This window comes from Sceloporus undulatus, chromosome 5 (genome assembly GCF_019175285.1).
Source record: "Sceloporus undulatus isolate JIND9_A2432 ecotype Alabama chromosome 5, SceUnd_v1.1, whole genome shotgun sequence".
Lineage (NCBI taxonomy): Eukaryota > Metazoa > Chordata > Lepidosauria > Squamata > Phrynosomatidae > Sceloporus > Sceloporus undulatus.
In genome coordinates, this window is record NC_056526.1 from 183,733,470 (window position 1) to 183,875,316 (window position 141,847).

At 39.9% G+C, this 141,847-nt stretch overlaps 4 protein-coding genes across 12 annotated transcripts in view; 3 read left to right on the forward strand and 1 right to left on the reverse strand.

Annotated features, from left to right (window-relative positions):
- Window positions 1-2,746: 2,746 nt before the first annotated feature.
- RUFY3 (RUN and FYVE domain containing 3) lies at window positions 2,747-64,976 on the forward strand. 9 transcript variants are annotated; one of them, XM_042470260.1, is made up of 19 exons: window positions 13,717-14,484; window positions 27,292-27,345; window positions 35,447-35,620; window positions 36,439-36,556; window positions 38,327-38,428; window positions 40,468-40,591; window positions 43,097-43,158; window positions 44,729-44,794; window positions 44,887-44,956; window positions 45,957-46,049; window positions 47,547-47,633; window positions 48,378-48,545; window positions 50,655-50,752; window positions 55,682-55,801; window positions 56,871-56,994; window positions 59,236-59,315; window positions 60,243-60,270; window positions 62,481-62,555; window positions 63,561-64,976. In XM_042470260.1, the coding sequence occupies exons 1-19, from the start codon at window positions 14,307-14,309 to the stop codon at window positions 63,702-63,704; spliced, it is 1,965 nt and encodes a 654-aa protein (XP_042326194.1). In that variant the 5' UTR covers window positions 13,717-14,306; the 3' UTR covers window positions 63,705-64,976. The 9 variants fall into 9 exon arrangements, 8 of the variants coding, with proteins under 8 accessions (XP_042326195.1, XP_042326193.1, XP_042326199.1 ...); XM_042470264.1 differs by lacking the exon at window positions 13,717-14,484 and adding an exon at window positions 26,589-26,605; XM_042470259.1 differs by lacking the exons at window positions 13,717-14,484; window positions 27,292-27,345 and adding an exon at window positions 2,749-3,225.
- Window positions 64,977-68,344: 3,368 nt separating this feature from the next.
- On the reverse strand, window positions 68,345-79,641 carry GRSF1 (G-rich RNA sequence binding factor 1). The gene is made up of 9 exons (XM_042469717.1): window positions 79,437-79,641; window positions 77,675-77,830; window positions 76,457-76,600; window positions 74,981-75,116; window positions 72,361-72,539; window positions 72,153-72,274; window positions 71,315-71,450; window positions 70,322-70,408; window positions 68,345-68,907 (listed from the first exon to the last, which is right to left on the reverse strand). Exons 1-8 carry the CDS (start codon window positions 79,639-79,641, stop codon window positions 70,347-70,349), a joined length of 1,140 nt encoding a protein of 379 aa, XP_042325651.1. The 3' UTR covers window positions 68,345-68,907; window positions 70,322-70,346.
- Window positions 79,642-90,674: 11,033 nt separating this feature from the next.
- Window positions 90,675-137,374, forward strand: MOB1B (MOB kinase activator 1B). The gene is made up of 6 exons (XM_042468004.1): window positions 90,675-90,917; window positions 119,269-119,435; window positions 126,366-126,459; window positions 129,023-129,156; window positions 130,459-130,622; window positions 132,095-137,374. Exons 1-6 carry the CDS (start codon window positions 90,904-90,906, stop codon window positions 132,170-132,172), a joined length of 651 nt encoding a protein of 216 aa, XP_042323938.1. The 5' UTR covers window positions 90,675-90,903; the 3' UTR covers window positions 132,173-137,374.
- Window positions 137,375-141,421: 4,047 nt separating this feature from the next.
- DCK (deoxycytidine kinase) overlaps window positions 141,422-141,847 on the forward strand; it is an 11,084-nt gene continuing 10,658 nt past the window's right edge. The window contains exon 1 of the mRNA XM_042470516.1: window positions 141,422-141,831. Within this exon, the coding sequence (XP_042326450.1) occupies window positions 141,762-141,831 (70 nt within the window). The 5' untranslated portion in view covers window positions 141,422-141,761. The remainder of the gene's footprint in view (window positions 141,832-141,847) is intronic.

Genomic DNA, 141,847 nt, shown 5'->3' on the forward strand with positions numbered 1-141,847 from the left:
CTGGAGAAACAGTAAACAAAGAATGTCAGTGCCCTTGCCCTGTTTTTGGTTTTATACAAAACCAAGATTTTCAAAATTACCTCATTTGTTGTAGAGCATGAAGATTTCTCATGGACAAGGCAATGCTGACTATTTGGAAATACCTTAAAACTTTCCTTATTCTCAGTTTTGCTGAACAGTATTATAGCTCTAGTTCTTAACATCATGCCCATATGTGATAGACCCGTGAACAGATGTTTAAAGTATCCTCTCATCAGTTGGTACACCACTGTTCAGTTTGGAATAATTGTTATGTACAAAGTGACACATTATTTTTAAAAGAATTATAAAATCCTATCTCAGAATTAATATTCTTCTAATATTTAATGAGGTCTCCATTGTAATTTCCACCCCTTTGTAGGGGTGGAAAGGAGGTAGCTTACCACACAAAATTCTTGGGGTTTGGCTCCTTGGAGATTAGTCCATGCAATGTTTAGAACACAGTATGCAACCGGCAAACATCACATCATAATTCCCCTATATGATGGGTCTGAGTGACTGAAAATCAGTCAACGCATAAAGCAATGTTCCTCAGCCTAGTGCCTTCCAGATGTTTTGAACAAATCACAGTATTCCCAATCACTGCCTGCACTGGATGGGAGGTTTGAAGGCAAAGCATCAAGACTAGAGGGAACCAGGTTGGGGGAAGCATGGGAAAACTGTTAGACACACTTGTGGACATTTATCTGACTCAGGGCAAACTCATCTTTGTTTGTTCAAGCCATGAGAGGGTCCGATGTGTACCTTTCTGTGCTCACAGAATAATAAGTTAGGGCAGGATTGGGTAAGCTTGTCCATATACTGTTGTGATAACCAGGAATCGTTTCCAGTACTGCCAACAGTGAGGTAAGATAGGAGTTGCAGTCCTACATCTGGAGTGTCTCAAATTGTCCTGATGTAATGTTATGGAACAGAAATCCGATCTTTATGTGAAACCTAATGAAGTTAATTGCCAGTCATTGTTTTGGGAATACAACTTCACAATCTTTCACCATTGCACTTCTCCTTAACCAGAAAGGCACTGATTCTTGTGAGAAATCCCATGGGGTTTAGTAATGGAATATAACTATTTAATCTCATTCCTGTTGTATAAAAGAGACTTTCAACAGGTGAAGGTACTACTCATGCAGGCGTTTTACACAACTTGTCATTAGGCTTGCTCAACAAAGCTTATGTAGCTTCTATTGTACAGATGTGTTTTAAAGTATTTGGAAAATTAAATAAAAAATCGGTGGATATGGTGAGCTGACTGTAATAGTAACATGGAGGTTTATCCAGATAATAGGAGAGTGGGTGGTGGCAAGTTTGATTAGACTGATAGAACTTAATGGCTTTGTGGCAAGTTGGGGTGCTAGTTTCCTGGAGATGATGCATGGATGACCCCCCTCCTGCAGTAGTCAGAAAAATCCTTTGATGATGGACCTGGATCCTCTTATCTGGGGGAGGGCAAGAAATGAGCCCCACAGTGGCCAGCCTTCCCCATTTCAGGAGGAGAAAGAACCTCCCCTACCAGCTCTCATTTATGGATGGAGGAGAACTGAAGCCCTAAGTGCCCATCCCCTCATTTAAGAAGGGACAAGAACTGGAGCCCTCAGTGGGCAACCGGCCTCATTTGGAAGCAGCCAGGGTCCCTCATTTGGGGAGGAGAAAAGCCTCCCCCCAGCTCCCCTCATTTAAAGGGGGGGGGTTATGAGAACTGAAGGCCAGCCCCTCTCATTTGGAAAGGAGCAAAATTAAGAACCGCCCAAATTTAAGAAGGGGCAGCAACTGAACCCTCCGTGGCCACTTGCCTAATTTGGGGAAGGGCCCAGAAGCCACATTTGGGGAGTGGGAAGAACAGCCCCCAAAGCAAGAACTTGGTGGCCCTCCCTTCCTTGCAGATCCCTTTCAGAACCAGGGAGGCCCAGAAGCCCCTTTGGGAAGGAAACAGAGTTTATTCAGTCTTCGGAGGGAAAAGACCCTCCCAAACTCTGGAGCCCAAGTTTATTAAGTCTTCTATAGTACTTTGAACAAAGAAAACTATAAATTACATCCCTTGGTTCTAGGTAAGTTAAACATGTACAGCTCTTGACCCTCACTGTGTGCCAGGAATAGGTTTCCCTCTCCTTTGTGGGAACCCCTCCATCGACCCCTTACCTCCATGTTTTCTTTATCTCTGCATTATACCCTTTTTATTTGGGGGCAGCAACAACTTGCCTGAGGAGCCCCTTCAAGGTTCCTCATCGGAGAGCAGAGGAGCTGAACTGATGTCTGTCCTCCAGGCAGCCCTTGCATATTAAACTGTCCATGTTTGATCATCTAACCTCCCCTCCTCCTCCTCCTCCTTCGGAAAGGGCCAGGGGCAGCTCCCCCAAAGGGAGCAGGGCCCCCATTGAAGGGGCGACCCCCCTCCTCCTCAGGGGCCAAATGCCTCTTCTTTCGGAGACAGGCAGCCAAGCCCCCAGTTGCCAGCCATTAAAGCAGGGAAGAGATGCCCCTGCCTCAGAGGCCATTCTCTCATTGGGAAAGAAAGGGACAAGGAAAGCCCCCCATATTTAATTAAGCTGCCCTCATTCCCCAAGAGCTCTCTTCTTTCGGGGGAGCGAGGGACGGGCCTGGCATCCTCAGGGGCCTGGCGCCCTGGGTCCGGCCCGGAAGAGCAGGGAACTAGAGCAGCAGGGCCTCCTCCTCCTAAGCCGGGCCCGGCTGGCTGGCTGTCCGGGGCGTGGCCGCCGGGGCGAGGGGCGGCGGAGCGAGCGAGGCCAGTACTCCTACTCCACCTCGGGGCCTGGGGCCTGTTGTTGCGAGGCTTGCGCTGCTCCAGCCTCCTCCTCCTCCTCCTCTTTCTCGCGCTGAGAAAGGAGGAGAAAAGTTGCCCTTCGTTCCTTCCTGAGGGAGAGGAGAGGATGGAGCGGAGGCTGAGCAGCCCCGAGCGAGAAGACGGGGAAGAGGAGCCTGAGGAGGAGGAGGAAGAGAGCGAGGGCGAGGCCCCTCCGTCGTCCTCCTCGCCGCCCTTCTTCCTGCTCTACCCGGGGCCAGGGGCGGCGGCGGCGGCGGCAGCGCCGGGCTTCCAGCCCCAGAGCGCCTGGAGGGCCGCCCCTTCGGGCCCCTGCTCCGCCGCCGCCGGGCTCCCTTTGCCCGTCCTCCTCAGCTACGCCGCCGCCGCCGGCCCCGGAACACAACACCTCCGACGCCCCGCCAGGAGCCGTGAGTAGCCCACCAGGACCCCCGGAGCCCCACCACGCCCCGAGAGAGAGAGCCATCTATACACACCAATACACATACACACACCCATATACACACCCACACATATACACAGATACAGTACACACATGCATCCAGCTCCCCCATATATATGTATACACACACACTAATAGAGACATGCATACACACAGACACATATACACACACATATATACATACACACACACACACATGTATATACTCCTGTATATACACACGCACTTATACACAGATATATATATATATATATATATATATACACACACACACATGCAGTACATAGATTTATGCACACATAAATTCACATACAGTATATACATCCTATATACACACAGAGACATATATACATATAAAACATATCCAGGAATAGCTGTGTTTTTCCATATAGCCAAGTACAGTCACGTCTAAAATCATCAAAACCTTTATTCTTGGTTGTTGTGTGTCTTCAAGTACTTTCGACCCTAAGACAAACCTGCCACGGGGTTTTCTTGGGACAACCAAAAGGCATACAGTATATATATTGTGCATTTTCCTCGGCCCAGTAAAGCTATCCATGTTTTGTAGATTATTGGATGTTACTGTACACATGAACATCTATATACACATGTATATTTATATGTATATACACACACACACACACATATATATGAATACTGCTGTTAAATACACACACATGTGTATATAATATATGCATACAGGACATGCCCATCCAGCCACACACATGTGCATGTATATACAGTACATATATGGTATATATATATAGAGAGAGTGTGTCAGACAAACATTTGCACACAGTTGTGTGTTTCCACCTATTTCCCCCTGTTTTATTAGACCATTGAGACCATATTTCAGGGAAGAAAAGATCTTCCTGTTAGTTTTAGGGCCTTTCTTTCTTTCTTTCTTTCTTCTAAGCATCATACTTTGCTCTCCCTTCTTCCTCCAGCTGTTCAGTAATGACTCCCACTTGTTCTCTTTCTTCATTCCCTCTCCATCATCTGTAATCTTATTTATAAAGTCTACTCATTGCCTATCAAACTAAAAAGGGCAACTGAGGTTATTGCGATCAAGGCAAACCGAAAAGAAATGTGTAGTGTCTCTAGCAAGGAACTCCTACAGCCCTACAGTTTTTGTATGTTCACTGGGAAATGACTCTGTGAGACCTAGGCTTTCAGCTCTCCTTTTGGATCTCTTCTTTCCCCCTAAAATTAGCTCCTCACCTTTTAGAGTACAATTGTTTTCTTCCTTTTCAAAGAAGAGAACACAAAAAACCCCATCATCCTCATCTGTGATAGGAACAGAAAGTCTCGGCTCCTCTTCAGCATGTCACTGCATTTAACGGGATTAAAAATAAATGCTTCAACCCACTGCCTGGATATTATTATTATTATTACTGTATTATTATTATTATTATTGTCGTCGTCGTCGTCGTCCTCATCATAGATGCGCCTTAGTGTTGGCCATAAATCTGAAATGATTTGAAGTCACACAAGAATGGCAAATAAAATACAGTTTAATTAGGGGTTTCATCCTTTGAGTCTTTAGAGGAAGAACAACAAACGAGTGACTGTTTTGACTGCTTTGATTTTGATGATATGAAGCATGGGATAAGACAGGTGATCAATTAGAATCCATGGACATAGTAATCTCATGGTGTTGAGCTTCTCCTAGTCTTGACTCTGGAATACTTTGGGTTTTTAACTAGATTGTTATTGTTATTATCTTTATATAGCACATAGTGTTTTATAGAAATTCCCATGCACAAAAGCAGTTCCTTGCCCCGACAGAACATTTACTGTGGTGTTTAGTGTTGTCACACAGTGTAACGTCTTCTCAAATGTGAGTGGGTTGATGATTCTCAAAACCAGTGGCTCCCAAATTTTGGTCCTCCAGATGTTTTGGAGTTCAGTTCCCAGAATCCCCAGCCAGCCTTGGATAGTGGTCCCCTTTCACCAGCCTCCACTTGTCTTATGATTTCCAATGTAGTGGCCAAACATATAGATCCCTGTGTCTTTAATATGCTTGTGAGTAGTGCTGAGACAAGCCTATCTGCTTTCCCCTTTCCTCTTTATTTTACTGTTGCTGTTTGCGCATGCTGAAGAAATTCCTCAGGCAGGTGCTGTTTAGCTTACCTGTTGTAGGCAGGCCTACACAGCTAGAATAGGATCAGATAGACTAGACTCTCATTCTTCACCAGCTCAGGCTTTATTGATTTGTTTGCTGCAGACATACTGTTGCAGCCCAGCACTAAAAGTCTGTGTTTCTCGCCCTCACCGTCTTCCCAGTGCTGATGCTGCTAAAAACCTTCCAGCTAGACAAAAGATGAAAAGGGAAATGGAGCTCAGAAGGCAAAAACAAAAGATACTGTTTTTATTTTAATACAGGCTTTATTAATGCCTGTATTAATGTGTTTTACTTTCTAAAAATGTATCTTTCATTAGTTTTCATGGTTTTGATTATTTGTGGATTTGATTAATATGTTCTCTCTAGGAATCCTTAGGTCTTCCAGAGAAATTCTGCTGTAAATTGACCATAGAGTTGTGCTGGAGGATCTAGAGATTACTACGGAAAACACTTCTCTAAGCATTTGTAGGTCCTCCAGCATAATTCTATGGTCATGCTGACCATAGAGTTGCACTGGAGGACCTAGAGTTTCCTAGAGAGGTGGTTTCTCAGCTTAAAAAAGTATTGCTTTTTTATTTGTGGTTTTTCAACATTCACGAGGGTCCTTCGCCTGTAACCCCAGCAAATGTGGGGGACCCACTGTAGTTTAATTCCATTTTAATTGTCACTTTTGTAAGTTTTTAATTGCACTGTGCTTTTAGACTGTAAGCTGCTTTGAGTCCAAATTTTTGGGGGAAAGCAGGATATGAATACAGTAAATATAATAATAATAGGTGCAGGGAAAGTCTCTCTTGTGGAGGGTATTCCAGAAGAAGGGTGGCACTGTCACTTTGGCTGCTATCTCTCTTATTTGTGATGGCGGTGGGCATCCCAGAAAAGAGCTTCTTAAGCCATGTAGGGTTTTGATGGTATTGAAGGTAAGTGCTTTGAACTGAGCATGGAAGAGAACTGGAATTAATTATGAATGGTCTCTGTACATAGCAGAGGTTAATCACAGTGCTGATGTACCAGTTTAACCTGTCCAGTGGCATATACACTTCCTAGCTTACAAATTCTTGAACACTTAATGAAGTGTCATGCTAATCTTTGCCAAGCCTTTGAAAGTCAGATAATTATCTATGTTAAGCAGAATTAAAACTGAGGCAGAGAGTTATGGTAATTGCTCTTTCTGAAGCCAGAGGAAGAGGAGGCAGAAGTAGTGCTTGAATTTGATAATTCTTATAAAACCTTGCTTTTTTTGTGAGCTGTAGATCTGTAATATAAAATTTATATCATGCTACAGCAATGGTTCCAATTTGTTAGACAGTGTGAAGACTTTGGATAATATAGTATATGGGCTGCCATTGTGTTTTCCCCCCGTTCCTTTCATGATCATTTACCATCTTTTTAAATTGATGTTTTTTGTCCATGTCACAAAATTGGCCTTAGTATATATCTAAACTGAATAGTCAGAGGTGAGTTCTGTGCCACATAAAATACATTTACAGCAGGAATAAGAATCATGTTGTCCTTAAGATGTTGTTGGACTGCAACTCACAGATGCTTTAGGCAATAGAGCCAGTGGTAAAGAATGCAGGGTGTTGCAGTCCAACATCATCTGAAGGGCTCCATAGTTTCCACCCTTGATTTTTCAATTCGAGTTTTCAGTTCCAACTAGAAAAGACTCGATGAAATTTATGGCATAACAAATTCCCATTGGTTTAGTGGGTCTACTTTATTTGAGTCTATTAATTGGATTTAGGTCTTAACATTCTCTAGGATTACATGTAAAAGAGGAGCCAATCAGGATAGTGTAGTACAAAAAGAAAAGTCTATCAGTGCTTCCAAAACTTTGGTCCTCCAGGTGTTTTGGAATTCACTTCCTAGAAGCCCCAGTCACTGTGACCAAAAGCCAAAAATCCTGGGCATTGAAGTTCAAAATGTCGTGAGGACCAAAATTTGGGAACCACTAGACCTTTCAAAACTAATTATTTTTCTTAAAACTAAACAAAAAAAATGAAAGCACAGGAAAAGGGAGCATGAATAAAGAGCAAGAATACTATAAGCAGAAAATGGTAGTTGAGGAATCATATAACTAATCATACCCAATAATGTTTTAGTGTGGGTATTTATGAGAATCAGTTTGTGATCTGGTATGGCAAAAGTTGCTCTACAATGAACACTTGGTGGCTATTTGGTATGGAGAGGTAGCTGAATTTTCTTTAGCAACATTAGGAGAGATCGCAGCTTTTATTAAACATATTAATATTGCCTGCATCTTAGGCTGCATCTGCACTTCAGAAATAATGCCGTTTGACACTACTTTAGCTGCTATGGCTCAATGCTATGAGATTCTGGTATTTGTAGGGGTCTCCCCCCCCCAGATATTTAGCTTTTTCTGTCAGAGATGTCTCATGCCACAACAGACTACAATTCCTTGACATTGAGACGGGACAATTAAAGTGGTATCAAACTGCATTATTTCTGCAGTGCAGATAAAGCCTTAGTATTCTCTTATTGATATTATGTGTCATCTGTATGAAAATCACAGTTTGACACCAAAAAAATGGAGAACGTGTACCATATTAATTTGTTGTAGTTCCTCTTTCTGCTTTATGAGCCATACATGCAAATCAGTGTTCATCATGTACACATTTATACAACTCTTAAATATTGTACAGTCTTACTTGTTATAATTTGCCCCTCTTGTACAGTCCTTTCCTTCCACACTCTTATTCTCGGTTCTTCCTGCATAGCTTTCATGTGGTAACCAGATAGTCCTTCATCCTGACAATTTCAAACAACCATACCTGTTTAGCATCTGTGTCATGTTCCTTGGATTTGTGAAATATATGCTTTTGAATGGGCAGAACTATCAACATCAACACTCTATTTATCTGTAACTCTGTGCTTGAGAGCTAGGATGGTGGTGTGGTTTGAGCATTGGATTATGACTCTGGAGAGCAGGGTTTCAATTCCTGCTCATCTATGGAAACCCGCTTCTTGACTTTGGGTGAGTCATGCTCTCAGCCCCAGAACCCCCCCCCCCCCTTAGGATGGTCGTAAATTGGAAAGGACTCAAAGGCCACAACAACAACTCTAGCTATTATTTGTTCCCTGGGTTTGTAGACCAAAATGAGAAACATTCCAAGGCACAGAGGCTGCACATGTGCCATCATGCACAGTAAAGAGCGGTACAATCTCACATGCTTCTGTGCTTGACTTGTGGCACGTTGCTGCCTTATACCAAATAGTTCCTTCATCTAGAAATTAAGGTGTGTGAAGACCATGGATGTGTTCATGTGTGGCGTTCTAGATACAGCATTTCATTATAGCTGTGCAAGTGTTAGAAATACTCTGTATATGAAAAAAAATCATTGCTACGGTGAGATCAGGGCAACAGAGATCAAAAGATAGCTGAATGCAAGTCTTGTGGAAGGTCATGGTCAGTGATAAAGAGCAGACTTTTTGTTTTGTAGGATTTTTCTGTGGAATAAACCTCTTTAGTACTTAAAAAAAGTTGCATAGCCATTTAATTCTTTAGCAATAATAAATGAATGCCAATATAGTATTTGGCAAATAATCACACAGGCAGCAATAGTGAAACTAAAGGATCCTCAGTGCATGAGAGTTACATTCTTTTTGAAGTAGGTAAGTGGACAACCTCAGCCTATCATACACAGTTTGTTGGGTATGCTAAAATTAGTTTTCACTACCTATCCACATAAATGTAAATAACAGTGTAAGGGAAGAATCTGCTGTAAAAATTTAAAGACAAGCATTCTAATAAAATTAATTTCACATAAAGCTTTGGGTTTGTCTAAAAATAATATTTAAACTGCTTTAGGCATGTTTGTTTAATTTTTTCTCCAGTCAGATATTTCAGTTCAGTTAATTATGGATTGGAAGATTAAAAGGTTTTGTTTAGTAGATGTTAGTAAACTAAGCATGTTAGATTATGCTTTACTTTTAGGGCCTCAGAAAATTTTCGAGTATGTCTCCCCCCCCCCATAAAACAAATCACTGTTATCAAGGCTTACTTATTGCTTTCCAGTAGTCATAAAAATTTCAAACTAGAAGGCCATTAGATAGCACCTTGGATATGGGTCAAAATCCCACTTAGTGCGTTGGTTGCCTTGAGTAAATCATTATCGGCCATTTTCCCTAGCCGTATGTGTGTTACTGTCCCAGAATAATGTGTAGCATATAAGAACGAAATATTGCTCACTCAGAATAGAAATTAAAACCATTTAATTTGTTATGTAACAGTGGCAATGTCAGGCTTATGTGATGACCAGGAGTGTGGTCTTGAGGACAAACTCTACATCCTAGGGAGTGTATCTAGTCTCATTTATAATAAATGGAGGGTGGTCAGTGTGGTACTGAGGCACCTCTGTCAGTTCACTGCTGTCAGAAACTGGAGGAGAAAATAAATTCTTGGCTTTTATGCTGGCAAATAAAGTGCCTTAGACATTACAGTAGTTTGGCTTTCAATATTTGGAAATGAAAAGACAAAGAAAAGGAGATTTAAATTTACGTTCATATGCCTGTTTCTGAAATGCTCAGCATATTTTGAGTACATAAAATGGGGAACTGCTGAGGCTCTGGTTACCATACACAGCTAGTGAATTTTGCTTAGGGGAAAGGACTTTTTAACCTTGTCAAATGCTCAGGAATTACTTCTGAAATGTGAACCTTTCCAACAATACTTATGTTGTAGTGCTCTTTTAAGATATCTCTGGCTTATGGTGACCCTAAGGAAACCCTGTCACGGGGTTTTGTTGGCAATATTTGTTCAGAGAAGGTTGCCTTTGCCTTCCTCTGAGCCTGAGAGAGTGTGACTTGCCTTAGGTCACCCAGTGGGTCTCATGGCTGACTTGAACCCTGGTCTTCAGAGTCATAGTCAAACACTGAAACTACTCTATCACTCTGGTTAACTGTAATACACACACACACACACATTTTGTGTGTGTGTGTGTGTGTGTGTGTGTGTGTGTGTGTGTTTGTACATATGGAGAGAGAGATAAGAACCATATTTCTTCATTAATTCTAGAATATAAATAATCTAAAACCTGTGTAGAGCCTTTTATTCACAATATGAAACAATTAGACTAACTATATTCCAGAGTTTGTCAGAGTAGCATTTAGTATGTTGATCCAAAGTCACATGGATCAGAGATTTAAAAGCAGAAATCACTAAAATTGGGCAGTGGAAACTTTATAACTAGCCCTTTGTATCTTGTTACATTTTTCTCCTTAGATTGTCTTCTTGTGACAAATGGCCACTAGAGCTAATGTGGCAATTGTTTTCAATAAATGAAGCGCAAAATTTGACATTCTATTTTCTAGGATAATCAAAGGGCGTCTTACTATTGATGGCCAGTATCTAATTCATGCCCACATAACTGATGGAAAGTAAAATTAATGTAGCACTTGTTCTCTGTATCCCGATCTTTTAAGTGAGGGGTGGCAATCACCTGGCCCTCCAGATATTGCTGAGCTGCAACTCCCAGCATTTCTCATTATTGGCTGTACTGGCTAAAGTTGTTGGGACTTGCAGTCTATCAACATTTGGAGGGTCACATGATTTCCATCCATGGTTTAAATGTCTTAGGTTTATATTCTAAACTGATGTACTTTGAAGCATGTTGTTAGAGCTTAGACTTTTATATATAGGAGTGAAGTTCAAAGAAGGGCAGTGCGGTCTGGTGGTTTGAGTGTTGGAGTGCGACTCTGAGTTATCAAGGTTCAAATCATCACTTAACATGGACCTGAGTGATTTTGGGCAAGTCACATTCTCTCAGCCTCAGAGGCTGTCAGAATAAATCTCACTAAGGAAACCCTCTGACAAGGTTGCCTGAAGGTCAACATGAGCAAGAAATAACTTGAAGGCACACAACTTCAATCAAGTTCACATTTCTCTACAAGCACTTTCTTTTTCACTTCCACAATAACTCCAAGGGCTGACAGAGGTTGATTGTCCAAAAGCCTTCAACCAACATTGTGGCTGAATAGACTTTTGACTTTGAGCCTATGTCTGCTGTGTTCAAGCTTTGCACATTTATCCACTGTACCATGGTGGCATGCATTTTCTTGAACATGTACACAGTCTTTTATAGTTGATTTGAGGTGGCTTTTTAGCATGTCATTTGGGCAAGTAATTCTGGTATTTTGTAACAGCTTCCAAGATAACCATGTTTTACCTATAGAATCTATAGCATACATACAGGAAACATCCACTCTGAAGGATTGTTTGTTAATTGTGTCAGTTTTGTTCCTGTTTTGATTTTTCATTCTTTAGGAAAGATAGTTTTTCTTGCCCATGCTTAATTTTGCAAAGTAATGGAATATTACGTGTATGTGGTATGGTTGAGTGGGTCATTCGTTTAAGGTACTTTAAAGCTAGCTTTTTCTTCCTTAGGTCATTCACTGTCCTCCGTGTGAACATAATCTACTCTTACCGGGGTGTTTACATTTAGTGATATTGTATGAAGTTCTGTTTCTGAGTTGGGCATAACATTTTGGGATTTATAGTGCAGGTGGTTCTTATTAAGCATCCATGTCCATTTGTAACTGTACTGTATCACAGAAACATTTGCTGGGGTGTTTTCAGGATTGCTAGCAGTTCCCCCCTTGTATTAATGATCTCTTTTAATGTGTCTACTAGTCCCAGTACATTTGGACCTGACCAGTGGATTCCTGCATGCATATCTGAGATTAATGACATTTAGTATTTTGGAAATTTTTAGTCTACCTGATTTAACTTCTAGCAATCTTTCCTCAAGACTAGGTTCCCCATGTTTTAGGGTGTCACTGCCATGTTTTTTTGTTATGTTATTTTTAACTTTCAAAGGAGTTTCCTGCACACATGCATTGTCTGTCACTGAGTAGTCTTCATTGGCATCATTTTCAGCAAAGTAGTTGATGGCAAACTAGTGTGTTTGGGCGAGCATTCAGATTGTGGCAATGGGATGAGGACATTGATAGCTGCTGTGTTTCTTCTTTGTGTATACTTCTCAATCTTACACTGATATTACAATATTAACTTGATTGTACTACAGTACTCTATTGTATTCATCTTTGTTCATCCTAATGGGAGTTGACATTAATATCCTAAATGTAATTTCAGTCTAGGTTGTTTTGTGAGGGTCACAAAGGATATAGTGTTTCTTTGCTGTAATATTTGAGTTTAGGCAATCTAAAATGATATTAATAGTCGATTTTGGTTTATGGGTCTTAGCCTCCCTACTGTGTAACTAACTGCTAGACACCACTGTCATATATTTCTTAGCTCTTACATATGTAGAATTTTGCTTTGTGCACAGTATTTAATGTTTGCTCTTAATTTCATTTTATTGTTTGTAGCTCAGCTCTTTATTAAAATTCTTGAGATATTTTGCACATGGTTTGAAATGTTTACAATTTTTCCAAGTTTTTTTGTCTAGTAAAGTATAATACACTTCTTTGAGCAATTCTTAATAATGATTTCTTACAGGAGCCAGGAATGACTTCTATATAACCTTTACTGAAATGGCTTTCTTGCCCTTGTCAATCTGGTCTTCTCAGTATGCAGGTGTTTTGGTCATTAATATATACCCAGGAGTAATTCCCTACTGGGCTCATGTTTCAAGCTTTCTTTAAGAGCACTAGCTTTTAAAGATCACTGTAGTCCAGTGAGGAGTCTTTCTTCATTTTGCATTCTAATGAGAAATGATAATGAATAAATTAGGGTCCTGTTCATATTGAGTTAAAGATAGACGTGATGCCTTTGCTAGAGTTTGACTATGGCCTTCAGTTGGTTATGCAGTAACCTTGAGATTATGATTATGATTATGATTATTTACAATATGTTGCAGTCTCTCTAAAATCATGCTTAAGGTCAGGATTGTACATTATGTTATCATGCATAATAAGCTACGTGCAAACAAAGGATAGATCTTTTTCTTCTTCCTCTGTCATTGACATATTAATTTATGAAGTTCATATTGTCATTGTCATATTAATATTATCATTGTCATATTAATTTCTGAAGCTGGGATTAGGGAGGGAGGCAAGGGATGGGGTACAGGATATTGCAGGTTAGTGCAGATACATCTTTGCTAAATAGTAAAATCTATGCTTTATTTCTGTTGAAATCCCATGTTCATACACATCTGATTCTAACTTTAGGCTGAGTACAAATGTGGTTTAGATCTCTTTGTGCCATGAAACTGACAGAGCAGAAAGGCACGCATTGTGTTATGTCTGCGATCTCAGATTGACTAGCAGAGTCTGAAAAGAGGCTGTGGATGCTGAGAGCAAGATCAGCTTAATTGCTGTTCCTGCATCAGCATCAGCAGCATCTATAAAGCATCCTGGGAATTGACTGCCCGACGCTCAGAGCAAGCTGGTCACATGAGTCTGAATTTTCAGTTCAGTTCATTAGTCAGCCATTTTGGTCAACACCCTGCTTACTGCGCACAACCAATCCTATTATCACTCGGTGGCTTGTTTCATCTGAAGTGGGGAGAGAAAGAGAGACAGACAGACAGACACTGGTAATTTCAGTAATTCTGGATACTGCTTCTTCTATATATTTCACTATCTTTGGGGCTCCCCCCCCCCCCCGGAAGCTTCTTTAGGAAACAGCAAAGAGAGCTATTTTTTGGATGCAGAGGCCACATTTTCTGTGGTTGTTTAGGAGTAACTGCTTCTAGTCGATTTGAAGAAAAGAACGTGCATTGCGGAAGAAGACATAAGAAGAGACTACAGAGGAGAAGGGGCATCGACCCTTCTCTTGTGTCCTGTGCCTTGTTTTTCTCCAAGAACTAGTGCAGTCTTGTGATCCTGAGCTAATCTCATCTGATCTAGCATTGGTTCCCCCCCCCCTTTTATTGGAAAGATTTTTCCATTTTATTTTATTTCATTTTGTATTTTGATTTTATTGTTGTACCAGCTGAGTCATCATGTCTGCTCTGACACCGCCAAGCGATATGCCAACCCCCACCACAGACAAGATCACACAGGCTGCCATGGAGACAATATATCTTTGCAAATTCCGAGTGTCCATGGATGGAGAGTGGCTCTGTTTGCGAGAGCTGGATGACATCTCTCTTACACCTGATCCTGAACCTACCCATGAAGGTATGGTTGCATTTTTTTATCTAGGGAGGCCTGCAAGCTTTATTACAGCTTACATCGGTTTGGGAAGGTGGGTGTTGATCTTCACTATTTGAGCATTATTACAGGAATATGGAAAGTGTATATGCGTTTAATCAGTGCAGTGTAACCTTATTTAAAGAAGAATAAGCTGAATTCTAAATAAACTGTGTATATCTGGAGTTCTTCGTTTTCCTTAAAAACTACCCACCTCCAGCATTCAGCAACAAAGATGAACAATGCGAAGCTTGGTAGCACGTTTACCATCTTTGAAAGGCGAATCTTATTAAAAATATTAAAAGAATATTAATATATTCTTATATAAAAATATATTTTTTTAAAAAGAAAGAAAGGTGATTCTTGGTATTTTGATAGAGATAGATGTTTTCTTTTTTAAAAGGTTTGTTTTATAAATAGGGCTACATGTCAAATACAGAATATGATGTTTAAATGTCTCTGTAGCTAGAATTGTGGAAATTCTTATTTATCTTAAAATACTACTGTTCAAAATGTTCTGATACACTATGTATAAAATCTCCATTTTTGAAGTTTAAAAGATGTCTCATTGTGCTTAGTAAGAACATATACATAGGAAAATGACAGTGGAGACAGCAAATGAAATGGCATAAGGATTGATCATTCAGAACCTCTTCTTCAAGAGCTCCTCTTTATGCCAAAACAATAAAGCATCTGGAAGAGCTAGTTTAGATCTCTCTGCCACTCCAAAATCCTGTGGGATTCTGTTTGGATCCCTACTAGAATGACTGTTATGAAGCAACGGTGAAAACATATGTCGTTTTCTAGTACCATACTCCCGTTTAATGACAACTGGGGCAGGAACCCACTGCTACTTGGCACTGTTATTATCAATAGTCTTTTCATACACTGAGTCCAGTTCAAGGAAGGTTTTGTTTTTGCTTTTTTATTCATTTTTGCAATGCACAGTTATTACTGAATTCAACTCGCCAGCCTTTTCCCAGGGGTACTTGGTAACATAATGTTTTTCTTTGTTCACATTTCCAAATTCTGACCCAGAAATGAATCGCCAGTACCTTGTGCTGCATTATCTTCACAAATCCACTGCTGGCAGCTTATGGAAATAGCTCAAAAGGGTTCTGCAACACATCAGTTAAATCTGGTTTACCATGTGGGAAGTGATGGAAAGAAGTTGCAGGTGTCAGATTAACATGGTAGCCTTTTCGTAATGTACCTTTTTCTAATGTATATATGACACCAACAGTGCACATGGGACTTTACTAACATACAAATGGCATCTGAATATGTAGACAAGTCTATGAAAGTTATGCTACCAAATTGTTTCTTTCTCTCAGTTAGGGCTCATACAGACAGGCCAAAATAAAGTTGCTTCAGGTCACTTTGGAGGTATGTTGTTTAAATGACTCACATATCTTAAAGAGACCAAAAGCTGCACCAAAGCAGTGCTACAGTCCTTAGGACTGGAGCGTGGCTTTGATGTGGCTTCTGGTCTTTTAGGATACATGCATCATTTAAATAGCATACCTCCAAAGTGACCCGAAGCAGCTTTATTTTGGCCTGTTTGTACGGGCTCTTAGTCTCTAAGGTGCTACAAGATCTCTTTGCATATTGATCCAGACTAACACAACTATGTCTTTCAATGCAAACTAATTTTTAGATGTACCAGTCTTTTCCTACTAGGAGACAGAAATCAAAGTTTTGACAGCTGGCGAGAGAACAAAGGGAGGTAAAATAACAACTTGAATGTGAACAAATGATGTTTGTGGGCATCAGCCAGCAATGTGGACTTGAGTTGATTGACTTGAACTCTGGTCAAACTCAAGTCACTTCAATGGCTTGACTTGAACTTGACTTGGCAATAAATGATGCAGTGACTGACTTGAAGATCTAACTCCATCCAGGAACAGCAAACACATTAGGCAATAGACTTGAGACTGGGGTTGAGGTCTTCTCACCAGCCTGTTCCCACTGCACATCGGAAGAGCCTTCTAAAACGTTTGAAAAGCTTTAGAAGGATCCTTCCGCCTCAAGCCCGTTGCTTAACATATTTGCTATTCCGCCGCTCTGACAGCCTTTTGGCTATTATTATTATTCCCTCTTGAGATTTATTTTTATGTCACTTTGTACATGTCTTGGTTTTCTAATTATTGAAACTCCACCCTCACCCCGCCATCGCTGCCACCACCTTTTTTCTGTTAAGGTTCCCTCCCAGGCTTTGAGACTTGACTTGAAAGTATCTTGCAAGAACTTGAGACTCGAATTGAAACTTGGGAGTAAAAGACGCAAATACATCACTGGCATCAGCTTTGCTTCAGCTGGGTGAAAACAGCCAGTCGCTTAATTTCTTTACAACTTTTGTTGTTCTGTCTAGATATAATTTTGCTTTTGTCCCAATGGCCCTGTTTAAAAAAAATAAAGAGTAGTGTGGGAAGGATTATTTTGCAATTAAAATGACATTTCCTGATTAGCCCACATCTCAGTTATGATGCTTCTTCTTTTTCCATAGCAAGTCCACAGAATTTGGTTTATGTGAACTTGTTCTCATGAATCAGTTTGAGACGAGCCCTTGGGTGGCATTCTATAAAATGGATTTACAGTCCTGTAACTGCTTGGGAATTCATGTTTATGGTTGTTAATAATGAAATCTCACCTCAGAAGCCTACCTTTTCATCCTATCTATACCTCAACTGAACTGTTTCTGGGGTGCTGTGGATCAGGGGATTGGGATATGATGCAGGCAGTGATGAGGTACATTCAGAGAAACAGTTATGGAAGTATCCTGAGGGGCCTCTCAGGCTGCCTGTTCTCAACATGCCCCACAACCATGAGAGCACTGCATGCATTATTTTCCATTGCTAGAATCTGCATCCTCTTGGAAACAGTAGTTTGGGTTGTTTTTTTTGGGGGGGGGGGCTGACATCAACAGACGTAACTATGACAATGAAGCTCTTTCATTGTCGTTATGTCTAGTGATGTAGGATCTGAACTCAAATGTTACTTCAGTCTTGATATTATTTATATTATCAACATATGATTTCACACATCCTTTTTGATCACATCTTCTTGTTCTATAAATTGCCCCATAGCTGCTTTTTCAACTGGATATAAGTAGTTGATACAGCAAGTACTAAATTGTTTTGGAGGCCCAGTTGGAAATGTTTAAATATTGACTCCTAAGGTCTGCCAGACCAAGCCCAGAATGAGACGTTAAATTTAGGAAAATTAATGGGAAATAGCAACTTCATTGTTGCTGGATTTAGTCAGTATGCCCTGCATTAATAATTGTCTACATACTTACATACTTGTAGACACACTGTAGACTGGATATATTTTCTCTTTATCTGAGGGTTTTCTGATATATTTTTGGCATCAGTGACCATCATGAAGAAGTAGAAAAATCCTGTGCGTACAGTGTTTCTCATCTAAGTGTGAAAACTGAGATTTTACTATGGTTAATCATTCTTGGAAAAGGCATAATGTATTGGTTCTCATCTCACTCTCTGTATTTTCTGCACTGCACAAGATGTGTGTTTGTTTTCAGTGTCTGGCAGAATATTATTTGGGGGGGGCTTAGATACATGAGTGGGTCTCATTAATGGTAGATTCCTTTAGGAAACTGGAATTCAGGGAATTTATTTCACACAAGGTTATCTCTTGTGGTGATCAGAACATAATTGATTTAATGGAGAAGGAAAATGGTGGCTCTTTGTTGTTAGCTGCAACTGGTATATTTGTATGACCTGCTTTCCCTTGTGTTTTGTGAACTTAACTTAAATACAGCTATTTTAGGTACAAAAATAATGTCAAAGCCATTTTTACTATGTTAGTGAAAACAATATCCCTGGAAGCAAATGATTAGCATGAATCATAGAATCAAAGAATTGGAAGAGATCACAAGGGCCATCCAGTCCAACCCCCTGCCATGCAGGAAATCTCAGTCAAAGCATCCCCAACAGATGGCCATCCAGCCTCTACTTAAAGACCTCCAAAGAAGGAGACTCCATCACCCTCCGAGGGAGTGCGTTCCACTGTCGAACAGCCCTTGCTGTCAGGAAGTTCCTCCTAATGTTGAGGTGGAATCTCTTTTCCTGTAGCTTGCATCCATTGCTCCTGGTCCTGTTCTCTGGAGCAGCAGAAAACGAGCTTGCTCCCTCCTCAATATGACATCCCTTCAAATATTTAAACAGGGCTATCATATCACCTGTTAACCTTCTTTTCTCCAGGCTAAACATCCCCATCTCCCTAAGTCTTTCCTCATAGGACATGGTTTCCAGACCCTTCAGTACTTTAGTCGCCCTCCTTTGGACATGCTCCAGTTTCTCAATGTCTTTTTTGAATTGTGGGGCCCAGAACTGGACACAGTATTCCAGGTGGGGCCTGACCAAAGCAGAATAGAGTGGTACTATTACTTCTCTTGATCTAGACACTATACTTTTATTGATGCAACCTAAAATTGCATTGGCCTTTTTAGCTGCCGCATCACACTGTTGAGTCACGTTCAACGTGTGGTCTACTTGGACTCCTAGATCCCTTTCACATGTAGTCTAGTTCAGCCAGGTGTCCACCATCCTATATATGTGCATTTTGGATGGGGGACACCTGGCTGAACGAGACATTCATGGTAGAAAATTAAATATGAATGCACTTTCATTGATCACTTCTCCTTTTGCAGTGTACAGCACACAGTCACAAAGATGACAATCAAAGTGGAGGTTGGCAGGATAGGGGAGAGATACACAGGCTTGTTTGGCATGTTTACACAGTTCTTGCTGCCTGGAATGAATCAACAATCCTTAGACCTGTCACTATAGCCTAACCTATAACCTAACCCATAGGGTTTCCTCTAGTAACTAAAATCTTTAGTTAATGGAGGAAAAGCAGAGCATAAATACAATAAAAATGATATTAAAAATATAATTGTCTTCAGTGACCAGAGTAAGTCTCCTTAGAGCAACACCCTAAGTATATCTCTATTCAGAAGTATTACTGAGTTGAAAGGAGCTTATTCCCAGACATGTTTCCATAGAATTGCTCTCGTAACAGAACAACTCTGTGCATGTCTGCACAGAATGAAGCTTACTTCCAGGTAAAGCTGTGTAGGATTGCAGCCTAAATCTCTCTTCTTGATTTCCTTCTTTCATTCTGGTTGCTCTCTAGTTCTTGCCTTCCCAGCCCCATTTCCTAGCAATACCAACATAACAGTGGGTTGTTCTGAAGGAGTAATGAAACTCATGTTCAGCCACAGTGCTAACCTAACCCTACAATATGGGCTTCATTTGCACTGGGATGATTTTTTAAAATATTTAAAAACCTGGAGAGAGTGGGTTTAGATTTGCATGAAGTAAGAACTCATATAGAAAGACCCTGAACCGCTGTCCTGTCACTGGTGTGACTGCTCTTCAGGACTAGATATTGTTGTGTGTCTTCCAAGTAATTTCTGACTTGGTGACCCTGAGGCAAAAAGTGAACCTCTCATGGGACTATCTTGACAAGATTTGTTCAGAGAAGGTTTTCCTTTGCCACCCTCAGAGGATTAGAGAGTGTCTTGCCCAAGGTCACCCAGTGGGTTTCCATGGGTGAGGGGGGTGAGGTGGGGTTCAAACCTTGGTCTCAAGTTATAAGCCAGCACTCAAACCACTATACCATACTGATTCTAGGACTGGATATACTGCTACTGTCCAATCAAATCAGTGCTACAATTTCTCTGTTGATTTTTGTGGGTTTTATTTACTGCTCTGTGAGGTATATGAAAATTCACTTAGAAGTAAACTGGGCAGACCCTTCTGCAGACAGATGGTCACTCTACATTTATCTCACTGGCTCATGCTGCTCACAGATTGTAAGTCATGGCTGTAACCTCATTGCCTAAACACATTGAAAAGAAGGCAGAATCATTTCTTATAAAACAGTAGGACAGAATAGTGGCTTAGCATTATATTTCATATTTCTAGTTCTACATGGGCTTTGAATTTAAAATTGGGAATCTAGGGCAGCTAATGCTAATGGGCCCCCTGAGCTGGCGAGAAACCCCCTTAGTCCATCATGACTTTACCATAACTATGGTAAAATCGCAAACTCAAATTAACTATTGGATTAAGAGGGTTTCTCACCAGCTCAGAGGGCCAATTCGCTTTCCTACATTCCCAATAAGAGTTGAGAGTCTGAAACATGAGAGAATACTTTTGTTTCATAGAAGTTAATTTAGAAATATTACCAAATACTGTTGCTGATATATAGGAAATTTAAGGCTGTAGACTGTGGGACCAGTTGGAGAGAACTGATGTTATTGTGACTTTGCTCTGACATCAAGTAGAGTATACAGTAACACTCATCACGTTCAATGCAGAGGTCTTCTGTTTGATGGCTTCTGAACTTCATTAGAACTCCTTGTCTGTGAAGCTAAATTAAAAGCAAGAAAATGGAATCTATGGGACAGGGAAACAAGGGCAGCCAGCTGTTGCCTTTTAGCCCTGTTTGTTGGCTTCCTTGATTCGTTAGACATAAAAAATGAGATGTTGGTCTACATGCATTTTAGTTTGAAGTAACAAGTCTATTCTTGTGAGGCCTTTATGGTAGCACAGAAGATCAACCAGGATATCAGTGTTTCAAAAAATTAAATCCTTTCCCTGTAATATAATCCAAAAATAAATTCCCTTACTTTAATGTGAAATGCACATTTTTGACTGGAAGAATTCTGTTAGTGCTCTACACTAACATAGGTGGAGGAGAAAGACCACAGGCACATTGGCCAAGAAGGAAGTAAGACAGTAAGATTTTACTTGCTTAGAGGAGGATTATGTCTGCTCTCCTTTTCCATTCCTCCATAACCCTGGAAAGTATACAACTATTAGATCAGCTATACAACTATTTGGTGTTTATTACAGTGTCTCTTTATACTAATATAGGTATAGGTATTTCCATTTAAACTTGGATATATGTTAGTATGTACAGTAGTGTTTGGTACAGTGATGGGAACCAAATTGCGATTGGTATGATAATCTCTGAAGCAGCAAAGGACACCAGAGTTTGATAGACGTTGACTATAGCCCAGAGAACCTTCGAAGATGGCTATAAACATTTTGATTGAACAGCAACCTTTTGTATCATGGAGCAAACTATTTGGAAACAAAGATGTGGGCTTTTGTCTTTGCCGTAGTTGTTGATAATACTGTTTTGATGAATATGCTCAACACTGGTACTGTTCAAACACGTTGAGAGTTTACATAATTACATTTGGGAGGATTTGTCTAACTATATTGAGCCAAGTGACCAAACTGATGCTGAATAGAATGTGTCAGACACAAACAGTGTGCATTTACAACAAAAGAGAGTTGCAAATGTGAGATGCAAAGTGATTCTCTCAGTGCAGCTCTTTAAGAATAACTATAAATAATACTGAACTGCTTTCTTTCTTTCAGAATATGGTCTTGAAAAAAAGTTAAAACTTACTTCTGTAGTTCATCAAATTTATTTCACATGTTGGTAACTGGACAAATCTTTCCAAGAAAACCCCATGATAGGGTTGACTTAGGGTTGCTGTAAGTTAGAAACAACTTGGAGGCACACAACAAATACAGAAATGTTTGTTCTGTGTAACCACAGAGAAGCAGGACTGTATATTTTATGTTGTTGCTTATGCTATTGAAGAATTCTAATCAGTACTGATTATTCTGATGACAGTCCTTATCATTCATTAGATACTTTTTGCAGATTTTCACTGATAACTGTGGTTGGGTTCCTGGTACTGAGAAGAACTGAAGATAGGCTCCTATGCACAGTGTTGCAAGAAGACAATAACATTGCTATTGTTTCATTTGTTAAAGATATAATTTTAATTTTGCTAGTTGTCTTATGTCACAACAATTAGCATTACATTCAGTGGTATATGGGAATTATGATTTATGAGTAGCATTAGTGCAAAAAAGGTTTACTAAGGATTCTATAGGGTGTGAAATGGGAGGAGGAGGTCAGTGAGGGGTGTGACACCATGAGTTTCCACACCGGGTGACACCAACCCTAGGGATACCACTGCTGGGGAGCAACCCAAATATGGGTTATCCCTGGGGCTCAAGGGAGGCTGTGGGGGTGGTCAGGGAAATAGACCGCCTGCCACAGCTGCTCCCACACCAGGTTGATCCCTCCATTTTGCTTATTTCAAGAAAACATTTAAATAGGTTGATTTAAATAAAGTGGCCCATTTTTCTACTCATATTTCTGTGTCTGGTCTCTTTATTTCCAAGTTGGTCAGCAGATGTCTACTGTCATTGCCTGAATCTGCTACTGTTTTGTTTTATTTTTCTATTATGACGGCTAAAATGTTTAATGTGATTGTGTTATGTGGACATCTTTCAAAATCCATAGAAATGTCTTCTATGCACTTACACAGAGCAACTGCAATTTTTTTCCTACCTGTCACACTTGAGTCTTTTTAGAATGCTGCTCTGGTGGTCTCCTTAGTTTAAGAAATGGGCCATCTCTTTTATTCTTATTTCAGTTGTAGTCCACTTATATGTCCTGGAACCAAACTGCTATCGGTAAGATAAACTCTGAAGCAGCAAAGGACAACAGTGTTTGCTAGATGTTTACAATTCACAGAACCTTCTGAGATGGCTGTAAACTTTTTGCTTCAACAGCAGTCTCTTGTATCATGGAGCAAACTGTTTGGAAACAAAGGTTGTAATTTGTTAGAGAATAAGACCTGCTTGGGACTTACTTCTACATAAGTCCATATAGACTGCTGGATTGTACTGCATGAGGAGCTTCAAAAGCAGTTTGGGATACAGCATTTGACTTTGCAGTTCCTAAAAGGGTCAAACCGAAAAGAAGCATAGTAGGCCATTACAAGTCCTTGGATGTAACTCAGAAGCTCTTGGGTCAAAGCAATTGGTGAGAAGGAGAGAAATATAGATATTTTTGTTCGTTTGTTTATATTTCATCTTATTCTGGGAAAGGAAAAAGAAGGTGAGGCACAATGTCAACAGTGTTTAAAAACTCCTTAAGACTGTAAATAACATGATGAATTTGAACTGAACTCAATGTGGCTTATGCCTGAATAGGCCTATACAAGTATACCTCAATTAACAAGGTCAATGTGTTCCTGCATATGACTTCTTTAACAGAAAAGTTGGTACCAGGGCAGAACTATCATGGATGGAATAGGGATTGGTTCCTACAAAAGCAGTTAAATATTTTTCAGCAAACGTTTATCCAAAACTAACAATATGCCCACATGAAATAAAACAATCAGATCAGAGAAGCCTTGCCTAGATAAATAGAAACATTCTGAAGCTTTTAGGGACTACTTGAAAGTTTTTGCCAAAATGCATTCCTAGACAATTTCTTGTTTGTGAAGTCGAAGGCTTTCATGGCCGGCATCCATAGTTTTTTGTGGGTTTTTCAGGCTATGTGGCCATGTTCTAACAGAGTTTCTTCCTGACGTTTCGCCAGAGAAGAAGATGCCAGCCACAGATGCTGGTGAAGCGTCAGGAAGAAACTCTGCTGGAACATGGCCACATAGCCTGAAAAACCCACAAAAAACTTAATTTCTTGTTCGTTGGCCATACCTGTAGATCTCTCTCTCTGTTTTCAACATGCTGAGAGGTTGGTTTTATATACCGTAGATGGAATTATAACAGGTTTCCTTCACATGTAAATATATCAACAATTCTGATTAGAAGGGAAAAAATTACTGTCAATAAAGCCATATATTGTAATGTAAAAGTTTTTTAAAATTTATCTTTCCATAGGTTGAAAGGCAAAACTTGAAGAGCAGTTGACCATTTATTTTTATTGACTTAAGGCAATCAATTTGTCTGAGGCCCATATATATATATATATTAGAATCCCTTACATGAGGAAGATGATCTGCTTTTTAAAAGAAGCCTGACACTTTTTAATCTAACTTAGGCCCAAGACAGGCGGCCAATAGCGCCGTGCTCCCAACGATATTAGGGTTCCGGAGTGCACAGCATCCGCATGCTCTGGAACCCTAACATGTATGGATGGCACCATCTTTACGTGGCACTGTCCATATGTGGCACACGTGCATCATGCAAATGCTGCACCGCATCTGTACTACTGGGCACCACACGTTTTTCCGGGTCCTTTTTGGTCTGGAGGGACGCTGCACAGTTTGGCTGCTGCAGTGTCCCTTCAGAGGGAAACAGGCCATGTCCAGTCTGGCCTTTCCCTCAAGTATGTACCACACCTTGGTTATTTTTGAGCAACTGAGTTATGGCTCAGTTTTGTGGCGTCCCCCCCCCCCCCGGACATTTCCTTTAATAGGCTTCTTGTAGCCATAGGTGGTAACTATGCAGAGTAGAAATGCTAGGATAAGATGAGGTTAAAGTCTCTTGCGCATATGTTCAGTGTTCAACAATGTGTAAGTTGCAGGGAAGTGTGTGCAGTGTGTGCAACTACATATTTCCACGTGCAGCCCTCATGGCTTTAAAAGTTGGCCAGCTCTGCCACAGATTTTGGTCATTTTAGATGGTAAAAATTTCTAGAGATTCCTCCTTAGAACTGTACTGTAAATTGTAGCTATTGAGAATTACAACACAGGGTGAAATGGGAGGCAGGTTGCCTTTCTGCAATCAGAAAAGTTGCCCTTTAATATTTTTTTGTCCATTCTTTGAAAGCCCTCTTGCTGTCACATTGGTCAATGATTTACAATTCTGATGCCTTGCAAATGTCCTTTGAAGTACGTCACAAGCAAATTGATGTTTTGCATTAATAATCACTAGGAGCCACTATTTAATTAGATTTCTTCCAACATGAAATGCTGGTACATGTTCTGGTTCATCATATGACATGGTTCAGTACTTAATTGTATAAATTAAAATTATTGTGTCAACTTTTATTTCCTGTACTTGGCATATCTAACTTTTATAACTATGTAACTAGACATTTTAAATGTGAGTTTTCTGTAGCTAACTGTTCAAAACAGTTGAAGGTTCTCTTTTGTGTGTTGTTGAAGATTGGTTTGTGTTCTAAGTAGCAAATAAAATAGGCATAATAAATATTTGTGGGTTGCAGGATTGTGCACATATGTGCTACAGTTTTATAGGAAATGGTGCAGGTTGCAGACTTTATTTTTCTTAAAATGTCAGATTTCATTTTTTTTTAAAGTATTAGATCTTTATGACTGTGAAATATGTGTGAGAGTGTTTTGGTTAGTACTGGAGAAGCAAGAGAAGTTACTGAGTGACACATTGCGGTGAACATAGGGCAAGGCCTTGTGTGTCTCTTTGCCCATCTTCATGGCTAGGAGAAGCAGAGTAAAATGCAGAATGATTACCAAATAGTTAAAACATACACAAAGTCAATATTAAAATAGATTACTAACAATATGAAGTCAGAAGTCAGCTTTTGGTGCAGGAGGTAAAGTTGTCATGTTTAGATCTTTATTTAACAGGCAGTAAACAACTAATTTTTGTCCCACGCATCCCAACACTGGGGGATTTGGAAAAAGTGTCAGTGTGGCGTAGTGGTTTGAGTGTTGGACTGCGACTCTGGAGACCAGGGTTTGATTCTCAGCTTGGCCATTAAATCTATTGGTTGACCTTGGGCAAGTCACATACTCTCAGCCTCAGGGAAGGCAGTTGCAAACCTCCCCTGAACAAATCTTGGCAAGATGACTTGAAGGCACACAAGAGCAAACCACACTACTTAATATTTTTGTAAGCAGAGTAAGTGCAGACTTCTTGTGAGTCAGTTTATCCAAATATTCCACCTTGTGTAGACGACAACATGTTATTGGATCTGTAGTTCCATGGCCACCATTGGAGTAGAACAATACTGCTAGCTTAGTAGACTTGCAGAATATAAAAACAGGAAATTGGAAATAACTCCTGAGATATGGAAATCTTGCTGAATTGTGAGGATCGCTTTGAGAGGTGTGCTGTTTTCATACTGCTGCACACAAGTTAATACACGAGTGAGGAAGAGATGACATCCTTCCTGTGGGAATGAGGCCAGGATGGGTGTGTTACTTGGTAGCGTCAGTGTTTTATAGCCCTGCTTCAGCCTGTAAGAGGAAGGAATGCTTTCACTTGCTGCTGCTGTGTGAACTTACTCAGTCTGATTTAGGCTTGAAGGAGAGAAAGAAAATGTAAGTAAGAACCTAGAAAAAAGTCCGAATTTATATATAATTGGCCACAGTGGTCAATTATTTTTTGTGTTGAGGTAGGCTGTATCTCTCTCTTTGCGCTTAAGAAACAAATGTACTATCAGTGCAGTGATCAATCTTTTGTGAAAGGGCTGGTTTAGTAGGATATTGAAGATAGTGTTATCAGTAAATCTGCCTATAATTTAAGAACAAGGAGCATGTTAAGGTTTGTTTTAGGCTGCTTCTTCGAACTCACTTAGGTTCAAAATACATGGACAGGCTTCATTTCCCTTTATTTTCAGGGATGCAATTTGGAGGCAATTGTGAAAAATGACTGGCTGCCACATAGTTTCTTGGAACTCACACACCCTCAGTTAGGGAGGTTACAAATCTAAATTATGTGTATTCTTAGGTGGATTTTAACTTTCTCATTTGACTTAAAGCTTATTAGATTTTCTTACTGAAACGAGCTGAAGAAAATTTACTGTTCCTTTTCTGTCCAATAAATTTTGCTGTTGCTGATAAAAGAACAGGCTAAAAAAATTTGGATTTTAAATCACTTCTGTTTGTATCTTGTATAACTAGCTCCCTTTCTGTTCCTTTTCTTACCTTGATTTTCCAGTCTTTTCTTTAGATCATGGCTTGCATGACATTTTTTCTTTCTTTTCCTTTTTTTGCTGTTTGCAAAGACTCTTGGGAGGATTTGACAGATTTGGTGGAGCAATTGCGCGATGATACAGAAGGTGCGTGCCACACCAACATCTTTCCACTATAATTTCCATTTCATTTTCATCTATCTTTTATGGTCTTTCTTTGAATTGGATCACCAGTTACTACCCATTGGTAGTAACTGTGCATCATACATATGTATAACCATGTTGTTCTCACATTTCTTTAATTAAAATGTGAATTTTCCTTTTAAAACCCCAGTCATGTACATCGTTTTCTCTGAATGCATCCATACTGTCCCTTATTCATTTTGGGTGCCGTGTGGTTTTTGATAACTCTTAGAGAAGTGGCAAAGTACATATCACATTTTATAGTAGTGGTATTCAAAAGTATAATTGTGTTAGCATGTTTCAACATAAAGGAATCCTGTAGCACCTTTGAGACAGAGAAAAAGTAACTTCTGGCATAAGCTTTTGTGGACTCTAATCCACTACATCAGAATCAGGTTTCTTTTTCCCTATGTGCTACAGGATTCTTTTGTATCTTTTAGTCACATTTTAATGCTTTGTCACTATGTCATGGTCCTCTTCTGGAGTTTTGTAGTGCATGTGCCCTGTCTGCAGAGAAGATGTGAATAAAGGATATACGAAACAGAGAGAGAAGTCTTTCATTGCCATACTCCACAGACACTCTTTTCCACTACTTGTGTTATTAAAGATTTGATCAATTTATGATACTCTTGCACATGTTAACCATCTTGCTAGTTTTTTTCTGCTGCTTTAGCAGAAGTTACATCACAAACCCATTTCAAGGTTCTTGTTGTTCATTTTGTTTTGGCACACCATTTCAGAATTATCTGAGCACAGATGGATACACAGAACAGATTTGCAGTTGTGCAAATGTGCTGAAAGGAAAGGAGCACATATGTATGGGAATGCAAACATACACCCAAACAAAATGGTATGATGGGATTGAGTTAAAATGAAACTAGGATATAACAAATATTTTTTGAATAAATTGATAGGCTGCTGTCCTAAGTGGATTCAGTTAATGTGAGTGATATTTACTTCTGAGTAGACATGTACAGGATAGTACTGTACTTATCAGACTACACATGATGGCAGTGGATAAAATTTGTTTAAACCAAATTGTTAAAAATTCAGATTGGGTGGGCATCTGTTTAAGAACAAAAAGTACCTTGATGAGGGGAATTGACTCTAGTTTTTACTGTGGTTTAACTTTCTCAAGCATTTTTCTCCCTGCTGGATTTACTTTTGCTAATAGGCACACAGGTGGGTGGAAGAAGAAATTTCTGGCAATATATTTCAGGGAGATAAATTTGGAATAGTCAAACTTACTTCCTCTGTGCCTTGCTTTTGCTCTTGAAATCATCACTCCATTATTGGCGATTAGAGGTTAACAAACATATCTGCTGCCATTATATGCCATTGAAGCATTAGTCACAACATTACTTGTACATCATCCTCAAAATCAATACTTGTTATGTGTGAACTGGGAGATCAAAATTTGTGCATTATCTGTGTCAACTAAGCTGCATCCATTTTTATGCAATTTCACAGCACGCTACATTTAGCGTATGATGTGTTCATACTAATTTGCACAGCCCTGTATTATTCTTGGCAATAAACTCTGTACCTATTGTGCAAGATGCTACGGTGCATTGAAGAAAGTATGTGGAAAAGCTGGGTAGAGAGCATGACAATAAGTGGAAGATGTTCTGGGCTATACATGTGGTTGAGGAAAGCAGTTGCTGGTATGACGAGTCTTGGATTAGTCATGCCACTTAGGTTAATTTTTTGGAAAACTTTCTTTAGTTCTGTGGGACTGCATTTTTAAAAGATTATTCTGAGGGTTTTTTTTCTTTTTCATCTCTATTGTTCTCTACATCATATTTGCAAGTTTTTAGGTTTTGAAAATATTTGAGTTCTGGGGGGGGGAGCGCAAAGTAATTATTCATTAGCTGTGATGGGAATGTATGGCTTCCTCACATATAGCACATGATAATATACTAGAAAAGGTTTAGGAGTCCAATCATATCTAGCAGCACCTTTGAGCCAGTGTGGTGTAGCGGTTTGAGCACTGGACTTAGAGACCAGGGTTCGAAACCCTGCTTGGCCATGGAACCCCACTTGGGCAGTTGGAGGCACACAACAACAGCTAACTCAGGGTAATCCCACCCAAGTTGTAGGGCATTATAAGTGGGAACAAAATTCCCAAGTCAGCCTTAAGGGTAGATGTCTCCCGCTCCCAATCCCTCTTACAAAAATTCCAGCCAGCTTTGAACGTTATTAGTGTATGGTATATTTTGACAAGTTTTTCAAAGTAATGTTTTTACTTCAAGATCATACAACTCAGCTGAAAACATTTTCCCTTTAAATTCTGTGGAATGCATGTTTGGCTGCTCCAAAGAATAATAAGAAGAGGAATAACATGCACCTGTCTGTTTTTCTTTTCTTTTCTGAGATTTTGCTTCCTTTCTACATTCACATTTTCCTTTCAGTCAAAGAGGCGTAGCTGAGAACACTAAACAAATAAGAGAAAGTGCACATAGTTTAACTTGAGCCAATTAAAAACAAGGTTATGTGAGAACAGAACTCTTGTGACTACCATAAAGCCAGGCTAAGAGCTTAAATAAACATCACATTGGGGATTCATGATCAGGATAAAAAGGGAAAAGGAAACAAAAAGAATTTAGAGGGTAGATTATATTCTGCTATAATGTTTGAAATGTCTTCTTAGTGAGTAGCAAAACATAATGGTTGACCAGAGGGAACAGTCACTTTTTAACATTTTGTTGAACTTTGCCTTCTGTCACTTCACTTACTTATGTGCTTGTTCAATCTGAAATGCCAAGTGAACTCCTGCATTTGTCAACCTTACTCTTGCTTTTATTCAGATATTATGGAAATTTATTCTGGTACTATGGAAAAAATACAAATTTTGTATCTTGCCTCTCTGTACAATATATTTAAGGTTCTTACTATAGGAGTGAAATACATAATCAGAGGGGTGGGAAGTAAAGTGCCGTGCAAAACTTATGGCGCTATATAAATAAAAACTAATGATAATGATAATAATAATGGGAAGTGTGCAGGAGTTTTTCAGATGTTGCAAATCTACCATGGGTCCAATGCTGGGAGAAAGGTGAGATATTAAATAAACCCCAGCTCCCAGCGTTTCTCACCATTGGCTGTGCTGGCTAGAGCTGCTGGGAGTTGCAGTTCAGCAACATATGGAAGGCAGCACAATTTCCACTTCTAATGTAGAAGCACAGAGATTAAATAAATCTAAAAATTATAAAGAAATAACAACATAAAACATATGAGTAAGAAAATTTTATTATTAATAATAATACTTTTATTTCTTACCCACCTCTCCTCACGGCTTGAGGTGGGTTACAACATAGTTAAAACACAATCATTACATAAAATACACATATTAAGCTGCATCTCTATGCAATATTTATATTACAATACGTAAATAAATCCTTGCTGGGGTAGAGTGGTTCATACGTCTTTTTCTAAGAGCAAACAGTGCTAGGACAAGTTGTTCTTAGGAGGCCACACCAGTTCTTTGGTCTTGAATACCTACTTACCATATTCTGGTAATGTGGGACCAGAGCAAGGGCTTAGCAAAATAAAGCTGTCACCATGCTTATATAGGTAGTTGTAAAGGTTAAAACTAGCACATTGAACTGAAGCTGGGAACAAATAGGCTGGCATTAGGTGGATGTAATGTGGTCTAATTAACTGGCTGCGATCAGGGGTCCAACAACTATGTTTTTCAATTAATTTAAGCTTCTGAACAGTTTTCAAGGGTGACCAGTACCTAGTATATTACACTAATCTTATGTCAAGGTGACTAGAAAATGAATAGCTAAGTTACGTCATGAGAATAGGCATGACTGAAATTGGTATGACATGGGCAGATTTAAGCAGTGTGAAATCACTATGTGAACTGTATTCTTTAAAATGACTAAAGATCTTGGAATTCAAAGATATAGCCATGTTAGTCTGTAGAATCAGTATGTAGACAGATCTTGTAGCACCTTTGAGACTAACTGAAGGAAAGAAGTTGGTAGCATGAAGTTTCGTAGACTTAAGTCTGCTTCCTCAGATGCATTTGGTGGAGTGGAAAGCCCAGGGACAGAGAAAGCCTAGCCTAGGATGCCATTAGTGTCTGTCTGTTCATCACATCACTCTCTGTTTCCCACACTCATCTATTCTCAGGCTAGTTTCCTCTACCTTTGTTCATCAATGACCATTGTTAAAACTGGGCTTGCCTCTTTGTTTTCATACACAGAGGATTCTGAATTTGAATTGACATTCTCACATACTAATGGCATATATGTCTGTCCCTGGCTTTCCGCTCCACCAAATGCATCTGAGGAAGTAGACTTTAGTCAATGAAAGCTCATGCTGCTAACTTCTTTCTTTCAGTTAGTCTCAAAGATGCTACAAGATCTCTCGACAAATAGATTTTGGAATCATTATCGTCTAATTCTTTGGACTTCTTGCTCGTATAATTAGTACTAGTAGAAAGCCACTGCTTGTCCCCTTGCATTGGAACTTGAACTCACTTCCAGGGTGGCCATGCCTTTACATTTTTCCTCTTTGGCACTGCACACCCATTCAGGGATGAGGCTGTGTGGTGGTGGTCCTGTCCGAATGGCTCTGTGTGCTTGCACTGACTCAAACCTTTGTCAAGGATTTTGGCAAGCAAGTCAGTTTTAGAACTTTCCTATGAGAAGAAGGGGGAGAGCTCACTGGTTTTGCTTCTCTTGCCAATTTTTGAAGCTACTCTGCTAGCAAAGAATATTGTCTGAGGAAGCTGAGATGCTGATTAAATTGCAGCCCTTGTAGCCAGAAGGGGTGGTTTTGGAGTGGGATTTTGAGGTTTTTTTTTTTTTTAAATAGTGTCAACATAAATACAGCTGTTTTTTTAAGTCAGGCAGATTAGCACATCTGTTCTCCATGCCCCACTTTGTGGGTCCAACAGAGCCATAGCATCTTAATCGACAGAAGGTACGGTTTATGGGGGAAAGTGCCAATGTCATCTGCTCAGAATGTGAAACAGGCATCTTGCAATTGGAATGCAATTTAAGTAGTATTTCCAAGATCATTTATACATGTTTTGCAACAAAACAACATTTGTAAATGCCTGCCTTCTGTGTTAGCTTATCCTTAGCCACTTTCCCATCAAGCACATTGGATTATTCAGTGTTTTGTTCCTTTGTTTCTATTGCAGAATCCTCACAGTGTCATTTTTTTGCAGGGACTGCAACACTTTGTACTTGTAAATGCCTTTGTAAGAGATTGGTGCCAAGAGATTTGGTTAGGCTTCTCAGCTGGGAGACTTGTCACTGTAGCAAAGAAATTTTCTGGCAGTCTCTGACGTGCATATATTTCTATGTGGATGTGACCTTAAGATTTGGCTATGAATACAATTTCTCCTTTGTGTTAACACTTCCCTCCTGCCTTCCTTTTTGAAATTGGTTTAATGGGAATAGTCAGGAAATAAAATTTCATAATGGATGAACTGATAACTCAAGAGTCATAAAGTATTCTGCTCTTAAATTCTGAGGTCCATATTGCTGGAATACAACAAAATTAAAGTAGAGAGAGATAGTATTAGGACTGCTGGTAGTCAAGGAGAATCAAATTACACTTGAATTAATTGTCTTAATTTTCGGTTCAGGAGAATGGTCGGAGTGGCCTCATATTAGATGTAGGACTGGAGAGATGTCTGGAAAATGCCCCCTCGAAAAGAGTCAATCTGGATGTTTCCCATCTTGATCCCATTCCTTGCTCAATAATTGCCATGGAATATTGATATAGATATAGCTTGACTCTTTTGTGGGGCATTTTCCATACATTTATCCAGTCCTGCATCCAGTTTTTACTTTGATTAGCTTTACATATTCTGAATATCCAAACATAACCGATGTGGTTGTATTTAGGTTAATGTTGGAGTTCATTCTTATTTAATTGCTCTTAAACTAGAATTTTGACATCAGTCCTGTTGGTATTGTTAATTTGTTAAATATATTTAGTATACGTATTTTCCCCTTCTGGCATTTTACCTATACAGTACCTCGTTCAATTTTGTATTTTTCAGGTAGCAATTTCATGTAACTTTTTCCTTTAGCCATTTATAAACTGATCCAGAGGCGAAATCCTGTCAGTGCAATAAACCAGGATAACTACACTGGTGTAGGCAGTTGTGGCAGGAAGAAAAAAGGCCTTAGGCATTGCAGCTATGAAGGAAGTAAAACACTGGACAAATAGGGTGCTTAGAAACAGGAGGTTTCCTCTGCTTTTTCTGGCTGCCACTGTGCAACTGTGGAAAAATGTGCAAGGTGCTTGTGTAGTGCATCAGCAGGATTCCAGGTTGAATGCACAAGGTAGTATGTAATGTTAAAGCACTTTTGACGGTTGATACAGAGCTAGAACAGATGTAAAACAAAATCAAGATTTTAGGAACGATGAGTATAGGGTCAGATTTGATCGCTTTGGCTTAAGTTGATTGAAACAAGTATGTAAGCATTTGCAGGACCTAATCCTCTATCCTATTGCCACCCTATTTTCTTTGCCATTCCCCCAACCTAGGCGCGTTCCGGACAGGCCCTATTGGGCGCTGTCGTTATGCGCGAGGGGCGGCACTTCCTGATGCGCCTTGTCCCTCACATGTAATGAGGTTGTCAAAATGGCGGCACCCTATACAGATGGGCGCCGCCATTTTGACATGATGGACGCCTAGCGTCTGCACGTCTCGGCGCCCTTGTGATGCCGGAAGGGTGCCATTGGCACCTTGCGATGTCACAACGGTGCCACAAGAAGAACCCGCAAAAAGCGGGTTCTTCTTGCTGCTCTGGGGAACCGCGTGGTTTGTCTGCTGCGGTTCCCTTGCACAGCAAACACGGGCGCTGGCAGACCACCTTTTTGGGTGGTCTGTAAAGCGCCCTAGTTTCTTTTTAGATTGTAAGCCCGAGGACAGGGAACTGTCAAATTAACAATTTGTAAGCCACTTGGGGAGCCTTTTTTGCTGAAGGATGGGATATAACTGCTCTAAATGGAGTGTCCTCTTCCTGCATTGATATCTCTCCAGACCATCTTAACTGACAATAGAAGTAACATCTGAGACAAAATGTCACCCTCTGACTCTAATATCATCTCTTTTCTTCTCCTATACAATTTTTAACAATATGTTTTCAAAATAATTAAATAGACATTCTGAGCATGCCTATGACTGCTTGAAGTACATTTAAGAGTTTATCTAGAAGGGGAGATAGAAATTCTGACTTCTGACTGAGTGAGAAGAAACACATGAAAGAAATGGTGGGTGAAGGAACACTTCAGCTGTCAAGATGAAAATACGTTCTCTGTATAGGATGGCCATTTACTGGCAGGATCCAGCCCCAGAGCAATTTTATCTTGCCCCATCAAATTTTGGCAAAGTTGGCGTTAAAATTTATTCAGAGTTTTTCTTCTAAGTAAAGCACATGTTCACATTGTGAGACTTTAATGTTGCATTGCTCTTGTATTTTTTATGTTGTGTTACAGCTGTGTACACCATAACAATAAAATCTTATACTATGCAACACCAGCTTTATTATGGAACCCACCCACTTGTTAGTGGGTCAGTTTGTAAGACAAAATATACTTCATTCCACTACACACTATATGAAAAATGTAGCTTCCACGAACATCCAGTTTAGCCATACCTGTTCTTAAATAATGCCTGCCATCTTCCCTTTGCTCCTGATCTCAATGATAGTGTCTTATGATTTCCCACAGGCTTCATCCATTTTCTCTTTACTGATAAAAACTTCTCCATTTGTCAGATTGTTCAGTTCCTGAGAGAGGATAATTGAAACAGTATGAGAAGTTTCCCAAAGCCTTCCAAAGTCTTCCTCCTAAATTCTTCTCTGTTCACTAATTTAAATATATGATGGCTGCATCTCTCTCTGCTCTCATGTGCTGCCATTACCATAGGTTCTCTAATGTAACACTTTTCTTGGTTCATGTAAATAATGCCTTCAATCTCCAGATTAAATTAGATAGTTGCCACTTTTTTTTCCAATCAAGGGAGAAACGGTTGAAATTGTATTACTGCATTTTTCTTACCAATCTCTCTGTATATGTTTTGTTGCAGATCCCAACTATCTCATGGCTAATGAACGCATGAACCTGATGAATATGGCTAAACTGAGTATAAAGGGCTTGATTGAATCTGCTCTTAATCTTGGGAGAACATTAGACTCTGACTATGCACCCCTTCAGCAGTTTTTTGTAGTGATGGAACACTGCCTTAAACATGGCTTGAAAGGTGGGTGTGAGACAACCTTGTTTGTTTGGGTTTTTTGCCCACAATTATTGAGTTGAGATTATTCTCTAGTTTGTGGCCTTCCATCATTTAGGTAGACATGCATGTTGAGATAAGGTTGTTTTGCAGTCTTAGCAAGTTTAGACTTATGGACGTAGATTTCCCCACACCATCCAGATCCCCATAATAGATTCTCTTGTAAGAGCAACTGAGCGATTATGTATCATTGGTAACAGTAGGATAAAGAGCAAGCACTCTCCCCCTGCCAACCAGGGAGCAGGACAGATAATATCCTGGATAAGTGTACTCCTGGCACATGTTTATCCCCACAGGTAACTGATTTGATGGCAGTTAGAGGCATTGGAGGATGTGTGGTAGAATTGTCTCTAAGCTGCCTCCTGTTTTATAGAGCTGTTAGTGGATCTTCATGGAATAATTGTAAATATAGAAATAAAGCTATCTTCTATCATGTATATCACTGCACAAAGATATTGTTAAAAGTCAAAGAGATGGACAAGTATGCAAGCGTAATAGCAAGAGATGGGGAGAAAAGGAAGAGAAACCACTGGATTTGTTCTTTATTGCCTGCCTGCCTTCCATGCACATGATTCTTTGTCTTTAAATAATTATGCTGTTCATGAACAAAGTAATAAAGAATATATCATAACATAGGATAAGAGCAATGTTAAGGACCAAGTTAAGTTATTGAACAGCTCCTGGCTTTGGAAATATATTATTTAAATTTTTAATTGTTCCATATAGTTTTAGCCGATTTATAGATGTTAAGTTCCAGTATAAGAAATAACGGTGTTTCTGTCTAGCCAAGAAGACATTTCTGGGCCAAAACAAGTCATTTTGGGGACCTCTGGAGTTGGTAGAGAAGTTTGTCCCTGAAGCTGCAGAAATCACAGCAAGTGTTAAAGACCTGCCAGGGCTGAAGTAAGTGAAATCTTTGTATACTGTTTCAACAAGATACTGGTCGTGTTTTGTCAGATATGCTGAAAGGCAGTTACCATCATCATGTCTCATCCAGCATGCAAATGCCAGCTTTGTTAGCTGTCTGTAGCCTACCCTGTTTCATGCTTCTGCCGTCTTTTCTAGGAGGAGGTGTAGAGAAGCAGAAGCAATATATGTATATGTTTTTCTGTTTGTAGATTTTGTGAAGTTAGCATGGGAAGTATTACGTGAAGGATATGTAGTAACATGTTTCTTCAGTCTCACTCTCTGGTTATAAATATAAAACTTAAAAAAATAATTAAACCATTTTTAAAGTTAGAACAGTTAAGAGTTAAAATAGAATATGTTAAAAATACAAACCTTAAAATTTAATTAGCAAAACATTCCCAGCCCTTATCAGTCTGCAAAGGTCTGCCGGCACAAGACCTTTTTACCTGCTGCTGGAAGGACAGGAGCAATTGCTTCTTGATTACTTCCTTTGTTAAAAAAAAGATTCTCCTAGGCCTAAATTGGAAAAGCCTCTCGCAGCTCCTCCTGGGCATTGGGAGACCAAACGTGTGCTTTTGAAAAGTTTTGAAAAAAAGATTTCAATCCCTGTGTAAAGGAGAGCAGGAGGACTCCAAACACCCCCTTTTTAAAACCCCTGAGAACCCCAAGGAGCACAAAAATGGCCCCTGAGGGGGTTGCACTTGGACCATACTTGATGACCTGAGTTTAGATTTCGTTGTAACTGATTTGTTTAAGAAGCTGGTGTCTGGCAGAAGAAGAGACTCTGTAACTGTCAAATATCAAAATATTAGGAAACCGTGGGTTCCCTTTATCTTTGAATTATGCCAAAATGACAACTCAGTGTGTAGCAACAGCAAAACAGGAACATTTAGTATTATTGAGTGTTTTGAAATTATAAATGTCACATAAATTTGTGCAACTTTACCTACAGTGTTATGTCTGTGTCTGTACAGAACGATAAATCAGGGTTCTTTGTCTCATTTATTATTCACAAGTAAAGTGCTGGTGTGTGTTGTCCAGTTGTCCCCACTTAGTATCTCCCAGTAGCAGGAATGGCTACAATAATCAGGAAGTTACTAGGAAGAAATAGTTTAGCATTATGTCTGAACTGGGACTTCCTGCTTTCCTAACAAATCAAAATCTTATGACATGGTTCATATTTATCTGCCAATTCCTCCCTGATTTGGGAGCAACAAGCCAGTAGTTTTGAACATAATGCTAAGCTTTCTCTTTGGGTGAGTTTATTGTTTACTATTGCCATTGCGGTTAAAGGGTGAACCAAATGGAAGCATCTGGTCAGCATACACAAACATTGTGCTTGTCATTGATAATACAGAATTCTCTGCATTGCATGATTATTATTTGTTATTTGATGTTTTTAATTTGTTGCCTGCTTTACTTTATTGAACCCTTTCCTGTATTATTATGTGTTATTTATATGTATTATGCTATTATTTCTTAGATTGTACACCATGGGCAGGTTTACTTTATCTTTTTTATTGTTTGTATGTACAGCGCTGTGTAAATCTACAGTGCTATATAAATAAAGCATAATAATAATAATAATAATAATAATAATAATAATAATTGCTTACTTTTTTGTGAATTCAGCCTGTTTGTCCCTACTGAAAGCCAGTTGGATTGACCTGGAGAAGACCAGCTATCCTCCTGTCTACATCAGTGACAAGGAAGTTGTGGCAGTGATTATATCTAACAGCATTTATCTTTCTCTTTCAAACATAGGACTCCTGTGGGTAGAGGAAGAGCATGGCTTCGCTTAGCGCTAATGCAAAAGAAGCTTTCAGAGTACATGAAAGCATTGATAAACAGAAGGGAAATTCTCAGGTGAGTGATTTATCTTTTCTTGACACTGAAATTATAATTTCAGTAACAGGATTCATGACATAAACCAGTACTTTAGGCATCTTCTTGGTATGCCTTTTTAGGCATGACTTGAAACCATAGCTGTTCTGGCACTTCTATTTTTTTAAAAAAAGAGCAACATGGGTAGACTGCAAAACATCTTGTTTAGAAACCTGTAGCCTGAGGTAGCTCAATGGGAACTGAAAGGATCATTGTGGACATTATGTCCAAATTATACTGAGAGGTAGTGTAAAAATTACAGGCACTGTAATGGTTCAGTGTTTAGGAAATCACTTGAAATTACCCTAAGTACGGTAGACCATTGATGCCTCTGGTGTGCCAGATTGCCTCCAGGGATCCCTTTGGTAGTAGGAGTTAGTAGTAAGAAGTGGCCAGCACTTATTTTCTTTTCTTTACATTATTTGTATTATTTATATATCACCATTCAGCCAACCAGGGTTTCTGAGCCAATGCAGAAAAGATAAAACTTTTAAAATAATATTGAAATAAAATAAATTAAAACCTTAAACCAAATTAAAATACTCTTTAAAAACTTTTCAAAAATAGTCTAAAGATAATGTTTTAAAATAATTTGAAGCAAATGATTAAAACACATACAGCCATTTTAAACCCAAAAGGCCATGCACAGCAACACTGGTTTAGCTGCCCACCAAAAGCTCAAAACAAATGAAGCCAATCTAACTCTCCTTGGCACAGAGTTCCACAGTCATGTGAAAGCCCTGTCATGTGTACACAAACCCTCGTTTTGTGAGATATTGGGACACACAACAGGGCCTCCGCTGAAGATCCCAAATCTCAGGCAGGCTTGTATGGGAGGATGTGGTCTTTCAAATTCTCTGGTCCCAGCCCATTTAAGACATTTTAAGGTCAAAACTAGCACTTTGAATTGAGTTTGGAGATGAAACTTAGTGCAGTTGATGTAAGACTGGATATTATATGGTCTCTAAAATGCACACCTGAAACCAGTCTGGCTGCTACATTTTGCAGCATCTGAACACCTTTCAAGGGCAGCTACAGATAGTACACATTGCAATAGTCTAATTAGGATTTAACAAAGGCATGAAGCACTGTGGCCAGATCTGCTCTCCTCAGGAAACGGTGCTGCTGGCACACCAGCTGAAATTGGGCATGCTGTAGCCACTTGGCATTCGATGAGCGGCACTGGTTCCAAGAGCACACCCAAAGTGTTCCTATAGAGAGAGTGCAATCCCATCCAAAACAGGCTATGATCTATGCCCAGTTTAGCTTTTGTACTGACAAGCAGCACTTATGTCTTGTCTGTATTGATCCTTGATTTATCCACTCCTTTACCTCATCCAAAGAACTCAGGACTTCCAAAGCCTCCTTCGCATCAGCCAGATGACCCAGAAGGACTTCATGATCTATGGTAATGAATCTTGCTGAGAGATCCAGCCAAACCAATAGGAGTGCACACCCCCGTCCAGGTCCCAATACAGGTCATCCACCAAGGCAACCAAGACTGTTTCTATTCCAGCCTATGAGGCTGTTCAAGGAGACACTGGCTCAGTACCTCAACTGTTTTTCCTGGTCTTTGCCTTCTGCCATAGGGCAGATGCAGAACAAATGAAGCTGTGGCTAAATTATATATCTAGAGGATCTACTTGTCCACACACTGACTCAGTCACAAAAGCCTTTGCTTGTGACATCTGAACAAGCACTCTTGCTTTTTGAATTTGAGGTAATAAACATCTATTATAACCTCATAGCTTGTCAGTGCAGAAGAACCATAATGGCATAATTACCTTAGCTGATGGGTTTATTTAAACATGTGGCTTCTACAAAAAGCTCTTACTATGCAATCATCTTGATCATTCACAGAATTTACTGGCAATCCATATGGTGTTATGTTTGTCTTTTCCCACTTCTTTGACTTTTTACAGAGCAAATGACAGAATAACTGCATAGTTTCTTCTGATTAGTGATGCTACCTGTCTGGAAACATCCTCATTGATTTGACAAACTTTCAATTTATATTGCAGTGAATTTTATGAACCTAATGCCCTCATGATGGAGGAAGAAGGTGCCATAATCGCTGGCCTTTTAGTAGGCTTGAATGTCATTGATGCAAATTTCTGCATGAAGGGTGAAGACTTGGATTCACAGGTGCTGGATATTTAGTCAGTAGTTAATTGTGTTCTCTTGTTGAGTTGTATTGACTAGAATTTAATAAAAAGCCCATTCTAAATCTAAATCTAAATGTAGTAGTCACACAGGCTTGCACAACATACGGCCCAGGGGCCACATGTGGCCCACCAAAGGATTTTGGGTGGCCCATGAAGATGTGGAACGACTTCAAGGCTCCTCTGCCACTCAACCTTCTCCTGAGGAAAGGGGTATTTGTGTGGGAAGAGGAGGGTGGGCAAATGCTTGCCCTGCTAGGCTCCTCCACTGTTCAGCTTTCTCTCGAGGAGAAGGCCAGGTGGTGGTGGTAGAGAAGGAGGACAGGCAAATACTTGCCCCTCAAGGCTCCTCTGCTGCCTAGCTTTCTACCATGGAGAAGGTCAGGTGGTGAAGGAGGAGGATGGCCAAACACTTGTCCTGCAAGGTTCCGCTGCCTTGTTCCTTTCTCCTGGGGTGATGGCAGAGGAGGAGGACAGACAAACTCTTGCCCTGCAAGGCTCCTCCTCTGCCCAGCTTTCTCCTGAGAAGGCCAGGAGAAAGAGGGGGGGAAATGCTCCCCCCTGAAGGCTCCTCCATCATTTGGCCTTCTCCCAAGGAGACGTCTGGGTAGAGAAGGAGGACAAGGCTCTTCTACCACTTGGCTTTCTACTGAGGAGGAGGAGGCAGAGGAGGAGGAGAATGGAATTAATATTAATTCTAATTGATTAATATTAATTAATATTATTAATTCATTAGTATTTAATTAAAACCTATCTGTGGCCTGAAGAAGTTTAGCCTACAGTGTGCCTGCGCTATAGGCGGGTGCCCCATATGCGGCTTCCTGCTTACGTGGAAGCATGTGCATGAGCCTCATTCAATTGAATGGGACTTGAGCATGCACGTTTTTTGGCTTGCGCCGGGGGGGGCGAAATGGACCCCTGCGTAAGCCAAGGGACCACTGTATTTTAATTTTGGCCCCTACCTACTGCCAAGTTGTTCAGGTCTATAAGAGCTGTTTGTGACACTTTTGGCTAGTTAGTTAGTGGTTACTCCACAAAATCAAATATAATTTCCCTAAATTCTTAATACAAAGCTTTACACAGTTGTCTAGAAAACATTTTCTTTGGGTCGGAGAACTGAGAATTAACATACAGATGATACCTAAACCCTGTTTACCTGTTCAATAATTTGAGCTGAAACATAAAGAAGGGGAGATCCTTAGTCCTACCGCTTCCATTACTGGTCTCCATATGTGGGTATAGGTCTGAAGAGGAGAGCCACCTCAGTGCATGGTGGCTTTTTAGATGATCAGGTATCTTTTTTTTCAGGATTCCATGTGCAGAGAAGGCTTTCTCTGTGCTATCAAATATCCAAATATGTATGTTCCTCCTCCTCCTGTTTTGACTTGAATTGGATTACTGTTTGCTTGTTGTGGTTTTAATTTTTGTGTTGTTGGCACTTGTCAGTGAAGAGGAATTTTATTGTATGTTGTTTGTAGTGCATTTTATAGAGCATGCCTTCAACCTCACTCTTATGTCCTTTTACTTGTGGTTGCAGTCTAAAACATGCCTTCAGTTTCTTTTCCTTTGTTCTGCTTTGAAGTGTAGGAGTAAATGAAAACAGAAAATGAGAAATAGAGTGTCAAAACTGTCTGAAAGCATGTGTAGGAAAAATGCATAGTTAGACCTTTAGAAAATAAATCATTATATTTTAGGAAGATTTACCTTTTTAAAAGAACATGCTCAGTTTCCATTCTTTGTTTGTTAATTTCTGGGAATGTTGTGAAACAAAGAAAGGTGATGGCGGGTGAAGGACTGTAAGAACTTGTGAATACAATTAGTGACTTGTAAGGGTTCCAGGATCATAAAGCTGCCTTCTCCATGACTTCTAAAGTTGTGTCCCCTATAATGAAGTCTAGAATCCTGCATATTTAGGAAAGTTAATGGAGGGTTGCTTCCAGCAGTCTAGATTCTTTGCTAGTATATTTTATTTTATTTGTGGGCACAGGACTAGAAAGGACAAATAATGTTATTTACAAATAAATCGCAGTAGGTTATCTTACATTTTCTCTTCCTGTATTCTTATTTGAAAATTAAGAGAAATGAGTTGGTCATTATTATGTTTTACATTATGATTTACCTGTTAAATACTAACACAGTTCCTGTCTCACCTGGATAATTTGATTTTACCTACAAGAAGTACATTGATGGCTTAAAATGCTGTGTATGTGTGCCACCAAACTGAGGAATTCACTTGCAAGAATAGTATTTGTGCACCAAACTTTCCCCCAGTTATTTTCTTTTCTAAGCAGCTGTGCCAAAAAAGGAAAATATTTCAGATTAGAAATACATTGAGATATGTGTTACCTGTTGAAGAAGGGAAAACAAACCTCAGCTATCTGATTATTTCCCATATCTTAAGTTAGGCAACATCTGTTCATAAGAAAATTTACATGTAAGAAGAAATCTAATTGTATTTGACATGAAGTATTACTGTGTTTTGTTGTAGGTTGGGGTTATCGATTTTTCAATGTACCTAAAGGATGGGAACAGCAGTAAGGGCAGTGAGGGGTAAGTGCTCTTCTCCCCTTTCCTGCATTAGTGTTTCAGATGGTTTTGTGAAGCTGTGTTTTAGTGGAAAATAGATTTCACTTCTATAATCTTTCTACAAGTTATACTCCTAATGTGCAATCACTATCATCATCATCATCATCATCATCATCATCATCAATATCATTCTATTTAACAGTAGTTTAACAACAGTTATTTAACAACAGCAACTGTGTGTTGTATTTATGTTCTGGCTGTCTTGCAAAGAGCTCAAAGGGTGTACACGTTTTATATGGTTGTTGTCCTTCCCACTTTGTCCTCACAACAGCCATGTGAAGTAGTTTAACTTGAAAAACAATGGCTGGCCCAAGATAATTCAATACATTTCATGGTTCAGTAGGAATGCATTTCTGTGTCTTCTAGTTCTGGGTTGTTGCCTTATTACAAGTCATTATACAGGGGGCCCTTGGTATCTGCTTGAGTTTGGTTCCAGGACCCCTTGTGGATAGCAAAATCTGTGGCTGCTCAAGCCCCATTAAATACAGTGACATAATAAAAAGGTGTTCCTTACATAAAACAGCAAAATCAAGGTTTGGTTTTGGAAATTTTTGGAATTCATATTTTTTTTTAATATTTGCAAGCCATGGATGGTTGAATCTGTGGATAAAGAATCTGTGGATATAGAGGGTCAACTGTATGTGAATTCAAACAACATCAAACTCTAGTCTATCTTTTGTAAGCATGATTTGATATAATATCTGGTTCTTCTTGACAGTCTCTGAGACTCACACAAATGGGTCACTTGCACAGCACATCTCTCAGAACCTTCTAGAGTTAGGCTATAAGGATCTGGCAATAGTTTCTTCCACCCTCCATGTGCATTACGAGTGCACTTCCCACCTAAACCCTTTTCTATTTTGTCCACTGCAGCATCAGCACTGATAAGAATAGTTCTTGAGCTTTTCTTCGGATATTCTTGGTTTTTGACATAAGCTTTGTGGTTACCAGCATCCCTTATTTTCCTTATTCTCTGTGTTTTGGCTTGGTATTTTGGCTTCTTGTGTTCTTTGTTATTGGACTGTAGACTGTGGACTTTCCTGACTTTCTTTATATCTTAGAAGCTTGGCTTTGGTATTTTCTGCTCTACTCTGTTGTTCGGCTATGCATGCTTTTTGGGGCCTCTGGCCTCCACCAGTTCCTTCAAGATGTGCACTTCTTGCCGGGGTGGACATTCAACGTGGGCAGTTTAGATGGGAAACACACTGGTCATGCGCACAGAGAATGGGAGACGCTGCTGCCAAAATGCTTATATCCTTACTGTAGAAGGTTCAGAGAGATGCCCTCCATAGGCAACCTATTTGTGTGAGTTCACAGATGACCATTCAAAGAACCACAGTTACAGGTACGCAACCTGTTAATTAAGCTATTTCTTTTGTTAGCTCTTACTGAGAATAGGTAATAACCTAAAAGCAGCTGTTGCTTTTTTCATAGTTACATAAATATAGAAATTCTGTTTCTTCTTCACCCCCATAAGTTGTGATTTGTAATATTTACCTACTGTTGGTTAATATTCATTGTATCCTGTCTCTAGAGATGGTCAAATTACTGCAATCCTGGACCAGAAAAATTATGTAGAAGAGCTCAATAGACATTTAAGGTAAAGAGTGATTTCTTTCAGATTATGATCTGTAAAACAGGTGGCCAAATAATGAATTCTTAAGTTTTGGTATAATTTCTTTCCTTTGACAGTGCCACAGTCAACAATTTGCAGGCAAAGGTTGATGCTTTGGAAAAATCTAACACAAAACTTACTGAGGAGGTATGTAGAAGTAAAATAAGCATGCCTTTTGTTCCTGTTTGCGAAAAACAAGTTTTGAGCATTAGGTGAATTAGGTGTGATAACTAATAACTTTATAAAACAAAATTAGGCACTTTCTTTAAAGATACTGGATAGTATGCTAGTTTTGGCATACTGAATAGATGTCCCATGATCAACATAAGAGCTCTTAAAAATAAGTTCCAGACATTTTACTTTTAAAAGATGCAAACTGAATGACTTTAAGTCTGGGCTATGGTATGGATGCCAGATGGAGAACTTAGCAGAGACCCACACCAGCAAAATACAAATACTAAGACTCTCCTGAATAAGTCATTCAGTGCTACCTAGTTGTTTTGGACTGTGTTTTGTAAGAATATGAGTATGTACATCTTATGGGCAGGATTCCATGGTGGACTTAACCCTCTATGCATCCAAAACATAACTCCCTCTTTGCTATGGAGGGCTGGGAAATCCTCTGAAGATGGTTTTCAGGCAGCTAGGGAAGGGAAGGGAATGGAATTCTGTTACAGTTTGCCAAGTGCCATGTTGGATTTAGGCCTGTGTGCTCTTATAAAGGTGTATGGAAGGTGAGCAGAAGGTGCAATAAAATATTGTGGATGGACCTGTCAAAAAAGACACTTTGCTTTGTCATTGAGTCAGGTGCATGGAGGATTATGGCAAGAACATTTTGAATTTCCTTTTGACTAGTGACCATTGAGAACTGTCAGAATCAAAATAATTCTTGCCGAATCCATAATAGCTTTGTTCTACTGGCCATCCTCTGTAGCAGTAACATTACACAGGAATAGCATGCCATTTAGCTCATCATGCAGCAGAAGCTCTTGGGTCTCTCTGGTCTAAGTCTTCTTCTTTATCCAATACATCATACTGGTTATATGGGTACAACCGTTTAACAAAACACTACTAAAAATGTATCAGTAGATATCTGATGTCGTTTGTTTGTTTTTTAAATGTTTTCAATTCTTGTTGGCACACCCAGCTTGCTGTTGCAAATAACAGAATTATAACACTGCAAGAGGAGATGGAACGAGCAAAAGAAGAAAGTTCATATATTTTGGAATCCAACAGAAAGGTCAGTGACTGTGTGTGAAACATCTAGTAATTGCAGAATGATTTCTCCTTCTTCCCCTTTTGTCACATGCATAAGTTGCAGTGTGGTTCATATGCCTCCTTTAATCTGTAGGCAGCTTGGTTGTTGTTTCTGCTCTCTGCTTGTGACATGCTGTTAAGTGTTTTGTTTGTATGTGGATGGGCAGATGTGATGAGAACACATTCTGTGGTATTAGATCCTTCCATAGGAATTGGACTCAATTGCTTTTTGGGCTCTCATGATGTACCAGTTTATCCAATTTAAAGACAGCTTCTTTGTAGAATAAATTCTTACTGGTGCTATACCTCATGCTTCAGTTTCTGTGGCAGTCTTAACATATATGCTATCAATTTCCTCAAACCCTAAATACAAGTGCACCTAAATAGAGCAATGAGAACATTTGCCTTTTAAGACATTTAACATTTGCCAAATGTAGCCATAAGGAGAATTGCAAAATTCGTATGAGTGCAATATTTTATTAGAACAGTGAAAAATATAACAAAAATAGGCATGCTTTTGAGTTCTCCAGATTTTTAATCAAGCAAGAAGTTATAAAAAGTAGGCTGGGTAAAAGCAGGGGGCGAAGGACTTGATGGTGTTTTCATGATCACACTCAAAATGGAATTAAGGAAGAGGGGCTGTTGACATCAAATCTATGCTATAGCCAGTATATGATTATTTCAAGTTACATCTGGAGCTGACCCTAAGACCACCAGAAGAATGTATGGTAAAAAAAAGTTTGATCCCTCACTTTTGAACATAAAAACATCCAACCTCAAAACTTCTTCCTGGGCTAAGATCATTGTTACCTTTATTGGTAGAAAACAGAGAAGGTGTGTACTTTTCATGGAAGTAACTTTAGGTGCTTGGCTAGGTGAAAAAGTCAAGAGATGTGGAATTGATTAGCTTTACTTAATAGCTGGAGGAATGAATCCTCAAAGAATAAATTTCCAGCCTCTGGTGATATAAAATCCTTCCAGTGTATGATCCCAATATTATATGGCTAAATTTGGTACTCTCAGCTCACACAAAAGGTACAAGGCAGATGTGTTAGCCATAGCCCAAATCCATATTTAAGCCCATATGCTGTTGTTGACCTATATCAGTGATGGATTTTGGAATTTATCTTGTAAATAACATATGACTTTTGTGAAAGATTTGGCAGTCTGTTTATATGTTAAAAATCCATTCTGTGAATAAATAATCTTACAGAATTTGGGTTACAGGATGAAATCTCCTAGTAATGTTTTATTTGTGTGCATTTCATATCTGGATTTACTTTATCATTCTGAAGACGCATGTGTCAGTGCATAATTACCTTGTCTAGCTTCATGTTTCCCAGTAACTACTCAGGTAATATTACGCTCATCCATAACTCTGCACAGAGAACAGATAGAAGTGGCATTTTTCAATCATTGTAATATTTGTTGAGTAACAAAATTTACATTCTGTTTGCTTTTCGGATCTCTTGATGAACAGCAAGCACCTAAGCAAGACAGAACTGCAGATGGACAAGCTCTTAGTGAAGCACGGAAACAGTTGAAGGAGGAAACACAGCTGCGGCTGGTATGTTGAACAACTTACTTGTCATTTTTAGAAAGGCTGTTAGAGGAGACGTCCTGGGTTTTATTCTGTACAGTACTTTTTCATAGTGAAAGAAAACTAAAATAATTTTTGATACTACTCAGGGCAGAGCTATTCCACCACCAGCTGTCTAGGAGACAATGTCATGTCAGGTAGATTGGCACACATCCCTTTGGCATCAAGCAGCTCAATTTAAGATCAAGCTGGTAGGATCTTGCATCATAAGCATTTTTCCTGCAGAATATTGGTCATATTTGTCACAATAATATTGAGTTTCCATCATGTGAAATGCTTTCATTAATTTTTAGAAGATTGTAAATATTAAAATGACACACAAGAAGCTAAGAGCCATAGCAGTTATTGTATATTTATGATGACAGCTAGAAAAAAGACCAACTTTTGAAAGAAAAGATCAGTAAGCATTTTGTGAAATTAGGTGTAGATGATGGAGCTGGAAGTCTGGATCCAAACTGGCCCCTCTTATGGTCAAGAATGTAAAATGCAATTAGAAAGAAGGCACCTTGTTAGAAAGTGCCTTTCTGAAAGAAAATAACAAAAAGTCAGGTTTTTTTCCTCTTGACATGAGAAAGAATTTACCTCTCATCATCTGTACTAGAAGATTGGTCAATATAATGCCAAAATTCAGTGCTTCTCTGATAAGATATATTTGTTCATAACTTCCAGATAATGTATATACTTTGGTATGTGCATGTGTATATGTTTTAGGATGTGGAAAAAGAACTTGAAGTGCAGATTGGAATGAGACAAGAGATGGAACTGGCTATGAAGATGCTGGAAAAAGATGTTTGTGAGAAGCAAGATGCACTGGTGGCACTCAGGCAACAACTTGATGATCTCAGGGCCCTAAAACTTGAACTTTCTTTCAAGCTCCAGGTAAGGTTGTTATTTGTCATTATCCCTATAGAAAGAAATATACATAAAGAAGAATTCCATAAAGTTGTACAACAGCCAGCTTGGTCCCTCCTTGGTAGAGCAGTTATCAGAACACCTCTCTGTAGAGACTCTTACTAATTGTTTTCTCAAACTGTGTTCCCTCTTTCAGTTTTCCAACCCTGAACCATCTGGGCTGGCACAGATATAATGGGTCTGGGCAATTTTTTGTTTGCTACCTCCCAACATTTCTTGCAAATTCTATTTTTCCTCTCCTGAGTCACAGGGCCTGAACAAACAGGCCAAATGAAGCGGCTCCAGACCAACCCTAAGGGGCTGGAAGCCACACCGAAGCAATGCTCCAGTCCTTAGGACCAGAGTGTAGCTTCCAACCTCTTAGGACCCGTGCGTCATTTAAACAGCACACCTCCAAAGTGGCCCAAAGCTGCTACATTGGATTTGTCTGTCAAGGTCCATAGTTCTGTGAAAAGCCTTTAGTGTTAACCATGTTCAGTTTTCAATTAACTTGGGATATTTCAGCCTGTCTGTTTCGGGCCTAAGGTAACATGCTGTACCTGTGTTTGAACTGGGACTTCAATTCATGTCTCTCTGAAATAATGATAGTTTTCTATACTTCCAGATCTACACTTTGAAATGGTGACCAAAATTCAGTTTCTGCATCTTTCTGTCAGTATGTTAGTTTCAGGGTATTCTCGAGTGACACTGTCATACAAATGAATGCTGCATACACAGGAATGTTATGAATGAAAATGTTATGTGTTGACACTGATTTAATCTGAACTTACATAGCTTGACTAAACTATCATTAATATACTTACTCTAACATAACAAGGAGGTGATCTTTGACTATTAACTTTGGCCCAGTACAGACCGCCACTTTGCAGCAGCCTGGGGCTGAAATTAGGGCTTGGGAGAGTGGAGCGTCCGCATCCTCTGTGCTCTCCTGGTGCCACTTTGGGCACATGCGCGCTCTGATGGCATGCATGCTGATGATGTGCCTTATGTACTGCATCCAAATGGCATGGTGCACAAGAGACATCACTGCACTGCCCCAGGGCACTGATGGCGCCTTGGCAGCGGCGCAGAAAGGAGCTGTGTTTTGCAGCTCCTTTTTGGAGCAGATCATTGTCGCATCTGTGCGGTTTTGGCGGCAACGATCCGGAGGAGAAAGGGGCAGCCTCTGGTCTCCTCTTTCTTTTCATCTGTACAGCCCTTTAACAATCATCCCTTTTGATTTTTTTCCTTGTACCAGCTTTCCCTGAAACATGATAATGGGACCATGTTTCATTTTGCAGAATGTTTTATTATGTTAAAAATTATATTTTTATAAGGAGATAGAGGGATGGTCACTCATTTTTATAACACCTCCAAGGGAGCATGGGATACCTCTTTCAGGCCAAGAGCCAAATTTAATTTCAGCTAAATCCTCGGGGGCTGCTCTCCAATGACAGGCAGGTCCAAAAGCAAAAGTTGAACCAAAAACAACATATATTTTGGCTTAAAGTTCTTACTGGCAGAAGCAAAGGCTTAGAAGAGGCATTTTACTCTTTTAGAATAGGGAAACAAAAACTATGCAATGTCTAGGGAACTGTTACAGTGATGTCAGAGGGGAAGAGGACTGGCCATCTGAATAATCTCAAAAGGGCCATTTTGGAGCCCAAGAAGAGCCCCATGTCCTGAGATTACCCATCCCTGCACTAAATAGTGCTGTATCTAATTGGGGGGAAATGAGATCCATCATCCACGGGAAATGGATTAGTTACATTTGGATAACTACCATCCTGTGTGATCTAATATTTTTAAATGACAAAGAAAGAATCATGATGGATATATTTGTGGAAAAGCTGATTTTATTTAAACCTATGGCCCAACCATTATCAGAATAATATTACATTAATTTTCCTGTGTCTGAACTTCTTTAAAAAATTCAGCCCCCCCCCTTTCTGTTTCCATCCTGTTCTTCCATGAGTTTCATATCAATGTATGTTGACAGCGATACCATAGTTTAATTTTGAATGTGTAAATATTTGTACAAATAAAGACTGAAACCTCAATTTTCTGTACTGACTTCTGTGGCTTTTTGCCTTGTAGAGTTCAGATCTGGGAGTGAAACAAAAGAGTGAACTGAACAGCCGCTTGGAGGAGAAGACAAATCAGATGGCTGCCACCATTAAACTGCTTGAACAAAGGTAAAATTGAAAATTGCTTATTCAAGCAAAATTATAACTCTCTCTTGTGTTAATTTTGTGAATTCAGATACTCAAATATTTGTAGGACGTCGGAAAAAGGAGACTAAACATTTCAAACATAAGGCAAAAGGCCCAGTACCTTAGAATAACCTTGCTCTAGAGCAGTGATGGCGAACCTATGGCACATATGCCAGAGGTGGCACTCAGAGCCCACTCTGTGGCACTTGTGCTGTCGCCCAAGCACAGAGTTTGCTAGAGTTTGTTACTAGAAAGCCAGAGGGACATGGCACTTTGCAATAAATAAGTGGGTTTTTGGTTGCAGTTTGGGCACTCGGCCTCTAAAAGGTTCACCATCACTGCTCTAGAGAGAGAGAGACCGTGGAGTGCTGGTCCACTTGGTTACCACAATAGCATTCACGGAGTGCAAAGTTTACAATGACTGAGACAGATACTTTATACATATTCTGTGAAAAGGAAAATGCATCCAGAAGTGCTGCTAAGGAGGGTTTAAGCTGTGTGGCAACCATATTTCACCATGGGATAACAATCATGATTTACATGGTTTCTTGGTGAAAGCATACCTAATGGGATGATCAACTCCAGCTTGTATTTTCAAGCTCTGTCTAGACCACTGCAGTTTTCCCCCTTTACAAGGCTATCTATAACAGTTCAAAAGGAGAGAAGCAGTGACTGTTACTCAGCTAATATGATTGATCGTTTATATAGAGCATCTTTCAATTTGAAATAGTTTATAGAATACATTATTTGGGATTCTTACTCCTAAAATTCCACCCTGAGGCAGGCTTCCCTTTTGCAGGTGGAGAAGTGAAACTGAAAAATAGGAAGTTGCATTGAACATCCAAACCTGTGTCTCGAAAAAATTATACTTGAATCTGGATGACATGCCTTTTTTCTATCTTTAATTTAGAACCTTGTTCAGAGGAATCCCGTGTATGAATGTTCGTTCATTGCTCTATTTGCTTCCAACCTAATTTAAGATCCATAGCTTGTGGGTGGGGTTTTTGCCAAATCAAATTAAAATTAGATTGTAGCTAGGTAGCTAATTGCTATTTTCACACATTGCACAGGGATTCCAGCTAAACAGTATGTTCTGTGACTAAAGCAGAAGTATTTTCAGACATCTTGTTGGTGTACAGTGAGAAGTGAGATCTCTTACACTGAAAAATAACTGACTTAATGACCTCAGTTTCTTAACAGATTTCAAAAACTTCATTATCAGAAAGCGTACAATAGTAATGGGTATCCTATGAAATGTCCCCTTTTGCTTTTTCTAAATGGAGGTCAAGAGTTATTTCTTAGCATATTTCTATTGCAATATTTGAAAAGTACAGTGATCATCATCTGTTGAATTAACTTGTATTTTCTTCTACTATCTATTTCCTCCCCATCCACCCACCCCAATTCTCCCTATATCATTTGCATGCCCTTTTCTAATCTAGTGAAAAGGATTTGGTGAAACAGGCAAAAACCTTAAATAGTGCAGCAAATAAACTGATTCAGAAGCCCCATTAGGCTTTTAAAAAACAAATTTGCAGCTGGTCACCTCACAACTTTGACATCTCTACTCAATTATGAGGGAAAAGCAAAACGAGATTGGGAATTTAGATGTCAGACCTAAATATTGTCTCCCAAAGTTGGCTTGGAATTTGGTGGATTTTTAAATTTAAAAAAATGTTTCCGTTTGGAGGTAGAAAAAAATTAACCTGTAACTTTCCTTTCTCCTGTTATTTCTTGCTTAAATTTTACTAAACTGCAAGCAGATTGACCACAAAGTACTCCAGAAAATCATACGTAAAATTAGAGATTTATGGCTCTGTTTGTACAGTTTTATGCTTGAAGAGATGTTGGAAAAATGTGAACCTTCCCCAACCCCCATGTTTAATTCATGGAAAACCAAATTAGTTCTCTCTGTTTGCCTTGGCATGAAGTAGATGAAAATATGCGAACAGACAAAGAGGTTAAGAGCAGTTTGATGCCTAGTGAGCCATGATCCTGTAGCATTTTTTGTTCCATTTGATCTCAACCAGAACAAGTACACATCACAGTTTAAGAACTTGCCATTGAAGTGGTATAATCCTTGTAAACCAGATGCCTGCCCAACTTGCACAGTTTTCCACCCGAGATTGATCATAAACACATATACATTGAAAGTGTGTTTGATGCAAGGTGTGCACAGTCATTGACTCAAGGGATATACCAGTTCCCAGGCAGATTGAGTCATATCTTTATTTTGCTCTGTTCCTTACATTTTTCATCCTTCTCCAATTGCATGTGAGTGCAATGACATTATTATTCCACTGTCTCTTCCAGAGGTGTTTTTAAAAAATCTACCTGCCCGTTTATGTCACGGCAACCACATTGTTTTGATATAATGCACTGTGCATGGGTCTAAGACAAATGCAGAGGAGCATTGAGATAGCATAATGCAAATAGTTAAAACCAAAACTGTACCAAAATGTAACTGGAAAAATTTGTGGTGGAGGAAAAAGCCAAATAATAAGCCAATGCCAGCTCTTTTGCATTAAGGGAAAGTAATTCATTCATTCTCTTTAGGTGATATGAAAGCAAAATCTAGTTACTAGCTGTGTTTTAAAATGGTAAACCTCTCTTTATCTTTGCATTGCCTTCTACCTCGGCTTTTTTTTTTTCCTAAAAGAGACAGTGGTTCTTGTTTCCTCAAGAACTTCAATGAAAGGTGTGGGTTGCCTTCTGTTCCAGTTTTAAATTCAAAATTGAGTCATGTATTTTACAAAACAGTTCATTGTTGTTACCTTTTTTTAAAATGAGAGATAAATGGAACTGATAGTGATTTACTGCTGGCCAGTCACTGACACAAAGCAGTTACAACATACGATAACTTGGGTGTTGTTTGAAGTTGCCTTTGCTCTTGTTAATATTTGAATCTAAGTATTTAGTTCAGATAGGGAACTTGCTAAGAATTGTAGTGAAAAGTCAGTTAAAACATACAAAGTTTGGGAAAACGTTTCTGCAACTCAAAACAAAACAGTTTTTCTATTTAGGATGAAATTAGGGGGTCTCTTTCTTGTGGCTGCAAGGGTTCACAGCACTGACCTCTAAACAGGTTTTAGGGTGTAGATAGTTATTTTGAATCCTTGTCAAGATACCCAAATTAGGGTTTGTTCCACTTTTGCAGTTTAGGCTGTCCTTTTTTCTTTTACCTCCTATATAAACAACTTGCTTTGTGTTCTAACAAAATGGAGAGCGGATGGGGAAATGTCAGTAATAAAGATGAGGGTGGGAAAACAATCATTGCCTGATACTAAAATCTTTATCAGTTGTAAACCTATCTTGGACAGAGCAGCAAGATCTTTGTTTTGTTTTTAAATAAGAACTCTGAAGAATTGCACTTTGGTGTGGCACGTTTCTAAACATATCAGTTTGATTTGCAGCCAAGTCTGTTCAGCCAGGGCAGTCATCCTATAAAATCTGATCATGAGATTAAAAAAGGAATTTCCCCCATGTGTTTTAACATTGACATGTTTTTCTGTGACATATAATTTCATACTAGATAGAAATTAAGTATGACTATCAACAAGATGCTGTGTTGATCCTAGAAAATAAAGTTTGGTCATCTGAAACCTCAAATTCTAACTCCAGGAGGGAGGCACAGTAACAATCATAGCAATATCCGACTTGGTCATTTTAATGAAACCATTCCCAAATAAGCTTTGAAATTATAACCTATAATCTTATTTATTTGAAATTTACTTAAAGTCAGTGTTTGGAAAACACATTGACAGCCCTGAGAAAGCAGGATCTTATCAGTGGGCTATGGAAGACCTTGGCTTTAATGGGCAAAGTGGTTCCCTTAGAGTAACTTTTACAAGTGGAAACTGTCCAACTTGTTCTTATCTCCATTTTGAAAAAAATGGTATTGGATCTGGTTGGGGAAGAGGAACTGGAATTTTGCCAGTGGGCTTGGACTGGAGGTTTGACTGCCAGCCAGCATCATTTCCCCTTCTCTTCCCCAGAATTTTGACTTGGATTTCTGTCCCGCAGCCAGCTGTGCACCAAGAACGGCCTAGTGTGAACATACAATCTATGGTATGGATCTCCATGCTTTCCATACACTGAAGAACATTGACATTGGTTTCAAAGAAGTGATTCCCCCACAGCTCTGCATTCTGGGCATTATAGTTAGGGAGGGTTGCATACCCGAGAGAATATTTGAGTCAGTTTCAGTATGGCATTTATTAGCAGACAGGCATGCGTTGATAGCTTCAGATTTTTGCTGAGAGCTTTCCTTTACCTGTCCACTTTCCAGTTAAGCCATTGTGCTGAGTATTTGTCACATGGCTTGTGAATACATGTAACCTGAAATCAATCTCTTTATAGTTAAAGTACTCTCCTACCCCAATCCCCCTTGCAGCTATTCCTCAAGTAGGCTGGGAATCTTCAATACTTATCCATGACTTTGTACTCGATCTGAAGCCCTGTGTGCTTAATGATGTAACAGTTGTGGAAGAGACCAGAAAAATGCACTAATTCCTTAATATAGTAGATATCCCATGATGCAAGTTCCAGTTACTTGTATAAAGCTGCAGTGTAACGTAAAATTTAAAAACCCTTACCAATACTGTGTACCTGAGATTTGCTTTGACTATGGATAAAAGTGATGTTTTATGTTTATCATCTAATGACTGTAAACTGTAGTAATAGAAAAATAAAAAAATCGAAAGTAGAAGCTTCTTCTGCCTGGTTCACCTACAGTTTGGTTTTTCTTTAGATATTTTTGTCCTTTGTCACTTCCTTTCCCAACATATTTCCCTTCCATCTTTCATTGAGCTTGGTTTGGTTTTTTTTTTTTTTAATTTATTGTTTAAACTCAGTCTTCCTCCCCACTATGGCTTTTGTTTTTTATCACAAGTTCATGTGGCTCAAATCCAGATTGCAACAGACAGAGAAAGAGCGTCAGTCTCTGGAGGAGGACAATCGGCTATTCAAGCAGGAGTTTGGGGATAAGATCAACAGCCTTCAGCTGGAGGTGGAACAGCTCATCAAGCAGCGGTGAAGAGAACATTGTGTTTTGTGGGATATATTGTGTGGGTTATTCCCTGATCAGTGGAGCATTTTTACATATTTTTCCAGGGTTCTTTGCATGCGGTTGCAGTTTTTAACGTTACAAAAATTACATTCTTCTTTGTCTGAGTCCATATGCCACCTGCTCTTATGAATGGCCATCTTTCCAGGTCTGTGGGTAGAATCCTCTAGAGAGCAATGGAGTTTAAGAATTCTTTTCCATCCTCAACAGTGGCCTGTGTGCCTCTGATCCACTTTGCTGGTCGCCTGTATATCTAGGTCAAAACTACAGCTAAATACAGTGAAACAGTGGTCATATAAATAGGTCTATAATATGTTGTGTGTGTATTAAGTCATTCCTTAATTTGCATAGTGCCCATGCATGGCTCATCTTGGTCCTCTGTCTGCCCACATAGCAGATGACCTACTAGATTGGGAAGTCATTGGCTGCATGTCGACCTTGTAGGGAAAGTGATGTTGAGGTGAAGGTACTTCTTTGTTCAGTAGAACCTGTAGCCGAATGCTGGCTCACAGTCTCTGTGATACACAACATACTATTTATAGGTACTCTGTGATACACAACTATTTATACATGTTGAGCATATTGTGCAGCACATTATTATTATTTTTTAAATAGCCAAGCAGCTAAGGCAAAGATACTCCTGAGAGGGTTTCTCTTCTCTACAATCTAGACTAATTGGCAAAGAATCTCTGTTAGAATTTTGGGAAACATCTAGGTTTTCAGAAAGGGATTTTGACAGGATGACCTGTTTCTACTATTTCTGCACAAGCATTGCGATGTTTCTGTGCTCCTTTGTCATAAATTAGCACCTATCTGATTGAGGAAACTTTTATTGGAGACCTGTGACCTGGAGGTAGTGCACTTGCAGCATGTGTTCTTTCTTCAGTAAAAGTACTGTTTATTGGGAAGGCTAATTTTTAAAAGAATCAGTAGTAATAATGGGATTGTTTTTTTTTCTTTCAGTAGCTTTTATTGGGTGTCAGTAGATTAAAGTTTATTTTACTAACATGTTTTCTATCTCTGCTGTTACTTCAGGGGTCAGCTTGAACTAGAATTGAAACGGGAAAGAGACAGATGGTCACATTCACGCCACAGAATTCAAGAAAATAAAAGCTTGCACATCCAAAGCAAAGGATTCCAAAAGGCTGGATCACAAATAGTAATGTTTTTTTCTGTTTTTCCCCTCTTTGTTCACCTGTGGTTTAATTTTCATTTCATGTTTAACCCAGGCTGCTGTAATTTGCTTGTGCTTCTCACCAGTCTTATGAGAATTTGGCTATAGCTGAAGCAAACTACAGTACAGTAGTTTCAGGGCTAATTCAGAAATGGTAAATGTCTTGAATGTGGGATTTTCTTAGGGACTGAAGGCAACAGATCCTGACTGTTTTTGCAGAGAATACCAGATGATGATGGTGGTTGTTGTTGTTGTTAGTAAATTCCTTTTATATGCCACTTTTCTCCCGGAAAAGGACCCAGGGTGAGTCACAGGTTTAAAAAATAGTTAAGAGGTTTACAATAAAAAAATTGAAAACAAGATCCCATAGGCTACATTTCAGAGAAAGGCAAACCATTCTGAATATTCTGAATTCTCCGAAGATGCCAGCCACAGATGCTGGCGAAACATCAGGAAAATTTTTTTCTAAAACATGGCCACATAGCCCGAAAAACCCACAAAAAACTATGGATGCCGGCCATGAAAGCCTTCGACTTCACATTCTGAATATTCCTTGCCTATGAAATCAGTCTGAAATACATGGGGTCTCCATAAATCAACAAGTGACTGAGGCAAGTTATATCCTGGTTGGATTACTATAATGTGTTCTCTGTGGGACTACCTTTGAAGAGTGTTTCGAAACTTCAGTTGGTCTACAGATTGTTAACTGTGGTTGGCTATAGGGAGAACACAACAGCCTTGTTGCAACAGTTTGAATGGCTGCAGGTATATTTCCACAAACAATTCAAAGTGCTGGTGATGACTTATAAAACCCTATACAGTTCAGGTTGCCTGAAGGACTGTATATGTTCTGGGATGGTCATTCTGTTTGTCCTACCACCCTCACAGGCACACAGGAGAGGTTCTGTTTAGTCCCAGGTTCTGGATTTCCCTTTTCAGAGGTTAAACTGGGACCCTCCTTCCTGTTCTTTTTTTAGGCAGATGTAGACCTTTTTGTTTCAGCAGTTCTTTGAAGGCTGACTACTTGGAGGAAAAGGGTGTTTCATTGGTTACGTTTATATTTTTCTTTTTAATGGTTTGCTTTTAACTGCTTTTATCTGCTTAACTGGTGATGCAGTAGTGAAATGCCTGTACTCCAGCCACTCACTAACAAACACAAAGTTGTGAGTTCAGTACCAGCCTGAGGCTCTGGATGGACTCAGCCTGGCATCTTTCTAAGGTTGCTAAAATGAGTCCCCAGCTTATTGGGGGCAGTTAGCTTACACAGTATAAACCGCATAGGGAGTGCTTAAGTGCACTGGTAAGCGATATAGAAATGTACTTGCTATTGCTATTACTTTCAATTGTATTGACAGTTTAAATAGATTTTAAACTTTTGTATGATACAAAAAATTCTTTCTACAGTAGGCCCTGCACATTTGCTGGGGTTAGGGGCACAGGACTGCCATGAAAGTGGAAAAACTGCAAATAAAAAAACCCACTACTATTTAAACCTTAAAGAACACTTCTCTGGGAATCTCTCCTCCAGAAGAACTCTGTGGTCAGCATCTTTCAGAATTTGACCATATAGTCATGCTGGAGGACCTACAAATTCCCAGAAAAGTGTTTTCTCTAGGAATCTCTAGGTCCTCCAGTGTAACTCTATGGTCAACTTCCAGCAGTGTTTCTCTGGAGGACCTAGTGATTTCTCAAGAGAACATATTAATCAAATCTGCAAATAACAAAAGTCAAAGCTGCAAATGTGGAGGGCCTTCTGTACCTGTTTTGACTCCAGTAACTTGTCTTGGATCCCAGACTGGGAATAGGCACAATATAAATAAACACAACAACAACTGTTGAATGGGTTTTTAAATCCCATTGATTCAATAGGTCTACTGTGGTTGGGATTATCAATAGGATTCAGGTATATATTGTTTCCTTTTAAAGGAAACATTGTGTTTTTCAGATGTCTTTGTACAGGGTAGTGCATACACTTGGTAATTCCAGCCATCAGTATTTCATTGTGATTTTTTTCCTGATCTTTGGTTCTTCCCTAATTAGTAGGTACTGTAGTCCCATGGCAGCCATAAGCTTTAAAGTGTTCTTGGGATTTTTACTATTAACAAAAAACTATGTGTGCTGTAAGGAAGAAGATTATTTAGGTTGTTACATATGTAAAATAAGCACAAAATATTGTGGTGGATGCCGCTTCTTCATTAATTTCTAAATATCTTTGTATTTTCATAGGCTGCAGGAAACAGGTTAATGGAAGGAGATTCTGAAAGGAGAATACCAGGAAAAGATGAGAAAACAGTTCACCCAAACAAGTATGGACTGATAAAAATTAAATTAATTTTTTTTAAAGATCTCAATTAATTATAAAATGTGAGTGGTTATTACATAGGGAGTGATTTTATAGTCAGAAGATGACATCTTGAATCATCGTTGTGTCTGCATTCACAGAAATGCAGGGAACCATCTAATTAATAAATAATAATTGTAAGACGCTCTGATAGCCTTTAGGGCTGAAGGGTGGGGTATAAATACCATGAATGAATGAAAGAATTAATGAATAATTCACCTCTCAAGTATGATGTGGGACTTCCTTGTAAGGGTCTAAATACTTCTAAGGATGGCATATTTCCATGCTGTTTTTACCATGTGTTCCATCTACGGATTCGTAAGCTGTCTGATGTGGGGGGAAGTGATCTTCCTTGTTAACTTAAATCTGTTATGTCCTGGATGCTTTTTATTTGAAATACGAGGGGGCTTGTTGCCTACTAGAGCAAATATGAACTTTAAGGTTTTTACTTACAACATTATAGATACTGTATGCCCTTTGATGAAAGGTTGGCTGTAGGACATGGGCAGTCAAACCCTGTATATGCTTGAGTTATGTGGGTACAACAAATTGGTCTGGAAACATAATACTGTTATGTGAAATCAGAATATATTTGATAGGCAAGGTCCAAAACACACTGCAGAAATAATCCAGATTGACACCACTTTAACTGCCCTGGCTCATTGCTAGGGAATTCTGGGAACTGTAGCTTTGTGAGATATTTAGCCTTCTCTGTCAGAGAGCTTTGGAGCCTCAACAAACTACAATTCCCAGGATTTCCTAGCACTGAGCCAGAACAATTAAAGCGGTCTCAACTGGATTATTTTTGCAATGTGTTTTGGACCCAGTTTGTACTGGTTAATATAATCTGGTGAAATGTTATGCTAAACTAATACTTTTGTTTCTTTTCCAGGGTACTTCATGGACTGCAAGAAGAGCATGTAAGTAATTTAGTTTAATGTATTAAATGTAATGTAATCTATTCATGTATTTAATGAACAGTTTTATGTAAGTTTCAGATACATTTCGTATTTTTCTTTGCTAAGAGTTGAGTACCTTGAAAGTAAGCAAGGGCAAGGTGCTTCTACTGGTAACGAAGCTGGTATTTCAAAATGGTGAAACATATTTTCTTGTGTAAAAGCATTGAAAAATTATCACAATTGTAACTAATTTGCCCCATCACTTATACTCAAAAAGTCAAACCATCATTCTTACAAAACAGTTCTAAGAGGTTAGACTTAGGCCTGTTACAGACAGCCAAAATAAAGCTGCTTCGAGTCACAGTGGAGATATGGTGTTTCAATGATGCATGCGTCCTAAGAGTCCAGAAGCCACACCAAAGCCACGTTCCAGTCCTTAGGGCTGGAGCATGGCTTTGGTGTGACTTCTGGACTCTTAGGACGCATGCATCATTGAAACACCATATCTCCACTGTGACTCGAAGCAGCTTTATTTTGGCTGTCTGTAACAGGCCCTAGGCACAAACACAGTTCATTCATCGTATTAAAGGAGTTCTGCATTTTGGGTTGTTTCGTTTTTTTTTGTTTTTCTAAATTTTCCATACTGTAAGCCAATGTTTACAACCATAATATAGTTATCCTCCCAGTTAATGTGTTATGTATATACCTCAACACAAAACCTATTTACCATTTGTTATGAACCCTTAACTGATAACCAATGCCTTTAAGTACACTTTTGATACTGAATAATGGTGTGACCATCCCCAACATTTTTGAATATTAGAATTTTAAAGTCCATCAAAATTCAAATGATAGTTTAATCTTTAGTGACAGAGCTTGATCCAAACTATTTTGTAGATCAGGTTCATGTAAGTTGCCCAAAATTTAGAATGAACTCCTTTGAGCCTTCCCATTAATACAGACACTTCTTTCTTTCTTCTCTCATTTCTTAATCATGCCCCTATTAAGCATTTTAATTTGCTTTGCGCCTTGAGAGAAGTGATTTATCAGTATTTCAGTAACTGTTTTGGCAATTCTGAAGAGCATAAACAGCTGTTCACTCAAAGGCCCTCTTACAGAGTATGCTTTTGCTTGAGCCAAACTCAGATCTCTGTTCTAGAGAGAGGCTGCCCAAATGAGTGAGTCTTGACTGAGAGTGATTTGAGAACTTTCTCTATTTCATGATACTGTGTATCTAATGTAGGAAATAATAGAAACTCACCTTACAGAGTTTTTGGGATGGGGGCTCCAGATGTTGATGGATTCTGGTTCCCTTATACTTTTGCTAGTAGCAATGTGGTGTAGTGGTTTGAGCATTGGACTAGGACTCAGGAGACCAAGGTTTGAATCCCTGCTTTGCCGTGAAATCCACTGGGGAAGATGCCAGCCACAGATGCTGGCGAAACGTCAGGAATAAACTCTTCTAGAACATGGCCACACAGCCTGAAAAGCCCACCAAAAACTATGGATGCCGGCCATGAAAGTCTTTGACTTCCCACTGGGTGACCCTGAGCAAGTCACACTTTCTCAGCCTCAGAGGATGGCAATACAAACCTCTCTGAAGAAACTTGCCAGGAAAACTGTGATAGGTTCGCCTTAGGGTCTCTATAAATCAGAAACAACTTGAAGGCACACTGCACACACACTGGTTCATGTGGGTTGATGAGTGCTGAATCCCAAAACATTTGGAGGGCCCACAGATTTCCCAGCCCTGCACTGATGTTGGCAAAGTGCTTTGAACGTTTAAAAGCAATATCCAGAGATTGAATATTACTAATTTATTTTGAGTTTTGTTTAAAGTTTCTAAGCATAATTCAAAAGGACAAGCATAAAGATTTAGCAAATTGCCTCCCTGGAAGACAAGATGGCAAAACTGAGACTGTTGTACTTTGGTCACAACATAAGAAGGCATGACTCGCTCGAAAAGACAGTAATAGTAGGAAAGGTGGGGGGCAGTAGAGAAAGAGGTAGACCACACACCAGATGTACTCAAACAAGTAGCCATGGACTTAAGCCTGCAATACCTGAGCAGAGCAGTTGAGGACAGAGAGACTTGGAGGTGTCTCATTCATGGGGTCAATATGAGTCGAAGTCGACTCAAACGCAGTTAACAATTGAAATCAGAAAGTTGGTCAGAAGATTTTGCAGTCTTAATGGTGTGATAAAATGAGATTGTGTTTTTCATGTTCTAGGAGCAAACTCTTGGCCCTGGAAAGTCAGAACTCTGCCAGCTATGTCAAGAAGAAAGCACTCGGAGCAAAAGAAAGGTAAATAGGAATCAAGAAGTAGCTAAGCTCACTTGCAGCCTACTTCTTTTCCATACGCTGCAGTTGAAGCATCTATTTGTATATTGTATTTTGGGGATGGAAAAGCAGAATTACTTGTTTTCTTTCCCACTGTTGCTTGGACTCTCAGGATCTAGTCTATAGGGGCTCTTTATGAAGGACTGAGGTCCAAAACACACTGCAGAAATAATCCAGTTTGGGACTGCTTTAACTGCTCTGGCTCAGTGCTAAGGAATTCTGTTTTGTGAGACACTTAGCTTTCTCAGAGAGGTCTGCTGCCACAATAAACTACAATTCTCAGGATTTCTGAGCATTGAGCCATGGCAGTTAAAGCGATCTCAAACTGGATTATTTCTGCAGTGTGTTTTGGACCTGAGAAGCTGTTGTTACCCAATGTGAGCCTAAAATTAGTTTACACATTGTAAATCACTTAGGGAGCGCTGGTGCACTGATAAGCGGTTTAGAAATGTACTTGCTATTGCTATTGCTAAAAGGAGAACAGGCTGTTAAAAGGAGCTCTGGTGGCACAGTGGTTAAATGCCTGTACCGCAGCCACTCACTCAAAACCATAAGGTTGCGAGTGCAATACTAGCCAGGGTTCAAGCTTGATTCAGGCTTGCATCCTTCCAAGGAGGTCGCTAAAATGAGTACCCAGATTGTTGGGGGCAATTAGCTTAGACACTGCTAGTTCGGTATGAAGCGGTATAGAAATGAAGCTGTTTGTTTAACCCTGAATGAGAAAACCCAAGATTTCAAACATTTTTGGTATTCCCCTCCTCTGCCTTGGCACTGTTGTGGAGGTATGCAGTTCTAGTTCTACTTTCTAGACATATGATTTTCTTAGGCTGGTGGGGGGGGGGGGGAATAAGGAGAAAACCTACAACTGAAGCACTAGGAGAAATATTTCCCTTTATCTGGTACAAAGAATAAGCTTTGTGTTGAGGTGAATTAAGGTGCCTTTTGTTCTTCTTCTTTCCCCCAATTCAGAATATTTGCAGGAACTGCAGTGGAGTCTTCTGTGAAGATTGTTCAGCCAATGAACTTCCCCTTCCCTCCAGCATCAACCCAGAGCGTGTCTGCAACCTATGCCACAAGCATTTGATACAGCAATATTCTGCAAGCCCCTCGTAGGATTTCCAGTGGATGTGGATAGCAGTTCCGCCAAACACAATTTGCTTCAACCAGCTTGCTCCATTTCTGAATCACTGCAACTTCCAATTATAGATGGAGCTGTTTTAAAAAGAGGACACCTGTACATGCTCTTACAGGTTGAGAGCCTGGAAATGAATGCATTGACAATCAGTTTTAACTGTAAACACTAGGCTCCTAGGTGTCTGCTCCCAGAAAATGTACACACCGTGTTTGCTAAGGCTTGTGAAGGTCCTTGCTCTGACATACTGAATTAGGGGGAAGTGTGGTATGCCTAAAATGTTATGCAAACTGGAAATATTTATATATTAATTTGAAAGGTAGGTAGCCAGCAGCTGTCATTGCTCTCAACAGGAGACTTAGCGCAACCTGAGCATGTGTGTTTCTGACAGAAAACAAGACTCTCTCAAGGTCACTCCTTTCCTTTTCCTAGCAACCCAGTGGTGCATAGCGCATGGCTCCTACTTGTATCTGTCAGGCATAATGAGCAAACCAGGTCTAACCCACAAGCCTCCGCTGTCTCCACTTCTTTACAGTCACTGATTCACACACCCCCCCCCATCTAACTTCCTAAATATTTTCTGCTTTTCCAGGAGACTTGTGCAATCTGTAATTTAAACACATGCTCTGAATAACCTTAATTCTCCAAAGGAATCGTATGGAGCATGCTACCTGTATTTGATAGACTAAAGCAGGGTTGGGCAACTTGCCCTCTATAGGTTGTTGGATTGCATCTCCCGTCAGCCTTCATCACTCAGCATGCTGGCTACAGCTGATAGGAGTTGTAGTCTAATACCTCACATTATTTTTATAATAAGTGCAATAGCAGTATAAACATTCAAAGATCTTCACAAATTTCAGGTTTGTGTGAAAACAAAATAAAAGTAATTCCCTAAAGAAATGACCCAAATACTGTAGATTTTTTGGCCTGTTTTTCAGTTTTCTTCAGGTTTCTGCTTTATATATGCTGCTTCATTAAAAAAAACTCATCCATTTTTTTGAAGGAGAATGCACACTGTCTAAAATGAACAACATTGCACTCCTTTTCTACCCTCTGAAACTGGCAAAAGCCAGTAGAATTTGTTTAAAAACCTCAGTATCCTGAACTTCCTTCCGATTGAAGTTTTCTGACATCTGTTTCTGCAGACCATGCAAAGAGGCAGCAACTGATTGTAAACAGTTTGAACCAAAAGAGAGGAATTTGAATCCTGGATATTTAAATAAATACAATTTTCAGAATTGTTCATTTAGGAATGTGAATGGTATTAGTGTTCTGTTGTGTGTAAATGTTGACTGGTATATACTATACAGTGGTGCCCCGGGATACGAAATGATCGCGTTACGAAATTTCCGGGGTACGAAAAAGTTAGATTGGAAAAAACTGTTCCGGGTTACGATATTTTTTTCGGGTTACGAAATTTATTTCGGCGCGAAATTCAAATGCAAAGCGCGGCTAGCGGCTTTCCAGCGCTAACAGAAAGCCTTTTCCGGTTGCGAAATTATCGGGTTACGAACGGAACGGCGGAACGAATTAATTTCGTAACCCGAGGTAGCACTGTAGTACTGACACTGTACCTATACAGAGATGCGGGGGCAGTATGCTATAGAATATATACTGATAATGCAAGGGAGAAATTACTCTGCAAAGGGTCCCTTAAAAGGAGTCTTGCTCCTTCAGAATGTTTCACCCTCTTGGCCAACAGGACTATCTTTATTAACCCACACAATGCACTTTTTAGGAGGCTGTCTACTTAAAACTGGAAATTAAATCAAAACTGCAGAATCTGAATCTACACAAAAACTGTTGTACATTTTCCCTTATTTCTTCTTCAAAAGAAGATTAGGTTAACACTGAAGCCATGTTGCAATTATTATTCAGAACAGGTTTTTTGTGGGGAGAGGGGGAGCATTTGGCTTACTCCTGATTTGGAAGCTTAGCATGCACACTCAGGATAACCCTTAGTACAAATTAGAGCAAACATTTTTCTTTTGTGGATAATAAGTTCTAACTTTTTAAAAAGTTTTCTAAACATATTACATTGGAGAATCTGTATGGATATGAATGGAAAGGGGGGTGGGGTTGCACTGCCAGATAAAGAATATTACACAGTAAGTAACTTACATATGCAGGAAAGACAACCTGGACAAGATATCTTCCTTTGGAATTGATGTGGAACCATATTAATATTCTCTAACGCTAATTCCCAAGAAATTTCCCTGCTAAGCCCTGTTCTCTTTCTATATTGTGTAGTTTTAATGCTCCTTAGGGCATTCTTACAAACATAGATGACTGTCAATACCGAACTGACAATCCTAGTCCTCCCAGATGAGATCAATTAGACTGGGGAGCACTTTAACATACAAATTGCCCATGTATAAGTATTTCATTTTATTTTTAAAAGTTCACCTTTTTAATATATGAGTGTGGGATATATTTCTTCCATATGCACAGCATGACATGTAGAAAGCTGGGTCAAATGGCTTCCTGTATATGTACTATAGTTACAGACCAGTGGACCATGGGGATGTAGGGTGGGTCTTGGTTCAATAGTACATTTCTGAAAACTAGGCTTAAACCTTTTTACTGCAGCAGATTCCTATCAGATCAAGAACTTTTAGCTTAAAACAAACAGTTTTTACTCCTAGAGTCAAAACATGTTCAGTTTATAATTACATGGTAAAAAGTGGCATACTGGTACAAAAATCTGTATATGCTCATATATAAATAGAAATTTTGGAGAATTGACTCAAAAACCCTGGGCCAACTTACCCACGGATCAGTGAAAGTACTGCACTTTAACTCTTAACATAAAAGGGACCATCCCCTTCTCTGATTAGAGTAGCGAAAAAGCGAGAGCTTAGTCCGTCCTGAGAGCCCCTAAAAGAAGCACCAGTTCTCTCTCCACTGTTGTGCCAGTTCTGAGCTTTTGGAATGCCTGGGTGGGAAAATGGCAGCAGTGGCAGCTCTTTGGCGCTGCCCCTCAAAGGAGCACCAAAACAAATTGGGCTTTGAAGGATTTCAATAAAACACATATGTAAGCCTTTAAAGTCAGGCAAAGTTGAAGGCTATAATCACTGCTAATGTACTTGCCATCTTATCTGCTTTGGCTTTTAATCGTTTTTGCCACATGTGTCTTTTCTTATCCGCACCTGAGCCTGGTTACCCCCCCCCCAAATACATCACACAGTCATGATTTATTATAGTTTCCTCCTCATCCACCCAGCCTTTAGGGTGAGCACACTTATGCCTGCCATGATTTTGTAAGTTCTTTGGCATAGCTTCCCCTTTACATCCTTTGTTACATGCCCTTAAATTTTACCCTCAACTTATCCATGGGTCATATCAAAATCTGTATGTTTGGCCCCAAAACCTGCCATCAACTTACGGTCATGTATATATGGTAGGCATATCCTTTTAATTCAAGGCATTTTTGTAAAAAGCATTAACAGGGTGAGCTTATCTAACAGCATGGATATAAAAGGGTTAAGTAGCAGCAAGCTTGTCAAATCAAGTTAAAGGACCCTGAAGCACACTGTCTGCATTAAGAAAAAGCTTTCATTTATTAGATGAATACATCAGAGAGGCAAAACTAATAAGCAGCGCTTAACATATACTTGTCACAGTACATGGCAGCCAGCAATTTAGGAGTGGGTATCTTCTCTGTTAATCATAGCTTTAGTCATGGAATACAGTGGCTTCTGTTAACTATGCAAATGGACTGGTCGTCATTTTCAGAATGCTTATGTAAGAACCAGAGAAAAAATGTATAGGGAGGAGGTAGGACAGCTGGCAAAATTTCATCATTCCTCTGACCTATCAATAGTTTAGGCCAAGTGTGCGTATTGTGTTTCTCTGCATTTAGTAGCAATCTCTGTACGTTCCATTTGTCTGGAATCAGCAGTGCACTGGTCTGTACTCAGTGGTATCACTGTTAGCAAGCGGCTCCTGCTTATAAAAGGCACTTCTGCCCAATTTGGGGGAAATCCCCTCCCACCATACCACCCACCCATTCAGACATCATTCAACCTCCTCTTGAGCATTTTCTGAGAACTCTTAGACAACACCACATGCCACCCAATTTTCATGTAAAAATCCAGCTTATTTGTAAATACAGTGGTACCCTGGGATACGAAAGCACCACATTACGAAATTTCCGGGATACGAAAAAATTCTATAGGAAAAAACTGTTCCGGGTTACGTTTTTTTTTTCGGCTTACGAAAAAAAAATTTGGCGCTTTTTCACACGGAATCGCGGCTTCCAGCGCTAGCGCCTATGGCTTTTTCGGCTAGCGAAAGATTTCGGGTTACGAAGGGCGCCGCGGAACGGATTATTTTCGTAACCCGGGGTACCACTGTACTCTTCTATCAACCTAACAAACTCAAGGAGGCCAAAAACCATTTGTTTTCAGCATACACTGCTATGTAAAAAGTCCAAATAATCGTATAGCTCAAGCTGTGGTCAAATTGTGTTTTCTGGAAAATCAGTATCTCTTATTTCTAGTCAGTACACAGTACTGTATCTTAAATATAACCAAAAAAGCTCCACGTGCAATCTTCAGGGCAGACTATGTAAGCAAGCTTCCACATCTCACCCAATGTAAGGGACACTCCCATGAGCATATTCTATTTGCATGCAGAGCTGTCTTTATTTTGGGGCTTTCCCATTCCGCTCCAAAAGACACAAAATGCCTAAACAAACTGCTGAATCTAAGCATTACTGGTATGTTCTATGCAAATGTAGATGTAACTCTGCCTACTGTCTCACTGCCTGAACAATCAACAGCAAGCTATAAATCACACACTTCTCTCTTTATATTAAGGCATGACACAGACCTAGACCCATGTAACAGCTGAGTTTTCACATATATGAAACAATATTCTTGAAGCCAGAGTCTGCTTCTGTTTGCACCAGTCTTATTCAGGAACAATGACAAGCTATGCTATATTTGCATACCAATGCTTGGTCCTCAATCGATCAGGACATGTATTGTAGCAAGAGGTTTGAGGACAGTTTAATTTTGGTTTCACATAAAACATACTCTGCACAAACAATTCATAGGGCTTTAGATATAGCTGCTGGATTTTCAGAAAAAGTGTCCTCTAGAATTTGTCCTTGTTGGTTACAGGAATGCCCTGTATCCCAGCTCTAGGAAAATGTGCAAATGAGATGCATCTTGATTTATCCTGTTGAAGAATAAAGAGAGAAGAGTTAATTTCAATACAAAAAATGCAATGTCATCCTTTAACTTTCAGAAGTAGAGTACCACTTGGTGTAGAAATTTAGCATTGAGAATCTCATTAAGCAAACATTCTTTATCTTAATACCTGCAAAGATAAGCTTGAAAGACTCTGAAAAATGTTTGACAAGAAAATTAGGGCTCAAAAATATTTTTAATTTGAGCTTAAGTACAGCAAAGGTTGAGTGTCTCACAGAGCTGCTTATCCCCAACCTTGTCAACAGATTTAGGCATGACAAATAAGTAGTTTTGCTGATTTAATACAAATTGCAAAACTCAGTTTTTGAAGAATTCTGCTTTTAGCAGAGCATACAGATCCTCAAATATAAAAGCCTTTATTAGCACTGTTCTGAATTTGGCTATTTTTATAGCCTACTACATCTCAGGGTCTCATGATATGTAAAGAGGAGTATACTACAGAGACAAAGTGGACTGGTTTCAGATTAAATTGGTTGAACTTAGGCCCTAAACAGACTGGCACTTTGTGCTGGCCTGGGCCCAAATGTAGGGCAAGATAGGGCTGAGGGGTGACACGTGCCCAACCCTACCTTCGTGCCCATCCATACGGGACATGCCATGATGACGCATGGGTGTCAGAGCACCCAAACAGCCCTGGCTGGAAGGGGTGTTATCAGGGCGCATGAGCATGCCTATGGCGCCCCTTCAAACAGGCTACCTAGAGTGGCTTCTTTTTAGGAAGCGAGTTGGTGCCACAGCATGCGACTGCTGCGGCACCGACCAGGGGCAAAGACGGGCGGCTGTATAGCCCCTTAGTTCCCATTGATATTAATGCAGTAAGTTACTTCATGATCAAAAGCAACTGTATACTAGGGAACAACCATGATGAAGAACTGCTGTCAGCATGTTCTTGGTTGTACCTGCACAGCAGTTTTACACTGCTTTATTTGTCATGGCTCAAAGCTATGGAATTCTGGGATTTTAGTTTTGTGAGACATTAGCCTTCACTGTCAGAGAGCTCTGGTGCCACAACAAACTTCAGTTCCCAGAATTCCAGAACACTGGCCCATGGCAGTTAAAGTGGGGTCAAACTGGATTAGTTCTGCAGTGCGCCTGCAGCCCTAGTCCCTTCCTAGAGGCATCTCAGTGGCCAGTAGGTAGGCTTCTGGTCTGGTGTAGCAGCTGTACTCTTTTTTTTTTCTTTTCCTTTTTTGTTAAGATATTTACATTAGACATTAGCTTCCAAACTACATAAGCCCTGAGCATGATACGCTTGCTCCATTTTGAAAATGGAGGCTCTTTACTCACTGCAGCAACAACTTATCAAGCAAGCAATTGTGAGAAGAATCAAACAGTCCAGCATTTTATTTTCTCTAAGTAGTTATGTTTGCCAGAGCACTTACCTAAACTTTGGTAATTATGCCATTGTCACTGGCAACCATTTTTTCTGCTTGGTGATGAATTCAAAAATAATTCAATGTATCTATGTTCTGGAAAACAAGAGAAGAGCTTTATCAGATGAACACATTGAAATTTAGCAGTATCAGGTGCAGCAAGATAGTATTATCTACAACCCATGTGACATTACTGTCACTGACCAAGTTCTTGATCTCAGGTTATCTGGAAGCTACATTCATAACAGATGAAACTGTACAAAATGGTCTCTCCCAGATTTTTGTTGCAATTATAAGATCCAGCAACACCATGGGGTGGGCAGGGGTTGCTGTTCCTATTCCAGTGTGAATTGTCATGATGTAAAGAGACCTAATGTGTCATTGTCAGGGTGTGCAATTGAATATGTATGGTACTAGATGCTAATATAAATATAATGATTAGCACTGAGGCGGCACACTCCATAGGTTTTCATTTAATACTTCAAAACAGTGTATATTAGATTTTGTGTACAGTGGGGCTCTTGGTATCTTCCAGGCCCCCATGTGAATACCAAAATCTCTAGATGTTCAAGTCCATTAAATACAATAGGATAGTAAAATGGTGTCCCTTTTGTAAAATGGCAAAATTAAGTTTTGCTTTTGGGAATTTATATATTTTAAAAATATTTTCAAGCCTTGGACGGTATAATCCATAGATATGCAGGGCTTACTATATATGTAACTGACAGGGAGTATATTGACAGTTTTAATTTTATAAACAAAACAGGCTCAAGGACAATTGCACAGGAATGTTTGGTGTTCTAACATTACAGCCCCTCACTGATCTATTCATCAGGAGAACAGCATGAGATTAAGACAATCAGAAAAGCAAGCCTAATGTCTAAAGTAGACTTTCCTTAGGCCCTACTCACTTTCCCTGTGCCTCAGGTTTAACACTGCTGTGCCTTTGCATTGTCCTCCCAACCTTCAGCATTCTGAGGGGAAAAGAAAAGTCCTACTTACGCACGTTAGACCTGTTTTTAGCCATGGCTGCAACTGCATCTTCATGTGTCTCAAAGTGCACGTCTGCTTCTCCTGTTGCTTTCCCACTTGAATTATATTCCATAGTGATCCTCACTGGTTTCAGGGGTGCAAAAAACTATAAAATATAAATGGAGAGGAAAACAGATTTTATGCATCACTAAATAATTATCAGCAAAAGCTGAAGCCATACCAGTCAACAGTTATAATAATTAATAAGGTTTTCAGAAATCTCAACTGCTGCACAGGACACAATGTGCCAATTACACAATGTTAAATGTACTTCAAAAACCGAATCTTGTGTATTTTGATAGGAATATGGATACATATTGAACAAGACCTAGCTGGATTCTTAAATAAAGAAAAGAAAGGCCACACTTGAAGTCATTTGTCACATGAAACATTGGACTGAGGTTAAAGAAACAAAATCTCCATTCCCTATTTTGCACATGGGGGGTCTTAAAATCTTGGCACTTAGGTACATGCCAAGTATTAAGAAGAAAGTTCAGGAGTACTCAAAGAGTTACAGGCCAAGTCTAGAAGACAATCCATGGAGCTGCTTTATGGGATGAACATAAGTATTCCTTTTTCCAGTCCTCAATAAGTCTTTAAAGTTTAGATAATTCAGAATAAATGGTGGACTCAGAAGAGAGAAAAGCAAAAGTAGGTTTTAGCAAAATGGTTACAGAAGGACTTCTCTTTTTATAGATTTCAGTAAACCCAAGGCTAAACCCTCCACCAGGAATGCTGAAGAAAGTCTTTTCTACCCCCCTTCCCCCCCCAAAAAATTCAGGATAATTAAAATCTTACCCCTACGTACATTTATAATATCTTGTGCTGTTGCTTGAAAAGGAAGACCCCTCAGATGAACAAAGTGAAGTGAGGAGAAATTCCCAGATTCCAACATATCCCGAGGCTTTTCAAATGCTTGCTTAAAAGCTTCTGCAGAATGAAGGGCAGAATTATTTGCAAACTGTATTTGTCCGCCTGTTTCTGATACACAGAAGACTGAGAGCCAAGGCACTTACCGTTCTCTTTATCACTTTCATAAGTGGTAACAGGTCTTAAGGCCTCACTCAAATCACCTTCATCAAAAACAGATTCAGAATCTTGTTTTGTATTGGGATAACCCATCATCTTCTTACCCCGGAAAAAACCATTGTGTGTTCGAATTTCACTTCTTTGGCTTGGGAATATTTCTATGTAGCTAGTGTTTTAAAAAACAAACAAACTAGAATTAGTGTTATCACTGCAGCACTTTAAACACACCAAGGCTCAAATCAGACACCAAACACTGAAGAGCTGATGAAGTTTGGCTTTATGGGCCATGATTAGCAAGCAGCTAGAAAACCGGAATTTTTAAAAAAATATGTTTTGAACTGCTGGGAGTTTAGCACAATGTTTCAACCCAGAAGCATTGCATGAATATGGTTCTGCTTAGTCCAGTCCCTGCTCCCTCTACCACACTGCTACTTTTTGAGGAATGCAGTTTCGAGAGTAGCTTGTTCAAATCCCCAGTGTCTTTCACCACAATGCTAAAATGAATCGAGGTCAAACCTCAGTCAAACATTGACATGAAACTACGCACATCCTCCAATCTGGAGTCAATAGCAAACATTTTCAAAAAGGGAGGAGAGAGTGTGCAAGCCAAAACTTCTTACATTCCAGACTATTTTTGGCATGACATGTTAAGTGATCCAGAGTATCTTCTCTCTCTTAGTAAAATTTATCTTAAAATAGTTTCAGGTATACTGATAAGGCAAATCAATACTGTGCACATTTAACAAAATAAAAACTGAAGTGGAGGTCAGAACTTGTTCAAATCCACCAGTTTATCTGAACTAAAATCTGAAGTCAGATTTCTTATCATAAGAACACAACACTAGCAGAGGTTGTGAATCCACACAGACAGTAACACTAGGGTGCCTTCTGGTCCTAAGGAAGGCAGTGTCATGGCCAGGAAGCATGTCACATAGGCCATATTGGTGTTGGTGGGGAGGTCCCAGGACAGTGACCAGTTGCAATTGTGAAGCCCAGTAACAGGAGATGCCACTTTCCTAAATCTGTTAAGATTTGTCATAGACATCTCCTTTTATCACCATGGTAGAAAAATGCAAAAGCTTGCTGCATGAGTGCCCAAGTAAATATGAATGCCAAAGTGCCTTCATTCTCATCCTCACCAGCAACTGAAGGACACAGGCACAGTGCTATTGCTACTAAAAGAAATATGTCCCCATATAGCCCCATCACAAAGGGCAGCTCCATTGCTACATGGTCTTATGGTAGCAAAAAAAGTGGTTCATTTTACTTGTCTTGAAATTCCCATCATCCAGCTTTGGTAAATGACTGTTTTATGAAGGAGGAAGGAAAGCTTCCCTCCCTATTTTCCTCACCTGATCCATAATTTTCTATCATGTCTTCCTTTACAGTCCAACCCCCGTATCCATAGGGGAAATGTTCCCAGGACCCAGACTTACCATGGAAAGCGAGAATTGCGGATGCTGATGAACACTATTTCTGTATGTAGAGAGATCTTGTAGCACCTTTGAGACTAACTAAGGAAAGAAGTTGGCAGCATGAACTTCCATAGATTTAAGCCTACTTCCCCAAATGCATCTGAGGAAGTAGAATGAAGTTTATGAAAGCTCATGCTGCTTCTTTCTTTCTTCTTTTCAATTAAAGGTGCTACAAGATTCTACAGTATATCTTTGAATCCTACCACTATGGAAAGCACTGTATTTCTACTGTACCTTGACCATAAAGCTGTGCTGGAGGACCTCCAGTTGCCTAGAGAGGTGGTTTATCTAGGCATCTGGAAGGCCTCCAGCATGACTCTATCATTGACATATGGCAAAATTTGACCACAGAGTCACACTGGAGGACACTTTGTAAGCTGCCCTGAGAGTCTTTGTGACTGATCAGCAGGGTATAAATAATCTCTAAATAAATAAATAAAATTTCCTCACAGAGGAGCTGCTCCAGCTCATTGATTATTTTAGTTGCCTCCCCCTCCCACCACACACAATCTGCTTGTTGCCTTCTTTCAGGCACAGCAACACTATATTCCAATTGTGGTCACACCACATATTTGTATAACACAGGGGTGGGCAACTGTGGGAGGCCAAGGGCTGCATCAGCCTCTCTTCTCTGCCCTACCCCAAAGATCCTGGAGGGCTGCATCCACACACACTACACAAAAAGTAAAAATGTTGTCTCAAAATATAGTCATCCTCTACAGGGTGCAGGAATCATTTCCCCCACATTCCAGACTCTGAATTTTTTTTACAAATAGCAGAAAGTGACTCAAAGTCACTTCTTATTCACCTGTTGTTTTCAAAAAGGCCTCTCTTAAGCATAACCTGGCCTCGGGTGGCAACCCCCCCCCCCCGCCCCTAGAGAGCATTTGCAGCAAAAACATAATCATCATCATATGCATTTTGACCTCTGCGAGTAAAACTTTTCACTCTTGTTATACTTATGGAGCCATACATTAGGTCAATATTTTCACTGAGCTAGCCTCCACACATTCCTTTCCTTTGTTTGTCAATCACTATCATTTTAATCCGCTTTCAAAGTCAAAGGTTATCTTATGTGTAAATAATACATCTATCAATCCTCTAGGTGATCCATCTTCTAACATCCACATACCGATTCCCAATCTCCTCCTTATGCTTCAACAAAGCTTGATTAGCCATCTCAGGTGTAGCAAACTGCACAAATGCTTCTCCTGTTTTCCTTCTCCCCCTCTGGTCCATGACAAATGTTATGTCAACTATCACCAAGCCTACAAAAACAAACAAACAAGACAAAAAAGGAGGAGGAAGAAAGGCATTTTAGTATGAGGATCTTGGCAGTGACATAATAATACTGCAATAATAATAATAATAATAATAATAATAATAATAATAATAATTTTTATTTATATTTCTCACCTCTCCCTGCAGATCGAGGAGAGATTACATCAATAAAATAATACAATACAGTATAAAAATTATAGTCAATAAAATGTTAACATTAGTACAATAAAATAGCTAGACCATCGTCTAATCATCCAATGATCATACAATCATAGTCCAAAGTGAGCATTTCATTTTAATAATCTCCTATATAAGATCGGGTGGGTAAGCCCACTGGAAGAGATCCGTCTTAAGTGCCTTCTTAAAGGCATCTAAGGTGGTAATAAGATGGATCTCCTCCGGTAGGCTATTCCATGATTTAGGGGCCATAGCAGTGAACGCTCTATGTAGTATCTTCAGCTTTGTGTGTGACAAAAACCAAAATAAAACCCATACATATGCTGGAATTTAATAACGTACCAAATTTGCCTTAAATAGAGCACTCCTATCCCTTCACTGCATATTCCTGGAGGGTGTGTTAAGTACTCATCAGTGCTGTCAATGTACCACTTGATCCGCTGATACTGCGGAAACAGCAGACTCATTCTCAGGTACACAACTAGTTGCATAATACCTGTACTGATATTCTGCAGAAGGGTGGTATAGCTCAACCACCACTTAACTATGTGAGTGTGGATTTACATTACAGAAGCAAAATGCAGGATCTTTTAAAAATCCTGAATGTGACAAAATGGCACCATTATAGCACTCCCAGAGAGCTCCTACAAATTGGTGTCCTCCAGACATGATAGACTACAATTTCCACGAGCTAGAAATCAACTTGATTTTTGGAAGCATTCTGTTCACTCTTGAGAATGAACAAAAACATCTGTACTTTGCTCAACACGCGAATTAAGTGTGATCTGATTATTTCTCCATTCTTCATCAGAAACAGCTATACTTCGTTTTTTGTTTTCAGGCCATACAGATGTTTCTGTATTGTCTTCTCTAACTTTTCCTGCACCCATTGAAGAAATCAAGTTGGAGCTTCAACTTTCAAACCCCTGACAGAGAAACATTCCACGTTACTTACTCAATACATTTGTTGTCCTAATTCTGTCCCAGTTTTGCCCAACCTAACATTTGTCTTTTTCTTTTTTTTACAAAGTGACACACTACATTGACATTTTCATTGTGCTAAAGTGTATATGCACACAGACACACTCTCTCCTTCACTCTTTGCTCACAATCACTGCCTGACAGAATTGCTAATACATACAGTGCTCACCTGAGAAGAAGTCAGAAATATCCACTTCAGTGCAACTATAGGGAAGGCCTCTCAATCGTACCACTCCATCATTGGTCACTGATGTTGAACTGGACTGCAGACTCTTCATGATGGCATCAACATCCTCATTATGTATTTCAAAAACTGCAAAGAAATCCCACATGAGAGAATATTTAATCACTTTAAACTTTAGCAAAAGAACCCAGCTCCACAACAGTTTGGAACACCTTAGTCCTAACATTGCCATCTGCCCTTTCTTCTTTCCTTTGCTTCCTGCTCCATTTTAATTCCTTGCTAGTCTTTCTCTCTTTCCATTAAAATGTTCATTCAGCCTTTCCTTCTGCTTACTCTTCACCACTCAATCCCCTTATTTTCCTAGGTAACAGTACCTTTTCTCTTTCTTTCTCTTTCCGGCTGCATCCGCATTGCAAAAATAATGCTGTTTGACATCACTTTGGCTGCCAAGGCTCATGTTACGGAATTCTAGGAACTGTCGTTTTATGAGGCATTTGGTTTTCTCTGTCACAGCTCTGGTGCCACAACAAACTACAAATCACAGGATTCCATAGCAGTGAACCATGGCTGTTAAAATGGTGTCAAAATGCATCATTTCTGCAATGCAGATGCAACTTCTGTTTCTGAACTATTTAAGGAGTTTAAGGTCCTGAATGGATAGTATTATACACAGCTGTCTTAAGATCCTAGATAAAAATGACAAAGGCTGGATGGTCATCTTTTGGCGTGCTTTGATTGTGAGTTCCTGCATGGCAGGGGGTTGGACTTGATGGCCCTTGTGGTCTCTTCCAACTCTATGATTCTAGTCCTGATTGCAGCTTTGTCTCTAGAGAAGGTTAGCAAAGTCTGCTTTCTGACCTGGTATTGCAAGAAACAGGCAAATTATAATTAAATAAAATGGATTAATCTGTTATAAAAACAAGATAGCCTGGCAGTGCACAGTACAAGGATCCTCAGTATCCATGGCAAGTTTCAGATGATTATGTTTCATGGCAGATAGACACATTTTGTTTTATTGGGTAATAATAAATATATTTCAGAGGATGAAACTGGCCAAACCACCTCTGAGTATTTCTTGCCTAATTAAAGCCCTATGAAACTCATGTGGTCACCAAAATTTGACAGACAACTTGAGAGGGTGCGCACACACACGCACACAATCACAGAAAGGCCTCCTTAAGGGCAGGCTAAATACAATAATACCTTCAACATAGCGCTGCCCCAAATATCTCCGGTGTTTCTCTAAAGCAGTCTGTACATCCTGCTCTGACTCCAGTTCAACCAAAGCATCTCCTCTGCGTTTGCCATCTCTGTTTAAGAGGAAATGTATGCCGTTCACACCATTTCGAATTTTGCTGCCTAGAAAATTATCAGACATAGAGATGAAGAAACATTAGATATATGTAATCCTCTCACTGTAATAGGCTGATTCACCTACAACATCCCAGCAAAAGACAAGCCATAGCAGGTCAAGGCTTCCCTGACCCAAGATTCTGGTTGTTGTACACTGAATTGTTCCTTATCCCAAATTAGCCTGACATTCCAACTGCTTGTGCAGATGTTGAAGTTATTAGAAGATATTCCCCTGCGTGCCTAACATATTTGAGACCTGGCCCAAAATGATTTAGAACAAGATTTTTACTGCTACTGTATGTAATTCTTGTGCAGTACAAATTATGCACTGACCTTTCTTTTAATGTCTATTGAAAGCCTATTTTTTCCAACACATCTTCCAGCAAGGTAGTGTTGGTTTTCCTCTTGTTTTTTATTCTACTGCACTTGTTAAGGCTTTGAAACAATAAATCAGTACATATTTCTCTATGTGTTTATTCTGCATTATTTGTATATTACTTTTCTTGGTAAGTGACTGATGAATTATCATTAAACAAGCCAACTTTCTATGTAAAAGTGGAAATTACCATAAAGTACACGCGTAAATCAAAATACAAAACAATTGTTCGTGTATTTTTGTGAAATACAGTGAAAACACACAGAGGATCTTGGTATAGTCAATTCAAAACTACAAATCCCAAGATTCTGTAGGATGGAGCCACAGCAGTAAAGGTGGTGCCAAACTGCATTATGTCTACAGTGTAGATGCACCCAAAGTCTGAATGTTTTTAGTTGACTGGCCAGTGTCTCCAAGACTGTATTAAAACCTTCAAAGATTCAGCAAATCCATCCAGCTGCAGAACTGAGAGTTCAGCATGACAAGGTATGCCAAGTTATTTATAAATCTGATATGCTTAGTTAAATATACAACAATGATTAATTGTTTTAGGGAATAATACTCTATAGGGAATTATGAGCTACTCTAAAGTGCCATTTTATAGGCTGCAAATAAAATGGACAGATCTATAGAATTGACAATCAATATTTCTGAGGATCTTTACCTATAGAAGCACATAATCCAGGCATATTAAACCAGGGAAAAGCCCTTTGCTTGTTGAATTGCAACTCCCATGGTCTTTCATTATTGGGTTCATGGTTACTAGGTAAGGCTCATTGGATTTGCAATACAACAACATCTGGAATATGTCAAACTGCTGAACTCTGCCTTAAATGCAAGGTTTCGGGCTGCATTTCTTAAACTGCAGTTGCTGACAGACCCCAGTCAGCCTTAAGACTGCAATGAGTATAGATGGGAAATTAAATCCTTTTGCCCCACCAAAGCCCAATGAAAACCACCCATCTGAAGAGGCTATTTGCATCAAGACTGATGTTTTCCATTGCTCGCCCTCCCTGCCTGGTGCAATCCTGATCTTGATTATGTCTACAGTGTAGATGCACCCAAAGTCTGAATGTCTTTAGTTGACTGGCCAATGTCTCCAAGACACCATGATTGGTGCCCAGCAGCTGCAGTTAAAAAGTCACCCAGTACATTAAGCTTCATTCCCATCATGTATAGTTTGCTCCTGAGGCATCCCACTGTCTGGGCCAGTCAGGAATAAAGTTACTGCCGTACCTGCAAAGAAGTTAAGGACATCTTCCTCGGTGCAGGAATAAGGCAGACCTTGGGCGCGAATAAGATACACGTCTTCCTCTTCGCCCGACTTAGCCGAAGGTGGCTCATATTCTGAGAGGGGAGGATATTCATCTTGGAATGGAGTACTGCGCTCCTTCAAAGAGAAAAGTGTTTGTTTCAGTGTTGTGACTATATGTAAACCCATAAGCACAGCACAGTCTTTATGGATAACAGGAACAGTTGGATATATTTATTTAGGACATGGGCAGATATTCATGCAGCTAGCTGATTACTGAAGGACCTCACATACATCCACTGTGGGAACAGAGTGATTCAACAATATACCTGATCTCTATATAAAACACTGAGGGACATGGCTGTAACATCGCCAGTATCTTCAGCAGGATGGGAAATTCTCCAAACCAAAGTGAACAGTTATGATAGTATCTGTCTCAGTTACACACATTAACAACAATTAGCAGAGCGCATGAATAGTCAACACATAGCTAGTCTGTTCTGATAGTCTTAGCATTATGCATAAAATGCCTTCAATCTGACCTAAATGGAAGGAATTTAATTTTTAATTGTCTTTTTAGACACAAATCAAGCAAAGCTGTATTTTAAATGGAAGGCAGAATTTAAGAAACAGGAGCAGCTTCCTTGAGAGCCTCACATAAAGTGAAACCAAGCAGAGAAAGCAAAAGAAGGCATGAATCTAATTTCCCTGGGACTTCATCCTGTGCCCATTGAGGCAAAGAGGGTCTTTGTATGTCACAGGAAAGTGCAAAAATACCACCTGGAATATGAAAAGCAACAGGTTCAGCCGGTTTTCCCCGCCATGATGCTCTTCTTCTCCAACTGCAGTCCTCAGGCAAAAGCGAGGAGGAAGGAGGAGGCACCGTGGAGCTGAGTTCAAGTGACTTTATTTAGCTTTGTTTCATTTGTATCTTGCCTTTTTCCCAGCATGGAGGAAGCCAATGCTACTAAGACAAGGGTCCAAAACACACCGCAGAAATAATCCAGTTTGAGACCGCTTTAACCGCCCTGGCTCTCAGTGCTAGGGAATCCTGGGAAATGTAGGGCTAAATGTCTCACAGAACTAGAGTTCCCAGAACCCCGCAGTATTGAGCCGGGGCAGTTAACGCAGCGTCAAACCGGATTATTTACGTACCTAGGTATTGTATTTCTTGGATAAATATTAAATGTGAATTGGTGCCACTGTCTCAAAAATGCGGAAGCTGCTCCTTCCTGTGGAATCATGGGATTTGTAGTCCCACGAAGCTCTTCATCCTCTCTGTATACTGATGCCTCGAAGAACTACAAACCCCCCGGCTTGAAACAGCTGGCAAAGCGCCTAGGCTGCATCCACATTGGAGAAATAACCGGTTTGGTAGCGCTTTAAGTCTTTGTCTGGCTGTGTGCTATGGAATTCTGGGAGTTGGAGTTTGTCGTGGGGCCCTGGGCCCACGACAAACTCCAACTCCCAGAATTCCATAGCACACAGCCAGACAAAGACTTAAAGCGCTACCAAACCGGGTTATTTCTCCGGTGCGAGTGTAAAAGAAGGGAAGCCTAGGTCCCCAACCCCCGGCGATGTACCTGCTATAGTACCTCCCCGCGAGGGCCCCCCTCCAGGAGCCCAAGCCAGGCCCCGGCCCAGCGCAGGAGGCCAGGCCACGGCTCTGCGTGGCTGCTGCCCCGAGCAAGAGCAGGAGCCGGCGGCGGTGGCGCCCGGAGAGTCCCGGCGGGGGGCGGGGGCGGGGCGAGGCGGCTGAAGGTCGGAGGGGAGGCAAGCAGGCCGCGCCGGTCTGGCGGCAGCTGTTGCAGCTACAGCCGCCGCCGCGAGCAGCGCGCCCAAGACCACGCGCGTCCCGCCATAGGCGGAGGGGGAGGAGGAGGAACCGGGAGGAGGCCCCGCCGACGTCGTCGCCGTCGCCGTCGCCCTCTTCGTCCCCTCCGGCGCGGCGAGGAGTGGAGGCCTAGTGGCGCCGCTGCTGCTGAGGACGAGCCACGGAGGGAGGGAGGAGGAGGGGAGCCGCCTGAGCGGCGGAGGGGAGGGGACATGCCCGGCGGAGGGCCGCCTCCTCCTCACGCAAGCCCAGGCCTTGAGGGAAATGGGGCCTAGCCCGGCCCAACGCCGCCCGAGTCGCGCGCATCGTGAAGGGAAGGGGCTGGGCTTGGCTTTCCCCCTCGCGAGCCTTTCGCCATTTGTTCTGGTTTCCGACTTATGGCGACCTAAGGCCAACCTCTCAGAGGTGTTTTTGCCATTGCCGTCCTCTGAGGCTGAGAGAGTGTGACTTATTGCCCAGGGCCACCCAGAGGTTGACGTGGCTGAGCTGGGAATCGAACCCAGGCCTTCCAGGCAAAACGTAGGAGATGCTATAAACATGTGCGATGTTGCACAATACAAGCTGAATGTAAATTTTCATCATAGTTATGCTCTAAATGGAGGACAATTTAACCATCCCTCCTGGACAGAAGGCAGTAATGTCAGCATGTCCTGGAAAAGGAGGACATCTGGTTACCCAGCCCAGAGCCATAGTCCCACACCCAGAGCACTGCAGCCCTTGAAAACACTGATCCACAAATATCAAAGCCCCATGAATGTGGGGGGGAAAACACTATTCTTTTTACCCAAAAGAACACCCTCTCTAGGAATCTCCAGCTCTCCATTGCAGTGACTCTGTGACCATATCTGCCAGATCTTGATCACAGAATCATTTTGGGACCTAGAAATGCCTGGGAATTGTCTTCTCTAGGAACTTGTAGGTTCTCCAATACGGGAGATTGAATGTTGTGGGTTGAAATTCAGGAGCACGTGCAGGATTTTTGTTCTGTAGTGGTTTGAGCATTGGACTATTATTCTGGGACCAGGGTTCGGTTCCTACTTCAGCCATGAAACCCACTGGGTGACCCTCAGCAGGTCACATGCTCTCAGCCTCAAGGGAAGCAATGGCAGAACCTCCCTGAAGAAACTTGCCAAGAAATCCCATTATATGGTTGTCACAGTCGTTGGAAACAAAAACAAGAAGGGAGAGAGGATAGGTGTGATTGCAAAAAGTATCTTTGTTCTAGCCCATCTTTCAGATCCCATATGCTCTATTTAGCAGGATTTGCAGTGCTTGAAAGATCCTTGCTTCTCCAGGGAATGCTGTGGGAACAAAACAACAGCCTCCATTTGCCTCCAGCCTCTGTTTTGTACACAGTAATGTACATATGTGTGCACTGCTCTTCTTTCAAAGAGTTGTTTTACAGGTGACTCCCAGTTTAAAGGCCCCGGTCTTCAGCAATAAAATTACCACCAAGTGCCTTCAGACTGTTCCTGTACTTTCATTAGCACTGAGTTACAATATAGCCAGCAATGTAATTGTAAACATGTTCAGACTGGATGTTATTTTATACAAACATGGAGGAAGAATGTAGGGAAAGTACAGTAAGAAAGTGTGTGTGTGTGTGTGTGAGGGGGGGGGGTGATAGCATTTCAGGATTATAGCATATGGAACTGAGAAAGTAGAAGTCCTACAGCTTTCTAGATGTTAGACTGCAAACTTCAGCATTCCTCACCTTCGGCTATGCTGGCTAGGGCTGATGGGCCTTGCAGTCCAAGAAAATGTGTGAGTTAACTTTTACCCCACTTCCTCAGCAAGATTCTCAAATAAGCCTTAAACTTGAATCCATACAGATGAACTGTAGCTGCATCATATGGAAACAGCATAATGCCAACAGTCCTCTATTATTACAGAAGTCTCTGAAGTTCCCAGTAAATAAGAATCCAGAACACCTGCCAAGTCAGAGTTGATGCCTCAGTTGCTGCTGTGGAGACTGTATGAAGTACTGCCTCTGTTTTTGCTAGTGCTGTGCCTGAAGGCTGTTGCCTTGTCAACAGAAACGTCTGAAGTTAAGAGCCTGGTTGGAAGTTTTGCCTGGCCAGCACTTTTACCTAAATGATTTTCTGGGCAATTGTTTCCAGTTATGAGTGGGAAAGTGTGGTTGTAAAAACTGAGAATGGGAGGATTTACAATATAAGCCAAAGGGCTTCTTCTTGACCCCTGTGAATGAGAGCATACATTTCCATACCCTGTTGTTCATTTGTTCTTAACTGCCCTGGAGCTGACCCCAACCCATGGGGACTCTGTGCATAAGACATCTCCAAGACCCCCGTCCTCCACTGATCTGCTCAGGCCCTGCAGATTGAACCCTGTGACTTCCCTGATTGAGTCTAGCCATCTGGCTTGCTGTCTTCCTCTCTTTCTATAGTCTGCCCTCCTTATCCACGGATTTTTTATCCACGGATTCAAGCATCCACGGCTTGGCAATATTTAAAAAAGTATAAATTTCAACTAGCAAACCTTTATTTTGCCATTTTATATAAGGGACACCATTTTATATGCCATTGTATTCAATGGGACTTGAGCATCCACAGATTTTGTTATCCACGGGAGGTCCTGAAAACAAACCCCAGCAGATAATAAGGGCCCACTGTACTACCTTCTACCTTTCCTAACATTATCTTTGCCAGTGAGTTGTTCCTTCTCATGATGTGGCCAAAGTGTGACAGTCTCAGTTTTCAGCATCTTGGCTTCCAGGCATGATCTGTTCTAGGACTCCTTTATTTGTCTTTTGGGCCACTGTATCCTCAGCACTCTTCTCCAGCACCACATCTCAAATGAGTTACTTTTCTTTCTATCAGCTTTCTTCACTGTGCGGCTTTCTCCTACTCTATGTTAATGGTTTTTATTCTTAGGAAATATAGTATATAAGAAGCTTAAAGGACTTTTTAGTGTAACGTTAAGATTATCTCTTTGTGGGTCATTATTTCAAAACACTTGCGACAATCTCAGGTTTAGATATCTTGTCAAAGTATAAATCTTCAACAGAAGAAGATCCACTGTTGAAGAGAGAGAATTCAACCCAGTAATAGAATAGTTCATTGATACAGCTTTTACAGTGATTCCATATGTGCCTTTCTTTTAATGTTTCTTCATATCAGAGTAGCTTTCTTAAGCTATGTACTAAATCTGTAGTTACACATTTTAACAACATGCTGTAGTGTTTGCCTAATCTAGTCTTCCCTGGTTCATAAAATTTGACAACGATTAACATTCAATACAAATAGTTTTGTAGGTTTTCAACATCATAGTCCTTACAAAGCCCTTACGCCGTTTAGTATAGTGGATAAACTCAAATGTCAGATCTGATTTAGCATGTCTTAACAGTTTGCAGTTATGTAACATTGCAGTAGATTACCAGTCTTCTGTACTCTGTGTCTATAGTAAGCATCTCAAGTGACCCACAAGCCCTTTTTAGCATAACAATATAATAGCAAGAGGGAAAGCATATAATTTAAGTTAGACAGTTACCTCATATGAATGTTTCTGGGTCAGTTTGCTGCAGTATCAAATTTAATTTACTTCTGAAATGCAAAATATTTAAATAGATTAATCAAATGGAAGTTAAGTAATTGAAACAGAAATGCACCCATATTTTTACAGTTCTTTTAAAAAGATACTTCCCTGTGGCTTGTCTGTGTGTACACTATACATATTTTTTCCTCTAATTTTGCATTCCAGTCTTTAGCACACTTATTTGGAGGTCAATCTCACTGATGTCATTGGAAGAGAATATGTGCTTAGGTTTGCACTAAAGAATCATACCCAATTCACCACATCAACTTTTTCTCAGGCTCTGGAACTCTCTTCCAAGGCCTTTTCTGGACTGTCCTTCTACCATCAGGCAAAGATATTTCTATTTAGACAGGTCTTTGGGTTGTTGTTGGAGGGGTTTATAAAAAGTCTGGTGATGCTATTTTTTGTAATGTGTGTATTTTTAACCATGTTTTCCTTCTGTGTTATATTTTATGTATTTGCTTTATTTGAATTGCTGTGTTGATTACTGCTTTAAAAAAAAAAAGAAATAGGGAATAGCAATGTAATAAATAAAAATTATATGTTCCATAAGCTGATCATGTGGCTTGGCAGATCGGAATCTTTCAGCATGTCAAAAGTTTTCTTTACACACTATTTGTATGTATATAAATGCTATAGGACATTGATTATTATTTGGTACAGAAGAGCAATATACAATTAACCATTTACATATAAAGGTAAACTGTAGTCTTTCTACCAACTTCTATTTTGGGTTCCTTTGAAAAGATTATGATGATAATGACATTCAGAATTTTTGTTCATTCCATTTTTCCTTTAGATGGGTGTTGTTCCTGGTTTGTCCTTTACTTCTGGACTAGTGAATTTGGCTTTGCATTCATTGGAAAAGCCCTTGATACACTGAAAGCCTTCAGGTAAAAACAAAGTTGCAAGGACTGGGCAGGTTGTACAGTACTCAGCCCAGGTGAAGGAATGACTGTTAGGACATCAGGGCATGCCTCCTATATTCCTTATATCACAGTGAAGGAAGGCTCTGCCTACTACTTCAGTGCTGCCAGGGTGGACTGCCCCATAGCTGAGGCAGGTTGCAACCCTATAACTGTCTTTGGATTACTTCTTCCTTACATATTGGTCATGACATATCAAGCCCTAAACAGTTTGAGAAAGGCTACCTTCTCCCATCTGTGCCTCACTGGGTGTTGAGATCTTTCAAAGACACCCTTCCCCTTCTCATGCTCAAATATGATGTGTGTTTGACAACTCAAGAAGTAACCTCACGTAGCAATTCAGTGGGAGGCCTATCTATTCCCCTTTTAAATATCCCATTAGCATAGAAAACTAGTACAGATATATAAACAAGCATTTGATCTAGGGAATGGATTTGTTTCCTCTTCTGATTTAATCTCTATTTTTATTCTGTTTTAACTAGCTACCATTCTAATCTACTCATCTGATTTTTAGATGGTTTTATGTGTTTTTAATTTGCAGCTATTGTTGATGGATATCACCACTGACATTTGTGATGGAAATGTGGGGTACGAATTTAAAAAATAAATGATTAAGAACAATAAACATACATGAACCAAGAACAATTTCAAAAAGACCAAATGTGGGAATGATCCTACATGCCAGCTGCTGCTTTGTTGATCTTCTGCAAGTGTCATGTGTCACTCAATATCCATAGCACAAACAATTTAGAACCATGGTGGGAAGCAAATACTGTCCTATACTATTTATGTACACTCATCCCTCCACATTTGTGGCTTTAGACTTTTGATTATTTACTGATTTGATTAATATGCTCTCTCCCTAGGAATGTCTAGATCCTCCAGAGAAATTCTGCTACAAGTTGGCCATAAAGTTAAACTGGTGGACTTAAAGATTCCTAGAGAAAATACATCTCTAGGCCTTTGTAGGCCCTGCAACATGATTCTGTGGTCAAAATTGACAGATATTGACCACAGAGTTCTGCTGGAGGACTGAGAAATTCTTAGAAAGGTGTTCTCTCAGGTTAAAAAAAGTACTGTTTATTTATTTGCATTTTTTTCACTTTCATGGGGGTCCAGTGCCCCTAACCCTAGCGAATGTGGAGAAAGAAGTGTAGATATTATATGAACACAGCCCCCATAAAACAACACAAGTAGAACTATGTTAACAATGGTAGGATTTAAATCTGGGTTAATATGGGTAAGTTTGAGCTATGGAATACATCACTGGTTGTGCAAGAGGGGTGACAAGTGAATTGCACAATTTTCTCACAATTTCATAACTGTTATATACCTGAAACCCTGCTCCCATCATATATAATCTCAAAGAAAGAAAGAGGAAAGACATCTGAAGAGCAAATAGATGAAGCTTATGCTAATATGTTTCAGTTCTCAATGCTGATAAAGGTGGCATTGGACCAGGAAGAAAGTACAGTTGCCCCTTTGTAGCCGCAGACTTGCCATTCGCGGTTTTGATTATTCGTGAATGGGGAACCCATGGGCAAACTACTGTACTCCCTCCTTCTTCCTTACCTTACTGAGGCAAGGCCTCAGCCAGCATGGCTTTCTTCCAGCTGGTTGGGCCTTGCTCCAGTCGGCACTGCCTTCCTTCGGCCTGTGTGGCTGTTTTCCCAGCTGGTGCAGCCTTTTTCCTGGATGGCAAAGGAAGCATCTTGTGTTGCAAATGGGCATACTTCAATGTTAAATTTCCTAGACTTTGAGAATCTGCCAGCAGCCACGTGGCCAGAAAAAGCAGGTGCCAGCCTGCAAGAGATATCCCTCCATACCATCTGAACTAAGAACAAAACCAGCAAAATGCAGGCCTAGGACTAACATCTTCAATTTTTCCCCGTCCTGTATGGTTTTTAACACCTTGCCTGATGAAGAAGCCAGTGGAGCTTTGAAAGCTTGCAACATGTATATTGTACCTTTTGGTTGTCCCAATAATGGTATCACTCTGGTGGATTTTTGATGTTATAAGAATGTATTTATTTCATTTGTATGCTGCCTTTCTCCTAGAAGGGACATAAGGCAGTTCTCAAATAAAAACATTTAAAAAACAACAACATTTAAAATGGTCAAAATCATTTAAAAAAAACAATATAAAATTACATTAAAATATACAGAAGTTAAAAGACATAACTAAAGCACAGAATAAGTAAAGAGATAGTAGAGGAATATCTTGTTAATCTAATAATAATAATCTAAATGAATTTAAGGCACGTTACAGATCGCCCAAAACGGGTGGTCTCGCGCCACTGCCAGTTGCTGCGTCCGGGAACCGCAGCAGCCAAACCGCGCAGTTCCCGGGCGCAGCAACAAAGAAGCGCCAAAATGGCGCTTCTTCCTGTGCCCCGGAAGAGGTGCCACAAGGCGTGAGGTGGAGTCTCCTTCCTTGGAGGTCTTTAAGCAGAGACTGGATGGCCATCTGTTCGGGATGCTTTGATTGAGATTTCCTGCATGGCAGAATGGGGTTCGACTGGATGGCCCTTGCAGTCCCTTCCAACTCTACAATTCTATGATTCTATGTCCCATTAACTAAACATAAACAGTTTTTAAAAACCCTGGAAAATGTATTAAAACTCGCACAGCTTAGAAAAGTATTTTTTAAAACATTAATGTGTTTTCATGATAAATGAAATTCTTGAGTAATAAGTAATTAATTGATATTAATTGAAATTTCCCTTTTTTATAATATGGTTTATTTGCAAAATAGTTTAATCATCCATTATACCTTTAGTTGGAAAGTGAGCTTCTAAAAAAAATCTATCCGTGGCCTGAAGACATTTAGCCTATTTTAATGTTGGCCCATAACTACTGCCAAGTTGTGTAGGTCTGTTCTAATCCTTACCAAGGAAGCAAACAATGTGGCCGGGAAGCTGAATACAAACCAAGAAAAGAGAAGAGCTTTGCTGCGGTGAAGCAACTCCTTCGTGACTGAGGTCATAGCTTGCCACACCTCTTTCCCCAACTTTGATCGCATGCTGAAGTCAAGATTACACAAACGAAATGGGCAGACAAGCTAAGGACAGCTCTTTTCTACATTATCTTGCCTCCCCACCTCCATGGGAACTGAACATTTAAAACAAAGAAATTCTCAGAAACAAAGTGAAAAGTGATGATAAATAGTACAGTGTGTGTCTTTGAAGAGTTTATTCTTGACGTTTCACCAGCATCTGTGGCTGGGATCTTCAGAGAATGCTGGCATGGAAGTAAATGGTGTGTGTGTGTGTGTGTACATACTTTGTGACCCTGGGCAGGGAGGAGTGATTTCCATGTCACACAGTGTTCCAGACAAAACGGATCCAGACTTACGGTAGGGGCCCCCAAACCAGGTATTGGGCTGCAACCTCCAGTTCTAGATGGGGTCACACTCTCCTCAAAGGACTGTCTTCGCAGTCTGGGCGTGCTTCTTGACCCGTCGCTTCAGATGAGGAATTAGGTGAATGCGATGGTCAAGAGCGCCTGCTATCAGCTCCGGCTGATACGCCAGCTGCGCCCTTTCCTGGAACACGGTGACCTCAAAATGGTAGTACATGCACTGGTAACCTCAAAGCTTGATTTTTGCAATTCGCTCTACATGGGGCTACCCTTGTGCCTAGTTGGTACAGAATATGGCAGCCAGGTTGGTCACAGGAACAGCAAGGAGTGACCATAGAACACCAATATTGAAGTCACTCCACTGGCTGCCTATCAGTTTCAGGGCACAGTACAAGGTGTTGGTTATCACCTTTAAAGCCCTACATGGCTTGGGCCCAACCTATTTAAGGGGTTGCCTGCTTCCATACAATCTGCCCCATACCCTCAGGTCCTCTGGGAGGAATTTACTGCAGCCCTTAAAGACCAGGCTGACGGCAACCTCCCAGAGGACATTTTCTGCTCCCAATTTATGGAAAGGCCTGCCGGACGAGATCCGTCAAATCACCAATCTAGAGAGCTTTACAAAAGCCATTAAGACGGATCTCTTCCGGCAGGCCTTTCCGGAATAAAATATTCAGCCATGGATAAGACTTCCAATCTATGATGATTATGAGTTGGATCATTTGGATTTTAATATGCAGTTTTTAATCTTACACTGTTTAAACTTGCTTTAAGGGGGGCATTATGTACATACGCATGTATTTTAACTTGTTGTATGACGCTTTGATTGCCTGGCAAAAAGTGGGATAGAAATAAAAGATGTATTTATTATATTATTTATTTCCAGGACATACAAAATACAAAAACAAAAGACCTTAAAAGATGATCCAAAACCCACTGCAGAAGTAATCCAGTTTGAGACTGCTTCAACTGCCCTGGCTCAACGCTAGGGAATTCTGGGAACTGTAGTTTTGCTAAACATTTAGCCTAAACTACAATTCCCAGGATTCCCTCGCTCCGAGCCAAAATATCCTCCATTTTGAGCATGGCAAAGAAGCAGGAATTTACATTCCTAGGACTGCTTTTAGCTTTTGTTTGGGCACGTCCTCCATTTTCATTCAATGTCCTCCATGTTGAGCTATAGACTAAGCATAAATTTACATTAACATTAGTGTCCTCCTTTGGCTGGAATGTCCTACATTTTGAGGCACGCTTTCAGGGAAACGACCTGAAAAGTCACACAAATCAACAACCACAAATAATAATAATAATAATAATAATAATAATAATTTCTATTTATTTTTTATCCCGCCTCTCCAATGGGACCGAGGCGGCTCACAACAGAGCAAAATACAACAATACAAAATAATAATACAGTAATAATAATAATAATAATAATAGTATTATTATTCCCTCCAAAGCAACAATATTATAACTTCTTGATCTGGAGGGCAAAAGCTGAGGTAAACGTCGGAGGAAAAGGGCGGCCTGCTCTGAGGAGGCGAGGAAGGAGGAGGAGGAGAAGGCCTCCGTCCTTGGCGGCTGAAGGGAGGCTCCGTCCGGCCTCGCGTAGTAGTCCCCGCCCCGCGGCCTCCGCGCTTCTCCGGGCCTCCCTCCTCCTCCTCCCTCCTTCCCTCCTCGGGGGCCGCCTGCTGCTGCTGCTGCTGCTTCTGCCATTGGGAGCCCAGCCGAGGCACTCGCTGTCGGTCGCCTTCAACCGCCGCCGCCGCCGCCGCCATGAGCTTCTTGTTGTGAGTCTGAGGGAGCGGGAGGCCCGTGGGATGGAGAGGCCAGGAGCAAGGCCTCGAAGGAGGGGAAAGCCTGCCTCCCGGGCCCTCCTTGGGGCTGGAGGAGCCGGCCTTCAGGCCTGGCTCCAAGGAGCCCTGCGAAGGAAGGAAGGAAGGAAGGAAGGAAGGAAGGAAGGAAACGCCGCCACGAACCACCAGACAAGACCCAAGGCGCCCGGTTCTCCTTCGGGGAGACGTTGCCTCTGTCTGGCAGCCTTTGTGCTGCCCCTCGGCCCCCATCTCCCCTCAGGGCTTCCATTATCATTATGATGATGCCCCTTCTTTTCGCCCTCCTTCCTTCCTTCCTTCTTCCTCCCTCCCCCTTTCCTTCCTTTCTCTCTACTTTCCTTCCTCTATTCCTCTCTTTCCTTTCTTCCCCTTTTCCTTCCTTCCTTGCCACCCTCTTTCTCTTTACTTCTTCCTTCCTCTCTACCAGCTTTCCTTTCTTCCTTTTCTCACTCCTCCTTTTCTTCCCTCCCTCCCTCCTCCTCTTCTTCTGTTTTTGGCACATACCCTTTCCCTCCCCACTCCCTTCTCAGGCCTCTTCCTTTTCCCTCTTGCAAGGGAAGCAGTGTTTAATCTTGTGTGTGTGTTTGTGTGTGTGTGGAGCCTTCTTCTCTTCCCTGTCTCCCTGCCCAGGCCTCATACTAGAAAGGAGAGCTTTTAAAGCAGGTTCTTTCTTGTCTTGCTAGTCCTTCTTCTTCTTCTTGGCCATAAAAGAGGAAGGAAGGGAGTGAGTGGCTCTTGCCTGGGAGGAGGATGTGGCTTTTGGGGGTGCTGGAGGGGAAGGAGGGGGCTTGGGCTGGTAGTGTGCTCTCTCATGCCTCTCTACACTCTGCACACCAGTTTGATACCACTTTAAGTGCTGTTGTTGTTGTATGCTTTCAGGTTGTTTCTGACCTAGGACTACCCTTGTCGCAGGGTGTTCTTTGCGGGTTCACCATGCATGGCTGAGCAGGATTTGAACCCTGGTCTTCAGAGTCATAGTCCTGCATGCTGGCTCTCCACATCACACTGGCTCCATCCTATGGAAACCTGGGATTCGTAGTTTTACAAAGTCTTTAGCCTTCTCTGCCAAAGTGTTCTGGTGCCTCGTGAAACTGCAAACCCAAGGTTTCTGTAGGATGGAGCCTGACAGTTACAGGTCCAAAACGCACTGTAGAAATCATCCAGTTTGAGACCGCTTTAACTGCCCTGGCTCAATTCTAGGGAGTTCTGGGAACTGTAGTTTTGTGACACATTTGTGCCACAATAAACTATAGTTCCCAGGATTTCCTGGCTCTGAGCCAGGGCAGTTAAAGCGTTGTCAGACTGGATTATTTTTGCTGTGTGTTTTGGACCACAGTGGTGTCAAACTGCATTATTCCTGCTATGTAGATGCACCTCTAGTGCAGAAATGATTGGTTAGTTACCACTAAACCACCTCCTGTCTTAAAGGCTTGTATTATTATGCTTTTGTACCCTGGAAAGCCTGTGATTTTCTTTTAAAGGTGATGTGACAGGTGGTGCGTCTGAGTGCTATGCCAAAATGATAACATATGTGATTACAGTCAGCCCTCCACATTTGTGGTTTTGACTTTTACTGATTTGATTATTCAGGGATTTCATTAATATGTTCTCTCTGGATCTCTAGGTCCTCCAGTGTGAGTCCGTTGTCAGCTTCTGCCAAATGTCATGTTGGAGGACCTAGAGATTCCTAGGCATTCCAGTGCGATTTTGTGGTTAACCTCTGGCAGATCTTGACCATAGAATTGCCTTGGAGGACCTAGAGATTCCTAGAGAGGTATTCTCTCAGATTAAAGAAAGTGTGTTTTTTTATTTGTGGTCTTTCCACTTTGACGGGGTCCTGTGCCCCTAACCCCAATGAATGTGGAGGGCCCACTGTATTTGTATATGGACTTTTACATTATATGAACTTCAGGGGGTTGTTTACAACCAACGGGGGAGAAGGGTGTTGGAGGGAGCTTTGGTCTTGCAAGTAGCCCATATATCTGCCTGCGCTTCCTTCCTCCTCTGTGGCAACAGCTTGGAGACTCCCTTGTGGTTTCTTTTTGTAGTCATAAAACGAAATGGCATCTTTTAGCTTGCTTTCCCTTCCATCCTTTTAAAGGGAAAGCAGGAGGCCTATAATCAATCACTCTTTCTCCCAAACAGTCTCTTCTGTGACACAGATCTCTCTCTCTCTCTTGAGTGGTATTTGCCATTAAGTCGTTGTCAAACTTGGAGGAAGAAGGGGTTTGGTGTTGGTGTGTGTGTGTGTTTATGTGTTGTCTTTCTGTGGAAGTTGATAGTTAACGCAGCTGCTGCTGTTGTTACTGAGGGGGGATGGCAGCTAGACATCCTGGACAATAACCAGAGAAATCTCCTCTTGCCTTTTGGACTCTTGCATTGATGTTGTTGTTTGCACTGTTCTTGTTTTTTTTTAAACCCATTCTTTTAAAAGAAATATTTGCTATGGTAATAGACAAACCTCTGATTTGGTTAAAAGGGGGATTTACATGTTATGTATCTATATTTAGAAACCCATTGCATAGTACTGTACTGTACTTTGCAGCCATATAAGTCCTTTTAGGAAATGTAGAGGCCACAGAGTGTTTTATAGTGGAAAAACGATGCCTGCATTTTTCTTTTTGTGGAGGGTCTCTTGCTGTGAGGGGAAAAGATCAAACAGTTTTGAGAAGTGGAGACCTACAATTGAGAAAATATATATCCTCTCCTTCTGTTAAACACTGAGAAGCACTAGAAAAAAATGTATAGGACTTTGACAAGTACAGTATAAGTAGAGTCTTGTATACAAAACTAAGCCTCATTTTCAAATGTGTGTTGTGTTTCTGTATAGAAGAGGAGGACTCTTATGGCACCTTTAAGACTAAAAGGTTTATTTTAGCATGAGCTTTTGTGGATTGCCGCCTGCTTCCTCAGATGTACAATGAAGTACGTGACTGGCCTGTATTAAAACCATATGAAGTAAAAAAAAATGGACCCTTGTGGGATTGACATGCATTCTGAAATTCTCAAGCTTCTGGTTGATTTCTGTTTGGTATTGTTGTAAAAGGCAGGTGTGGGAAAGGACAGATGCTGCTACAAGTACTTACAACATAAAAATAGGCGTATCTTCTAAAGAGACAAAAATAGATGCTAGGTACTTGACGTGCAAACAGTGTGTAGGGCCTATGGTTCTGTTATTTGGGTTTGGAGTTGAAAACCACAACAAGTCATCTGCAGTCCCTCCCAGTAGGAGTGGAGAGAGTGTAATTATGACAGTCAACACAAACCAGTTAAGTGACTTACAGAATAAAACACAATACAATTCTGGGAAAGGGGACATGGGTCTTGAAACAGTACAGTATACCCCTTTGTTGCAGAAACCTTCTTTCAGCCCTGATCCTGTACAACAGGCATTAGCAACTTGTGGCTCACCAAATGTTGTTCAACTGCAACTCCTAGCAGCCTTGAGTAGCATAGCCAATGGCCAGGATTCCTAGAATTACGCTCCCACAAACCTTTGAAGGGCCATTGTTTTCCACTGCTGCTTTAAAACAAACTTGTATGTACAGTATATGCTTCCAAAAACCTCTGTGAATGTTCAGTAATGTTGACATAATCTTTTTGTTCCCAAACTTGACACTAAACTATTGAATGATCAATCTAGGACAAGCATTAGGAAACAAATAGGACAGTTTTCCCCTGCCAGAGTCCCCAGCCAATATGTGCCTTTGTGAATAGTGACAAAGTGTATGTGACATCAGCGTTAATTCTTCTTTGATCCTAAAAACAATGCTGAGCCACAGGCTACTTTTAAAATGGCTAGCACCATTTCATCTAATCCATTGATTCCTAACTTTTAATCTTCCAGGTGTTTTAGATTTCAACTCCCTGAAGTACTAACCACTTGGTCATACATCTGGAGGACCAAAGTTTGGGAGCCACTGATTTAACCCCTAGTGCTCTTAAAATCATTTGGAAAACTTCCATGTGCTACACACACACATATATTTTGTGTATATATATATAGTGGAATATTATCCATGAAAGCTAATACTGTAATAATTTTTTAAACTCTACTATTGCACAGTACTCTATTTTTGCCACAACAGACCAATACAGCTACACTTGCCCCTCCGTATTTGCGGCTTTGATTATTCACGGCTTTTATTAATATGTTCTCTCTAGGCATATCTAGGTCTTCCAGCACAACTCTGTGGTCCACTTTAACCAAAAGTTGCACAGAAGGACCTACATAGAACACTCCACTAGGCATTTCTAGCTCCTTCAGCACAATTCTAAGGCCAATGTCTGGCAGATGTTGACAACGGAGTTGCGCTGGAGGACTTAGGCCTGTTATAGACTGCCAAAATAAAGCTGCTTCGGGTCTCTTTGGAGGTATGCTATTTAAATGATGCATGGGTCCTAAGAGTCCGGAGGTCGCACCAAAGCCACACTCCATTCCTAAGTACTGGAGTGCAGCTTTTGGTGCAGCTTCCGGATTCTTAGGATGCATGCATCATTTAAATAGCATACCTCCAAAGAGACCCGAAGCAGCTTTATTTTGGCAGTTTGTAACAGGCCTTAGAGATTCCCAGAGAGGTGTTCTCTCAGGTAAAAACATATTGTTTTTCTTACTTGTGATTTTTTTCTCATTCACAAGGGTCCTGTGCTCCTATCCCCAGCGAATATGGAGGGACAAGTGTATCTCTGTTGTATTTCCAGTAATTATAACTGGAATCTACATTTCAAATTTACAAGGAAATGGTTTGCTTAAGAAGTCTGCTTTAAAACATGCTAAGACCTAGTAGAGTAATCTTTTGTGACTTTATGCTACTTTCTACACAATTAAGGCTTATGGTAGCTTCTGACTATAAGCTCTTGATATATATTTGTTCTGCTTGCCAAAGCCAACCCAAGACCCAGTAATCTAAACTACAGTTTGAGAAAAATCCTCATGGCATTTGAGATTGATGAGAGCAGCTGACTGTTCAGAAAGATCTGGAAGTTTCTCCTTGTCTTGCAAAAAGAAATGAAGAGGGCAAAATAACTTACAGTACTGTCTTTTGTTTTGAGACTTTTAAGACCTAATTACAATCACGCTACCTGAAAGGTCATCTTCCCTCGTATAGTCCTGTTGGATCATGATAATCCATAAATAAGGTCTTGTCTGTGTCACATTTTGCAAAGTTCTGTGGTAGTATGACAACAGACTGATGCCTTACTTCTGGAATGACCTTCCTTCCCTTCATCATATTCTCGGCACCAATAAGCATGTATTTTCAAAGGTTTGTTAAAAAATACATTTATTTAGCATGGCTTTTCCTATCCATTAAATAGTTAAATTCTTTTGAACTTTGTCTAGTTGAACCTTGTGATGTGTTTCTGTTTGGCTGTTTTACAATTTTTTGTAACTCATTTGTAGATTTTAAAATACAGTCGATCCTCTGTTTTTGCGGGGGATCCGTTCTGGACGCCCCCTCCGAAAACGGAGACTCGCACATGTTTAAGCCCAAGTCTGTGAAAAAGGAGGGGCAGCTTTACATAAATGTTTTTAATATTTTTGCTTCCATGGCTGATAAGCATGATGGGAAATAAGGGTGAGAAAATAGTCTCTAACTTTTGTTCTTCAGTTCTTTTTCAAAGAGTAAAAGAGATTAGCTTTTTTCTTTCATTTCAGAACTTTGGACCTCATTGTGGTTATTAACCAAGGAGGAAGGTGTAATTAAAATATTTATGGACCACTTCTCATTTAGAAATTCCTAAACCATGTACAGTAAATTACACAACAGCAAAACATAAACATCTTACAAATTAGAAGGCTTCAAACTGTACTCAGACAGTTAGTGGTTGGCGGAAACCATGATGCAGTGCTTTTAATAAGCACTAAATGCACATATCTATTTCTAAAAAGAACTCTTAATGATTTAAAAAGAGAAGGTGCTTCTTCCTGGTCTTCCCTCGTTGAGGAGAAAGAATACATGTGTAGTGTGGCTGTTGTGAGGCGCCAGCAGCAGTGCTGTGAACTGCTGGTATCCTTGTGTTGTAGATCATAGGATTGTGCTGTTGGACAGTAGCATTTCATTGGAAATTTAAAAGCCATACTTTCATATAAGTCGGTTTGGCAGTATTTCTTTAAGAACAAATTACTGCATAGTTGCAGAAGGCATAGCCTGCATTTCCCAGAAAGATGTTAAAGATAGCTCTGGTAGGCGTACCATATGGCAGCATACCACTGCTTCTTAGAATTATTTTAATTGCCTACAAAAAAGAACCCCATAGTGGAGGAAAAACATACTTTTCTTAAACTCTTCATTTCTCAGTAGCTCATTTTTGTTATATCACTGACTAAGTAGCTTTTTGACCATATAAATTCCTGTGCCAAAGTTGATGGCTTTTTGCACAGAACCAAGCTTATTTGCCAAAATCAAGTTTAAGTAATCTAAATAAATAGCACATCTAAGATTTCACTTGAATCTTGCTCCAAATATTTAAGAAGCCTCAAAAATGATAAACCAGCCTTCCTAAGCCTTTATAAACTGCTATCAGCCCTCGCCTATATGGAGCTCTAGTCCAAAATGTGCAGAGGACCATTTCTCAGAAAAGCCCTTTCTAAATTGTGTAATTCAGATCTATTTAAGAAAACTAAAAATACTGTCTTACAAAAAAATCTTTCAGTTCTTCTTGCAGGTCTCTTAAATTTTGTATAATAGGAATGTTATGATGGACTTTGGGGTGAAAAGGATGGGCAGAACAAAGCGGCTTCCAGACACTTTGAAGGAGGGGTGGAAACCCAAATGAAGTTGTTCTCTGGGGCTAAAACTGGAGTAAAAAGAGGCTGGGATACTCTGGATAAGTGGATAAAATGTGCATCTTTGAGACTGCACATAAACAGCCCAGCACCAATGCGAGGCTGTGGCAAAGCAAACAAATGAAAGTGTGACAACTCCAATTGATGTAATTACAACAACAACAACATATTATTATTATTATTATCCCGCCTTCTTCCCAGTACAGGGACTCAAGACGACTTACAAATCTAAAACAGTCCAACATACATAATCCAGACATTCACAGCAGTGAGGCAAGGGGTGAAGGGGGGGGCAAAGAGGGCATGTATGGAGGGCCTCCATGATTGTGCTTTGCCAGTGTATCACTCCACATCAGTGCCCTGAACCAGCAAAGCATCACAAGTGAGACTGTGTGGCTGATCAAAGGAGCGGCTATCCAATGGGATGGTATCTGGGCAGGACATGGGGGGTAACTGGAGATCACAAGTGATGTGTTTGTGCGACAGTTCACATGCATGGTGGGGAAGTGACAAAAAATTGCCAGTGGCATGGCTTGATGCTGCTCCATGTGTGGTCTGCCCATGGGTGTTCAGCCCACCTTGGGAGTGGGTCGTGCAGACTGCAGGGTTTCGACCCACTTTCGAAAAATGCAGAGTCTGGCCACTTTTTCTTGCCCTTCTTCTCTGGCCTTTAGAATACCTTTGGGAGGGAGCTGTTTGTAATGCTGTCCTATTAAAGTGCTGATACAGTTCCTCCCTACCCCTGGGGAGCACAAGTTAAACATGCTTTGGACTTTTAGAAATCTGCTAAAATTTGCTTATTGAACAGAAGTCAGTGCGTGTCACGTACTCTTCAGGCAGCCCAAGTGTGAATATGTATGCATGCTTCTGTCTAGAGATTGCAAAATCATTTTCTTATGGGAAAGTATACTGCCTGTGTCTGCTTTTGCTTACATATTCTGTACAACATATATGCTTTCTTGAGCTCCCTTTGGTGTTGCTTGGAAATGCTCTTTCTTCCATGCATGCACATTGCTTTATAAACTAGTTAATGAGGTATTTTATATTTGTCTTTAAATCTCTTGTTACTGCCCCAGCTTTACTGTATGATGTATTCTGTACTAAATAAATGCATCTTTAGAATGCCCCCCCTTTGCCCAGTATAAATTGGAAGGAAAATATCTGAATTTAACTGGTTTTTCCTTATTGAACAACTACTGCAAGACCTCTGGTTACTTCATGATGATTCATGTCTCCTTTAAAAAAAACTTCCATGAGAGACTTTTTAGGGCCTTTTAACTGACATCTAGCCTACATTTCAGTGTGATTATACAGAGGAAGCTGACAAGAGAACTCCACATGGTGATTAATTCATTGTCATCAGAACACATAAAATTGGGCATTGATTTTTTTTATTTTATTATTATTTTTTTTTGCTTTGGCATTTCCACAAAATGTGGAAGGATAAAATATGCAGTTCTATATGTTACAGTGGTGGTGGCAGTCATAGCATTTACACTCATCCCTCCGTATTCACTGTGGTTAGGGGCACCCCGTGAATGTGGGAAACCCACAAATAACAAAAATACTATGTTTTTACTCAAGAGAACACTTCTCTAGGAATCACTAGATCCTCTAGTGCAACTCTGTGATCAACATCTGCCAGACATTGACCATAGAATTGCACTGGAGGAGCTACAAATGCCTAGTGGAGTGTTCTCTCTAGGAATCTCTAGGTCCTTCAGTGTGACTTTTGGTTAAAGTTGACCACAGCATTGTGCTGAAGGACCTAGAGATTCCTAGAGAGAACATATTAATAAAATCCGTGAATAATCATATCTGCAAAAGTCAAAGCCATAAATGTGGAGGGATGGGTGTATATGCTATAACTGCATTTGTAGCATTTATACCCTGAACCTTCAATACTTTAAATGTTCTCAGGATAGCAGTTTCAAGAACGGAATAGTGAAAAGATGGTGCTGTTGCCATTGTTCTCTGGACTCCATTTGTTGGATTTGCCATCAGTAGTGTTTCCAAGACTGCAGTATTGAGTACAAGGACATCAGCCTATGTCAGCTTAAAAGAACAACAAGCAAAGAGTAAAGTGAAGGCCAAGTTGAAGATTTTTTTTCATGTGGCTATGTATGAACATTGTGTTGTACAGGAACAAACCCACTAAAAGCACTCCTGCAAAGAAATTGATAAACTCACCTGCCTAATAAAAGGGAAATCATGGGGAAAGTATAAAATTGACTGGGAATCTTTAGTTAGTTTTTGACAGAAAGAATGGGGAATAAAATGAATGGTTGGATAAATATTAATTGTTAAATTAATATGAATTAATAATTTGGATATATAATTTGAAAATGATGTGCATATATATATATATGTATATATGAATTATCATATGATCTGTTTTGACAATATATATGATAGAGAAATACTAAGGAATGTTATAGAAAAGGTGAGAAGGAAAGCTTATAATTGTAAAATGGAATAGATCGAACTGAAAGGAATGTAATAGAAGAGGGTATAAAAGGAAGTTCGGGAAGTCTGTTTGTTTTGCTTGTTTAGTTGATTCATTTAAGCCCAGTTTCTTGTCAATCTGTGTCTGCTGTGGTTATTGTTGCTAGGGTAATTTTGTATTGATGTGTTTTAATAAATAAACAATTTTTAAAAACCCTGTTGCAATTGTGAGGGCAAAGAGAAATATAACAATGCTATCTCTGACCCACCATGCTGGCTGGTTGCAGTTCTTCTTCCCTTCGACTTGTGGAGGACAGATGTCTTTAGCAGGAAGTACCCTTTTCTGTTGGGGTGATTTTGAACACATATTCTCCTTTGCAAATGTTTTCTTCAACACATGGAAGTGATAGAGGGAGTGCAGCTGGTGTGTGTTTGTTCTTGTTTTCCTCCTTCATGTATTCCTTGTACTCATAAATACCTGTAATGTCTGAATAGGAGTTAAGAGACCTCTATAAAACGTCCTGTAGCCCTGTTCCAAATGTAGTTCTTTCTGATACTGTTTTCTCACTACATGTGAATATCAGTTGTAGAACTTATTCCCTGAGATTTTTGTGAATTGCTAATTTCCAATGAACAGAGAGTTTGCTGCAATTGGACTTGGACATTCTGACAGACAACTTTTATTGGGAGATGGATGAGGGATTGTGAACTTGCTGCTTGTTCTTTAGTGTTGTTGACCATGATGTTCTCCCTCTACTGACTCCATGAGGTCAGAGTAGGAGCCATTGACATTCAGAATTTGTATCTTGACCCTGTAATAATGGTATTATGAGATACCACAGGGCAGGATCTTGTCCTTAATGCTATTTGACATGCGAAGCCATGGGCAGTGTCCTCCATTGGGATTGGGGCAAGGTGTCCTCAGCGTGCAGATGACTTCTAGCTCAGTTTCATTACATCTGAGTCAGATGTGGCTGTATATGACTTAGATGAAGTGGTTGGCTGGGTGAGGTCAACCAACAGAAAATCAATCCTGGTAAGACAGAGACAGTGAGTGAACAGTTGCTAGGTCTGGGAATTGGTTCATTTATCTATGCTGGATGTGATTACATTTCCTTACAGGGTAAACTGTATAATCGGAGCACTCTTAGATTAATCTTTGTCGCTGCAGAGGCCCCCATGGTCTCAGTATTACCAGCTTTGGCAGGTATTTTAACTCCAACCATTCCATAAGAAGGTTAATCTGAGCATTGGTAACCTGATGGCTGGAACATTGTAATGTCCATTATGGGGGGCTGCCCCAAGGGGGGTGGCGGGGGGGGGGGGGTTTCTTGGGGTCCGAACCCCCCCTTCCATTAGAAAAATGAATGGTGTGTGCTGCTGCGCCACTGCACCCAAACCCCATTATAATGGTGGCACTTAGTCTGGACCCCCCCTTCCTAAAATCCTAGCTATGTCCCTGCTGCCCTTGAAATTGGTTTGTGAACTGCTCATACAAAATGTAATCAAAAGGTTGTTCATTGGAACTTCTTAGCAAACATAATGACTCCTTTGCTGAAAGCTCTTTGCTGGCTTCTGGTTAGGTACTGAGCCATGTTCCAGATGTTACTATTGATTTATAAGGCCCAAAACTGCTCAGGGCCACATTGTTGTCACTAAAAAAGACTGACTTTTTCTCATGCTTCCTCTTATATAGGTTGCTCCAGCCTTTACCGTCTCAGTGGGAGGCCCTAATCACTGTACCATCACCCATGGAGGCTTGTTCGGTCATGATGCAGGGGAGCATTGATGAGATTTAAAAACAGTGAAACTTAGTACAGTGAAAGTGCTAAACAAACTAAAATCCTAGTTAAAACACACTGTAGTCATTCCTTTGTTATACAGTATTTCTGGATGGAAACATATCTGTTCTCCCTTGGATATCTTTAGCTTAGGTAACATTTTAAATGGTTTATGTTTTTAACAGGTGTTCATTTTTCATGGTTTAATTACATTTTTTAATTTTTATAATGTTAATTTCTAGCTTTGTTTTAACTGTTGTAAGATGCCTCAAGTCTTGAACTGAGAAAAAGACAGGGATGACGATGATAATTACAATCATTCTCCATTGAACTAACTGTTTTGGATTATTGTTCATTGGGCACAAGGAGACAGCTATTGACGTTATACTATTTCTTCCAGAAGAAGTTCCTTCCCTGTTTAAGAATTAGAAATCTGTTCAAATTAATCAAATTGATCTCTAGTTGAATTAGATTTTATGGAACCTAAGTATGTTGAGGGGCAGTTCCTGGGACAGCAGATCATTTTTACTCTTTAGAATAACAGTCTGACTGAGACAACAGAGAGAACATCTGAGAAATTATTTTTTTGCTTTCATAGTGATTGAAGTCTTTGGCACATTACCCTGGTGCAGCAGTCATTTTGAGAACTGATTTATGATGATTTGAGGTCATTGTTCATGTTTTGAAACCTATTCTAACATCTATACATTCTACTCCTATGTTTAGCTTTAGAAGTTTAAGGATTTGCCCCAGGCTGGCAGATCCATTTTCTTTGTGTTTCTCTTTTTGAAAGCTGTCAAAAACTATAGACACTAATAACTCTTTAAAGCTTAAATAGAATTTCTCCGGTTACCCCAGTGCTTTGGCTTCAGTACAATTAATATTGCTGTAATTCATGTACTGTCTGTATGCTTCTTTGAATAATTGTCATTCTGTTGTACAATACTTTAATCACGTGGAGGTCTTTTTCAGATACACAAAGAGCTATCTTTGGCAGTACATGGTCCCCCTGCTTTCCCAGTTCGAGTCACCAACTTTTTGGGAATGAATTCCAGCCCTTTCTTCATTAACCAGTTTCCATTTATTTCTGGTATGAAATAAATTATTTCTGGTATGAACAGTGAACGCTACACTAGGTGATTGTTGTAGGTTTTGATTGAAAGGGAATCCTGCTTAGCATTAACCTCATCTAATGGTTTATTATTTATTTATTCATTATTAGAAGTATATCACACCTTTCTGCCAAAAGAGAAGTCAGCTAACAGTAAAGTATTAACTAAAAACAAAGTCTCAGTTAAACTATATCAACAAATTAGTTTAAAATAGCAACAAGAAGAAATAAACAGCAGCTAACCAGTTATAACCAACTTCTACCAACAGACCAACTTAAATGTCAAGACCTCTCTGAATAAAAGGGTCTTTGCCATTGTTGCTGAAGGACTGAATTTAAGACAGTCAAAATGGTATTGTATTCGATAGTCAACTGTCCATTGATTTCTAAAAGTTTTTTTTTCTTTTGCAGTTTAAATTATGAAATACACTGTTGTAGTGGATTATAATTAACATTAGATTATACTGTATGACTTTAAAAGAGAGTTTTATCAATTACCACCACCCATAATAGTCAAAAAGGAACCTACATAAACAGGAGTCAGGAAGATAGGTATGGATTTTGGACTCCTGTCAGGTGGGAATTCTAGCCAAAACTTTGCCCAGGCTAAATACCTTTACACCTTGTTTGTGTGTGTGTGTGTGGCTTCAAGTTGCCTGTTGACGTATGGTGACCTCATGAATTTCATAGGGTTTTGTTAGGCAAGGAATACTCAGTTCCTTGGCCAGTTCCTTCCCCTGAAATATAGCCTACAGCACCTGGTATTTATTGGCAGTTTCCCATCCAAGTACTAACCAGGGCTGACCATGCTTAGCTTCCAAAATCAGACGGGATCTGGCTTCTTTAGGATATTTAGGCAACTTAGTGATCCATAAATATAATACAGTTTTTACTTTGGCTCATTTTAGTGCTTTACTATCATCCCTCTTGGAGGGATGTACTTATCGAACCTCTTATTCTCAACTGCCTTTGGCAGTTGGACATGTTTAAAGCAGTTGCTCTTGTTCTGCTGTACTATAAAGACACCTGCTCTTTATGCATTATCCCAGTAATAAGAGTTTTCCATGTAGACATGATGACCTTAACCCTTTTGTCCTCATTTTGGACACCATCAATGAAATTATTATTAATGCCACAAAACTTTGTGTTTTAGCATGTTGTGTTAGGATTCGGCTTGTTAAACTTTCTTAGTACTCAAAACAGGTATGATTCTGTTACTGTCTGCATACATTTTAGAATACCCATAGAATCATAAAGTTGGAAGAGACCACAAGGGCCATCCAGTCCAAATCCCTGCCATGCAGGAAATCATAACCAAAACATCCTCCTGTATCTGTAATTTGAACTTGCTTATTTTGTAATTGTAGAGGATTGTCAGTGACAGTAATAACGTTATGTATACTTAATCAAGAGTAATTTCTCCGTTATCAAATGCTGGAGAAAAACAGCAAGGGGGGGTTCATGTTCTTGGAAGCTTACAGGTTGGATCATCTGACTTAGAGTAACCATAGCTGGAGACAAAAAATTAGGCTTGATGGATGCTTGTTTTGTCTTAAACTTGTATGTCTTGAAGTTATGATTAGGAATGTATTTAATAGAGGTTAGCTTTACTCTTAAGCAATATGAAGCAGGAAGTATCAGGTTGCAGTGAAGGCTATAGATTAACAAGATGTGATGTGGTATTTCTTAAAGAATGGTTTCCTAGTAAAGATACCATATCACTGAGTTAACATGGTAAAAGTAGCTAATAGTGATAGAGAACAGAGACAGGCACTCCAAAATAATCATATAACCTTCCTACTCCTGTGCCTTTTCCTGTCCATACCTGCCGAAAAATCACACAGCTGTTTTCCTTTTTCATTCCTTACCAATTTTTTGGTGGCTAGAAAAAAAGAGTGATGCAACAATGCAAAAATGTGGGACTAATTGCAAATGGTGCATAATAAAGTTTCAGTATGCTGAACCATACTCTCACTGTATTGTAGATTACTAAAATGCTATCCCTTTTTCCTCCTATACATTGATCAAAAATATTTTACTTATTTGTTAAAATATTTATATCATGCCGTTTATCATGAAGTCTCAGGGCAGTATACAAAATAAATAATTTTGAACATTTTCATATTAAAGCAAACAAAATGACTTTAAAAGCTAATACAATTTAAAATCCTGTCCATATTTTGAAGTACATGTTTTAGTATCCAGAAGCTTTAGTTTGTGTCCCCAAAAAGCCACATTTTGGCTTGGTGCTGGAAAGAAACCAGGGTTGGTGCCAGTCAGATCTCGAGGGAGGGGAGTCCAAAATAATGGCGCCATAGTCAAGAAGGCCCACTTCCATGTCCTTCCACTGTATTGACCTCACTGGCTGGACACAGAAGAGGACACCTCCTGCAGACCTCAGTTCTCTGGCAAGTATATATATGAAGAGATGTTCATGTCCCAAGCTGTTTAGAGAAGCTTTCACAAACTGGACCTTCCAAAACTTGCATGACTTAAGCAGAGTTATTATACAATAAAAGCTTTATATAGGAGAACTGACATAATGAATCTCTGACAGATGACAGCTGGAGGACACTACTTCTAGAGGCCTTGGAGAGCTACACTTCTTCTAGAGGCCTTGGAGATAGTTCTTGTTGTTTTTATTTATATCCCACCCTTTCCCTAAAACTGGGACTCAGAGCTCTTGAGTAGTTGGAGCATATAATACAGTCGGCTCCCCACATTCATGGAGGTTAAAGGTATAGTGCCCCCCCCCATTGCAGGAGTGGATAAACCATGAATATAAATAGGAATCATGGATATCTATCTATCTGTTAACCTGAGAGAACACTGTTAACCTGAGAGAATATGATCTGGTGTACCTGATCATATTCTAAGCAAGAATGGTGAATACTTCATACTCCCCCAAACTAATGCTGCCTCTCCTTTTTTACTCCTTTCCCTTCAATGGCTAGCAGGAGAGTAAATGAAGGGAACATTTTGATCCTTAAGTCTAGGTTTTAGTATTTTGAGCTTACACTCTCCCCTTTAAAAAAAATATTTTTTTTTGAATGGCTTCTATTCCAAGTGTTTGGCCATCAAGAGAATTACTTTCAGATTACTTTCCCTCATCAGTTCTTAGTTTTCCACCATCCCTAGCTAGCTCCCTTTTTTCTTTAATCATTCACAATTCTTTTCTTTTCAGGCTCTGTGAAAGCTGTGTATTTACATTTTCCAGCTTTCTATGAGAACAAACATATCAGTTTTCATTAGCCACCCCCCTCTTTTTTAAAATTACATGAGTATGATATATGATGTTGCTAGTTATGGAGCAGAAGTAACTCAAGTGTAGCATAGTAAAAAAAAAAAATTGGCAGACCTCTATGCTGCAACTTGCTCCTTTTAAATGTTTTAATCATATTTGACTGTACCTAGAGGTTGCTATCTGAGGATTTATTTATACTGTACTAAATAACTGCATCACTTTTCTATCACTTTGACTTCATCTTGTGGAATCTGGGGATTAATAGATTGGTTGTATGTCTGTATGTGCCGTAAACTTTGCCTGTTCATTTATGAATTTAATAGAATTTTCTTAGGCAAGGTTAGATACTTAGAATTATCTGCTGGTGCTTGTCAACAGAATGGGAGTCATAACTGTTAAAGTAGTATATCACTTTGCTGCTACCTACTGTGTAGTGCAAATACAGGAGGAATCTTCGAAATACTATATTGCCAGGGAAGCCATGAGTGATGGAAAATGTAACTAAACTGCAAAGAAGAACTTTCGTGATTGTCTATACATCTAGTGGTTAAGAACTCTGTTACATTTACCACTTTGAGAATAAATGGTCCTAAATAATCAAGGATTATTTCTGTGTTCTTTTGCAGAGTTAGAAAGGTTTTTCTTATTAAAGTTCTTGGTTTATTATCTTGAACACTCTTACTGGGAAGTTAAGTGCTGTTGAACTCAGATTTACATAAGATATTGCTGGATCTTTAATAAATATTGCTATTTTATAATATAATGAAGCATCTTTTACATTTCCTTAATTCTCTGTATTGCTCTTCTACTATTACTATTTTCTTTCATTCAAATGTGAATTTAAAATCACTGATCACTTCCTCCTTTCCTTATCTTTAGCAATTACTGCTTTTCCTTCTTCCTGGCTGTTTTGTTTTGTCTCTTTCTTCTTTGCAGCCCATTTCTATAGGGTCCCATCCTTTATTGAAACAGTTTTGGAACTCCTCCTTTCAAGATCCTTAAGTGTTTATGGCCTCTCTGCTGAGGCATTGTGAAATATAATTGTTCAGAGCCATTCTCTTGAATAAAGAAGATGCCTTATTTGTAGTTGTCAGTAGAAATCATAATATATCTTCCTCCAGTCTTGCACTCCCTACCTATCCGCATCTATATGAGTATTATCTTTGGCCTTGTTTTCTTTTGACCTCTCCTGTTGTAGAATGTCACAGCGGTATATTTTTTGCATGTCTGATTGTATTGTGATGTGCTGTGGTAAGAGAGAACATAGTGTAAAAGTAGTACCATGTACAGTTTTATGTTAACAGAGACCAGACTTGGAAGACCTTTCTGAAATCCTCGAAAAAGAGCTGCTCCCGTGCCCCCACTCCCTGACTTGAGTTTTATAGTAAACAAGACAAAAATAGACCCTACTGCCAAATTACAGCTTAAACTTCCTTTGGCTGGTTTATATAGCACAAACTTCTTGGTCCCATGCATTTGGTACACATGACAAACACTTTCTGTCCCCTTTCTCACATATTCTACAGCAATAACTGCTGAGATTTTTGTTTGTCAACAGCAACTAGCTGTGAGAAAGTGATACTCTTGGAACTGGAATCACCATTACCAGAGATCTCTGCCAAGATCACTGTTTTCCTGCCACTACTGGTAATGGGAATTTTAGCAGTCTTGGCATAATAGTAGTCCTGGAAGCCAGGGAACATGGCTTCTCCTTTCTTCCTCCCCATTCCATGCCTTAGTCTGGTCAGCTGGGATTAGAGGTGTAACATTTCTAAAAACAAACAAACAAACAAAAAAACCTTGAAGCCATGGGGGGGGGGACCCAGAAGTTTTAGGAAAAACTGGGAAATATTCAATATTAAAACCTTTACAGATCACTGCAAAGGAGAGACCACCCTGTGAACAAATTAATACTTTGAATTGTAAGGAAGGCCTATATTATAGTCAGTGAACTTCGTCTTTTGCGTAAAAGAAGAGGCCACACATCAAATGAATAGTAGCGGCACCGCAGGGATAGATCCAGAGCAGCATTGTAATGCACTCAGCCCTCTTTATCCAAGGATTCTTTATCCATGGATTCAACTATCCATGGTCTGAAAATATTTTTTAAAAAATACAAATTCCAGACAGCAGACCTTGATTTTGCCATGTTATATAAGGGACACCATGTTACTATGCCATTGTATTTCATGGGACTTGAGCATCCATAGAATATGGTATCCATATAGCAAGTACATTTCCATGGAGTGTCCTGGAACCAAACCCCAGTGGATACCAAGGGGACATGGTTATTGTTAAGAAATAAGTATGAGGCCCTTAAATATGAATTTGATTACAGGTATTTTAAAATAAAAATAATTTTGAAAGCTTTAAGCTCTCAAAGTTTTGAAATTTGTTTTTAAAACATGTAGTAAAGGCCCCATGTAGTGCATAAAGGCAGTGTCCTCTCACATGTTGCTACAGGTATTTTAAGATCCCTTAGAGTGCTTTTGGACCAACTGGAGGATAAGATTTTTTAAAAAATAATAATAATAGCCTAGCAGTACTACATTGCCACCCTACATTTACTTCTTGTAAATGGGGCTTACTGCCAGGTAAGTGTAGGGCTACTGCCTTCATTAGCAATTTGAGCAATTAATGATGATTGTGCTTACAGTGAATCACAATTTTGTATCATTATACTATGAAGAAAAATGTCACTTCTCTTCTCTTGGTAGACAGTTGCGAAGGTATGCTGCATCTCAGGTGTTGTACTTTTTATCTAAGCATGGGTGATACTTTCATAAGTATTATTTTTCCAGAGGTACTTTGATTGTTGCTCAGTGAGAACTGTTAATAAGACAAAACTGTTTCATCAACAAAGAAAGATGAAAGAAAATGGAGAGTAATATAAAAAATATACCGCCACAGCATTTTTGATTTTTTTTACAACTAATGTTTAACTGATTCCAGGAAGTCTCCTTTATTTAATTGTTTCATGCAGTATCTGGCAGCTGAATATGTTGGAACTGGAATGCAGCAGTTACTAAATATATACACATACCTGAAGGGTCCTGATTATACTCTGTATGTGCTGAAAAAAGTTCTCTGCTCAGCCTTTGTTTTGGGCAGGCAGCCAAAAAGGGGAGGTATTGTTTTGAATCAGTAATTTGGAGTAGCAGGCAGATGAATTTCCTGTTAACCTCCGTCTCAAGGAGAGTAATCTCTTTAACAGAAATCTTAGGCCCTGCATGTGAAGTTGACATTTTACTATAAAAATTCAGTTTGGCTTCTGAGGAAACAAGATGGCCCTGTTCAAAGAAATGTTGATTTCCTAAACTGTTTTGGGCCATACAAAAAGTGCAAAAGCCAGAGTGGTGTAGTGGTTTGAGTGATGGACTGGCACTTTGGGAGATGAGGGTTCAAATCTTTACACAGCCATGGAAGGATGTCTGCCCAAGCGGCTAGGAAGACCCCATTACATGTTCAGAGTACTCAAATTTGAAATTGCCTTTAAAATAGCTAGAATCTAGTTCAGCTGGCTGTACTGCTAGCATGTGGGTGGAGATGAACTGAACTTGTTGTTAACTGCCTTTGTGTTGGCCTTGATTCAAGGTGACTCTTTGGATGAGATACCTCCAAAACTCCCCGTCCTCCACTGCTCTGCTTAGATCTTGTATGTTCAGGTTCATGACCTCCCCGATTGAGTCTATCCATCTGACATACCGTCTTTCTCTCATTCTGTTGCCTTCTACCTTCCCTACATTATTGTCTTTTCTATTGAGTCATGCCTTCTCATGATGTGACAGCCTCACTTTCGTCATCTTGGCTTCCAGGGAGAGTTCAGGTTCAATCTGCTAAGGATCCACTTTTTTGCCTTATGGGCTGCCCATTGTATCCTCAGTACTCTTCTCCAGCACCACTTCTCACATGAATTTATTTTCTTCATATCTGTTTTTTTCTGTGTCCAGCTCTCACACCCCATACATGGTGATGGGGAATACAATGGCTTGGACGATTCTAACTTTAGTGCTTGTAGATCCTCTGTGATCATTATTTTTGTTTTCTTTATGTTCTTTATGTTCAGAATTGAACTTCCCACCATTTGTATGGTTAGAATAAAGACATTCTGGGGTGAACTGTAGAATATTTGTATCTTCAGCCATGTCAGTGCGAGTCATCCTGGAGCAGAATGTTTTTGGTTCAAATATAAGGATCAACACGATGCAGGATAATCCATCAGCAGCTGTATTTCTGATATAAGAATTACATCAAAGTTATAGCAGCGACTGTGCCATTCTCTTTACCATGTTTCTAAGCCTTACCACTGTGCTTAGAGCATCCTCAGAGCAGCACGCAATGGCCATCTTATTTGTGTACAGAAGGAACAGGTTAAAATACACAATTGGGAGCTGGGTATTCAGTGCTTTAATAAGATGTGTCATCCTCCAAAAAACATACCAGACCCTCTCACTCATTTTTGCTGTTCTCTCCCTGCCTCCACATCTTTCTGTGGCCATTTTTGGGTTGTTTTGGTGTTCCCCCAGTGTGTGTGTGTCTGTGTGTGTGTGTGTTTTAAGGTAGGGTCATTTTTTTTGTCCTTCCGCAGATCTCAGTGTTTCCTGACCTTGCTAATACTTTCTTCTTGTGTTTGGATGGTGCCATTCTAGTTATAAAAACAACTCCACTTTCATTCCTGAGCATTTGAAAATGGGAGGATGATAATGTTGTAGTTTTGGTGTTTTTTAAAAATGTTTTTTAAGCCCTCCACTATAAACTTGATGTTTATGGGCAGTTCTAGCCAAAACATGTATTTCTGTGTGGAGTTTTATTACTGAGTAAAGCTTGGAGGAAACAGAAATTGTTTTGTGAATGTGTGTTTTCAAACAAGCACTGAAATCACCTGATGAATGTGAGACAGTTGGATCACACAATCTGGGAGTGGAATATCTTTTAAATATTACTTTAGAATACCAATGGACAATGACAACCTTTCACAGGTTTCTTTTTTAAAGCTTGCAGAAATAATATTTACATCTGGATGGGAGGTGTAACTGCAAACAGAGTGCATTTGGTGCATTGTGAATTAATACTAAAAGAGGATTAGGTGCAGTTTACATGTGTAGTATAATACTGCAGTGCTCCAGTTTGTCAGTCCTTTTGACAGTGACATGTGCTTTCAAGTGTCTCTTGAGGACAGCTTCTTGGGCTATTCTTGTCCTGTACTCAAGACATGTATGTTTACTCTTCACTCTTGTTGATTATAAATGGGATTAAGGGATACCTTTGACCTGAGCAGGAGAGAAACAGCTGTTACTTTTTGACTTCTCACCTTTTACTTGTCACCTTTAAAAAAAAAATCAGCAATCTCCAAATTATGCATGATTCTAGCAGATTTTTTAAATTGTAAACTGGAAGGACATGTGTCTTTAGACCTGTAGTTTTTAAATAGGTGTCATTTTACGGTTAAATATGAGGGTGCAAATTTGAGATGGCACTTCTGTCTGGTATGCTTCATTTCTTTGACTTGCTGTAATGTATATTGTCAGGGTTGCTAAATGCTTGTTATGTTTAGGGAAGGACCATAATACGGATAATGTATAAGGACCTAGGTTGAATCCCTGGCATCTGTAGCTAGAAGATTTTGGGCAACAGCCATCTCTTTGATTTTCTGGAGAGTCAAGAGTGTATTATGTAATGGCCTGGTTTAGCGTTAGCAGTTTGAATTGTTCATAATTTTTTTTCTAACCAGCAAATGAGAACCTAATAATATAGTTTGCAGTACCTAAAAGCTACACACTGCTTTTTAAAAATCTATTGCTTTTTTGTTAAGTTATCTACTTCATGGTACCTTCTGCAAGAACCTTAGAAGAAACAATAAGCAGAACATTAGGATATCAGTTTTTAAAGACTGCATTTATATGCATGAAGTTAAACCGTCCCATATTGACAGCAAATTGATGTTGCATTTTATAATAATATATAATAATAAAATTTTATTTATATACCGCTTTTCCATTGATCAAAGCAGTTTAACAACATGTAAAACTTACAATATAGAAACATCAATATATTAAAAACACAGTAAACAATAAACCATATCTCATGCCAGCTCAACAGTGCTGTCAGAAGGGGGGGGAGAGCATTCGGGAGTCAGGAATCAGGGGTATGCCTGCTCAAAAAGGTGTGTTTTCAGCCCCTTCTTAAATTGGACTAAGGAGGTGGCCGAGCGGAGCTCATCAGGGAGCGAGTTCCAGAGCTTGGGGGCCGAGATAGAAAAGGCCCTCCTGGTGGTGATAGACAATCTAGCCTCTGGAACAATTAACATTTGCTTCCCGGCTGATCTGAGTGTGCGGGGCGGATTATATGGAGAGAGGCAGTCCTCCAAGTACCCTGGGCCCAAGCCGTTTAGGGCTTTATAGGTAATAACCAACACCTTGTATTGTGCCCGGAAGCGAATAGGCAGCCAATGAAGGTCTTTTAAGACCGGTGTTATGTGACTGGTCCTAGGTGTATTAGTGACCAGTCTTGCCGCCATATTCTGCACCAGTTGCAGCTTCCGGGTATGGCACAAGAGTTGCCCCATGTAGAGCGCATTGCAGAAATCCAAACGAGAGGTTACCACAGCATGTACTACTGTTTCTAGGTCCCCCGGCTCAGGTAGGGACACAGCTGGCGTATCAGCCGAAGCGGATAACAGGTGCTCCTGACCGTCGCATCCACCTGTGAGGTAAGGTGGAGTGACGAATCAAGAAGCACCCCCAGACTGCGTACAGAGTCCTTCACAGGAAGCGTGATCCCATTCAGGACAGGTGGAAATACCGCCATCCCTAGGCCAGGAGAACCTATCACGAGCACTTCCGTTTTCTCTGGATTCAGGCTGAGTCTGTTTTCCCTTATCCAGCCCATTACCAACTCCAGACAGAGGAGAGATGCCATCCTTGGTCACTGAATCAGTTGGAGACATAGAGAAGACTATTTCGGTGTCATCAGCGTACTGCATTTTCTTTTCAGTTTGCATTCTTCTGCCTATGATTATGTTAGCTGGAACCCATGATACCTGAAACCAACTCCCCACATTCTCTCTAAAGCAGCCTTTAATAGTTTGGAAAGTGTTTGTAACTTTAGAGGGCAGGTGTAATTTTAATTAAATAAATGTGTGTTGCACACTTTAAAAGTGAAGGAATAACTACAGGGCTGGGTGTGTGTGTCTCAAGATATTGCTGTTTTAATCAGATGCTTGTCATTTGTGTTGGGAAGGTGGGTGGAAGCCAGGCATACTCTAGTCTAGAGGGACAGAAGTACTGCAACTCTTGTACGATACATTTGTAATGGTATAATTATGTGTGAATACTCAGAGGAGTAAAACTTAGTTGGCCAGTCAAAGAACAAGTGCATTGTGTACTGGAAATTGCAAGATGCCTTAGAAAAAGTTCAGAACTCTGTCATATGGACTTGTTCAGGGGTAGGCAACCTGCGGCCCGCGGGCCGGATGCGGCCCGGCAAGGCCTTGGGACCGGTCCCAGCCCAGTCCTGCCGCCGATTGCCGCCAGGGCCTTTGGGGGGCAATTGTCTATAGAAGCCTCAGAAACATGCATTTATATTAACATTTTTTAAAAAATCAATAATTTTTTTCGCGTGTCCTCCATTTTTTAAAAAAAAGTGTCTTCCATTTGAAAATTTTGTCCTACATTTGCCCTGGTTTGTTTATATATTTAATTTTTAAATTTTTTTTTTAATTTCTAATTTTTTGGTTTCGGCCCCCCAGTTGTCTGAGGGACAGCAACCCGGCCCCCGGCTCAAAAAGGTTGCCTACACCTGGACTTGTTCTTCCAAGGAGAGATGGCAACACCCTAAGATTTGGTGGAGAGCCACAAAGTTCAAATTCAGAGCAGTTTGCAGATAGAGATGAAGTGTCCAGTCTTCCCTAGTCTCCTACTAATTTTGCAGTTTTGTTGTGTATATATGCCTGCATCTGAAATGTACATGTATGCCATATTATTCTTGACAGAGTTAAGCCAAACCATGTCTTCATTTTGCACAGCACTGCAGTTGGCCCACAACTTTCATGGAGGTTAGGTGTGTAGCAGCCCTGTGAAAATGGAAAAACCATGACTATAGGCCCTTCCTTCCTTCCCCGGAAAACATTTCTCTAGTCATTTGTAGGTTTTCCAGTGTGATTCTATGGTTAGCTCCTAGCAGAAATTGATTACAGAATCATTCTGGAACATCTTCAAATGCCTTGAAAGAACACATTAAATAAATCCATGAATAATCTAATCCTTGAATGCTTAACCCGCAAGTGTGGTGAGATGTCTGTATACAAATTTGAATTAATAGTTTCCTTTTTATTAGTGATCATTAGGGGATGGATGTTACTAATAAACTGACTTGGTTTTGTATTAGCACGCACATCATTCAGAATGCCAGTGCTGTGAACTGCAGCTTCATGAAATGCAATTTGTATGACAAGTGGAAGTTAAACATACCAACATCTATGATGGTCTGTAACTTAAAGGACAAACACACTGCAGATATAATCCAGTTTGAGACTGCTTTAACTGCCCCGGCTCAGTGCTAGGGAATCCTGGGAATTGTAGTTTATTGTGGCACCAGAGCTCTCTGACAGAGAAGGTAAATGTTTCACAAAACTAGTTCCCAGGATTTCCTTGCATTGAGCCAGGGCAGTTAAAGAGGTCTCAAACGGGATTATTTCTACAGTGTATTTTGGACCTAAATCACGCTATTCTTTAAGACTATAACTATAGAGTTACAATGTCATAGTGACTATAATAAAGTCTGATGTTACTAAATTAAAATGCACATTGGTTAAGAAGAGGAGCAGAAAATGCCCTTCAGGGAAGGCAAACTGCAGAAGTCAACAAAATTAAAAACAGCAGCAGCTCTTCTTGTGCAAAAGTAATGTGTCTTCTCTATTATAGGAGGTTTCTTACACAAGTTTGGATGATATCACCAAGTGTTTGCTTATCATTAAAGTAGAATTTATTGTTTATTTAAATATTTATATTACCCTCTATCATAAGACCAACAACGGAAAACATTCTAAAATAAGAAAACAACTTAAGCATATTTAAATCATATACAGTATTTATTCGGATTCAAGCCAAGCTCCATAGTCACTGAAACATTTAGTAAACTGTGGCTTTTACCTTGCGAGGAAATCAAAGGCCACTACCAGTTGGGCTTTGAGTATTCCACAGTCATTATCAGTGTAGAAAAGTTCATATTATGTATTGCTCATATTGATGGGAAACAGAAGACAGGCTCTCCAGCAAATGTCAATGCTCAGACAAGTCGTTCGCATATCAAGGTCTCAGGCTGTTTACAGTTTCAAATCATCACCTGTCAGATTATAGGGAACACTGAACAAACTGCAGGCACTGTGATAACTGTGGGGCCATTTTTTGAGTGAGCAATCTTTGAAGTCACTTGCAAATTTATCACAACCAGTAACTTGGTTCCTCTCCTGGTCTCTGAGTCTGACTTCAAAAAGTTCCTCACTGTCTGGAATAAATGTGCTGGGCAACAGATCAAGGAAGAAATAAATGGAAGCAAACTAAGACCTTTTTTGGTCACTGCTGCGTAATAGGCGTAGTGAACAGCCCTTGTTAATTTTCACTTGATCTTGATCTAGGCCACCTGCACACAACTATCCTCTAGTCTGATTGCCCATAAATATTCTGTAAACCAAGGGGAAATTATGGACTCCAGAGCACTGGGGACGTGTGTACTTGAGTGGGTTGATTACAAGCAGGCAGCATGTTTTCAAGGTCTGTTTTTTTTCCATTCGTGGTCATCTCCTTCTGAATGGTGCTTCTGCCCAGTTTTGAGGGATACTTCCTGTCCATACACTACAGTAAAACCCATTCAGTAAAGTCTCCTCACCCTTTTTGTATCATTTTAGTGAGCTGCAGCAGCTGCCACGCTGAAGAAGGGGCAAGGAAATTGAAATGCACTGGTCCATTTGCATTCACCATAATTTTTCCTACATGCATTATCTCGGTAATTTCTATAGCCGTGGTGAAGAGAGGGCAGAGAAACTGGAAACACTGATCCAGTTGCATCTGGATCTAGAGCACAAGAAAGTACAGAGCTGCTAGTTTTTTTAAAACATGAAGTGGGCAACTATTGGAGGATAGGAGACACATTAGTTTCTCCCCAAGCTTGGAGGGTCACACCCACTGCAAAAAAATAAATTCTGCCCCCCAAGTCCCTCCAGGAGACATAGCATTATTTTGGGCCAGGAGAGGGGTTTTTTTTGTTTGTTTGTTTGCAATAGGCAAAGGCCTTTCCTGGACCAAAATGGCTTGGAAACCCCCAAACGTATTTTTTTTGCCCTCTACAGGCTACAAAATAGTCCTGGGGGCACGAGAGGCCTTTGACCATCCCTCCTATACATAAACACAGCCTTTTCTGCTATTTATCTTTCTTGTATTGATACTGTACTTGCCTTATGTATTAATCTTGTAATCATGTAATGCATGTTGGAAATACTTAATAAAAGAAGGCATAAAGATTTATTAACGAACGTAGTTCATTTTACAGAGCTATTTTGTAAATCTCTGTATACAAATAAGCTATTTGCATTTGGGACACATGCAACCATGATTCCCATGCCTCTGGTGAATCTACTGTGGTATGATTGCCTCCTTTTCTGTCTCTCCCAGACTTGATTTTGTGTGTGTTAGTTGGGTGTAGTTATATACTAAGAGGATTAGTTGTAGTTCTGCTTAAGCAACCTACTGCAAATGATAAAGTTGATTGGTTTCATCCTATGGAAGTTTTTTCTTTCTTTCAGTCTTTTGTTAGTATGTTTTTACATTAGCCATGTGATAATCACAAAAGCATCATTATTGCAAGTCTTCCTTCCTCTTTGCAGAGAAGTTAACAGATTGATTCTGCTATTGAAATTCACTGTCATATCTTTGACTATGAGAGCCATCCAAAATAAAAGACATAGGTTATTTGATGAGTACACACACAGTTTTTTGTGGTGATCTGAAACCTGTTTTCCAGTATGGTAATTCTCTTAGTCTGTAGCAGTAGAAAGTCCTCTGGCATCCTGTAGGTTATTTCATTAATTGTATCGTAAGGCTGTGGCCCCTGGTCCTCTTGAAGGCAGTACTGTATTTTCCTTCAGATCATCCAAGGTTTAAGTTGATTGAAATCCTCCCTACAGAGATCTCTCACTAGTCCATATTGGATTTGCAAGAACACCCTAATTTTCTTATTGTCCCAACATGTGAAAAGGACTGCTCAGATTACCTTTTTGTTCTTACAGCACATGGTATTTTTTTCCCCAAAGGAGCAGGAAGAAGCTCAGAGAGATCTTCCTCTATTCCTCTTCTAATGTCAGTGCAAGACTACTACTCACAGATCTTTTATAGAAGCTGTATATGCACAGTTAACTAAAGGGTTTTGTTTTTGCAGACTCTCCTGTGGACTAGGTTGCTATTGGATTGGATAAGGATCATAAGATAATGTTTAGAACGGAAGTCCAGTTTTTTTTAAAAAAAAAACAAGAAACACTGGAGTAAGCTTTTATAACAGTATCTCGAAGGCATGTGATGGTCTGGTTTGAAGTCGCATGATGCGGTTACATCATTCAAACTAAATGGGTCTCTTTTCAGTGTCTGGATAGCCTGTAGGTAAGGCCTAGATCAGCAGCTTTTAGTTCAGCTCAATTCTATAAATATATCCTTCAAAAGTAAGCCTCTGTACTACATAGTGCAATGCAGTTCTCTGTGTGTCTACTGCAATACATTACAAGCATGTAAGACACAGCTCGTTTCTCTGCAAGGGTTTTAAAATGTAAGTGCCTTAAATTACTTCTTGTCTGAGATTCAGCGTAGCATAGTGGTTTGAGTGACTCTGTGACTCTGGAGGCCAGGGTTCATTTCCCAGCTCAGCCATGAAACCCATTGCATGACCTTGGGCAAATCATATACTCTCAGCCTCAGGGGAAGGCAATGGCAAATGTCCTCTGAACAATTCTTATCAAGAAAACCCCATGATAGGTTTGCCTTAGGGTTGCCATAAGTTGGAAATGACTTGGAGGTACACAACATGCACAACCTCTTGTCTCCAGTCACCTACTGGAGTAACCAACAGACCTGCATTTCTGATGTAGAAAAATGTGAGTGTGAGTGCTCCTTGAAATTATGAGGATTTGTTGTGTTATACTGAAGTGCTCCATTGCCCCTTCCTTTTTTTTTATGTTGTTGCATACATTCCTGACTCTTCCTACAGGCATTGCCTCTGCTTTTGTCTGTGGTTGTGGCCTCATTCACATATAACTTTATTCATATAGGAGGAAGACTCATAGCAGTCTCAAACACATGTTTCATAGGGTCCATGGAATGGATCTTTCCACTTGAGGAATACCTTACATGAGACTTCAGCATGGAGAAATGTCTCCCATGCGGCTATGTATTTTCCATCATCTGAATTTCTACAGATCTATCCCAATCCACCCTTCTTATTAAGAATTAATGTACTCCTAGTAGCAAACAGCTGATGCAGAATTTTAAAGTGACACTTTATTGTTTTCTGTTAAGATTCTAAATTTTCCTTTCAAGGCTGACTTCCCATCAGGTTCACGGGAATTTTTGAAAGACGTTACCTCCTATGTATAGCAAAGAAATTATATACTGTCCTTTAGAGAGAGGGTACTTAAATGTTATACTATATAGTTGTAGTGTATCATAAGGGGACACATTCTGCTTTTGATACACAACAAATTATGCACATAGTAATTCTGGTCTCCCCCCCCCCCCCCCAGTTTCAATTATTTGAATTAGTAGCTGATGTCTGGGTAAAGACATGTTAATGCATAAGAATATGAGTCTAGGAAAGAGAAACCGTGTTATTAAATGGTTTCTTTCTTCCTCCTAGTGCAAAAGATCCTTTGAACCAAAACCCTTTTTCTCCCTTTGCAGTGGTAGCCGTTCTTCTAAAACTTTTAAACCAAAGAAGAATATTCCTGAAGGCTCCCACCAATATGAACTACTGAAGCATGCAGAAGCTACTCTTGGAAGTGGCAACCTGAGGATGGCTGTTATGTTGCCTGAGGGTGAAGACTTAAATGAATGGGTTGCAGTGAACAGTAAGTAACTTGACTTTTTGTCTCATGTATGATTCTGGGAACTAATATGCACTGATAGCTGGGTGTCGGAGATATCTTTTTGTCCTTAATAGAACATACTGTATTCTCCCTACAAGCTATTAACAACAAGAGATTTCATGTAATTTGTGGCATCATGTAACTATTATTTTTATTTTTAGCAAGTTGCAAGCCTACTTCTAGTAGTAGCAAGAACCATTTTCTTGTAAGAAGGAGAAAATATGCTAGGGATAGCTGCAACATAACTGTGGTCTTGCTGTGGCATATTATAGAGACAGGTGGCAATCAAGATATAGCATATCTTGACCAGTAAGGCCTTTGACAAGGTTCCCCATGACATTCTTGCAAACAAGCTTGTAAAATGTGGGCTAGACAAGGCAACTGTTACATGGATTTGTAATTGGTTGTCCTGCCGAATACAAAGGGGTGCTCAATAATGGCTCCTTTTCATCCTGGAGAGAAGTGACCAGTGGGGTCCCACAGGACTCTGTCCTGGGCCCAGTGCTATTCAACAACTTTATCAATGACTTGGATGACAGAATTAAGGGCATACTTATCAAATTTGCAGATGATACCAAATTAGGAGAAGTAGCTAACACCCAGAGGACAGGATCAACATTCAAAATGACTTGAATAAACTGGAAAGCTAGGCCAAAGCTAACAAAATGATATTCAACACGGAAAAATGTGAGGTACTGCACTTAGGGCAGAAAAACAAAATGCATAGATATAGGATGGGGGGCACCTGGCTTAAGGAGACTACATGTGAAAGGGATCTGGGAGTCCAAGTAGACTACCAGTTGCACATGAGTCAGCAGTGTGGTGAGGCAGCTAAAAAGGCCAATGCAATTTTAGGCTGCATCAATAAAAGTATAGTGTGTAGATCAAGAGAAGTAATAGTGCCACTCTATTCTGCTCTGGTCAGGCCCCATCTGGAATATTGTGTCCAGTTCTGGACACCACAATTCAAAAAGGACATTGAGAAACTAGAGTGTGTCCAAAGGAGGGTGACTAAAATGGTGAAGGGTCTGGAAACCATGCCCAATGAGGAACAACTTAGGGAGCTGGGGATGTTTAGCCTGGAGAAGAGACAGTTAAGAGGTGATATGATAGCCCTGTTTAAATACTTGAAGGGATGTCATAGTAAGGAGGGAGCAAGCTTGTTTTCTGTTGCTCCAGAGAATAGGACCCGGAATAATAGATGCAAGCTACAGGAAAAGACATTCCACCTCAATGTTAGGAAGAACTTTGTGACAGTAGCCCTGTTTAAATATTTGCAGGGATATCATATTGAGGAGGGAGCAAGCTTGTTTTCTGCTGCTCCAAAGAACAGTACCCGCAACAATGAATGCAAGCTACAGGATAAGAGATTCCACCTCAATATTAGGAGGAACTTTGTGACAGTATGGGCTGTTCAACAGTGGAAGACACTCCCTCGGAGTGTAGTGGAGTCTCCTTCCCTGGAGGTCTTTAAACAGAGGTTTGATGGCCATCTGTCGGGGATGCTTTGATTGAGAGTTCCTGCATGGCAGGGGGTTGGACTGGATGGCCCTTGTGGTCACTTCCAACTCTACGATTCTATGATTCTACAGTAAGGGCTGTTCGACAGTGGAATGCACTTTCTCAGAGTGTAGTGGAGTCTCTTTCCTTGGAGGTCTTTAAACAGAGGCTGGATGGCTATCTGTCAGGGATGCTTTGACTGAGAGTTCCTGCATGGCAGGGGATGGACTGGATGGCCATTGGGGTCTCTTCCAACTCTACGATTCTATGAAATCAAAACCAAATTGAACATGCAGGTATATTTGCAGGTTGTTGGTGCTGTAATATTTGCTTTCAGTCCCTACAGTCAACTATAATTATGAGTTTTATCTATGTTGGTTTGGCTTAATAGGCAGATATTAGCGCTTGTCACTCAACCCTTCACCATCTGCTTGGCTTATTTGCAGACTGGATTGTAACTCATTTGCCTGGGTGAGCTGAAGGTGACAAAGAGCAGAAAATCTTCTCTTATACTTGGAAAAGATTTTTGTTCTTATCTTATCCTGCCCTACAACACAGATTATAGTCCTGGATATGAGCGTTCTGTGCCCGGTACTTCTGGTGATGAGCACTTATGTGAAGGGAGGAGCAGGACAGGCCTGGTTGGAAACAGGCAGTCAGAGCTCATGGAATGCTGTGAAGAGGGCCTGCAGGGAAGAAATGTTTTTAAAAAATGAGGCTTGTCTCATGAGGCAGATAGGGAAATGATGATATAAATATAGGGAAACTATTGCAGAGACACAGGGAGCAGATGGTGGTAGAGACAGGACAATCAGCAGAGGAAAAAAACTGGCTATCGTTTTGGAAGATAATACGGACTAAAGAAACCTAAAACCCAAGGCAGAGCTAAGGAACTCATGGCTCACCATCATCCAGCATAGACAATCTTGGGGATGATGAGGCCTAACAATGTCTAGAAGGCCACATATTTCTCAGCCGTGGCTTAAAGTCTGAGCTATGAACTTGTAATTCCTTGTTTTGAACCTTTCCTTAGATCAAGGAACTCTTGTATTCTTGCAAATTAAGCCACCTACACCTCAGTTTCCAATTTGAAGATAGTTATAATGACCAAAGTAAAAAGGTTATTTTACAGTATGGGTGGCCAAAATGTGGTCCAGGGTTTGTATGTGTTTCCTTCTCCCCACCACTGTTTTTTAAAAAACAAAAACAGAACAGAAGTGTCCCCTCCTCCTCTAATGGCCAGGAGGAGCAAAATTGCCAAGGTTTTGTTTTGTTTTTTGCCTTCTCCAAAGCTTGTTTGTATTTGCGTGTGAGGGAGGTGTATAAAAAGCACATAAAAAGTTCCAGCCACATTTCTGTTTAGAAAAAAAGGCATCTTCAGAACTAAAAAGTGGACTAGTGCTGGTAAAATATAGTGAAATTCCCCCTCCCCAGTCCGTAGGGGGACTTTTTAGAGTAATTTTAAAATGCAATTAAAAAAAAACCTTTCATGAAGTGAGAACATCAGTGATGGAGATGTAGCCAGTATGAAGGCCTGGAAAAAAAACTGGGAAGGGGGGGAGAGGAGATGAAAAAAGGAAGAAAATAAATTATGGAATGTTTTATTTTAGCATGATTTGGGGGGGGGGGTTGTTTTTTTCCCCAGGAGGGTTTCCAGGCCTTCACATCTCTAGGTGGCTCTCTTTTATGTACAGCAAGTTGCGATCATGCCCACCAACGCCCAGACATGGAGAACTTCCCTTGTTAAGGGATGCAAAAACCTGAAATGCCCTAAACACTTGAAATCTCTGAACTAATATCATTCCACACAGTGCTAGACAGCACTGATGGGGAATGAACTCAGAAAAGGGGGGGGGGGATAGGAAAGGGCTTTGTAAGCAAAACGGATGTTTGTATAGAGAAGGAATTCCGTTATCTGTTTTTCTGCCCCCATGGTCAAGTGTTTGAACACATAATTAGAAAGCTGTTTTCACTCACAGATGTTATATTTTGAGACTTCTTCCTTATGACCTTTCCCAAATTCATCCCTTATGTTCCTAGTCCTGAATTGTCATTGTATGATTTGTAATTTCCTGTTATGCATGTTGCACCTTCCTCCATACTCTCTTTGTGATGTTCAAGCTTCATATAAGCAACAGTGAATATCTTGGCACAGACGATAGCAGTTCTTCCTCTCAATCCAAAAATAGATGCGACATTTGAAAAGGACTGACAAAATTGAGTAGTGTACACGCTCATTTCTTCTGTCCTACTGCTTGCAAAATGTATTTAATAGAGGTAACAGCAGGGTGAGTGTATTCCTCTTGGGTGGCAATGCCTCTTTTATGCCACCTTCAACTGGTCTAGTTTTAATTTCTACTCACCAAATAACATTTGTTCCAGCTGGGTAAACTGCCACTTAAATATACTTTCCTATAGAATCAGACACATTGCTCTTAATTTCAAGAGACTATTGGGAAGTCATCAAACAGAATGTTCAGGTAACAAATCGATTTTCTGCAACACTTCAGTGCACAAAAGTATTAAAGAACTTCAGTTCTTTTAGTCCCCTAACAACATTTCCTGTTTTACACATGGGTGATTGAAACTAAAAGATTATGACATCCAAAGCCATCCAGGCTTTGACTGGAAGAGATAGCACTCTTTTGTTTGTGGGATACTATAATCTTTATGAAATGGATTCAGTCTGCTAATGTCATGACTAATGGCAAAGGCACTGACCTCCCATAAATAGAGAGAACAATGCAGTTCCTGATTCTTCTTGTTTCTGGATCAGCCTTCCAACATGTGGATTCCTTCTGTGTGTCAAAAGACATGTACTTCTAGCTTATGAATCCCATTCGTCTGTCTTGTTTGCCTCTGCTTCTCTCACTGGACACCTCTTTCACAGCTTCTTGGTCTAGCTGGTGCCACTAACATCCATCCATCTTTCTTTCTTTCTTTCTTTCTTTCTTCCTTTCCTTTCCTTTCCTTTCCTTTCCTTTCTTTCCTTTCATGCCTGCTAGCCACCATTGGGTTCTCCATGTGGCTTGTACATTGACTTAGGATTCTTTTTGCATTCTTGAACCAGAAGCCTCCCTTCACCATCCTTGTTAGAAGGGAGGGGCAGATTTAAGACTGGAATAGAATCATAGAATCGTAGAGTTGGGAGAGACCACAAGGGCCATCCAGTCCAATGCCCTGCCATGCAGGAACTCTCCATCAAAGCATCCCTGACAGATGGCCATCAAACCACTGTTTAAAGAACTCCAGGGAAGGAGATTCCACTACACTCCGAGGAATGAGTGTGTTCCACTGTTGAACAGCCCTTACTGTCATAAAGTTCCTCCTAATGTTGAAGTGGAATCTCTTATCCTGTAGCTTGCATCCATTGTTCTGAGTCGTGTTCTTTGGAGCAGCAGAAAACAAGCTTCCTCCCTCCTCAATATGATATCCCTTCAAATATTTAAACAGGGCTACTGTCATGAAGTTCTTCCTAACGTTGAGGTGGAATGTCTTTTCCTGTAGCTTGCATCTATTGTTCCGGGTCCTGTTCTCTGGAGAAACAGAAAACAAGCTTGTTCCCTCCTCATGACATCCGTTCAGATATTTAAACAGGGCTATCATATCACCTGTTAACCTTCTCTTACTTGAATGAGAAGAGTCCATTTTATTATAGCAGCATACATGCCCATCTACCACTGTTTTCCAGGAATCTTGAGATCTTAAATTGTAAGTAATGCAGGGTTCTTTATTACTTCTTTCAAGGTACAGAGACTTTCAGATATTTCGCTGTGGCCTTTGGTAGTGTAAACATGTTGGCAGAAGCTTGTGACTCAAAAAGGAGCTTTTGGGACTACAGTATATGCAGTTTATAAGCTATGTACTGCTCCCCTGGGACTTTGACAATAAGAGATGGTACTTCATTAACAAGACAGACAGTGTTGCTTACTTATATAGGAGATTGCAGGAGGGCAGGCCATCTGTCCTGTTCTGATAGCTTTTATATGTGGGAGTTTATTCTCTAGTTTTTCCTATATGCAGAATGTGTCCTCATGTAAGAATTTTTGTGGAATTCGGTGAATTTATGAGAGAATCTTTCATAATTCTTTTCTGCTTTTTAGTGCATGGAGAAAGCATTTCTCCTCTCTGGTGAAGGGGCACCAGGCAAAAAAGGTGTGCTTAATATTTACGTGATAGGAGCAGCCTATCTTGAACAGCAGTCTGTATTCCCCAGAATCTCTTACTTATGGTTCTATAAGTCTACCACCTTTCCATCTCACTCACTGAACTATTGTAGCCTGTTGTTAAACGGATTACCTGTGTAAGCATGGCTACCTGTGTACACAGCTGTAGAGAAAAAGTGAAAATGTATTTGTGTATAGCTTATTAAAACTACGTTTTCCTGGAAAAAGGCAATCTTTCCTTAAAGTAGCATGGTTCTTTTATGTTTGTTAGTGATGAATACCAGCAATCAAAATGTGAATCCCCTGATGAGTAACTTATACAGTGCTCAGTTCCTTATTTGTTTCAGTTTGGTTTCAGTGTAGCAGAGCGAGAATGAATGAATAATCTTATAACCCAGGAGACTTTAATTCCAGTGTTCTCTGACTACAGTTGAAGTGCATGGTCACTTTTTTTCTGCATGTACGAATAGTAGTTTTATGGCAGTGGTACCGAAGTCATAATTTTTCCTCATGTAGCGCCCAGTGAGATTATAGAAAGTCACAGATACATTAGTGCTATTATTGTGTTTCCATCCAGTCTAAAACAAGACTAACTGCACAGCTGCTGTCCAACTTTTCAAGGCCAGTTTTTAAATATGAATCCTCTTGAAATACCCAACATGAAAATTCCAGACAATGGAACAAAATCAGCAAGTACTTTAAGAAATTATTTTGTCAGTATTTGCATTTCCCCAATTTCGATGGTATCAGTATCAGTTGTTTCTTTTGTTGCTGATAAAGAGATCATTGGGTTCACTATGCAGTAAAGCTTTTCTTTGCAAAACAGCATCTAGAATAGTTTTTCTTAAAATCTGGTCTATTTTTGACCAGCATTTCCTTTGTAAATGAAAATGACAACCACAATAGACCAGCTTTGCTAAGAAGCTATGTGCAACTCCCTAACAACATACAGTCTTGTTTGCAAATAGAAGAATATAATTTTTGATAGTTGTTGTTGTACATTTAAGGCATTTCCAACATGGCAACCCTAAGAGGAATCTATCACAAAGTTTTCTTGGTAAGTTTTCTTCAGAAGGGGTGTGCCTTTGCCTTCCCCTGATGCTGGGAGAATATGACTTGCTCAAGGTCACCCAGGGGGTTTCCATGGTGGAACGGAGATTTGAACTGGTGCTCAAATTAGTACACCATGCTTGACTCCCTCTTGATAGTTACCTGCTAACTGTGTCACTGTTTTTTCCCTTGATAGCTGTGGATTTCTTCAACCAGATCAATATGCTTTATGGGACAATTACAGATTTCTGCACAGAGGAGAGTTGCCCAGTGATGTCTGCAGGTCCAAAGTAAGAATGCTTGTAATTGCCTGTCTGCAGTAGTGAAGCAATGAAACAGAAAATAACTGCTGCTTTTTAATTTTATTTTCAACAGTCATCTAGCTCAGGAAGCAAATTGTGCCTTCATTGCAATTTTTATAAACTACATAACCACATCTCTGAAGCCAGGACACAGAAAACCCATCTGCATAATGTTGTCCACTGGAAAATCCACCAGCTGCAAATGTCATTGCCTTCATATTGGTCTTTCAGCTGAAGGCATGCGACTAGACAGTTTCACATAGTGGGTGGTATTTGGCCAAGTGTCCTCCAGTTGCTGTCTAGCCCTAGCATTGTTGCACTAGTAAAGAATAAACATACAGATCCACATTAGTTATATTTTTCCTAATTTTACTTCCTCTTTGTTCTGATGACCATGTTTTAAGAGTTAATTTGTCCTTTAGTTCTGCTTTTGAATATCAAAATGACAAGTTTTATGGCTTTAAAAATATCTTGCTAACTGGTTTGGTGTGCAATATATTCATGCCCTTTCCCTAATCGAAGAGACTACAGGTCTCTTCCAAATTTTTTAACTGACACAAACTATGCTTAATAAAAATTAAGGAGGCAGCAGCTTACATGTGTTATTGTTGGTGGTGTGTGCCTTTAATTCTGACCTTGTCCTAGTGGGGTTTTGTTTTTTTTTTGACAAGATTTCTTCAGAAGAGATTTGCAGTTGTCATCCTTTTAAGCTGACAGAATGTGACTTGCTCAAGTTTTTTCAGTGGGTTTCCTTGTCTGGGAAAGGGATTTGAACCCTGGTCTCTTAGAGTCTTAGTCCAACACTCAACCATGCTGGCTCCACAAATGCACACACACAACACAAATATGTTGCAAAACAGATTATAGTGCCACCTTGCCATCCTGTTAGTATTACCATAAACTATATTTTCCTATCATTCCATCAGCACAACTGTGGGCAGCTGTTTTTCCTGAGTTAAAGGAGCACCCACAAGCCATTATGTAAAACATGGCATTGAGGTGGGATTTGCTAAACATGGTTAAGAATGTAATTATATGTAAACTGAACCTGTGAGTACTTCCAGCATTTATAGGATCCACCTGCAATAAACATTTTCCTGCCTCCTCACTCTCACAGATAACAATGATGCTGGTTGTGGACAAGGGAAGTTGTAGTGTAGCACATCTGTCCATCTTAGAATGGGTCAAGCAGGTCTTATCTACACATACATTTGACAGGCAGGACTTAACTCTGCAAATTAAAAAGTATATGTTTGAGATACAAGCTGGTGTTTCATGTAATTGACTGATTAACGTAACAGTGACATGTCTAACCATACTTCAGAGAGAGTGGTGGTTGTTGTAGTGGTGTGCCTTCAAATCATTTCCAACTTATAGCAATCCTAAGGCATGGTGTTTTCTTGGCAAGATTTGTTCATAGGATCTTGCCTTTGCCTTTCTCAGAGGCTGAGAGAGTGTGACATGTCCAAGGTCACCCAGTGGGTTTCCATGGCTTAGTGGAGATTTGAATCCTGGTCTTCAGAGTAGTAGTCTAACACTAAAACCACTACACCATGCTGACTCTCTAAAGAGAGTGATGTCATATAAAAACTGGGATAGGTGAAAATTTCAAGAATTCAATGTGGTTGTGATGACATTTAAAGCCCTAAAAGGCTTGGGAGCTTGATAATTAAGGGAATGCCTCTACCCATATATGCCTGCCAGAGGATTAAGATCTGCTGTGTGGGGTCTCCTTTGTGTCCCACCAGTGAAGTCTGTACACTATTTTGGGACATGGGAGAGAGCTTTCTCAGCTATGGCATCCCAATTGTGATATGCCTTCCCCGTGGAGGCCTGACTGGTGCCAATATTCATTTCATTTAGGTGCCAAGTAAAAACTTGCCTGTTCATAAAGACTTTTGTGCCTCATTAATGCAACCCTAATACTGTCATATATAGTTTTTAAAACTTTAAAATCTTTTAAATCTGTTTTTAACTCATTGTGGTTTACACTATATTTTAGTTTATTTAAAATTATTATAGTCTAGTTAGCGTGATGAATTGCAGGCATGGCAGAGCTACACATGTGCAGCAACCATCAGGTCTTAATAAGGAAATTGGATAATAATTGAATGAATAACAACCAAATATCTCCTTTGAATTTATTTAGTGGTTGGGAGGGCTCAATTACTGGCTTATCCTTAAGGGTAAAATACTTTTTTCTGTAGCTTATGTTCATAGTATCATCAGGCTTTAATGTTCTGGTTTTAAAATTGCTTGCAGGATGGAATATTAGATCTCATTCTTATTGGCTAGTATCTAAAGACATGCCTTATTAGTACTGTGTGTCCAAGGAAGTGTTGTGTTTTGTAAGTTAAACAGCAGCTTTTCATGCCATGTAACTAACTCTTGAAACCGAGGTTTGTGTGTGACTGGGTTGGAGGTATGATTGATGATTTTAAGAGAAGTAAAATCACCTGGGTATTTCTGTGTCCTCAAGCACACTTCAAGTAGGTCTTGCAGACTGCAGATTATTTTTAAAGGGATCTCTTTAATTTCCATTTCATTCCAGATATGAGTACCACTGGGCAGATGGGACAAACATAAAGAAGCCAATCAAGTGCTCAGCACCAAAGTACATTGATTACCTTATGACCTGGGTTCAGGACCAGCTGGACGATGAGACACTATTTCCATCCAAAATAGGTATTTTTTTAAAAAAGAGGGGCTTTAGTATATTGTCAGTAATAAAAATTGTCTGGATTAATTTACAAATTGTGATCAACTGTGTTATTTCTAACACAGAAGGAAACAATAACCCTAACCTGAAGGGGAAACCACACATTTGTAAATACAGTGGACCCTTGTTATTGTATATAAATAAAAATTATAGTCTAGCAGTTTTTACAAGACTGATTTTAACACTGATTCCAAAAGACTTCATGTGTGGGCCAGAACATATGTAATTGTAACAATCCTTGTTTTAAAAGAAAGGATTTTTTAAAAAATGAACAGCTACATTTTCTGTGCTTCCTTTAATTTTGGACAGCAACATTTATTTTATTAGAGAAAGGCAGTATTGAGGGAAGCCCCAAGAGCCATTTTGTTTGAGCACCATTATTCTGTTGTTGGCTCTTATTGTTATACAGTGCTTTTTAAGAAACAACACTATGTTTGGAGATTGGTGTGCTGGTTTACTATTGTATTTTTCCTCCCATATGAGCACTAAAGTCATTGTTTTGTTAATATAGCTGTTTTAAATACGTTATTGTTTCAAATCAATCAAGACATTGTTCTGTTCCAAGAAAATGCCTTAAGTTCTGAAATCACTTTTTACCTGATTTTTGTAAATGATAAAATGGGACTTGTTTGTGTTGAGTTTTGTTAATTTCTGAACCACTCATCAGATCCTATTATCATTAGTAGATTGTGTAATAACACCTTTGTGAAAATGACAATAGTTTTTTAAAAAATATATTTTGAATGTTTCTATTTCACACTTTTACTGTGAGTGTTAAAGAGGCTGTAGTCCTCAGGTTTTGAATCCCATAAAATTATAGTTTTGTTTATTGATAAACTTGAATGTCTTGAAAATGTTTGAAAACTATGCATTCTTAGTTTTATTGAGCATGCTCTGTGGCCATGCAAAGCAATGAGCAATATCTACAATTGCAGGATCCAGACTGAAAAATACCGGTATCTTGGCTTTATGTCTCTGTAATAGTACCCGTATCACAGGTAAACCTCAGTGGTCAAATAAATTGAATTGATGGAGTTCTGATAGTAACGTTGTAGTCTTCATGGCTACTGGTCTCCTGTTTTTACTGGAAAGGTGACATGGAGAAAGATTTACTTAGCTTTTCATGGGCCATGAACTGTACTCTTGCTTAAGCACTGAACTAAAAAGCTAACATGTAGTTAAGTCCTGAGAATATGATAGCTTTTGTAAGTACAGTAGCTATCAGACTGAAATATTAAAAATGAAGAATTCTTTTTGTTGATTTCTAGGTGTTCCTTTCCCAAAGAACTTCATGTCAGTAGCTAAAACCATCCTAAAGCGTCTCTTCAGAGTGTATGCTCACATCTACCACCAGCATTTTGATCCAGTCATCCAACTTCAAGAAGAAGCACATCTGAACACATCCTTCAAGCACTTTATCTTTTTTGTTCAGGTAAAGTACTACAGAAATCACTGCTGCATTATCCCCCTCTAAAGTGGAATAGACTCCAGTACTCCTTGCATTTTCTGGCACTTAAAGCCATAAAATTAATGTCTTCATATTATTCAAAACCTTAGTAATCTTTTGCTGTGATCTTAAAGGTGCTGCCATGCTGTGTAGATGGTACCCTATTCTCAATAAAATTGTCATAAAGTTGTACTTAAAAAAACCTCTCTCTCTCTCCCCCCCCCATTCTCTCTCATATATGTATATGCATATATGGATATGTATATATAAAAATATAGATATAAATACAGATAGTGGAGGCATTAAGGAGAGAAGGGACCGATAAAACTGCAGCCTCTGCTGTCTGATTTCAACACATTTTCTACAAGCATATGATGAAAGTAGACTTGCTTTTTTATAATCAAACCTGCAATGTTTATTGGCTCTTCCACACGGAGGAGGCAAACATTAATAAAACGTGATTAAAACGTGGTAATAGCGCAGTCGAGGAATATTGTCACACCCCCCCACACTTTTCCCATTTGTGTGCAGTGCATAAACTGTAATGGACGTGTCATTGTGTAATAATGGAAGCTCCCATTATTACCCAATGATGTGTCCATTACAGTTTACGCACGGGACATGAAGGGGAGAAGCGCATGGGGGTATGATAATCTTCGCCCTGATCACGCTATTACCACATTTTAATCATATTTTATTAACACTTGCCTCCCATGTGAAAAAGTCGCATGACTTGACATATGAGCCACTTTTCATCTTATGTGACACTACGTGTTTCCATTAATATGTACATGAAGGTTGTGTCTAGACATCAACCATAGTGCATTTTAATTGCCTATTTAAGAATATGTAAATATGATTATCAGAGCAAGGTACAAATCTTGGAATATTTTTTATCTAGAATGACACCAAGTCTCATATCACATTATGTGTTCCTTACAGCAGCAGATTTCTTTTGTTATAGATGTTCATTAGCATACAGCCACCAATCTATAATTAAAAACAATGTATCTGCTTTCCTAAATACAAGTTCTGCAACAATGCTATACAGATTCAAGAACATTGTAGAGCTTTACTCAGGGAAGTGGATCTCCTCTTATCTACCCACAAGAGCTGAGTTTGGGTCTCTCTGCAAATGCTTGAAGAGCTGAAAAGAATACCTTCCTAAGAGGTTGTGTTCTGCAGAAACTTGAAAAACATTTTCTGTTAAATTTTCTCCACAATATGAAGTTTAGTACACTTTTTCTCCCTCATGTTTTGGTCTTTATTTAAATCATAGTTTAGATATCTGTGGCTCTTCTTTGTGTTCAGGCTCTCTAGCATTACCCACTGGTTCAAGGAGCCCATAAGATAACGTTGTTCTTTACTATTTGGGTTAAGTAAAGCTGTTGACAACTTAATGGATAGTCCATTAAATGTCCAACTGATATTTTTGTTTTTATTTCTACCTCCTGCAGGAATTTAACCTTATAGACAGAAGAGAACTTGCTCCACTGCAAGAACTGATTGAAAAACTCACTTCGAAGGACAGATAAGCAGAAATGTATTTGTGCAAATCACTTGTTTCTTTAAGCAGGCATGTGGTGTTTTAGGGATTTGGGCTGTAATTCTCTACACACTAATTGAGATCCATGGGACTTACTTTTAAGTAAGTGTATAGAGATTTGCAGCCTTTAATTTTTTTGTTTTTAGGAAAAAAAGAAACTTGTTCTGTTTTTATTTGGGCAACCTAGATTCATTCTCTGTGCTTTTATTAGAGGAACTCCTTTCTCTTTTAGTGAGACACACACAGTAAATGGCTTTCTGTTATTGTTCATTGTGTACTTTTTAAGAAAGAGGTGTGTTGAAAAAGAAAAAAAAACATGCTTGTTGGGAAAATGTGACTGCTGGCTGTATGGGTTCTGCATTGCCAGTTGGAGCCCATTCTCAGAAGGTCCTTATAGAGACAACCTTCTCTAAGTGCCTTGGCAGACTCTCTTCTGAGGTACAAAGCACATACAAAGAACATTGCTGGAAACAAAATACACAAATTGCTACCCAGGACACTTACTAACACTTGTTATATATAAATAAATATGTGTAGAACTTTTTAAATAAGCCATAAAATTTCTATCAGTGATCTCCAGCTTTTAATATAAAGCAATGCCTTTAGAGATGAATGTGGGCTGTAGAAGGAGGAGTGAGAGAGGGGCTCATTTTAATTTTTTACTGTCCTGTTCAGAAACCCATATGTTAATTCTTAGATCGTTGGTGGACCAAGGATAGCATGGGGTTGATAACTTCCTTCTTTTTGCTTGCATTTTTTCTGCAAACATTACCTTCTGATTTAGATCAGTCAGTAAGATAGTTTTGGTGGTTCATACAGATGAAACTATACTATAAGCTTTCTTTCCCAATAAATTAGCAGTTTTGCAAGGGATCAGATTAAAGCAAAAGTGAACAGTGGTGCTATCAAAGAATCTTTTTAAAAAAACAAAGAACATTTCAGATAAATCCATGATAGTAATTTTAGTGTTGGAATAGGAAGCCCAGTTCATTGAGAAATACCCGTTTCTTAGCTATTATTTTTTATAAAATGAATAGAAAGTGTCTCAATCGCTTTGTCATATAGAACACTTGACATTTTATTCATCCTAAACATCCTTTTGTATTATGAGTTGTGCCAAGAAAGAATAACTAAATGCATCCATTTTCTTAATTGGTACAGGACATAGTTGGGTTTTTTGTTTTGGAGGCTGATTTACATGTCTCAGTTTAATTTTAGTCACCTTAATTTTGAAGCAGTTGGGTCTTTCCCCCTTCTATTTCCCCATCCTTTCCAATGAGGAAAAGGGCCATTATTCTATAGTGAGGCATGTAGATGACCGTTGTCAAGAGCCAGTGTCTGATAATGTTTATGGTAGAACTTGGAGAAATTTCTTTCCTTGGCATCTGAAACTTGACACTTCTCTGAGGGTACAGTGTTAATTCAAAAATGCCATGATTGTTTGATAAAACCAGTGATAATGTCACCTCTTCCATCGCAGCTTTTACAGGGTGGTTGAAAGACCTGGTTTGTGTAACTTTTAAGTGGGCCTCCATCCTTGGATTAATCTGAATTGGAGCCCTCATCAAACATTACTATCCTGATGGCAACACATCACAGACATATGGTCTCTAACTATTAACCCACAGTGTTTAAAATGCATACATGTCCTTTATAAATTCTCATGTATACAACTGCTTCTCATTGTGTGTTTTAGTGTCCACAAGAATACATACATGTTGTGTGTGCTTTAAGCTTTACAGTGTTAACAATATGTTCTTGGGATTGAGAAGTGATCTTGATTTCCTTGTAACATAGGCATAAAAAAAGCAAGAATAGCCACGATCACTTTTATCTAGCCCAACATCATTCATGCTTTTGATTTTGAAAATTTATTTTTTTTACTGATTTTCCATGTTCTGTTTTTGGCCATGCTTGATTTTGGAAGTCATACTGATTGAAAGTTCAAGTAAGTATGACAGTCTTATTTTCAAAAGAAGTTTGGAAGTACAGACACTTTACAAAATGTATCCCACCCACATAGTCATTTTAATACTGTATTTCAAAAAAAATTGTTTTAGCAGAGGGTGGGATTTTGCCACATCTTCGATTGAAATATTATAGGATCTGGTACTTTGTAGTAATTTTGAATAGTGTTTATTTTAAGGTCTTATTTAATACTTTGGCCATGATACTTGCATTGCATAGTCTTAGGACTTGAAATAACATTATTTTAGGGACGATGGTAAATATTAATAAGGCTCTGAACAGAGTGTGTCAAGTTTCAAATGCTTGCTGGCAAGAAATAATGCAAATTTTGATTTGCATTTATTGTTGACTTCCCCACTGGAAACTAAAAGCCTGGATATCACTGTCTCGCAGTGCTGTTGGTTAACCTTTGCTGAGTGCATTAAATATGAAGACAAAAACATTTAAGATACAAAGGCAGTGTTTAAACTGAGTGTTGCTTTTTTTGTATTGCATTGGGGATGTAGAGTGCTTATTTTTGGTCTTCAGAAGATTGTTTATTGTGTAAGGATGCATTAAAATGCAAATCTATAAATGTCTCCTTGATTTTTCAGCTGACCAAGCCTCTTGAAAACCAAACACTGTGGTATCATTAAAAACAAAATCATAATCTGGATCTGGATTTTGATTTTGATTTTAAAGGGATATTCTGTCAGATACTGGATATCTATTGGGTATTAAAGAATGGATATTGAATACTAGGAACTGACTTCTTTGTCATATCTAGCCATTTATTAATTGTCCTTCTTCTGTGAAGGAAGAGCCTTAGAGCTTCAAGAGGCTGAAACAGTTTTACTCTTACTTCAGTTATTGCTGTATTGCTTTTTTTCTTGGTGATATAATTAATAATTTCTAGAGGTGTACTCTACCTCAGTTAAATGAGACTGAGGGTGCATTTGCACTATAGAAATAATGCAGTTTACTCTACTTTAAGTGGTAGAGTTGGCAATAGAATCCTGGGATTTGTAATTTTACAAGGTCTTTAACCTTTTCTGCCAAAGGCTGCTGGTGCCTCACAAAACTACAAATCCCAGGATTCTGTAGGATGGAGCCAAGGTAGTTAAATTGTTGCCACACTTGCAACATAGATGCATCCTGAGCAAAAGTGGTGGTTTAAATAGTAGCTGCAAGTCCATTAAAACCATTTGTGTTGTGCTTTCTGAAGTCAGTGATAGATTTGATCCCAACAATTCACATTGTTATGACTGAAATTTAAAATACTATACTAGTATGTTTACTTTACATATTCACATCAGGGATCAATGCTAACTGTTCAAGTATTAAATGTCCCATATTCTGTTATTACTGGTTGCAGGGCTTTGGAGAAACAACTTTCCAAAAAGACAAAGAGCCCTTTTCCTTGTACATGTGATTTTTTTCTGTTACTGCTTACTATGCAACACTGAATATTACAAGTTACCTTAACATAGAAAAACAGAGTCTGTTAATATTTTAGAACTAGAATTTCCTTTTCAATCTTCCTTCTGAGGCAAAAAGCCAGTTTGCTGCTATTGACTCTTCTTGGGGTTTTTTAAATTAACCTTTCCCTTGCTTTTCCTTGAACCCATGCCTTGGATTACCATACAAAATTATAATTTTTTTTAAAATTAGCTTTTGTGGTTTGGCAGATACCTTAAATCAGCCAAATATATTATTTTCCCCCAGGATGCTGTATTGTAGATTAAAAACTAGCTCTGCTATGGTTTAACATTAAGGTGGACCTGCCAATTTCCCAACTGCCACAATGTCATATTACCTAAAACACTGGGAGGGGGTGGGATTACTTAGCATTTCTTTTCCTTGGTAACAACTATTTGGGTTTTCTAGACTGCATTTCTAGAAGCACTAGCCAATTTAGAGTGAGATATTTACATTTATATAAAAGATTAGTTGGCATCTTGTTTCTGTCACTTTGTATGCACCATTTCCTTGTTTGAAATATAGTTCCCTCCTAAAACTGCAATTTCAAATTTTAAAATGCTTTGGTTTGCTTCCCGCCCGCCTCCCTCCAAGAGCACTGTCCTTACAATAGTTTTTCATGGATTACTGTATTTTTAGGGGAAATTAATTTTTATAGCCACTAAACTGTATTCATTATTTTTCTACGTGTATAACTAGGTCATTTGGGAACACAAAACTTTAGAAGGGCCATTTTGTTCCATTTTTAATACATTTATTTGCAGATAGTGTGTTGCTAAATATTGCCATAATAACCAATACCTTTGACATGTGGTGGCGTGGGAGAAAAGACTTGAAGATAATTACTCACTGATAATCCTGGTACATACATACTATAAACAGATCCATCTAATTGACAGGGTCTTAAGAGTCAGAATGGTGGAAGAGAGACTTAAAAATATTGAAGGACCACTTGCTTTTTCTGCTCTAGACCAGGGCAACACAGAGGAACGGGATGGCTTCTTGATGTAGGCTGAAGAGTCTGTTATGGCTGCAGCTTCTGAATGAAGCAAGTTTTATACATATACATTCAGCAGAACTGAGTAGTCAAGATCTTACACTTCAGGGTGGCTATGGTGAGAAGGGTTGTATCTTCATGTGCAAGTATAGCAGAACGTATTGTAAGATTTGAATCACTCATCTTGACAAGCTTTCCATGTAATCTGTGGTGGGAATATTCAAGCATGCAAGAATTCTGTATTTTGAAGTAGTACAGGCCAGGAAAAGTTACTGTTCGATTCTGCTGACTAAATTAATTGGACACCCTGGTATTTGTCTTATGCAATGTCTGGAGGTTGCCTTCATGTATGAACTCACCCAGTGACCCCACCATAAACCTGGTCCTGGGGCTGCTTATCTAAGGCAAAAAGGTATTGAGATGCAACACAATCACATCTGCATCTTTAAGTACTTCAAAGCAGCTGGACAAAAAGGCTTAAAATACAAAATGCAAACAGAGACCTGTACTGTAAAGCAGACTGTGCCAATATTACTTTGATTTGTAGTCATTATTGATCATTACTTGTTTTAAATGAAAACAGCTTTTTGATTAAAAAAAAGTTGAATGTCTGAAATTTCTGCAACACATGTATTCGAAAGATGTAAATAATGTATACAGATTGTTGTAAGTGATGGGATGAAATAAATATATAAATTCTAGACTTTTTCAGTAAGGAACTGAATGCTGTTTATAAGAAGAAAAATAAATAGCTATGTTTGACCATGATTGCCTTTTTTCCCCCTTCTCATCCTTACCAGTTCTTGTTTGTAGATGGGCATTCATCATCTGTCTAGACATTGTACACATCTGAGCATTCCACATAAACATTACTGTGTGTAATTACCTCACCAGAATTTGTGAACTATTTGTATTGCAAGCAAATCTAATAGCAATAAAATGAACCTGATCTCCTTCCATTTCCTTAACTCATGGCACTGAAATGTTGACAAAGAAGTTAAGTTCCAAAAGTGGGAGGCAAGACCACTCACCAAATTCTAGTCAGTCAGAGCTTGCAAATGTTAATTTTTAGGCGACAACACCTAGAATCCCGCAGCCAACATGGCCATGACATTGTAGCCCCCACAAAAGAGCAGTTGCCACTAAGGAAGCACTATCATTTCTATTAAGTGTTTTCCCATCCCCTTCATACTTTCAAGTTGACCTCGAATGAGACATCTCCAAGACACCCTATCTTTTACAGCCCTGTTCATTTCTTGCAGACTCATGGCCTTGACTTCTTTGATTAAATCCATCTGTAATGCGGCCTTCCTGTTTTTCTGCTGCCATCTGACCTTGTATTAATGCCTTTTAGGAGTAAAAGAATTTGAGGGGGGGACTAAGGGCTGTGCAGACTGGCCATTAAGGCCAGCCTGGGGGTGGAGTTGGGACGTGGTGTCCACATGACGCATTCCCCGATTCTGCCCCCAGGCCGCCGTAACACCACGTGCCACATGACATGGCGCACTGTGTGATGGCTCTCCTCTGGTGCTGTGTCTAGATGATGCAGTGCCAAAAGTGCACCATAAAGCCGTAGCTACAGCGCCCTTTCCAGGGCGCAAAAAGGAGCTGCTTTTTGCGTTGCAGAAAGACCAGATTGGGGCTGCAGCATGCAGTTGCCATGGCCCCTATCTGGCGAAGACAGGGGCAGCTGCAGGCCGCCTCTTCAGGGATGGTCTGCACAGCCCCTAAATTACTGTCACTTGAAGTAGTCTCAGAAAAGGCAGAAGAACCTAATATTCAGTGGCTGTTTTCTGCTTTGGGAGGCCTGCTCTTCTCTTAAAATTGCTAGGACATCTGAAGAACTACATGATCCTATCTGCTGTATGTCTCAAAACAGCCAGGATAGGGTTGAGCCCTCCACTTTCCCAGGTTGGCTGGTATATGTGGTAGTGGGCTCCCAGAACATTTATGCATTTATGTCAAAGAATTGTATCCTGCCTTTTTCCCACAATGGGATTCAGTGGGAACAAGGCCTGTAGATGCATGACAGAAAAACCAGACTGAAATTAAGCAAGGCTGAGTTTGTTTGAAAGTGGCTACTGCTTCCAGAAAGTGGATTCCAATATAGGATTCCAATAGATCCTATATTCAGTGTTCTGAGCATTCTTAATCCCACATTACTGAGAATTAAAAGGAAATATTAGCATTTAGAATTGGCCCTATGGTCGGTGATAGGAATGAGAGATTTTTTACAGATTTTTTTAATATTAGCCAACACTTTGTGTGTGAGGTCTTTATCTCTGCCTAATCCATAACCTAGACCAGGGGTGGACAAGGGGTGTCCCCCCAGACGTTGCTGGACACATTAGTGGAAGTTGAGGTCCAACAACATTGCCGGCTGCATCCCTGTTGTATAATTTGCCCCTTTTTCTTTTTATACAGTACATCCACTTGCAAAAAGATAAAGATGAATAAATCTTGACAAGAAGTCCCCATGAGTCAGGGTCAACTGGAAGGCACATAACATTTATGTGATTCATTAAAAGGGTTGCTAGCAACATCCCAGGCTCTGAGATAAAAGGGCCAAAACCTGGGACCGGGGTTGGACACTGGTGATATTATTATGTAAGCATAATTCATGACTTTGCCAATCACAGTTGCTCAGAATATATCATTCAGATAATAGCACCAAGTTTAACACAAAATGAGAAAAGATTCCTCTGGTTGGAAATAACGTTTTCCAGACCTTATTGAACCGGGGGGTGGGGGGTGGAGGGGGAATCTAGTTGCTTTTAACACCTTTGCAAGTGTTCCTTTTTGAGGACACATGGGAGTTGTAGACTAATCCATTTCCCCCACAGGTTCTGCTTTGAACAGAAAACAGCCTCCAGGAGCTGTTGGACTTCTCTCTCTCTCTCTCTCTCACACACACACACACACACAGTCCTGAATTATCCTAGCTGGAGTAGATTGATTAAATCAATTGCTGAGTAGTGAGTAAACACACTGGAGCACGGTGTAGTGGTTTGAGTGTTGGACTACGACTCTGGAGACCAGGATTCGATTCCCATCTTGGCCGCAAAGCTCACTGGGTGACTTTGGGCAAGTCACATGCTCCCAGCCCTGAGAAGGCAATGGTAAATCTCCTCTGAACAAGTCTTGCCAAGAAAACCCCGTAATAGGTTTGCTATAATTCAGAAACGACTTGAAGGCACACAACATACGCACAACATCAACAATTCAGTGCATGTGCTCTAGGAGGGGCTACCCACAGGATTTAGGCCAGACTGTATATATACAGTGGATCCTTCCCATCTGTGGGGATTCAGTAACACTTCCCACTGTGGAAGAGGACAAAAATTGTGGATGGGCATGCCCCATCTTATTCAATGGCAGTGACGTGTGTGCATGGACTAGGGCAGGCCTGCACAACATATGGCTGAGGGAGCCACATGTGGCCCGCCAAAGGATTTTGGGATGTGGAACAACTTCAAGGCTTCTCTGCTGCTTGGCCTTCTGAAGAGAGGGCCATGTGGAGGAAAAGGAGGAAAGGCGAACACTTTCCCTGTAAGTCTCCTCCACTGCCTGACTTTCTCTTAAGGAGAAGGCTGGGTGGAAGAGGAAGACGGACAAACGCTCGCCCTGCAGGGCTCCTCTTCCACCCGGCTTTCTCCTGAGAAGGCTGGGCAGAGGAGGAGGAGGAAGAAGGTAAAATATTCACCCCTCAAATCTCCATTGTGTGGCTTTCTCCCAAGGAGAAGTCTGGGCAGAAGAGGAGGACAGGCAAGGCTCCTCCACCTCTTGAATTTCTCCCGAGGAGAGTGGGGCAGAAGAGGAGGAGGACAGAATTAATATTAATAATATTAATTATTTAATTAATTGTTTATTTAATTAAAACCTATCTGCATCCCAAAGAAGTTTAGTCTATTTTAATTTTGGCCCCTACCTACTGCCATGTTGTGCAGGTCTGGACTAGAGTGACCTGATGCCCTAACTGCAAAGGAGGACAAGGCACTGCAAAATGTAGGCCATTACTAAAGGATAATAATAATAATAATTTATTTTTTCTTTTATTATTTACTTTTATATTTAATTATCGTTCTACGTATTGTAATATTGCGTAGATCTCTTAATGTGTATATTTTTGCAGCTTAATATGACTAACATGGTTCTTAGTCAGGCTTAAAATGGAGGACGTTTTGGAATTCCTCCTGGACAGAAGGTTGAAATGTAGGGTGTGTCCTGGGAAAGGAGGACACCTGGTCACCCTTATGGAAACCCACTGGGTGACCTTTGCCAAGTCTCATGGTCTCAGCCTCAGGGGAAAACAAGGGCAAGCCTCCGCTGGACAAATCTTGCTGAGAAAAACATGATAGGTTTGCATTAGGGTCACTCTAATTGAGGGCATATAGCAGCAGCAGCAAGAACAAAAGTTTCCTCACACACACACAGAGTGAATCCATACTGCAGAATTAAAGCAGTTTGATGCCACATTAACTGCCATGGCTCCATGCCACAGAATCCTAGGATTTGGATGCTTTGATTTGGATTTCCTGCATGGCAGAATGGGGTTGGACTGGATGGTCCTTGTGGTCTCTTCCAACTCAATGGTTCTATGTAGTTTTGGCGACATATTCATCCTGGTCTTTCAGAACTCTGGCACCCAAGGATTCTGTAGCCTAGTCATGACAAGAGTGGTGTCAAACTCCTTTAATTCTGCAGTGCGGACGTGCTCACAGACATTTTGGGCCAATGCTTAATGCCCATATTGGATTCACAGCTCTTGTCAGCAGAATTCCACGATAATTACGTGTGCATATTTATTTATCTTTTGACCCTCCCGGGCACCTGTAGGGGGAGTTGCTGACTCCTGAAGGGGAGGGGAAAAAGAAAGGGAGCGAAGGGCCGGCGATAAATTACATTAGAACCTAAACAGAGAGAGAGAGAAGTAAAGACGGAAGGAGTCTCCAGTGGCGGAGGGGGGCGGGGCTTCAGCGGTGACGTCACATCGCGGCGCAGCCAACCCCGAGCGACCTCGCGCCAAATTCGAACGTCAGAACGAGGGGTCCGTTGGCTGCGCACTCAGGCGAAGCAGACGCCGAGGAGAGAAAGGAGCGTTCGGACCCCCTTCGAACCGTTTTGTCCTCCCAGAACCACCGTTTCTCCGGTTTCCATGGCAACCCCGCCCAAGCGGAGCCGGGCCGAGAAGAGCATTAAAAAGATCGCCATTGAAGGCAATATAGGTACGTTGAGCGGAAG

Excerpts from the sequence above, each read along its gene's own strand:
- GRSF1 (XM_042469717.1), bottom strand. The coding sequence starts at position 79,641 with ATGGGTTTACATATAGTCACAACACTGAAACAAACACTTTTCTCTTTG. Across the intron at positions 75,117-76,456 it reads TATTTCTGACTTCTTCTCAG|GCTTGGTGATAGTTGACATA; the intron begins GTGAGCACTGTA and ends TTGTTTTTGTAG. Across the intron at positions 72,540-74,980 it reads AAGGAGGAGATTGGGAATCG|CTACATAGAAATATTCCCAA; the intron begins GTATGTGGATGT and ends TTAAAACACTAG.
- RUFY3 (XM_042470259.1), top strand. The coding sequence starts at position 2,925 with ATGGAGCGGAGGCTGAGCAGCCCCGAGCGAGAAGACGGGGAAGAGGAG. Across the intron at positions 48,546-50,654 it reads AACTTTCTTTCAAGCTCCAG|AGTTCAGATCTGGGAGTGAA; the intron begins GTAAGGTTGTTA and ends TTTGCCTTGTAG. Across the intron at positions 59,316-60,242 it reads AAAACAGTTCACCCAAACAA|GGTACTTCATGGACTGCAAG; the intron begins GTATGGACTGAT and ends TTTCTTTTCCAG.
- MOB1B (XM_042468004.1), top strand. Across the intron at positions 126,460-129,022 it reads GTGATGTCTGCAGGTCCAAA|ATATGAGTACCACTGGGCAG; the intron begins GTAAGAATGCTT and ends ATTTCATTCCAG. Across the intron at positions 130,623-132,094 it reads ACTTTATCTTTTTTGTTCAG|GAATTTAACCTTATAGACAG; the intron begins GTAAAGTACTAC and ends TACCTCCTGCAG.